General features: G+C 38.5%; 1 protein-coding gene across 2 annotated transcripts; it reads right to left on the bottom strand.

The window, feature by feature from the left end:
* Nucleotides 1–21,252: 21,252 nt before the first annotated feature.
* On the bottom strand, nt 21,253–89,818 carry LOC124167008 (synaptic vesicle glycoprotein 2B). 2 transcript variants are annotated; one of them, XM_046544766.1, is made up of 13 exons: nt 89,701–89,818; nt 72,884–73,104; nt 46,527–46,583; nt 43,087–43,149; nt 42,033–42,194; nt 38,991–39,153; nt 34,746–34,867; nt 31,478–31,716; nt 30,139–30,308; nt 28,305–28,567; nt 24,520–24,679; nt 24,271–24,398; nt 21,253–22,162 (listed from the first exon to the last, which is right to left on the bottom strand). In XM_046544766.1, the coding sequence occupies exons 2-13, from the start codon at nt 72,990–72,992 to the stop codon at nt 22,107–22,109; spliced, it is 1,692 nt and encodes a 563-aa protein (XP_046400722.1). In that variant the 5' UTR covers nt 72,993–73,104; nt 89,701–89,818; the 3' UTR covers nt 21,253–22,106. The 2 variants fall into 2 exon arrangements, with proteins under 2 accessions (XP_046400722.1, XP_046400723.1); XM_046544767.1 differs by lacking the exons at nt 21,253–22,162; nt 24,271–24,398 and having other exon boundaries at nt 24,598–24,679; nt 28,268–28,567.
* Between the last annotated feature and the right edge of the window lie 54,361 nt (nt 89,819–144,179).

Genomic DNA, 144,179 nt, shown 5'->3' on the forward strand with positions numbered 1-144,179 from the left:
TAGCCGTATGGCTAAGTGGGGGAAATGGGTTGAACCTGTGGAAATCCAGAGAAGTCTTCACGCTTACAGGGAAGATTTATTGATTTTAACAGCTAATCTTAGTTGACGGAAAAAACTTCTTTCCTTTTCACTATTTGATCTTTTTTTCCAAGAAGTTCTTCAGTGCTGTTCTGTTTGATACTAGTCGTGCATGAATGAGCTTCATTTAATTATCAACCCTTCAGAGGCATTTTAGCTCTCAATGGAAGTGCGTCAGTTTGTAACTTTTTGGGATGCTCATCCTTGCCCCTTGCCAGGAATATTTTAAGGATTGCCAGCTCAGTCTTTACTCCGAAGGTCGACTCTTTATGAGACGTGGGGATTTTCCGCTTTCTCATCGCTTATTTGAAGTATAAGGGAATGCGTAGAGTTGAGTGGGCCCAATAAATCCTCTCTTTCTAAATAAACTAATTAATCAATAACTTACTGCAAGCTTCGAAAAATATTTGAGACAATACACTCGCAAAAAGGAGTGTGGATTTTCTTCAAGAGCATCTTATGTTATGAGTGGTAGGATTTAGCCGTATGGCTGAGGTAGGGGTAAATGGGTTGGACCGGTGGAAATATAAGTATTCATGCAATTAATTCGTCGGGAATTCATTAATTATTATTTTACATAATAACCTATTTACGAAAACACTCGCATGAGTGTGAACCCAAAGCAGAGAGCCAAGCGCCATAGACCCCCCCCCCTTTCGCGCCCCCAAGGACCCCCTGCCATCGCTCCTATTCTCTCTCTCTCCAACTCTGTTGCTGATTTCATTATGCCTCAAAGTGCCCGTGCTCGGGTGGCGACGCGGAGGCAGCCGGCGGAGAGGAGGAGGGGGTGAGATAGGGGTGGGATGGGGGTGTGAGAGACCCTCTAGGGGAGAGTGTTACGGGTGCCTGTCTGTGTGTGTTGCTCTGTGTGTCTGTGCGAGTACGGAAGGAAAAAGGCAAATGGCGTGAAATTGCATTTTCCCCTCTTTCGGCATTGTTATTGAAGGGCCCTAAAAGCACATCACGCCGCTACATGAGAGAGTAGGCGGGAGGGGGGGTTGTAGGGTGTTGGCTTTGCTCCGAAGGGTGGACGGAGCAGCGCCTATAGTCGTGAGAATATGATGGAATAAGTCCGGAATTTGATTTTCCGCCAGCGACACAAATTGTGTCAAAACGTCCTTCAGAGACAATGCAAAATACGGAGTTCTTTCCTCCCATCCCTCTTTTCAGCCCCTTCTCCCGTTCCTCAACCACCCTTCCCATTTCCCTTCGTCCATAGCAACCCTACCCCAATCACCCGCTGCCAAAGAGCTTCTCACCTTTCTTCACCGTGGCCACATCCTTTTAGTCGTCATCCACATCGGGACCCCTTCGACAACCCTAATGTCTTTGCCTCCACAGGTTCAGGACTCTAGGCATTACCGGACCATGTCGCGTCCAACGTAGCCTCGAATACAAGGGGACTGTATAGAGGAGACCCAGTTCCGTCCTATAGAAGGCTGATTTCTGTTTCCACTTCGGTCGCATTGTAATCGGTTTTCAAAAACGTCCCCGGCGCGGTGATGAGTACAGTGCGATCCACTTTTTTCCAACATTTTGTAGTGAAATATTTGTCATTACAAGTAACATTGAGAAATAATGAATTTCATAGATCACGTGAAAATGTTATAAATTTCGGTTAATTCCACCAAGTATACCTTATTTCCCAGTGAAACTCTGATCAATGGCGGAAGAGGGGACTTCTTAGTCTCAACCTCGCCCGAATAAAGGCATTTTAATATTGTTATTATTATCTATATGTCCGCCAGCGACCCGAGTGGCGACTTTTGTAAACTCATTTAAGCGCACGGTGGTTGTTAACACATTCAGAGGCAAACTTGAGAATACTCTTTTTTAATATTTGTGCTCGAATTCAATACAAGTGAATTTGCTGTAGTCACCCGCTTAACAACGGATTCAACCAAAATGTTACGAAGAGATTTCTCAAGCCGGCCGGGGGAATAAGGTTTTATATTATGCCTTAATTTTAAAAACTTAATTTAGGGGTGTTAACCGAACTTTATATACGTGGTGATGTGAACTATCAAATTCATTATGATGTCTCCATGTTTCTGGGTTTCACCGCGTGGATTTTCTTTGTGACGACAGTTTCTCCAGTATTCCAACCGGCGTCTTCAGGTCGACCTCGAGACGCCGGTTGGAATACCGGAGAAACTGTCGTCACAAAGAAAATCCACGCGGTGAAACCCAGAAACATGGAGACATCATCTAGACAACGCCGCGGAAAACTACGCATCAGCTATCAAATTCATTAGTTTCATTGCTATTCCTAGCAATTATAAATACCATACTGCAAAATATTGGAAAGATTAAAATTTGACCGCAGTGGCAACTTGTTCCTCGACGATTGTCTTCATCAGGCCATCATGTCTTAAGATATGGCCTATTAGGTTGTTCCGTCTTCTTATTAAGGTTTTCATGGGGCCTCTCTATTCTCCTACTTTTCTTAGGATTTCCTCATTATTTACTCGGTCGATCAATTTGGTCCCTATCATTCCTCTGTAACACCACATTTCGAAGGCCTCTAACCATGCTTTCGTCGCTGGTGTCATTGTCCATGCCTCACTTCTGTAGAAAAGCATTCTCCAAATGTTGTTTCTTATAAATTGCTTCTTTACTTCCACGTTTAAGTTTACTGCCGTAAGCAGGTCTCTGTTTTAGTGGAACGATTTCTTCGCTTGGGCTATTCTGCTGATACTTTCTTTCTTGCTTCTCCTGTCGCTAGTTATCCTGCTTCCCAAATAATAGAATACATCCACCTCAACCAGTTTTTGCTTCTCTATTTTAATGTCTTGACTTATTCTCTTCTGTGGCATACTAATATCTTGATTTTATTTGTGCTAATTTTCAGCTAATATTTACCTATTTTCAATTGACAGTATATATTCAAATAAAACAAAACGTTAATGATATGAATGAAAATGGGCATAATGGAATGAATATATACGCAATTATATTTGGTTGCATTTGCATTTGTGCGTTTGTTTAGTGGAATAAATTATTTTTGTATATAATTTATAAATGAAGTTATATTATGCAGTATTTCACTGCAGTAAATTAAATTGAGATTAGTGAAATAAATAAATATAAACCCGCCTATTTTAAGTTCATACTCATACGCGTGTTTCAGTTGATTAATCTATAAATTGATGTCAATAAAAGCGCATAACGGGGTGACTTTGTGCGTATGTGAAAAAAGGCCCAGTCCTTGGAAGGTTTCAGGGAAAGAGACACTTGAAAAACACATACTTATTTTTTTATTACGAAAATCTGCCTTTTTCCTTCCAATATTATGAAAATGAATCTGTAATTATTATGGGAGTGTGGAGGGTGACTCGGAGGCATAAAATACATTTCTTATTTATCGCTTATCTTTATCACATTATTATTTGCTATCAGGGGTTAACTAAGTTATCCTCGTATTTTATACTACTTTAACATGTACTTCGGAAGAAAATTATTGATGTGTCAATTGAATTTTTTGTTCTAAAGAACAGTTATGGGTTCTGTATGGGCATTCTATGTTGTGAAAGTGCTGTATTTAGAGAATTCGGATGTTAATTTTTTTATGACAGTCGACGGAGTTAGGAAAATGAGAAGGGGAAGGATGTGTTGAGTTTCGGAGTCGTACGGGAAAATGGAGGAAATAGGGGCGAAAAAAGATTGGCGCTAATAAAAAAAAACAATGAAAAAACGAAATTGGAGTGCGCGGCGAGATAGAGAGGGCGACGGGTCTGGGGAAAATGTCTCTTTCTCGCTGAAGTCCGCGTCACTAGGGATGAAACAAAAAAAAAGAGAAACGAATTTCGAATGTTCCGTCCTATTTCGTCGTCCAGCTTGCCAAACTATTTGCTTTTTCTCTCTCGCACCTAAATTTTTTTCTTCGTTCCCGTCTACGAGCAAAAGCAACCGTGATAAGATGAGATTCACCCTTTCACAGTCCCTGAGTAGCTAGGAAAGGCTAAAAAGCCATGGAGTCATCTTTGAGTGTACTGAGATATTTCAGAAGACGTCTAATTATATTATGCAATGTTTTTAACCGTGTGAGAGTTGTGATAGAAGTCTAAGAACCTAGTATTTAATCGAATGAGGATATCAAAAAATAAAATGGAACCCGGCCGTGAGAGCTTCTCGCTATTCGGCACTGGTGTCAGGCAGCATCGTTCTGTCAACAAATTTAAAAAATATATTATGTTGTAAAATCATAGTAGATTATCTAATTGAGACTAACTTCAGTTGGTTGACCATTTTGACTCGGTTTTTGGATCCATCCTAATTACGACATATGCCGTGCTATAATAGCCTATCAATTTATTTAACTTGACTCAGAATTTTTGGTTCACGTAATTAAATTTTCTATCCACTAATCACCTTTTTGACTTCTAAACTCAATGAAAGCTAGCCAATAATGCCGTGTTTATATTAATATTAGTTAATGATTTATTTTTCCTTTTGAATGTTAATATTATTTAAATAACTATTAATTTGCATAGCCTACTAAATATTAAACAATAACACCCTACAGTTACATTCGGTTCGAAACGGAAGATCGGTAGGCTATCTTTATACATGTATGCCTGCCAGTGAGAGGGTTAGCGTCAAAGGTAATCAACGAAGGCAATTATCCTGATGAGAAATAAAAACATAAAATTACATTTTTGCTTCTGGATATATGATCCACGAAAGCTTTAACTGACGATGACGTAGGCAGGTTTGCGACGAAGTAATTCATAGCATATTATTATTTAACGTATTATTGAAAAATGTTTCGCCGAGATAGCATTTATCGAGATTAAAAGGCAAAATAAGAGTATAGATAATATAATATGGTATTTCCTGGAGTATAGGTCATTTAAACAAAAGTTAGCAGCCAACATCAAAATTAATGGTAACCTAGGTTGTGGCAATACCTTAGAGACAAAACATAAATAAATATGTTCAAAGTTTAGAGGTATGTCAAAATTTTTTGTATATTACATTCTGTTCTTATATATATGTTTATATATACATATTTCTTTAAATTATATTGTATTACATAAAAAAACCCAATTGTTCCTTCTTTATGTATAAATATTGTGTATCGTCTTATTCTCTGTATTTTATATTGTTTCACACTTTTTCTAACATAGCCCTGAAGATGATTTAAGAAAATAAATCGAAACGTTGGCTGCTAACTTTTGTTTAAATGACCTATACTCCAGGAAATACCATATTATATATTAAATAAGGTCAAGAAAAGAAAAGAAAATAATAATAAGTATAGATAATGTGAAATATTCAATCATTGCATTCTTTACTGTAACTTATTCCAGCTATTTTACCCAACCAGCTATTTATTCATTTGCTTGTGGTTGTGGTCCATTCCTTTGCCCATCTCTTGAAACGTCCCTTTTCCGTTGCGTTGCTGAAAACATCGCTGGTACAGCCCTCCGGCCAATCAGCACGCACGGCTGCTAACAGCGATTGTTACGTCTTGCTTGTTTTTCAATAAATTTGTTTGTGGCCTCAGAGGTTGTGTCTTCCCGCAATCAGCTGATCATTCGCAATGTAAGTAAAACAACATTTAGCCCTGAGGATGAGCCCCGAGTCGGAGCTTGAAACGTTGGCCGTTATGGAAAAATTAACCCGCAGGGAATTCCGAGAAGAGTTCACCCACATCATTCGCCGGGAAAGCATCAAATCAAATTTCATAAAAAAAATATTATTTTCGCCATCGGCAGGGCTCGTCTGAGCTTCACAGAGTCACATGCGGTGGAAGGTTGAAATTTCATAAATTCTGGTTGCCGAAAATTGAATTTTAGTTAAATTATTATAAGGAAGGGAGAAGTGAGTTGAAATCGCAATTGGAAGCTGTGTCTTCTTTACTGATAAACGAAAAAGAGCAATACGATAATACACGACAGTATTTTTGTATGTATTTAGTAATTGATAAGGACCTCGAAAATTTTCAACCAATCTTCAACGTGGAGATAATTTCGCGCTCCTCGACTCTCGATTGCTTTACGTGTCTGCAATATTGTCGCATCAGTCCTATCTGATATTTGGAAGTATGTCTAAAGATAAGCTCTTCGGATAAATTGACACTTTCACCACCCACACGGTCCCATCCATTGTCCTTCGGTCACTCACCATTCCATTCAACCCTCTGCCCACTTCTTTCGGTTGAAAAAAGGTCACTTTATATTCCGTCCGATAGAACTCCGACTCTTCTAAACCTCGATGTCACCGTTGATTCGCAACAGGAGATGTGTGGGCAGTCTTTGGAAAGGTGAGGACATTCGAAAGGGTGATTATGAGAGAAAATAAACTAAAGCATTTGCCTTGATGCTAAAATTTAACATTAGCGTTGATGAGTATCTTGGAATGTAAGTCTTGAATAGTTAAAATGAAAATTTTTGTCTACGTTTTGGTATATTTACATATTTTAATCAAGGCTATGAATGAATATGAATACATAAATGTGATACCTATAACCATAAAGGGTTATAACAATGTTTTTTTCTATAAAAAAGAAAATGAATTCAGCTAATAATAATTAAAAAGATGATACTAGAAATTTTACGTACGTTTTTCTGCAAAGAATTGGCTTTTTTTATTGATTGTAACGAAGCTAATAAGTACATAGTAACGTAATAATTTCTATAAATGAAATAAAATATATTTTGCTTACATTTTCAATGTCTGATCTTTTGTTACAACTATTTTGTTTTTGGAAATATGTATAATTTCTAAATAGGAGTAACATTAGTATTATTACAGCCTTATAATCGCCTGCCTACCTTATCTGTTCTGTACAACTTTCCATTAGTTTGTCAACTATCTTCGCGATGACCTGGAGACTTAAAACTTTGAATATAGTCCGGTTTTGGAAATAAATAAAACTTTGTAAGATTCACTATTATTTTAATATGAGCACGACCCTGGTTTCGTAACGTGGTCAAGACCAGTTACGAAACCCGGGTCGTGCCCATATTAAAATAATGGTGAACCTTTCAAAGTTTTATTTCTTTATTTCCAATATGGAGAGGTTTCACAAAGTAGAGCCTGAAATTATCAGCTATAGTTCGGTAGCCTGTAATTAACAGCAAGACTGTGATATAAATTTTATACTATGTTTATATGTATATTCATAACTTACTTATATTAAGTCAGGTGCTTGTACCCTTGAAGCTAAGGGCTTACCTAAAGGTCTGAATTATTTTTACTTAAGTAATGTAATCAGCTATGGAGTAAATGTGGTAGGTACATTGACGTGCATATTGACGTGGTCTTCGAAAGTTTTTACCATCTTTCATTTGTAGAAAATATGGTGCTGTTCAACTATCGTTTACCTTGCATAGCTTCAATATTTTGGTATCAGTCCTCTTTGAAATACTTTAGCTAATATTGGGAAGTAATGCTAAAGATGGGCTCACCGGATGACTAGGTTACTTTCACTGCGCGCACACCTTTATTATGATACATTTTCTAGTTCTGTTATAATTTTTTGTAAACTACCCACTTCATTCAGTACCAAGGAATAAGGGTCGCTTGATATTCCGTCGAAAATATTACAACACCTTCGCACCCCTCTGTGTTACCTTTTATTCGAAACGTGAGACGCAGTGGCATTCCTTAATATCTTGAGGATAGTCGATGGGGTGAGCATTAGATACAGACAATTAATATGTTTGCTAAAATTTAATCATATACATTCTTTTAGAGCGTTTTTATCGAGCTGTTTTCTAAACGTCCGTTAACCTTTTCGGTACATTTTTTAGTAGATTGTTAACTACATGATAATATAGAAGCTTGAAATTAAATCATAGCTCAAAGCTGCGATAAAATTCAACAACATTAAATAAATCACTGCTTATAACACGTGACTTTTCACGTAGTCTTGCGCTCGGTTGCAAAGTTATATACACCATAGAAAAAATCACCTGGTATATGCATTGGAAGATGATGTCTTGATGGTGTATCAGGTAGCATACCCGACTGGCAATCAGGAGTTCTGGGTTCAGATTCCGGCTAAGCCAAACTATTTTTTTCGATATGTATACAATGTATAACAATAAATAATACATAGCAAAATTTCAATATACTTATGTACAATAGTATTTTTATATACGAGGGCGTTTTTTTTAACCTCCGATGGGTCATGAACAAAAGGCGAAGTGATTGATGAAAAATTATTTCATTGCTAAGTATTAAGCACACTTGTGCACACTAGCCCTTTCGACATAATCGCCTTGGCCATTTGGGAATTTGTCTTGCCTGTGGAAAAGCGTTACTACACCCTCTATATAGGATGTTGACTTCCAATGTATTTCGCCTTTGTCCTGAAGCTCTTCGCGTATGTAAATATGGAAGTCATTGGGCACTAGGTCGGCATTGCACGGCGGGTGTTCGAAAATGTTTCATTGAAATTGCTCAAGGATATGTTGCGCTGCATCAGCGCTGAGATGATGGGCGTTGTCATGGATCAGAACACTTCCATAATTCAGCATCTCTTCTTTTGTTTTGAATGGGTGTAGACGTAATGTTTTACACTGATCAGCTCCGTTAATGGTAAAATTCTCTTTTATCGGCATAAAGGTGAAAACAAGTTAATTCTGAAGCCATTCGGCGTGTATTCTGGCTGTTGCTCCGTAGTGCACACTTGGCGGGAGAATCAATTGAGGCAGTGTAGTAAATGAGATTGCCAATCACTTTAAACTAACAACTCACGCTCAGAAATGACTTGAGCGTATTGGGCGGAGAACGCGCAGTGCCCTCATGTAGCTTGTATGGTGTTTTTGCTGCGGCCCTCTTATATCTATCAATTGGCATTGTTCACCAAAGTTTTTACCAGTCATTGACGGAGAGAAAATTCCGTACTCCCCTTTTTCCGTTTACTTGACGTTTCTTCATTTTTTGGCATAAATATTCTCGCGTCACCTAAGGATAATATTATGAAGCAATAATCATTGCGTCGAAGGACAAGTGGAAGGCAAGAACGGCAAAGGAAGACCTCGAACAAAATATATGGAACAAGTAAAGAGAGATGTGAAAGAGAAGAAATACGTAGGTGTGAAAAGATTAGCTGAGAGGAGAATTGAGTGGAGAGCTGCGTCAAACCAATCCTAGGATTGTTGACCAGTGATGATGATGATGATGAGTATTCTGTGGTCCTAAAGGATACTATTCTGAAGTAATAATCATTGTGCAAAAATTCCACGGAGATAAAGTCATTCGCCTTGACCGGGATTCGAATAGTATAGTAATAGATGACCTTATATAATTTTTGTTTTTTTTTTCCGGCGAACAATTGCGGTAAAGTTTTCTCGGGTCTCGCACCGGGTCAGGTACTCCATATCTCCTTCCAACGTTTCGTTGAAAAACTTGCCCATCGTCATCAGGGATACAGGAATCATGAGATGATGAAATCACGGCTACTATTGTGCGTTCAGGGATTCAGGAGATATAGAGGTCCTGACCCGGTGCGAAACCCGAGAAAACTTTACTGTAATAGATGACCTTGTTAATGACTATCTAGTATTTGAAACCGCGGAATAATAAAGGTTTGTGGAACATTACAAAGTGGGTTATTACATAAAGTGAGTTATTCCGCCTGATAGTTAACAAATTTCCACCGAGGGGAAAGACGCCTACTAATAAGTAGGTGCTTTCAAAGTCTATTTTTGACTCGCCTCCGGCTGAGTGTTTTAGCCAGTTTAAGCTAAAGTACTCGACCGGAAATTGGGAGGTCCGGGTAATAATCTATATATATATAAAAGAAAGTCGAAAATTGTGTAAGTTAGAAGAACACTTATAACTCGAGAACAGCTGCACCGATTTTAATGCTATTAGGTTCTTTGGATTCGTCTCAGCCCCGGATAACATATAGGCCATTAAAAAAAGGACGATTTTACAAAAAAACTCATCTCTTTCCTAGTGATATATTTTTAGGAATTAGTAACGCAACAACAATTGATAAGTCGGCCAAAACTACAAATGAAATTATTTGTTTTGTTTTTACCAATTTAATAACTGAACTTTGTAGCAATATAACATTTTAATTACAAAATATTTTCAAAATAATGCAATTGTATTTAAAAAATTTAATTCGAGCTAATTGTAAGCCCTGCTCTGGTTGACTCTTCACTACCGTGTTTGTAAAAAAATCTCCAAGCAATTGTTGACAAACGGTAATGTCCGTGTTGCATTCGTGATAACGATTAACAAACAGCATGGTCAGTCTTTCAGTTTTTGTGATGTTTGTGCTCATGTGCTAATCAAAACCCATGATTTTCTTATGATCAATTAAACGCGGTATGTTAACGAGTCGGTAAACCATCCTCTGTATTTCTTCCTTCGCTTCAAGAGCGCAGCTAGGAATTAAGGATAGCGGGGTTTTAGGCGCAGCTAATACTATGGGTCTGTAGGGTATAGAAAACTCGCTAAGGTAAGCGAGATGTGTGGGGGCCCTCCCCCAGACATTTTTTAAGATAAATTGTTCAAAATGGTGGGTTTTGCGGCTGTGTGAAAAGTTAAATATGTTTTGTTTGTTACTTATCCGTCCCCAGATATTAGTAAGATTTTTTTTAATAAAAATATTCTCTGAGCTCTTGTGGGGGTTTTATCCCCCCAAAACCCCCCTCGCTGCGTCACTGCTTCGCTTCGCTATATTTATTTAGCTTCATCCGCTTTATGTTGCGCCTGATAGCAAAACAAAAATTGTTTTGTCATCAGAAGGTGCTTGACGCAAGACATTAAACCCGAATGTGTAGGGCACACCGTTGTGCGTTTACGCATGCAGCACGTTTACGCAGTGCATTTTTTCCAAACAGAGATACTATAACTGGCGCGCCTAAAGTCATTTGATACGAGTGCTGCTTCATTGGGGCTTTTCTGACACGATTTTAAGCATCAGTCAAGTGTCGGTCTGGCGCTGTGTTAACCTGCACCGTGAACGGGCCAAGTTTACGCAACAGACTTGGACCTAAAAACATTTTTTTACGGTTAATAGCACAAATAGCCAACAACTGAATGCGTATAATTTTTATTTCATCAACTACTTTATAAAACCACAATGCCCAAAATTTCTTAAACTAAAACTTTAGAAAATTCATTGAAAAAAATCCGCGTAAACGTGCTCCGATCCACCCTATGTAGATTCAGTAAAGAAAATGTCTTTCTGACAAACAATTTTGATACTCATTTACGTAGTTTTATTGAATTTGTATCCTTATTTTATTATAATAAATTAAACATGATTAAAAACGATACAGCGCTCTTGATTTATAAATGATGTAACTAAACTGTAAATTCATTGATTGTCAGGCGGTACGAAGTTCGCCGGGTCAGCTAGTACTTATATTAAAACAATACTCATTGTACGAATAGATACGCTACTTTTTACCATCCCCACACTCCTGCCCGATCTCTTCCGGTCACTTTCCAACATCTCTTTTTTAACGCTCTGCCCACTTCATACGGTCGAGCGGAAAAAAAAGGTCGCTTGATATTCCGACGAAAAGACCCCACACTCTTCCACACCCCGCTGTCACCTTTGATTCGGAACGGGAGATCCGGTAGCGGTCCTAGGAGAGACCCAGCCGCGCTGGGGTGCGGTGTGGGAGAGCAGTCAGACTACTGTCAGGAATCGTCGGATGGGGAGGAAGTCACCGGCGACGAAGGCCTCGGGGTCCGAGGTTTCGGTGGGGGGAATTGCCGGGACTGCGGTGTGGTGTGTGCCGCTGGTCCTCTCTTGGGGATAGGCCGGGGAAGGACGAGGGGGTTGGCGGGGAACGGTGAAATCCTCCCTCCCGCTCATCTGCATGTGGGCCGCGGTGTCCTGGCCGTGCCTTGAATGCCGTGTTCAACGCTGTCACAATTCTCCCCCACCACGGTTCACGCATCGCCCTTCCATCTATCGGCCACCTCCTCCGCCGCCCTTTCGGAGACCCCTAAAATCTGCATTCCGCCCTCGCCCTATACCGGGGAGTGTTAAAAAGGGGACGGCTTGGGGAAACCAGATTCCGACGCCATCTTATCTATTTTAATGAAAACAAATTGGATCCCCTAAAACTCGGGGAAATGCAGGCGACGCTATTTAATGGAATAAGCACCGTTGGGATGGGGGATGGGTGTGGATAATTACGGGAATTATTGGACGAATTTCAATTGCATATTTATTCTTTTCTCCACTTCCCCGGGAAGACGTGCTGAGGATTACGAGTATGTGTGTTTTAATAACATTCTGTGAGAATGTCAAGAGGCGTGACGTAATTCAACATGCAAGTGTTAACTGGAGAAATGCTTGTTGACATTTTATTTTGTTCTGTAGTGGGCGGATGTCCCTTCGTGTACGTGATTTGAATGGGCATTTTTGGTGAGAATTACGAGAAAATAAGTCTACTATTTAAGAATTTTTCATTCTAGCAGTAACAAATGTCCCCTCAAGTCTTTCTATTCTAAAGAGGACTTTAATGACTCAATGTGGAAGTGAAAATTTGGCCTTCGCACGATATGCATAGGTTTTTCATACCTAGTGGTCGAGGAATTTAGAGTTAAGACGTTTCCTATTAATTACGATTTCCGAGTTAAATAGATGGAATGAGTGAAATTGTCTGTAGATACGATAGATATTTATTTTGCCTGAGAAAAAAATTGGACAATTTAATTTATACTAACAAGAACTACTTGTAAGACTCAATTGTAAGCTGATGGGGTGATGCTGAACGATTTTGAGAGTTGATACCACTAGGGTAATGCTGCTACCACACAAAAAGCGAATAGATCGACTTCTGCAAATAACTCCTTAATTTTGGAAATGACAATAGCTCTGAATGGGTGAACTTTACTCTAAGAACTGAAATTTGTTAAAATATTCTGTTGCTTTTCTATTCGTGAGAATTATTTGTGTTTAAGTTATTAAACTGACTACCTTAAACTTTAATCTCCTTCCTATGTTGTTGTTATTTATTTTTTTTCCTTTTGGAAGTGGTATTCATATTTCCAAGTCCTTTACATTACTTTGGAAAAAAAGCCTTGGTAGGTACTTTGAATTCTCCTATTAAGTGTATACGAAGGATTTCTAATTAAATCAATGTTTTTGGACATTTTTTTATTTCCAAGGGTATTTTGAAGCCAAAGATGTTTAGTATTGCCATTTATACGTTGAATAAAGTACGCAGTTATAGAATGAATTTTAAAATTGCTGAAATAAATTAATTTCTCAAATTTTTAGGAATGCATCACCATAAAAATATGGCCTACCGTCCGTATTATCCTCATCCCTATCACATAAAATGAAAATAAATTGATGAAATACCTGAAAATAGAAAAAAGAAGGTAGCGTATGGATGATTATATAGTGGCTGTATAAAAGTGGTTGAACTAGATTAGATAAGAATCCCCGCGGCGATAATTTATTCTTTTACCAAATCACCTAATAATAACCTGTATTTGGTGTTCATGTGCTTTGGAAATTTGGAAAAATGGTCGGAAGCTTAAAAGTGGTTTACTTATGTATGCAAATCTTCTATAAAAATTATTTTCCTGAAACTACCTCCGTTTTTATGCTAACATAAGCGATAGAAGTTTTTTGTATTAGTCGTCCGAATAATTTAGAGAAGTAATAAGTTTAGAGATTATAAATTAAGCCGCTTACTTTGTAAATTTGAATCGGTTTGATATAATTTTTGGTTTTGAATCCAAAAAATTTCCTTTCTGGATGGAGATGTAGCGAGCCTCTGTAGTTTGGCATAAAAGGTAGTCGGAGATAAGGGAATGCCACGTCATTTCAAACGAATGATATGGAGATACTGAAATAGTTAAGGCGGAACTTGTTCTACCTTTCCCGTAAAATGCACAAAATATGTGTTTAGTATGTCGCAGAACCTCAGATAAAAAACGGCGAGGAGGAATGTTTCCGAACTGAAGGCATGAGAAGTAATGTTTTGGGGAAATAAATGAATGCTATCTAGAATATTACTTCATGGGTAAAATAATTGTTTGAGCAATTAATTTTATTCAATGAAAAGTCATTGTGCTCCCCTGCATAGTCATCAGTTTTATCTTACATTTATTAAACTAACCTTTCGTAAAGAAGAGTATAAATGAGCTGAATTTAGAGAAAATTCATTGTGCATCATTAGTATATCTTTTTTAAAGTAAGCACTTATGTATCCAGTATCAAGCCCAGTTTAGCCAAATGAAATCATTTTTCAATCATCTCAGAAGAAAATTCCTGTTTACGCAAAAGGGTGATTACTCAATCGCAAACCGGGAGAGTTAGGGTAGGTGAGAATATTGTACCGGGTTTTGAAAGATATGTAAATGAAAAGTATTTATGGAATAATCAAATTTATCGTTAAAGTAAAGATGGGGCCCTTTCTCATTCTCTTCTGCAAAGACGTGTGTTTAATATTTTATCAATTAGGACTTGTCTAATAGCAAATTACATCCCTGCCTGTGGTAAAGCTTCAATTAAGTGGGCATATTAATCTCAAGTCTCACTAAGCATACATAACACATTCTCTTTCTCCACTCGGCGACTTCGGCAGACATGGAGTTGGAGAACCTGACCCGGTGGATTTCCCGAGTAATTTCCCACGATTCTTTACAAGTCCTTATCAAGGCAACTGAATTGAAAATTAACTTCGAAATATTCTCATCTGGAATTATGAACTAGTCATGAATTTTATAGAACATTGGTGAGACTGAAGGTATGCTCCTTAATTATTATTATATGCTCCGTAATTATAAAAATTCATTGTGTCATGAATTCAATTTTACGAGTTGATTAGACGTTAATTTTCCGTGAAACACGGACTGAACCAGGCTCGTGCTGGAACGCCGGGACATCGGGACGTATCCCGGTGCTCCCTCCAGCCTGGAAATCTTTGGCACCCTCCTGTTCCGAAACTGACAAATTTCACAGTCAGAATACCAACATTGAGCAGCTAATTTATGTCAATGATGTCTCATTTAGCAGAATAATGAACACTGTCTTGAGTAAACAAAATAAAAATTTGTATTAATTTAATACAATCTGTTAAGATTCAATTCAATCTCGAGAGGGTAAGAATTTAAATTTCATAATTTGTTTATTATATTCCCAGAATCCTCGGTAGTCCTCCCCCTGCACAATGATGGCGCCCTCTGGCCGAGGCCGTCCACGGCGCGCCGTAAGAAGGGGTCCAGCCAGTGGCATTGCAAGGGGAGGATCCGGGGGGTCCGGACCCCGCCGAAATATTTGAACACAATTACTTTGCTTAATAAAAGAAAACAAAATATTGATATATAACGAATAAAAATAGTTCTTTGTAAAATGAGGTTTTTTCGATTATAAAAAGTGTCAAAAATAATTTAAAACCCTCTACTGAGTACCCTGTATTAAAAAGTTTAGCACGGGCCTGCTGTGAACCACTATTACCTGAAGGCCGTTTTATATTGGGTACATAATTGCACGATATGAAGTGTGTGCGGAGTAAAAATTGCGTCGTGCAAAGTGTTGAATTGCTAGAACCATAGAGTAAGTATATACTTACTCTATGCTAGAACGCATGCGAGAATGTATTGACGTGAGATGGGAAAATAACACCTTTTCTAATTTCGTTCGTGCATTCGCGCAGTTCGGCGCCGTAATGAGAAATTCAGTTCTAACCTGCGCAATTACGTGCTCCGTGTGAAATGGCCTCATAGTGCGTTTTGCACGGGGCGCGTGCATAACTGCATTAATTTCTCATTATGGAGTGAAATTGCACGGATGAAATCAGAACAGGGGCTGTTTTGTCATCTCACTTCCATGCATTCTCGCATGTATTCTAGCAGTTCACCACTTTGCACGAAGCAATTTTGACTGCGCCTCGTACACACGTCGCATTGTGCAATTACATGCCTTACGACCTTAACAGTTTTAGAATATGTAAAAAGCCGTCTAGAAAAGCCATAAAGAGTCTATCTGATTTATTTATTTATTTATTTCACCACCAAAAACGGCACTAAGACTTTTACATTGGTTGTTCTCCGTAAATAAATAACATCTTACATATAACACAATGAATAAAAAACTAACAGAAAACAACATTTTTGAACGTAAGAAGGGGCATTATGGATTAGACAGCGGTGAATTATTCAGATGGCATTATAATGATGATTTGTATATAGTGGCAGAGGAAAAGAGGTCCAGGGAAGGGATTTTTGAAGCTGATATTTGAGTGGCCACCTTTCACAAGGAGTGAGTGCTAACATCTTTGAATTAGCGGCATGAAAGCGGAACCAAACTTGTCATAAACGGATTGAGGACAAGGATATGTGAGTGACGGGGTAATGAGCAGGGGCGGTCTGGCCAGGTCGGCTGGTCGGCGTTCGCCGAGGGCCCCGAGCTTAGGGGGCTCCCAAAACGCTCGTATCCATCGTAAGTGTATCTTTATGAAAGGTGTTACAAGAAAAACTAAGATTCCTAGAACCAAAGTTGTTTTTGTAATTATAAAGTTCTACGTTTTCATTAGTCGCTTTATTTACAACATACTAAGCAAGAAAATATCAAATAAAAATGAATAAAATAAAGGTGTTGGAAGATTAAAGATAACCTGACGCTTATTTGAAAGGACTATTCGTAAAGGTCATTTAGGGATTTCTTAGATTATATTGCATTATATGGAAAAATTCTCTTTATAGTTAATCTATTTATTTATTTCCATACCACCGAAAACAGCTCAATACGGCCTTTGCCATCGGGGTTAGGTACATGTTAATAGTTTAACGTACACAAACAACCATGCTCTGGATAGGGATAACTTACACAGGTGGGGCTCAAACCCGCGACCTCCTGTTTGGTAGGCGAGGACTTCAGTCCGCCGCCACCGAAGGCGGCAAACCGACTGGCCGGCAAAATGGAACCATAATACATTTTTACTGTTTATAAGCTGTGAAATAGATTTTTTCATAACTTTTTGTAGTAGAGCCAGAATAGCGTCAGAATCCATTTTTGGGCATGCAATTTCCTAAAAATTTCTGGGGGTTGGGGGCCGGAATGAGGGCCCCTAATGAGTCCCAGCCGAAGGCTCCCAATCACCCCAAACCGCCCCTGGTAATGAGAGACAAGCAGAGAGGACGGAGTGAGTGGAATGTTGGTGGAAGAGAAAATAAGAGCACAAAAGGCTGAAAGCTGTGCGGAAAGATGTGAAGTTGAGGCTGGCAGAGAGCCCTGGGGTCCCGGAAAGGGGCGGGGAGGAACACGGGAACAGAGAGGGGGATGGGAGGGGAGGGTGTCAAATTGGGGAGATGAGTGGTCGAGAAATCGAATCAGTCGACGCCCACCCGTGCTGCCATCTCTCGTCGTAATCGAATCCGAACAGATGTGTAAGTAACACCGTAACTACAAGGAGTCACTTTGGCGCCCGAAAACTTCAAAGGCGTTTGTCGATGTGACGGGTGGGATGGAGCGCTTTTGGGATGAGGAGAAGGAAAAAAAATCGCGGTGGGAGGTCGCTCTGAATGCAGTGAAGCGAAGGGGAAACGTTTCTGCCCCCGCTGCGTAATGGCTGGAAAGAATTTAATATTCTCCATTAGGAAGAGGTAGTGCTGTCCTCCTCTTAAGGGCCTGGGACCCGATGTGATACCTATGGATACATCTTTTGCGACGCGGAAGCGAAGACGAAAATTCATAAGTGACTGCAGATTTATTTCCATTCGTTTTTTTTCCCTGAGAGGTCAAGCTGAGATTTTTTTATTTGTAAGAAATGAGGCGGGGTTTTGGATTAACGAGGAAATCGAAGGATTTAGTCTACAAATAACAAGAAACAGATCGTTGAGATCAAATAGTGGACTCAGATCTACGCTTGGTGCTGCACGGTCCACTCAATAATGAGAGGAGTGAATTGTAATGGTCATTCCATGCTTATTCGACTGGGTGATTTCCATTGGTATTATGAAATTTGAATTAATATCTCAAATCGTCTTCATTTGGTAAAAATCAAAAAAACTTCATGATCATTTCAACTCATGCGAGGGCGTACCCAGGATCAAAACTAGGGGGGGCAAGCCATGGTTGTTCAAGTTGTAGGTAAGATTTAAGCATGGAAAAAGCGAAATGAATCAACATTTTAAGGAAACTGTACACAGATCTTTTTTAGTTTTTAAAATTATTCGCTTAAAAAAATTTATTTTCCTTAAAGACATTTGCGATTTTTGCTTCTAGTGGGGGGGGGGGGGGGCAGCTACCTCCTCCTGCCCCTCGTTGGGTAGGTACGCCCATGAATTCATGTAAAGCTTTAAGCGATATAGCAATTTAGTAAAACAAGAATTTTACGAAAGTGTCTTCATGCTTGACGGCATATTTTAGGGAATATGGAATATTCTGATGAATATAGTAGATTAACTTAAATCTCTCTTGATTGGTTCGTAAAAAAATGAATTATATTGTAAATTTAAACAATTTAATAAAGTTTATACCAATTATAAATGATCAAATAAATTTTTTTCGATGTAGCTATATCCTTGATGTTTCTTATTTTTATATGATGTTAATAGTATTTCTCTGAAATAATTTTGATAGGAAAATATTTATTTTAATGAAGAAAAATAAATTTCTGCAGAGGCCTAAAGCTGCCCGCTTGCCGCGGCGCACAGTAGAACGTATTGCGAAAAAGAGGGACAAAAATCAGGTCTTTTTCGGACTACCTTGAAAAATTGAGCCATAATGATATTTTAGCGAGCTATTTTCATTTCGGCAGTCAGTTTTTTGAAAAAAAAAACTATTATTTTAGAATATATTGAGGAACAGCAATTTATTAGGTAGCTACTACTGGTGAGGCTAACTGCAAAGACAAAGGTGTGTCATTGTTGAATGCGAAATTAAATAGGAATTCTTTTCACAGAATGAGTAAATGATATTTAAGATTGCTTAATCGCCAATTCTAGGCTGTGCAAAGTTTAGTTTTGAAAGTAAGGTTGTTAGGCACACTGACTTACGTTGAAGAGATGCGATCTTCAGGCTTGTCGAGAAAGGTACTTGCCGCGGCGCCCAGCTCGCTGGTCATTCTCTTTCAACCTCTTCTCACATTTTACCTGAGCGTAAATAAAAATCCTTGAATTCACTTTGTCATGCCTTTGACATCTTCAGTACCAGTGACCGCTTTACTGTGAAGTGAAATCTTTGAGAGCTGGCTGAAATATCATTGTTAAGTGTTTTTTGGTCTACAGGGTATTGAGTAAATGGATGTTGAACATCACCATAACCAAGTTATGGTTAACATTCATGGTGTTAACCTCGTTAATATTTTAGCGAAGCAAAACTGATTCCTTTTCTGATGCATTTTCTAGTTTAAGTTAATTAGTTTAAAACCCTCTACATAGTACCCTATTTTTCAAAAATTTACCCCCCTAGTTTTAGACCCCTCCGAACAAAATTTCTGGCTACGCCACTAAGCCCCACTATATTTCCTGGTCGGGCAGAAGTGATAAATTAAGAGACATATTTTGCCTAACGGATAGATATGGGAATTTATTTTCCCGCAAATCATAAAGGACATTAATAAATGCTAATCATAATTTCGTTAGGGCATTTCCTTTTTGTGTGTAAATGGCTGTTGTCAGTGGGGATAAACCCCTTGACTTCTTCTCATCAGCTCCATAGTAATATCTTGGTTATCTTTGTGCTTATTTTCAGCTGATATTTACTCATTACCCTACCAATATTAACCAAAATCTTTTCCAAATTCTTCTCTGTCTCAGCTATGATGGCTATTTCGTCAGCAAATGCTAATTTTTCTCCATGGATATTCACTCCTGGGGCCTTTTCATTGATTTCATTAATGGATTTGTTAAATGTAAATATTGAAAATTACTGGTGACAAAGCTCAGCCTTGTCCTACTTCTTTCCTAATTCTCGCTTTTTTGCAGCTGGGTCCTAATGGCTGTGATACTCGGTGGCCCAGCGAGAGGGGTTTTGAGGGATAAAACCCCTCCCCCCCCCAGAGCTCAGGGAAATTTTTAAGTTTAATCCATTATATTTAACACATAATACCGTAAGAATTAATAAAATATCTCTCAGAAAGCCTTAAAACTCACCCTTTTCAACCATTTATTATAAAAATTTTCTGGGAGAGGGACCTCACACCTCCCACCTACCCTGGCAGGTATTCCTAACCACCAGACCCTGAATTTTAGTTGTGCCTAAAACCCCCCTAGCCTTAATTCGCTGCGCCCCTGGTAGTACTGCAATGTGGAATGCAAGGGGAAAGCACCTCGTTATTATTCCTAGCAGTTTTTTCTACACCACTCACTTATGATGATGGTGATGATGACCATATAATCTGGTGTAGACAATGGCCTCGTGTAACTTGAAGTCAGAGCCCTATCAGATCAAGGCGATATTGATAAAATCTTTGGACAATAGGGTGGTTTCCTATTATTTTTTTATTGCCTATATCGGAAGATTATTACTCCTGGAGTACGTATTTCACGCTTTTAGATTTTTAAATGACGATATCTATTTTTCGCGATTAAATGAAAAGCGTGCGAAAACGCGACGGGTAAGGAAATCTCTCCGTGTGACGTATTTCTGGTTCCCCCTCCCGTCTTGTGAGGTGACCTTGATCGAGGCTCTGAGCGCTGATAGGACGCAGGATGCTAGAGGGTAGCTGAGTACCTTGCTGGCTGGTAGCGCTTGGCTTAAAAAAGGCTTATTAATACCTTATCAAACGAAGAAAACTTTCCGACCTTAGCCAGTTTTAATAGGTGATTATTAAGACATGTTTCCCTGAGCTCTGCGCCTCATGCATGCATTGGTAATCTCAGACGATGTATAACTCCTATCTTCTCCTATAGAAACTAGGTCCCTGTGACGTCACGTGGAGTGGCATCGCATGGGCGCCAATCTGGCCCTTTTCAAATGAGGATAAAAATGGACCATGGCCATTCGTCTAAACCGGTATTTCTAAAACGAAATAATTTGTATATTATGAATACAGTAATGGTGGGTAACAAATCGCAATCAATGCCTTTCGGTTTCTTTGATGAAGGAAACTACCCTATTGTTCGAGTGCCAAAGAAAAAGTATGAGCAATTGGATGTTTAGATGGTTACCTTGGCTTATGAGTGAACATCTTAATTCCTAATTCTTCAGTGCAGTTAGAAAGCAAGAAGGGCATCAATGACTAAGGTGATCATATCTAATTAAGGAAAGAAATACTCCCGTGAAAATGGTTTGAATTTTTTATTTTCTCTTAATTTAGTTTTCGATTATTTTTGGAATATTAGAATTGAATCATTACATTAATCATTGTAATTTTTCCCAGGAATTTTCAGTTGTTCTCATATTCTCACTGGTATGAATAAATTTGAAGTTACTTTTTAACCATATAGATTGAAGACCATCTAGGAAAATTATTCTTAATTTATTTTCCCACCATTTTAGAAATGATTGTATTTGCTTTTAATTTTTTCATCACAGAAAGTGTCTCTTAGGTCTCACTGGGTATCACATATTGGTCACAGGAATAAACTATTAATGTATTCAATGTTCATGCATACACTAGGCTGGAAAAAAACATGGAATCAACATACACGCACAAATAATGAAAAGGATTAGGTGTTTAGGAAAGGTGTTTGAGGGTTCTGAATGAAAGGGGAAAAAATAGTCTATAAATTAGACCAAGTGGCACATAATCCTGCTTTGAAACATTTTTCGTAAAATTTGTCCAATTATTTTCACTTCCTTGGCATCCACGCATTTTTCCTACTATCACAAGGCTCCTTCAAATGCAGTTTGAAAACAGCATGCATTCTTGATATATGACTGCTAGTTCCAAGAAACTGATGCTCCAGGCATCAGGCATTAAAGATATTCACGTTTCAAAGACAATGCATGTCATTTTTCATTAATATATGCTTATAAAAATTATGTAGACCACTTGATGATCAATCTGCTCACAGAAATGCTGAGGTTGTTCAGATGATAACTCAGAAATGCTGTGGATATTCAGATGATGAGAATTTGAAAATGTCAACTAATGAACATATATGAGTAATAGGTACTTCATTGCCTTCATGTGTCAAGAAAGAGGCTCTCTTGTTGTGTTTGGTAGGAATAAACACAGAAGTCCACCTCCTAGAATAGAAAAGAAAGTACATGAAGGTTCTAGAATAAATAAGCAATATTTTTTTTCAAATCATTATTTTTGATGCAAGAAATGAACTTTGACTTCTCAAGATTTTCCCCTGAAGGCCAATATCTTTTTCTGGAGCAACAAAGTCAATTCACGTAACATCTCTCTAGTTGTTCAACCTCACTCTTCTTCAATGGCTGAAAGTCAGAATCTTCAAGGGCACGGGCGGTTTTCATCTCATCTCATTATAGGGAATTATGTATTAAGGCTTGGATCAGCAGTGCTGAACATGGTGGCAGATGTAGGGTAGGGACTAGGGGAGGCCTAAAGGCCTGGTTACACGGTACATCAACACGTACAAGTTAATGTACGTTTGCGTGAATGATTTTTGTGGATCGGAACGGAACATGTACGAATGCATGAACCAAATTAGAACAGGTTCTATTTTCCGTTCATGCATTCGCACAAGTTGGGTGGTTACACGGTGCATTTTCGTGTTCATTCACGCGTTCATACATGTAGACATTAACCCGTACGTGTTAATGTATCGTGTAACCAGGCCTTAATAAGGGAAATAATCTCCCAACAGTAGTGTGGGTCCGAACAAAATTACCAAATTACCATTCTATCTTGTGTAAATTGGATATCCAATGGGAGGGCTATAGTCCCCCATGGCCCTTCTGCCATTCCTTCTGCCAATCTGCCACTGGATTGTAACATACCAAAAATATGTCAAATTTGCCCTAAATTTAGAGCTAATTTGTATTTCAATTCGTCGACGTAGGTAAATATATCGGAAAATATTATTAAATACTTTTGTTCAACGTGGCAACCTACAAAAATTTCGATCATTATCGAGTGCGTGTTTCAATCCAATGGGGGAGCTATAGCCCCTATAGCCTCGTTAGCAACCGCCATAGATCTACCACTGGCTGTACACATAGGCGGATCCAGGGGGGGGGGCACGGGGGCACGTGCCCCCCCCAGACCCTTAAAAATATGATAGATTTTTAATACGGTCCCATTATAATTTCGTTCGTTTTGTATAACAAGGTATCCTTGTGCCCCCCCCTGAACAAAATCCTGGATACAGCCTTGCTTGTGCCCCTCCCAGAAAGAAATCCTGGATCCGCCCCTGGCTGTACATGTTGTAATTTGTATTTCATAACGGACATGTGATCACCCACAATGCGCTATGGTTGTCAATTGTCCTAAGTCGGCAATCACGAGTCCATATGGTGTAACAATACCAATTGCGTTTTTAATAAATACGGTTGAGGACCTCAAATTCAGAAAGCTTGGGACCGAAGGGCTTCTGGATATCTGGTCTTCATAGTATAATTAGTAAATTGATTAATTTATACATGTGCTCAGGCTCTTGTACTTGATATTTGATATCCTTATGTGTCCCTGACAAGGTTCTTAGCGTATGTCCTTAGCATGCGCTCACTTCCTACTCATCCCAGAACAATGCTTGGAGAGTGGTGCCACGAGGTGGCAAGTCAAAACACTACGCAGAGGAATTTTCAAATGTTCTGGATGTTTTGATTTTCCGAGTTTCTGGATTCCAGATTTGAGGTCCTCAACTGTATAATTTGAGCCTACATAGTGAGTATACTAAGTCACTTACCAATATTTTGGATGTACAACATTACATTAGCAAAGCTGAGTTGCTGGCAATTAAAACAGACCTTGATGAGAATGATGACAACCTAGTCATTAACTCGATCTTTCTCTCCCTTAATAAAAATGAATATTGAATTCATATCTGTTTATAGTACACTCCATTGTTTAATTATGTCCTAGATTCTGACTCACTTAGTTACTCTCAATGAATATTTAGCACGATTCTCCTTGTAAAACCGAGAATAAATTATTATTTGGCATATACCTTAATGGATTAAAAAAAATATTTATTGTCCTTTGTGCAGTGCTGATAGACCTGTCACTAAATTACTGATTTTGAGTGCATAGTGACTGTTCTTTTTTGGCTATGAATCCTGCATGAATCTTATCTCAGAAAAATGGTTTTTGCTGTGATATTTAACTGATATCATCTTATTATCCATTATGTAATCAAAATCAGTTTTTATGTTCACTTGGGGCTTACCTATTAGAAGTCCTGCCACGATGAATGTTGGAGCCGGGCAGTATGCATCCAGAAGCATTGCAATTACAATATTACCAACAATGCCTCCTAATCTTGCAGCTACCATTGATATGGCCACCCCAGTTGCTCTGAAATTTAGAAATAAGGAGCTTAATGTACTCTTGAATTTATAATTTCCATCTGGGCTAGTTCATGGTCACATATCTAGTTTGAGTTCTCTATTCCATTTGAGTTTGTTCATGGTCATACCTTAAGTTTGTTGGAAAAATCTCAGTAATTAAACAATCTAAAGCAGCATTCCCACAACTTATTGCACTGCTAAAAACAGCAGAAACAACTAAATTTTCGGTAGCATTGTGAACGAAGTACATGCCAACAGCACAAGCTCCAGATGTAAATGTACTGAACACTGAAAGAAGAGAAAAAAATACAACCAGTTAACATATTTTCAATTGAAACTATTTTATTTCTAGACAACATCTTTTGTTCAGTATTAGCTTGCCCATCCCTTTTAATGGCAACAGGCCAGATCAGAGGGGAGGATCAACTCAGCTCAGTTCTGAATCCTCTGGATGTAGTGTGGTTTCTCACTTAAGCATTAAAAGTATCGTCTGAGGGGCTCAGCTCAGTTTTCACCCTTAGACTGTAAGAACGTTTTTAAATGTTTTGCAGCTGGCTAAATAAAAGATCATAGCCTTTTTCCACAAAATTCTTTTATATGCGTACAACGCGTTTCGGCTCACTGAGCCATCATCAGGTACAAGGTCTTGTACCAGATGATGGCTCAGTGAGCCGAAACGCGTTGTACGCAGTAAAAAAAATTGTGGAAAAGTGCTACGATCTTTTATTTATTTAAATGTGTCTAACTTCCACCAATTGAAACCTGAATCTGTTGAACTTGTTTTGTGGACTGACTGCGGAAAATGATTTTAAACGTTTTACCATTGCTTGACTACCTACTTCAGTTTCCCAAAGTTTTATAGCTACCCCAAGAGTGTACTCAGGATCAAAACTAGGGGGGCAAGCCATGGTTGTTCAAATTGTAACTTTTAAGCATGGAAAATGTGAATACAACCAGCGATTTAAGAAAACTATAAGAGTGCATTATTAGTTTTTAAAATTATTGGATTGAAAAAAATATTTTAGTTACATATTTTATACTAATATCATTTTTCTTGAGTTTAAAGAAAATTTGGTGAAAACTTTCGTTTCACCCTAGTCCTGATTTTCCTTTAAAGTTTTTGTGATTTTTGCTTCTATTGGGAGGGGGGGGGGGCAGCTGCCCCCTCCTGCCCCTTGCTGGGTATGCCTATGAGCTACCGGAGTAGAGCCCTAACTCTCCCAGGCCATCCCAGAAAAACAAAACATTTAAAAATGTTCTTGCAGTCTAAGGATTAACTCTTCAAATGTCTCCATGATGAAATATAAAACGCAATGGTAATTTCCATACTTTAAAGTTGTTTCATATTTTATAATGGATACATTGCATTTCTACCATGTCGAGCCTGTAATGATTTCATACGTTCCTCTATATGTCGTATAGAGTCTTAGTAATGTTTAAAATAAATATATTTATGGGTTAGTTTCCAATGTATCATGTATAAGCATGTTTAATTGTAGTTTTTTTAATGGTGAAATGTAATAGTTCAGTCATTTTTGAGACAACACTTGATTTTGATGAATCGAAGGGAGATAGTGCATACTTAGATTGACTAAAGGGCACTACGGACGTTCCGACTTGACCACACAACTTTCGGGACCAACTACTTTCGCACCGATGGTTGGAGGGTGTGTAGGTCTGTTGCCCGATGAAAACAGTCAGACCCAATGGTTGGGAGGTTGGTCCCAACAGACCATCCAAATGCCGACCAACTACCCCGATTTCTGTGGCATCGCAACAGGTGTACCGTTTTCGGCTATTTTTTCTATCAATTTGAGGTTTGATCCAGCCAAACAACTCCATGAAGCACACTTCCTCCATCTTCATATAATAATTTTGGAAATCATTTCCATCCAATTCTCGAAGTAAATTCATTTCAGTGAAACTTCAAGCAGCCACTTCTTCACCCATACTCTTCTCTTTTTTTTATGTCATCAATGAGAACCTTATCGGCTAAAGGCAAACCCATTTTTTGATTTTTCAAAAAATGCGGAGCCATTGCCAACTTAAGCCGAAACCAACTTCACTCCATGCGATCACGTTGTGGACTGAGGAATATTTGGTAAGCTGGTCGGGTTGGGTGGATTGGTTTGTTCGCCTGTAGAGCTGGCTCCGACAGGGATGGTTGGGGAGTTTGGATGTGTCGGGTGATTGGGTTGGAACGTGTGTAACACATTAAATACTTAACATATGATCCACACCTTTTTTACGAATTCAACCTCTGTGGTTCACCACAGTTCTCTCTAAGGGGTGTCATGACCCACCAGTGGCTCACTCATGTATTATCCTACCAGGTGATGTAACTTACCCATGGATCACCCTGTCCTTTGATCCTTCTGAGATATTGAGGAGCAGCCAATGGGTACGAATGCAAATTGAACTATCCCATACCACATGCATAAATGGTTTTATATTTAATTATAATTTTCTGCCCTCTTGGTCATTTACACAGCAAAGTTGTATGCCTGTGTGAGAACGTTTAGAACTTAATTTTCTCTTTTGTAGAGGTGTACAAATTTTTTCTATGCCACAACTTGTACCACATATCCCCCTTATGGTTATTCCTGCTTTTGTTTTGAATTCAGTTGACAACTTTTGTATTAAATTAACGCTTGTTGCTTAATGTAATATATTCAAGGACAGTTTGTTTTTCAACTTCCACTCATAAACGACATTCTAGGGACAAGTAGGGAGTGTGTGCAATAGGCAATTGTAGGTTCTCCATACTATATGGTCTTTCATTTTTAAGTTTAACTTGTGAGTTCATTCTGAGTAACAGTCATATAAATAACACTGCCTCAACTGATTCTCCCACTAGGTGAGAACTGCAAAAAAAACAATCACAAAGCTCATTTAGAATCTCCAGCTTCAACACTCCTTGACCTTTATTCTACTGAAAGGGAAGAATTTTTTAAATCAATCATGATTAGAGATGTCACATAGAGTCAATATAACACATCCAAATTAAAGCAACAATCACTGCAATTGATGCACAAACATTCACCAAGCAAGCCAAGAAAATTCAGACCAACCTTCAACAATTGAAAGGTTGTGGTTACTGTGTTAAGGGATCAAAAAGATGTGTTGCTTGTGGATGTCATGCAGCTGAGGACAACGATAAATAAAGCTGTTTAGTGTTGAAATATAATGCTGATTGGACAGGGCCATAAAAAAATGAAGAGACATGCTGACTTCTGGAATTGTTCAGACCTGTGACAACGCCCATTCTCGCTGCACTGGTACAGCCCAACAGCTCTTGGAGCAATTTCAGTGGGTTATTTATGACTACTTTTCGTGCAATCGCAACCTTGCATGGAGTGATCTCCATCTTTTCCCTGAAATGAAGATGTAGCTACCAGGGCAGTTTTTTCAAAGAGAAATTTGTTTTAGGACATTGGAAAAACTCATTTGACTCATTACGTGGGCTGTACATGGGTGTACGGTGGGTGTACATGGGCATTACATAACTAAAAACTCATCAACTCATTACGTGGCCAAACTTCATGTAGAGGGTAGAGCAAAGTTGTCCACGGGTATGACGAATGTCTCAATCGTTGAGGTGATTATACAGAAAAGTAACCACCAATGTGCATAAGTTTTAGCAATGAAAGTACATATACCAATTGTTTGCTTTGTCTTCTATAAATGGTCCATCAGAGGTTAAAATAAAAAACACTGCCCTTATATATCATTCTTCCAATGATTGGTTAATTACTGTTTCAAAATTTAACTAGGATAATTTGAAAATGTTTTCTTGAACTAGGACATATTGTTGCTTTTCATTTGAGATCGATAACTGAGATGAATGACGGGCAAGCTACCCCTGGAGAATAGTACCTTAACTTATTTCCCCCTCATAGGGAGGATACAGTACCCAGGAAGAACTTCCGGCCCAGCCGATCTATGCAGAGGACGGCAAAAATATTGCTGGGTATAGCTGCAGCAACTGTTATCAAGGATTCCATGAAGACAAAGCTTTCAATCTTGTCCGTGCAGAGGTCAGCATGAGAATGTGATCCTGATGTCACAACATAGGAGGTTACATCACACACGGAGGCATCCATATCAGGATGCTGACGGCTAAACTCATCAAAGCGGCTGAACAGCTCAGGGAACCACATCATCAAACCATAGTATCTGCAAAAGAAAATTTTAAGTATAAATATATGTACCTGGCTTTGGTGATAGTGCATGTCAGTAAATTATAGGAAACTGATTCATCTAAAATTTTCTATGCATTACAGCGAGAAAGTATAATATTCACAAGAGCACTAAATATAAGGAGAGACAGCTATCCTAGCCACATGAAGCAAAGACCATTGCAAAAATTATTATAGGGGAGTGAGAGGATGTTTGGGGGGTTCATTTGGAGCAGGTTCATGTGAGACTGTATGACGGGCCAGTTTAAGTGGGAAGCAAATTACGTGACCGTGTAGGGCGCCAAGCAAAAGGTGCTCTGCCCAATTTTCAGTACTTATGAAACAAGGAGATTAAAGGTTGAGGGTTGATATATGTACTCCACAAAATTATGGTAGAAGTAATGATATAAGGTAAAGTGGATACCCATACCCCCACCACTCAGGTTATTGTTATTCCCAAATGGACTTGTCCATCGGATGCCCCTCCATCAGCTACTGACTCATTATTAGTGTACTCTGAATTTTTATTTATAATTAATTTTTAAGGTGTAAAAATATCACAGTTTATAAAGCAAGCACATTATAAGTTCACGCTGATATTTAAGTCTCAACCCTTATTCCTAAAGTATTTGTATTTGTTTTAAAATGTCTCCAGAGAGGGAATACCGACTACCTCTCATGCTATTTTTGAGGGGGAAGGGTGCCAAGATGTTGTTTGCTTACATTAGAAAAATGTCCAGAACCAGCCCTGACAGTATGTCTAAACATTTTGAAGAGATTTTAACTCCTTTGAAATAGCACGTACTTGAAAATCCCAGTCAGAACGGTGCATAAGGCTGAGTGCATAGTGCTGAGTGGTTGCAAATACGAGGTGTGTTCAAAAAATATCGCGACTTTTTTTTTTTCAAAAATTATTTATTTATTCATGAATATCTATGAGTTCTTGCCACAGGGTAGAACGGTCAATAAGGAATATTACCTGCAAGTTATGCGCAATTTGCTCGAAGCAATCTGCCAGAAACGCCCGGATTTGTGGAAGAACAAAAATTGGCTTTTGCACCACGATAACGCCCCTGCTCACACATCGTTGCTTGTGCGCGACTTTTTGGCCAAAAACAACACACTAATGATGCCGCAGCCACCGTATTCCCCAGATCTGGCCCCCTGTGACTTTTTCTTGTTCCCTAAACTGAAGAGACCCATGAAAGGACGACGTTACGCTACGATTGACGAGATAAAGATGGCATCGAAGGAGGAGCTGAACAAGATAAAAAAAAATGATTTTTTGAAGTGCTTCGAAGATTGGAAAAACCGTTGGCACTAGTGTATAATATCTCATGGGGATTACTTTGAAGGGGACAAAATAGATATTCATGAATAAATAAATAATTTTTGAAAAAACACAAAAGTCGCGATATTTTTTGAACACACCTCGTACTGCTACTCTTTGAGATAGCAAAATCATCTACTAGTGGCTCGCTCTCTACCCCTCTTTATTCTCATTTCTCTGGACTAAAACTACAGAGTAGACAATAATATTGATACAGAGTAATTTTATGAGTTACTTACCCTATATGGAAAGTGAGGTTAATTGTTATGGAAATGGCAGTGTACTTAAGTATTGGAGGTATAAAGATCATTTTGCTGTTCTGTAAAATATCTTTTCCCATTTCTTTGCACTCCATAGACTTCTTTTTTCCATCTTCTGTGGATTCACGTCCTCCCAGTAATTCTTTCACCTGCAATTAAATAATAGTATTTTTATATTATGAATTATAGTACAGGAAAAATGAGTCAGAAAAAAAATCTGAAATAAATTCTAGCCACTGAATGACTTTCCCACATTATATATCTATGTTGCTAAAATGGTTCATTTTCTAATATCCATTTCTGTGTAATAATCATGGAAAATTATTTTGATGCATTTCTATGATAAGGAATAAATTATTATTATTAATATTTGTTCAGGGGAAGGTGAAGCTCATAAATTGTTATTTGAGAAATTTTAGATATGGAATAGAACCATTTAAGAAATAAATATGTATCATTTCGTACAATGAAATGAATTGAGAAGCAAGAGACGATGAAGACATATTAATGAAATCATGCTAATGAAACCAGAAAATCATTTATGCTAATTATGTATAGTGAAACCGAGGTCCCAGTGAGAAATGGGTGGTGGAATCCATGTGGAACCCACGTGGAATCCACGTTGAGTGGTGGATATTTGGTGGTGGTGGATATTGAGTGGTTGGACCCACGTGGAATCCACGTTGATTTCAAGTGGATTTGTGGTGATTATCATAAAATGTTAAACAGAATTTCTAATTTGTGGAACTTAACTCTCTGGTGACATTGCGTCATTTATCATCCTGAAACCACGCTAGTTATGTGAAAATGTATCGCACATTCTATTTTTATATAATTCGTGGAAAGGCAGCCATGAGAGCACATGAAAAATCGTAGACACATATATAGAAGGTTTAGATATAGAGTGGTTGAGGTTTTAATGGTTTTAGGACAGCACCAACTGCTGTTTTAATTTTTCCACCAAATTTCCACGTGGGTTCCACGTTGATTCCACGACCAAAAACACGTGGTATCCACGTTAATTCTCCACGTGGGTTCCACGTGGAGTCCACCACCCATTTCTCACTGGGGTTACTCCTCTCTGGTGAAACTTTTCCATAACTGATGGCAATTATCCTGGAGAATATGCCACCCAAATGATTGGTCTTTCTGTAATACGCTGTTCATATTATTATACTGAACAATGAAATGAGGGCCACAAATCAAATGTTCATGTTAGAAAATTAGAAAATTTGGGTGTCCATAAATGGTGGTTTCACTGGGCATGCATTTTTTAATGTAATAATTATGAAATATTATTGGATATTTTATGAATTACCGGATATGTTTCTGCCTTCTTTCCAGTGTTTGTGGCATAAATTTGACGAAATATAGATAATGCCTTATTTGGTTGCCCATGGACTAAAAGAAATTTTGGACTCTCTGGCAGGAAGACCAGTAAGACAGCCACAATAAAACTTGGCACAGAACATAGCAACAGAAAGACTCGCCAAGAATTAAATAAAAAGCTTGCAGTAGAGAATCCAATATCACTTGGGATCACCACCCAGGCCATTCCTGCAAAAAAAGAGAAAAAAGTAGGTTGAAACTGATACATGATTAAATGTTATGTACATTCTGGAGATTTATTATATTCCTTACATTTTCCAATTCCAAAAACGTTCAAATATGTAATCTTTTTACTGTAAAATGAACTTCTGACCGCGTAATGACTACCTGACTCACTCATACAAATGTTTGGGGTGAATTAGACAATACGACAAAAAGTGCTGGATATGGTGGGTAAGGAGGGGCAGCTTCTGGATGAGATACAGAGGAGATAGAAGATATGGATGAAGCGAGTACTAAGTGGGGAGGGGATGTTGTAAACTAGTGTTATAGGGTAGAATTTTGGGGAAACGAAGGAGAGGAAGGAAGAAAAGAGTTTTAGGTAGAACGAAAGGGAGTTGGCCTTATTATGTATTGGAAAGGGGAGTCCATGAAGGGAGTGGAGGCTGCCAGAATAATTCTTAAATACTTAATGCAAACCTACTTTAACTCTTAGAGTGCAGGAACATTTTTTTATGTTTTGCACGCAGACTGCTGCATTTACCCAAATTCTTTATTGCTCATCATCACTGGTCAAAAATCCTAGGATTGGTTCAATGCAGCTCTCCACTCAGTTCTCCTATCAGCTACTCTTTTCATACATACGTATTTCTTCTCTTTCACATCTCTCTTTACTTGTTCCATATATTTTGTTCGAGGTCTTCCTTTTCCATTCTGTGCCTTCCACTTGTCCCTCGACGATTGTCTTCATCAGGCCATCATGTCTCAAGATGTGATCTATAAGGTTGTTCCGTCTTCTTGTTAAGGTTTTCATGAGGCTTCTCTTCTCTCCTACTCTTCTTAGGACTTCCTCGTTACTAACTCGGTTGATCCATTTGATCTTCATCATTCTTCTGTAGCACCACATTTCAAAGGCCTCTATCCTTGCTTTCTCCGCTGTGGCCATTTTCCATGCCTCACTTTCGTATAGGAGCATACTCCAAATGTAGGTTCTTACATATTGTTTCTTTACTTCCATATTTAAGTTTCCCGCTGTAAGCAGGTCTCTCTTTTGGTGGAATGCTCTCTTCGCCTGGGCTTTTCTGCTGATAATGTCTTTCTTACTTCTCCCGTCACTAGTTATCTTGCTTCCCAAATAACCAAATTCATCCACCTCTATCAGTTTTTGCTTCCCTATTTTAATGTTAAGTCTTGACTTCTTCTCTTCTGCTGCATACTAATATCTTGGTTTTTTTCGTGCTTATTTTCAGTTGATATTCACCCATAACCCTACCCATATTAACCAGAATATTTTTCAAATCCTTCTCTGTTTCTGCTATAACAGCTATGTCATCGGCAAATCTTAGCATACTAATTTTTTCTCCATGGATATTCACTCCAAATGCCTTTTCTTTAATTTCATTAATGGCTTTCTCAATGTAAACTTTGAAAATTACGGGTGACAATGTACAGCCTTGTCGCACTCCTTTCCTAATTCTTGCTTCTTCACAGCTGGGCCATGATTTTATCACCGCTACTTGGTTTTTGTATAAACTGTGGATGATTCTTCTGTCATTGTAAAGAACCCCGATTTCCTTTAGGATTCCGAGCATTGTGCTCCAGTCCACGTTGTCAAATGCTTTCTCTAAGTCCACAAACGCAATGAACGTTGGCTTGTTCTTTTCCATTCTCTTCTCTATGAGCAGTCTAAAGGCCAATATTGCTTCCCTTGTTTCTTTGTTTTTTTCTGAATCCAAATTGGTCCTCATCCAAGAACTCTTCTGCTCTTCGTTCTATTCTTCTATAGATGATCCTTGTCAGTATCTTCGACGCATGTGTAGTTAGGCTTATGGTCCTAAAGTCTTCGCACTTCTCCGCTCTTTTCTTCTTAGGAATAGGGATTATAATGTTCCTCTCTAAGTTCTTTGGTATCTCACCTGTAGAATACATTTCACTAATGATTTTGTATAGCTGGTTCAACGTCCTCACTCCTGCATTTTTAATTAGCTCGGCTGGAATATCATCAGTGCCAGATGCTTTATGTATCCTAAGGTCTCTTACAGCCGCATCAAATTCTGATCTTAAAATTGGTGCTCCCATCTCATCGGCATCCACTTCCCTCTCGTTTTCGATAGCTTTCGTTCTTAGGCTGCTTCCTTTGTACAAATCTTCCAGATATTCCTTCCATCTCTTCCCTTTGTCTTCGTTTTCAATCATTAGTTCTCCGTTTTTGTCCCTAAGGGTATTACATCTTACGCCCCTTTCCTTAAAGTGGTTCCTCACTATCCTATAGGCGGCCTCTACTTTTCCATGTTTAAGATTATTTTGTATGTCTTCACAAATATTTTTCATCCACGTTTCTCTAGCCTTTCGCGCTTTACGACATATTTTGTTCCTTATTCTCTTGTAACAATTCTGTCCTTCCTCTGTTTACGCAGAGGAAAGACAGAATTGGTCTTTATTGCTACCTGGATATTTTGCACTTGAGTGCTTTCCCTCACCATAAGGATTGCTAAGGGGCTTAACTCTACCAGACCAGCCCTCGTGGCAAGGGGTGCCTCCTACACTAGGGGTCACTTATGCACTAGCTGGCAGCTAAAATCGTGAACTTCCGCAGCCCAAGGGTTAATTGGTAAAATACTTAAGTAATAATGATATACTTACTCCAATGTTACTTGTTGGCATATATCACTTCATTGCATTTCTTAGTCAGTGTATGCTTAGTATTAGCAGGTCGTTAGTTTCTTTTGATGTTTTGTAGGCAACTAGCAAATTTTTGTGAAAGAGTACTGAAGTGGGTGAAGTCTTCTTGGCAATTCTATCCGGTGAGTTCAGGTATTGCTGGCATTTTGATGGCTTACTGCTTCATCAAAACTTTGGCAATGCCTAATTAACTTTCCTTGTGGACTTCCCTATATTCGGGAAGTCCACTTGCATATTGTGCTCAATCCCAAATGAGGAATATTTGCCTGTTAAACCCTGGTCCCCCCCCAGAAAGTAATCCTGGATCCCCCCTTCTTGCTCTACGCGATGCATAGTTCAATTTACGGGATGCCTACCTGCGACAAATAAGTTTCCGAGAGTCCAAAATGCTGCCATAAAACTTAACATGGACCCCCTCTTGTGTTTGGGCTGAAATTCAGCAAAGTATGACCAAATTACTGGTCCACTTCCTCCTAATCTGTAATAAAATAAATATAAGTATCACTTTCTCTGTGCATTTAGAAATCATCTGAATTGAATATGTATTATTTTCACTGTGCTCAAACTGAGTGACTTCATCTAAAAATAACAAATTGGTTGATTTAAATTTTGTTCTTCATGAGCATTTATATTATTTGCTAATGCCAGAATACTGATTTCATAGTTTCAAGCATAAAGATTTGAAATTTGCAGACTGCTCCTATTTCCAGCACTAAATAGAAGTGTAAAACATGTTTTGAAACATAGAAAGCAATTAATTTGGTGAATATCATTGAATATTGTGTAAAATATATTTTCAAGAATGAAATACATTTATTACAGCTCTATTAAATTGAAATTACTCTTATCCTGTCGCATTGGAGTAAAATATTACCGTGGAAAACACCTGTGTTATCTGTGAATATTTTTCAAGATCTCACATAAATAGGAACCTCTCAGTGCTGGATTATTGAACATGGAGGTCTATAATGAGTACATACAGCCTTAGGGAGATTCAGGGAAGGGCAGGGACATGTATAATTGTCCTTCCCCCATCATAATGAGGAAAATAAAGAAAAAATAGTTTAGTTCGTCTGAGTTAGTTTAATGATTTATCCCCAAATTAATTTTTCAGGCATAGTAGCAGTGCAATGTATTGTTACTCCATCATTTACATTATTATTCGTACACATTTAAATCCTTATCCTTATTTAAGTTGAGTTTGCCTCCCGCTCCTTTGACCTAAGCTTTCCCTACTATTTTTGGCTCATCACTTTCAAGTAACTAATTGTTAGCTCTATTAGCCTAAGTATGTGCAAGAGAGAGATAAAGGCAGTGGCACAGCGAGGGGGGGGGGGGGGGGGGGGGTTTGGGGGATAAAACCCCGCCAGAGCTCAGAGAAATTTTCAAGTTTATTCCATTTTACTTAATTGGATTGATATTACTAATAGAATAGTGTAAGAATTAATAAAATATCCCTCATAAAGCCGTAAAACTCACCATTTTGAACCGTTTATCTTAAAATTCCGCAATTTATTAATCTCGCACCTACCGCTTATCCTGGTGGGTATTCCAAACCTCACACACCCCGGTATTAGTTGCACCTAAACCCCCCCCCCCCCCCCCCCCAGCCTTAATTCCTAGCTGTGCCCCTGGACAGAGGGGCTGACCCAAGGGGATGAATTTGACGAATGTTCCTGGAGTGTCCTAACAGGCGTGATCGCCTCTCATCATGAAAGTTATTGGGGCACCAAACAAGAGTTTAAATTTGCTAAAGGTAGTCACCTCGAGGGTTCTTATAAGGAAGAAATAATAAAAGGTGCTGCCTGAAATGAAGATCAAGGAAATGAGGCCACTGGGGAAGGGAGGGAATAAGAGATGAGGTGGGAATAACTCTATCTGCCCCTCCAGGGCCGGTGAGCAACTGTCTACGTTCCTTTATTTGCAATCTAGCAATTAATGTATACATTATCTCTTTGTTAGTCTACATCACGACTTCATGTATACTTAGGAGCATCCCCTCCAATTATAGTAGGTGTACATTCAGCTCAATTCTGCATTGTGAAGGTATTAATTTTTAGTTATTCTATCAAAGCTGATAGAGGTTCTGATTCCACTACCGAATTAGAAGAAAGCTGAATTAGAAGAAAGCTGTAGAATGCAGAGATTATAGGGGTATGGTATGGTTAAAATTAAAAAGTAGAACTTTGTGCTTTCACATGAAAATTTGTGAATAAATGTTCATGTGAAAGCACAAAGTTCTTCTTTTTAATTTTAATAATGAATCGCTTTCACAAATTTATGCCTCAAACAATCAATTGTATGATATGGTATTTGGAGGAGGCGACTGACAGTTAAGGTCATATGTGCCATGAGGGAAGGGTGGGGAGAAATCTTGCGTCGGCATTAGCCTACTCCTAACAAAAGGTGCCGAGGGGACCACTACTTAATGTCGCATCCAATGGATGGATTACTGTATGTGAGGTACCCACCACAAGGCTTTCAAATAGGAATCGGGCAGCCTCTGATAAATCTCTGCCACTGTCGGGATTTGAACCCAAACTGACTGGTTGGGAAGCCAGCACTCTAGCCACCTCACCAACCCAATCCCATTAGACTATACTATAGGACTATTAGCCTTAATATTGCATGCAGGAAAAGTGGTACAGAGCAGTGGTGCAGCGAGGGGGGGGGGTTTGGGGGATAAACCCCCCCAGAACTCAGAGAAATTTTAAATTTAATCCATTTTACTTAACTGAATAAATAATTCTTATAGAATAGTGAAAATATCCCACAGAAAGCCGTAAAACTCACCATTTTGAACCATTTATCTTAAAAATTTTCTGGGGAGGGGCACCTGCACCTCCAGTATTCCATACCCCCCCAGTATCAGTTGCTCCTGAAACCCCCCTAGCCTTAATTCCTAGCTGCACGCCTGGTACAGAGAATGTTAAACAGATGAATGGAGGTGAGGACAAATAAGTATTTGGGCCAAATAAGAAGAAATGGAAAGTCAACTCAAAATGCAATAGCAGTAAAAGAGGTCCCCTGTGGAGATGAACCTAGAATACACCTAGAATATGTGACGTGAATGCTTGCTTTGTGGATTTTGAAAAAGCATTTAATAAAGTTTTTTGATTAAAGCTAATGGAGGTCCTTAAGAAAATAGACCTAGATTGGAGGGATAGACGACATATTCGCAATCTGCATATGGCTCACACTGTACAAGTAAGGGTACCAGGTGGAGAATTGGGTTGTGGAATCATTGGCCGAAGAGTGAGGCGAGGCTGTCTAATGTCACAGTTGCTATTTAATTTTTATGTTGAGGAGATGGCAAGAGAGGTGTGGGATGAGTTGGAAGCTGGAGTTGAAGTGGGGGAATGATGTTTAAATAAATGAGGTTTGCGGTTGATCAGGCATTGATTAGCCAGTCAGTGAGGGAGCTGCAGGCTGTAGTGGGTGTTTTAGATAAGCGCTGCGAGGAATATTAAATGAGGATTAATCTCAAGAAGACCAGTTATGTGGTTATGTAAACCATCACAAGCTAGGAATGTGAGACTCAAGATAAAAGTAGGTGGCCAGGTGAAAATGGATAAAACAGTAAGGACATTCTGGAAGCCATAAATAGCCCTCGATTATTTTATGGCACAGCACTGTACTGTCCAAGATGCATGACAAAAAATTGGCTCATCGTAAAACGGGTTAGGTTTGATTTTTTTACATCATAATGAAGTTTCCATCAGAGATTATTTTGAAATTTGACTTCACCCTAAAGGTTTAGGCTGCTGATTATCCTGCATACTTATGCAACCTTTTTGTGCTTCAGGTGTGCACTCACACCCATGATACTAAAGGAGGCGAGGTAATGAAGTAAACTTGTACCTTTTTTATTAAGCTATATCAGGATATAGAGTGACAAAGTTTTCATTGAAGAAGAGTTTGAGATGACATATATGTATACTTGACGACAGGAAACTTAGTGACTAGCCACTACCATGTTACTGGAAATCAGAGTTGCCGACTTACAAAAAATATTGGGGGGACCCAAACTGGGGATCTTGCCCCGGGAAATGTTATAAGTTGTGAGTTTTAAGTTTCTTAAGCATTTTAGAAGAGTCATATGATCAAAATTAGAACCTGATAACTTGAATCTCAATATCTGGACACTCCAGGGAAAATTGACAAGCCTGACACATTTTTTCCTCACACCCATAATGAATTTTTGAGAGGGCTTTGGCCCCCTCAGGCCCCATGGAATCAGCACCACTGCTGGAAATGTTTCAATTGCCTGGTAACAGGGACAAGGAAAGCTCCTACTTGGAGAGCTGTAAGTATAGATAAATTCCTAAGACGTGTATAATTTGTCAATTTTTTAACTAACTTTCATTTAAGTTATATGAGTTTAGCTCGCAAACTAAAATCCTGATTCGCAAACTCGATACATACACGTGTGCACTGAAATGATTTCGTGTTATAAGGTCGATGAGTAAAGCCACTTAAAGAGCTGGAAAAATGAATGGCACTTTAGTAGCATTTTTCTTTCAATTACCATCCTAAAATCTCCTGCATTTACTTCATCGAGAGCACGAAACATTCTTGGGCAGGAGCACAGGATTACTCACGCAGCTCCGTTGAGGAATCGGAAGAGCATAAACAGGGCGTAGTTCTGGCATAAACTGGAGGCAACAATGCAGACACCGTTCATGAAGGATATTACTATGAGGACCTTCTTTCTGCCCAAAGAGTCTGCCACTGCTCCCCATATATAAGCACCGGCCATCATACCTGTTGACAAGCAGGAGTTAAGTGATTGAAATAAGAAATAAAGATTTCATGAAGGAGCATGATAAAAATGAGTACAGTGGAACCTCGTTAAAGCGAGTACGGGCTATAGCGACACCCCCGCTATTACGAGAGATAGCCGATGCACCGTCAATTGACCCTATAATAAGCGTGTTAAAAATTCGTTTTTACGAGACCCTTTCGGTGTTGGCTCTCGCCATAGCGAGGGTTTCACCGCCGAAAGACTTTCATCAAGAATCCTAAACCTCTGCAATTGCTAGCGATCTGTTAGAAATGAAGTTAAAGGAGTGCTGTCTCAAATTTATGTGGTAAACTGTCGTTCGATAAATATAATGATTGACGAAACAATGCTTTGCATGGTTTTTATTCAGTGCGGCGCTTATAAATTGTTTGAATAGTTAGTCGTTATTTGAGTAAGGAAATCTAGTGATGCAAAAAAACATCGCCTTTCGTCTGGATTTATGCTTACGTTTATCGGATAGATGTTTATCTGTCGCCGCACCACTCCTGTTCCTGTATATCTGTTCGCAAGAGGTATATTGGCTATTATTTGCTCCACCTCCGGTAAAGCGACAATTCGCTATAGCGAGTGTTTATTAGTGCGTCGTGGGGTGTCGTTATATCGAGGTTGCACTGTATAAAATGCGGCAAAAGAGGAAAACTAAATTGACTTCATTTGTCTTCTAAAAGTCGGGAGAAGGCGCAGGGCAAAATTTAACATTAGAAGGTTAGTGGAAGATGTCATCCAGTGGCATAGCCAATGGGGGGGTCCAGAACCCCCAAAATATAAAAACACAATTTCTCTCCTTCATCAAAGAAAACAAAATATTGATAAATCATGAATTAACAAAATATTTCTTTAACAAATGAAGTTTTTTCGATTATGAAAAGTGTTAAAATTAGTTTAAAACCCTCTAATTAGTACTCTGTTTTTAAAAAAATTTCCCCTCTGGTTTTCGATCCCCCCCTCCCAAACAAAATTCCTAGCCACACCACTGATGTCATCAACACTTCCAAAGAAAATATTTTTTTCCTCTTTACTTGGAATGACACAGTTATGTAGTGTCTTTATTAATTAGGTCCACCGGATTAGATTGATACTAAGTATTTACTTTTACACAATTAACATAAAATTGATAATGGGAGAAATGTATTCCACTGAAGTTTTCTATGCACATTATTTGACATTTGGCAACATATTTGATGTTGACTTTACAACTTTGGGTTTCAAGGTGTGAAATATCTCATTAAATATGCTGAATATAATGTTCTACGTGATAAAAGGGAAAAAAATAATTAGCTCTCATGAAAGGAAAAAGCTCAGGGGAAGTCCTATGGCTTGGGAAAGGAATTTGGAAGGGCATGTGGGGTGTAGGTGACACCCATGACAATTTAAATCGTTTTTCTTTAACTCAAAGCGGAATGAAAATTTTATAGGACACTGACAGTATTTTGTCAAAATGTTTGTGACTTGAAGGTATAAGAATTAACAACACTGTAAATACCACAATGTACATACAACTGGTCAAAGAAGAACCATAGGGTGTCATCAGCCCGCCCTTTCCTGGGTTAACAATTTTTGGCTCCACTTTTTCATAAAATCCAGTTAAATGGATATGATTTTCGTATAAGTACTAGTGACCTATATGCTTGAGACAATTGGACCCCTTGGGATAGATAACTATCAAAATATCTGACATAAAAGGTGCTACACATGTTCCGACCAGACCACCCAACTGTCGGGACCAACTACGTTGGCTCCGACAGTTGGAGGGTGTGTAGGCCTGCTACCCGATGAAAACAGTAGGACCTGATGGTTGGGTGGTTACCACCAACCAACCTACCCCGATTTCTATGGCATCGCAATGTCTGTACTATTATCAGCTATTTTTTCTATCAATTTGAGGTTTGATCTTGCCAAGCAACTCCATGAAGCACACTTCGTCCATCCTCAAATAATAATTTCAGAAATCATTTCCATCCAATTCTCAAAGTAAATTCATGCGGGTGAAACTTCTAGCAGCCACTTCTTTGCCCATACTCTTCTCTTTTTTTTATGTCATTAATAAGAACCTTAGTGGCTAAAGGCAAACCCATTTTTTGATTTTTCGAAAAATGCGGAGCCAATGCCAACCCAAGCCGAGACCAACTTCACTCCACGTGATCACGTTGTGTACTGAGGAATATTTGGTATGTTGGTTGGGTCGGGTGGATTGGTTTGTATGTCCGTAGAGCTGGCCCCGACAGGGATGGTCAGGAAGTTTGGTCGTGTCGGGTGATTGGATCGGAACGTGTCTAGCGCCTTATAGTAGAACATAGCGGACACGTAGCCAAGGTGGGGGGTTGTTTGTGGGCTTCAGCTTGACTTTTTGATTTGTGGCGACAAATTGTGATACATCACCTCAGGACACAACTGGCCTAGAGACATTTACTGACTTTCTCTTGGCTAATGAAAGTTGTGGACTGATATCATGACCTGAATTTGCTCAGAATGAGATAAGATCTGCTGCCAGAGCTGTAAAGTTTAACATTTTTAGAAATTTCAGGTGAATTTCACAAACAAATGTCAATAGAGATTAAGCCACATTACTACGGCCACTACGGTAAAAACCAATGATAACCTTAAAATTCAGAAAAAATCAAATGGCATTCATAGTTTAATTTATGATTTTTTGATGTGTGGGAAATGACAAATAAACATCTCTGGCAGCCGGCATACCACCCAATCCCTTTGTAAAACAAACTTCTGGCTATGAGCATGGTATGTGGGGAAAATGTCTTCTTTTATGTAAGAAAACATTGAAAGTACACTCTTACTCATGAACATGAGTACATAAAATTAGTAAAGGTGACAAAGTTACCTATAAATATTATGCTGTTCATCCAGCCTTTAGTTTCTGTGTTTAGTTGAAGGTCACACTGTGCTGAAGGTAAGATGAAGGACATTGAAATCACATCCATTTCTTCACTAGTGCTCACGAACCCACAAACGATTAATAGGAGGTAGTGGAATTTTCCATACCCTGAAATGAAATAATTGTATTAGTGAAAAATAGTAAGACATTTACATCTTAATTACCTCCTTAAATATCTTACTAATTATGTACGTAGTTGAGTAAATACTAAATAGTCACTGCTATTTCATTAAAATTTAAAAATATCAAATAGAATTTATGGTTTTATTTTGATACCTCTTATCTCCTCCCTGTTTTAGTTAATATTTTTCTACTTCCACCTGTGTCATATTTTTCCAACCTTTTCCTTTATGATTCATCATTATTTTAAAAAATAAGTATCCTATTTCCCTCTGGGCTGAAGCCTTTATGTATATAGTGGTGTGGCTTGTACTCCTGAAGCTGTACTGTCAGGGGTAATTTTCAATTATTCCTTGAAGAACCACCCACATCATACATACAGGATGAAGGGTATGATTCAGACAAAAGGTAGCACATGTGATGGTGTCATATAAAAAACACCATTGAAATGGAAGGGGGATACCCTACTGCACTTGTAATGCACTCAACATAGGAAAAAGATCTTTTTACTGTACATGAACAGATTTTGCAAGCAAGGATGTGAGGCTGAAATAAAAGTAGGTGGTTATATCCTTGAGCAGGTGGAGCCGTTCAACCATTAGGGAAGCAGGTTAGAGAAAAGTGGACTCACCTCAAGTTATGTTCAGATGTAGTTGCAATTGGTAGTGTTTCCATGTCAAAAATTACGCATGTACATGCATCTATATAATATGGCCCACAATTTTGTTTACCAATCAAAAAAATTAAATAACTCTCCATGTAGTCCAGCTCTGGGGTTATGTTTAGAAGTAAGTACTACTTATGGTAACTTTTCACTGCGCAGAAAAGCTGTAGCTCATGGAATCAGAGCATTACAGATTAATGATAATAAAATACTCACCTGCCATCTCAATGGCTTTTTCGAAATCTGCCTTCTCATTGGGACAGCATGGGAGAGGTATAACTGTAAGAAGAGAAATTTGTGCATTTGAGCCGTAGGTACCAAATAAAATTTTTGGTGAATGGACAGCAATAGTACTCCATAATATAATCCCTTCTTTCAGTGGGGGATCCAGAGAGGGGCTAGGGGGAACTGTTGCCCCATCCTGGAGTATCGAATGTGCTACACTAGATAAAACAGAAATTTTGTTCTGACCCCCACTACTGCTTGTAGGTTACCTCTCAGTCCCCCCCCCCCTTAGACCTCCCCTTGTCCCTATCATGGACATGCCAGTGCCCTCTATTGAGAATCAAATAGCTCTCCCTTAACTTCTGTTATAAAAGTGTCACAAGTATCTCTGTCTTGCAGCTTTGCCAAGTACGAGAAGAAGAGTATAATTACTGTAAGCAATTGTTTTCATAGTTCAATCAATTATGGTATTTTACTTTCAGAATTTAAGCAATATATAATAATTGTGAATAAAGGTAGGTAATTTTTTATAGGTCAGATGTGAACTTAAGGATAACTCTTTTATTAATGATGAGGAAAAGATGACCTCACTTGTGTCTCACCTTCTTAAACTCGTGGTGACCTTGAAATGAACCCATGATATGACTATGTTTGAGAGTGATTTGGATCTCTTCTAACCAAAAATTTCACCATTAGAGCATATATTAGAGCATGAATTAGAGTATAGTATATATTTACAGTAGAAGATCGATAATCTGGGATACATGGGACCAGACGCAGTCCAACCCACATATTAACGAACCTCTCAGAGATGTCTCACTATGGTCTCGAATGACTCGAATATCACGTATGTCTCACAGATGTCTCGGAGATGTAATCGTGAGACGTTCAGGAATTAAAAAAAAAAGTATTTAAACGCCATCAATGCCTTCCATATATATTTTTAAGTGCAAATCTGCAGTTTTGATTATTAAAATCACGAAATTTAATATGGGTTTCTTATTTTCAAAAGGTGATCCATCACAAAATTTGTTGCTAAAAATGATCGAGAAAAGTAGGCCATAACTGTATAATTTAAATTTAATTATTTTTTTGCCAAAATTTAAAGCATACCATAGTACAAAGTCTAATGAGACATCTCAGAGACTTATGTGAGACGTTTCAAGAGATGTCACATAGACCATTTTTTTGGACATAGTGACATCTCAGAGAAGTCTCAGAGATGCCTCTGAAGCTCTCAGAATCTCTCTGAGACTTAACATGTGATATTCGAGACGTCTCAGAGACGTATCCGAAACGTATTTCTGCTATGCGGGAAATTATCGATATTTCTGGTGAACAGATCAGTACACTGTATGTAGGCAACACTGCAATGTGGAAAGAATAGTCCATGGTACATATGCATATTTGAGAAAAATTGTACCACGAACTTTTACTCATGTATAGCTGATGCCAGTATGAACCAAAATTACTACATATTTATGTTTAGGTCCTAAACTCGTAATTTTTAAACTACAGGAACTTTGAGTCAAGCACTGCGATTGGCCAGGAGTTTTTACTGTCGCCTGATGCTCTGGACAACTCATGATTTCGAATACCTTGCCCAGTGGCATAGCCATGCGGGGGGGTCTGGACCCCCCCAAAATATAAAAACACTATTGATGGGGTGAGAAGCCGAGGGGTACAAGTGATTTTTATCTAAACAGAGTTAGGTGAAGTTAATTATTAGAAGAAATACACAAAAATTGGTTGCCAAGGGATTCGAGTGAGTCTCTGCTCTGTGCTGACATCAAGTGGGAAATCAAAAGCACTTCTAAATATCTAGTTGATCTTGATTGTTTTCTATACCTAATTCTGTACCTAACTCTGTATATAAAAAAGTAATCACCTGTACCCCTTGGCTTCAAACTCACTCAATTATTTTCCTACATAAAAGAAAACTAAATATTAAAAAATCATGAATTTACATAATATTATTTAACAAATGACGTGTTTTCGATTATGAAAAGTGTTAAAATTAGTTTTAAACCCATTAATTAGTACCCTGTTTTTCAAAAACTTCCCCCCCTGGTTTTGGACCCCCCCTGAACGAAATTCCTGGCTATGCCACTGACCTTGCCTGCCAATTATTGTGATGCATCCAAGGCATCCGGCAGCAGGGAAATTTGTGGCCTATTGGAGCACTTGGCTAAAAGTTTCTGCAGTTTAAAATGGTGTGTTATTGACCAATACATTGGTAATTTTGGTTCATACTGGTATCAGCTATTCAGGGTTAAAATTTCGTGTCACACTTTTTATCCACCATGTATATATGTGTGGGGCAGAGTCTGGAGACCTGGTGGAAGATGTCACAGGGAAGAAAGAGGGTAGGGAAGAGATTAGGAGTGGGATGAAGGTGCATAGGTGGATGTAGGGGGGGCGCAGGGGTACGTGCCCCCCCTAAATCCTGCTTAAATGCTTAAAAAATGGACAAAGTATTTATGAGGTTATCATTACGTTAATTTTGTTTTGTGTATTCTCAATCATTTAATTTCATATTAACAACTTTCATATTACAATAAAGAGAATATTTTGTACAGTAATTGTTGTAAATCTCAAGTGTGAGAAATTCGTTTGCCTTTCAGACCCTTGTGCCCCCCCCCCCCAGAAAAAAATTCTGGATCCGCCCCTGTGAGGGTAATAGCAAAAAATCATTTCAGTGCCTTGGTAATGACAGTCAGTGGTGGATCTAGAGAGAGGCTAGGGGACTTCAGCCTTCCCTATGGGGTACTATCCCATTAACACCAAATAAAATGGTTATTTTGTTTAGTTGTTGAATATATGTACGAGAGGAGCTAAAAATCCCAAATAATATCTGCTTTGGACCTTCTATAATAAGGAATGAAAACACAATGCATTATAGAAACTTACTATGAGGTAAAATTACTCAAAATCTTCATAAATGTTTGTTTTAAAAACTTCATTCTTTGGAAAATTAGCGATGAGACAACCTTAAAGTGCTGTTACAAGCCTTGAAATTCTCCAAATTTTTGTCATGTCCTGCACCCTAGACTTCTGCTGGGAGGTTACCCCTTAGATCCCCCACATAGCCTATTTGTTGTTCCTATCCTGTATCTATCACTGATGACGGTGTTGAGGTTAAAAAATTTTGTGGATTATACTAAGCAGTTTTCATTTACCTACGCATAAATGTTTTTGAAAATCCTTAGCATAAAGGAATATTTATGCATTTATACATAATCTTTAGTATAGAATATTATAATATTTATTTTATGGTTATAAATTCATTATTATGACACTTTTCTACATCCTGTGTAAAGACAATAGGGAGAAAACATTTTCAAATCAGATAAAAATATTGTCTAACAAGATAATCATAAAAAAAGTTTCACTGCTGGCTGTTTTTATTTGTATCCTTAGCATTTCCTTACCTGTGAGTTCAATCTCTTTCCCATTGTTCGTGTTGGGTTCGTGGCTGACATTGTTATCTGCAATAAAATGAGAAAATATCATGAGCCATGAGGGGTTAATTTATTTTCTAAAAGTTAAGGACATTTTGGAACTATTATCCCAGGCAGGAAATGATGCTGTCTGATACATTTAGAAAAAAAGAGGACTACGAGTTACTCTTCATGAGGAAGGCTTGGGAAAGTAGAGGTGAGCGGGTAAAGGGTACATCCCATAGCTGGATATGTTGATCAGTAGGTTGATTCAGTGGCGCAGCGAGGGGGGGTTTTGGGGGATAAACCCCCCCAGAGCTCACAGAAATTTTTAAGATAAATCTATTTTACTTAATTGGATTAATATTGCTTATAGAAAAGTGTGAGGATTAATAAAATATCCTTCAGAAGACCGTAAAAATCACCATTTTGAACCATTTATCTTAATTTTTTTTCCGGCGCAAGGCCTCCGCACCTCCCGCTTACCCTGGCGGGTATGCAATACCCCCATGCCAACCTATATTAGTTGCGCCTGAAACCCCCCCTAGCCTTAATTCCTAGCTTGATTCACTGGGTTGATTTATTTTAGAAAACAATTTTTTAAAATCAACCATCAAAAATACCCAAGTTTAGAGAAAGAAAATTTTGGTCCTCATTTTAAGTTTTAGGAAATGCTTGAGTTATAACTTATAAGTATTATAATAATTTGAAGCATATTGGAATAAAAACTTCCCTTAGAATGACTAACCGCATTAAAAAATAGAAAACTTGGAATGATCCTAGAAAATCTCTTTGGAATCTCGTCCATACTCACGATTATCAAATACTGCTGTACGGCATTAATGGATTTCAAAAGAATGGCAAAAAACTGAAGAGCATTCAAGATCACCTTCGAATGTCGTGCAATGCGCGGTAACTACAGTTTGAACAGGGGCCGATTAATGCCGTTGTTTTTGGGAGGGGAAGCGCGCGTCCATTACTTTCCGCGGCGCTTTGGTGTTATGTTGCAATACCTCTCAGCGATAATGCGTATGAGGCCTGATGTGTGTAGGCAAGTTTATTTCAGATATTTTTCATTTATTTTTAGGCGTTGGTCGTTCAGCTGGTGGAATAACAACTTTCATAGAGAGGGCCACCACCTTAAATTGCAATTTTTGGATTTTTTTCCCGGAAATTGCGTGGTGGCACTAATCCCTTAATTCGCCATTGAGTCGAAAGGTGGGGGTAGTAAGCAACATAGGGTAATTGCCGTAAGGGTAATGCTGGTTGTCGGCGTCAGGCGGAACGAGTGATTATTTTATGAATGCATTCGAAGCAGCGAGTAAGTTCTGGCATCCGTTGCCAGAGTTTCGCAACTAATGAATTCCATCAGGGCTTCATGAGAAGAAATTCGCGAGGGTACCAAAATATATTTTCACATACAATGTACACGCATCAATATAAATACAATTTACAAAAATAATAATTTTCATAATATATTTGAAATTTAATTGATTTACCCTCACATATTTCATGTCCTGATGTAGGAGTCAATTAAATTCCGAATCCATGACTAAATATGATATAATGATCACCTAATCTGACTTAATATCATCTATGTAGACTCTAGAAGCCTGTACGAAGAATTTCTATAGTTATCTTATGCAGGGAATTACATTTTTGTCACTGAATATGTTTAATAGATTGCATAAAAAATTCACATAGAAAATATTTAAATTTCGTGTGTAATTTATGTGGGTCTATGCTGAATTATTATTTATGCAGGAATGTGACAAATTTAGTTGCTGACCTACAAAATATTTTTCGTGGTATGCAATCGAACAATATTTATTACGAGAAAACGCTCAAAAATGGCTTAAAAATAAAATTAATATGCTTAAAAATAAGCTCGATTGCTTCGACTAATATTTTGGGCCAGGTTACTCGTGAAAAACTTTGATTCGATATCGGAATTAAGATACACGCCTTCAGTTAGTGAGACCTGTCTAGCCTCTCCGTTTAGCCTCGAAGTTTGTCTTGCCTTCGCGTTAATCTGACCCAATTGCCTATTTTGGTGCTTTGATTCGTGCCTGTAAGTTAGACTAGTCTGTCGAATGGGAATTGAAACCGGTAGTCCATCTTCAAAGTTATCAGCGTGTTTCTCAACTCGCCAACCTTCCCATTACAATGGTCTAAACTCTTAACCGGTGACGTGCGGTCTGAGATACGTCTGCGTTTTTAAAATTATAAATGTTTTCAAATTAGCTGTTTTCAAATATCTGAAATCATCGTTAGCTTCAATTTTTTGTATAATAATGATATAACACTGTTAAAATTAAATGTTTTTATTATTCGTTTCTGTAAAATTACAAATTAATTCGATTGGCGGTCTGAGAGACCTCACGTCACGACAGCAGAATGCATCAAGAAAAGGAAAACACGAGATAAATCCAATTGTTTCCTATCAATTAGCCATCTTTATTTAACATTTAAGGCCTTATTTTCAATTATGGTGAGTTATTGACACTTAAAAACGATAATAATAACTCATGCGTTTTTGACATCAGTTTTTTGGATCCTGTTTAAAGTTACTTTTTTTTACCGAAAAATTGATTCGTATTGGTAACGCATAATATATAAATTTTGGAATAGTTTAGAAGATAAAGAAACACAAACCTAAGCAATAAAAATGCCGTCGCAACATTTTATGAATATTTGATTTATTGCGGTCTCCCAGACGGCACGCTACTGGTTAGTGTAACAAATATTTCACGTCACTGTTAAAACGTACGTTACTCTATTGTGAGCCGCCGTAAGAGACCCAAAATAGAGTGATGGTTCTGATCATGATATACTCGCACCACAAAAATTTATGGTTCTCAAAGTAATGAAAGTATTTGGAATATATATGTGAACCTTGCTCTTGTTCTCCCACCCACCCCGTGAGTCGGCCTATTTACCTTGAGGGCGAGTGTCAAAAAGGCCTGCCCCATTTCGTCTAACTATGCAGGGTGGAGATTAATTATGTCACAAATTTTAACCCTGGATGGCTGATGCTGGTAGGAACCAGAATTACCAATCATGTTTAGGTCGAAAACGCACCATTTTTAAACTACAGAAATTTTGAGCCCAGCGCGCTTCAATTAAGTATTTAGGGTCAATAGAGACTATTTACTGTGCATAAAACGACGACTTTAAATAATTAAGTTCCAAAGAAAGTGAAATATCCAACAGTGTCTCAGTCTCTAAGCCCCCGCGTCGCGGAGCCGGGACGTGAAGTGCGATAAAAAAGTTGCGCTCATTTCCGCAGCTGCAAACTTTCCAAGATGTTTGCTTTATACTCTTAAGCTATCTTTACTCAATACTCTCAGTAAAAATTGGAGAACTATTATTTCTCAAACTAAAGATAATGCCTACTTTATGTCAGGTTTTGCCATAAAAATTGAGCCGCCATTTTGCGACATTATACCACATCGATATCAACCAAAATATTTAAAAATAATGGAAAATGTAGATAAAGTATCATATTACTGGAATATAATGTTTTTTACTGCATTAAAATCCTTCCAAAACTCTACGAGCAGCTTAACTTCTAAGTTTTTCGAAGAAAAATGAGATCGGATATGTTTTTGGAAATTTGGTCGTGTTTGGTCATCTGTATCCTAGCAACGGATGAGATCTATGAAAAACGACTTATTGTTTCATGATCACCAATCATTTTTGAGCATACATGTCAAATTTCAAGTCTCCACCTCAAAAAACGCTATTTTGGAATTTTGTCCGGGTTTTTCCGATTTCGGACCACTGTGCAGCGCTCCGAATGGCTGCAAGTATGACCTGTTGCCGGATGCGATAGAAAACTAATGATCTCGAATGTTTTGCCTGCTGGAGATCACGATGTATCCAAGGCGTCTGGCAACAGGCAAACTCGCATCCAATCGAAGCTGTTGGCCAAAATTTTCCGTTGTTTTAAGACTTCCAGTACCAAAATCGTCTACCGTGCGATGCCGTAAGCCAAGGGCCTTCAACCCGCATGCGGTCCGCCGGCTAATTTCTTGCGGCGCTTAGAGGCTAAAGAAAATATTGTTTGCACAAAGGTTAAGAAAACACTTAGCTGTTTCACAAAATAAAATATATTGCGACCGGTTTCGATACAGCGTATCATCATCTGGCCAGATGATGATACGCTGTATCGAAACCGGTCGCAATATATTTTATTTTGTGAAACAGCTAAGTGTTTTCTTAACCTTTGTGCATCATGAAGGAGTTTCACCATGTTACGCCAACCACCATCGCATTTGAAAATATTGTTTCGCGAACCAAATATATACACAATCTTCATAAATAAATAATCTTCTCAAACAAACAGTAAAATTTGCCGGTCTCGGTGGCGTAACGTCCTCGCCTGCCAAGCAAGAGGTCGCGGGTTCGAGTGCCGCCTGGGTAGGTTTCCCCTGTCCAGGGCATGGTTGTTCGTGTGCGTTTACTTGTTAAAATTTGTTGAATATCCCGATGTACAATGGCTAATTAGAGCTGTATTCGGTGGTTTGAGAATAAAATAAAATTAATAGAATAAAATATCCCAAAAATCGCATTGATTGATTGAAATTTTTAACCAATAAAGAATATTGCTCTTTGAAATTATGTTTTTTTTTGGATATTTTATTTACGTGCTGGTAAAAGTGACGTGCCCTCCGGACGATGTGAAATTGATTTTTGGATCGACCTTGCATCAAAAAAAGGTTGAAGAACCCTGCCATAAGCTTTCGCGGGGACCGTATGAGAGCATGAGTCTTATTCGGATCGTTCCCAGCGACTGACTCCCGACCACTCGACTTATGACGTATGACTTTCCGACAAGTAGGTAAGTGCTTGCAAAGATTTGTATGTACAATGATGCTTTTTGAATTTTTTTATGCGACTAGATGAGAGTTCTTCATCAAATTATTGACCATCACTATAGTTATTATCATTTAAGTTTTTCGAGATTGAATTGTTTCAGACGCACGTAGTGTGAAAATTAATTAAAATACATGCCCTGAAAATTTGGATCTGTACATTAAGAAGCGGATAAAAAGCATATTTTATTAATGTGCCGGTAAAAGCTACGTGGAGCATTTTTGGCCCTTGCGTCAGAAAAGGTTGAAGAACCCTGCCGTAAGCTTTCGCGGGAACCGTATGAATCGCGGTGTGAGCATGAGTTTTGCTCGGGTCGTTCCCAGCAACTGACCCCCGACCACTCGAACCTTACCCGCCTAGCCCCTAGATTTGCCCCCTGAGTGGAGCGAACTACGAGAGGAGTCCATTTGCCGCGTAGTTACCCAATTAAAGACTATTATTTCGCGGTTGACCGCTCGCAGCAATTTGGGCCGCCTGCCAGATCCAGGGACAAGGGTGGAGATTGTAGGTCAAGTATGTCTGGATGAATTGGGAATAGCGACCTGTAAACAGCCAGTGATACGAGTGTGCAGTGGTGATTTGAGCTTGGAATATATTGAGGAATACATTAACGATTAGGAAACATTATTTAGCACCAGAAAAAAATTAAAAATATCAACAATTTCGCAAAAGGATCGTTGCGGACATGAATTTGTAAATCAATGATAACTTTATCCGTTGTTAATTAGGTCACTGTTACTTTTAAATTGAAAATATTTTAGATTTTCTCATTAATTTTCGTGTTCTTATATTTCAAAGTAAGTATTGAAAAAATCGACAATTTCGCTTTGGAATAGTTGCGGAGATTAATTTGTGAATTAGGTACTGGCAACTTTATCCGTTGTTAATTAGGTCACTATTAAATTCAAATTGAAAATATTTTAGGTTTTATAATGTATTTATTTAGTTTTAAAAATTTCATGACCGTAATAATGGTTTAGATAATAATTGAAAGCATAAAAATAATAAATGCTTGTGAAAACGTACTAAGAATTGCATTATTTCGACCCAAGAGTAAAATGTATACATGTAAAAGCTCTTTGTGATTTGAAGTGAACTGATTTCTAACTTGCCGACACGGAAGTAGATAAATGTGTTTGCAAAGATTTTCTTTGCATAATGATGCTTTTTGAGATTTGTTATGAGCCTAGATGAGAGTCCTTCATCACATTATTGACCATCATTAGTTACTATCATTTCATTTTTTCGAGATTGAATTGTTTCAGACGCACGTAGTGTGAAAATTAATTAAAATATATGACCTGAAAATTGGAATCTTTACATGAAGAAGTGGATAAAAAGAGATTACTCAGAAGCTCACCGAGTCTCTAAATAGCAAAAAGCGTATGAAACTTGACTTTCAAATTATTGGGTCATTAACTCTGCCTCAAAATCGTGATGTAATTCATGAATTCGTGTGATACATGGAAAAGTATATTTTCGGTGAAAAAGATTTTTTTGCATCTTGTTAAAAATGCGAAAGTAATCAACCTCTCAATCAGTTTGTGACGTCATTAAATTAATATTTAATTGATTTAATAGCTCGCTGGAAAGCGTTACGAAGTGAAAGGAGACTTCGGCGTTTTTGTAATGGCATCCAGTGGGAGAAAATAATGATGTCGACAACTGTCTTTGAATTTTTCCGTGAAACGATTCTAACTTCAGTGTTTCATAGCCAGTAACTCCAGCGACAGTGGTTCAATCATGGAAAATTACTGGTATTTTTGTTTTCCAATATCCATCAGAATCAAGATTAATGTAAATTAGTCGATGGTCCATGGATGAAGTAACGGGCAACAATGTGGACAGAGTAAAATTGCAGATAGCAGAGTGGATATCGGAGACTTCATTATTAGGATTATAACATGACGAGGAAACAAGCGTGTCAAGGGAAAATGACGAAGTAAAAGTAAACAGTCTACATGCACCCCACAAATCACATTGCGGCAAATATCGTCCTAGTTGCTCAAATAGATTGTTGGACCTTGGGTAAACGATGACTCGAAGAAAGCATGGAATAGTTCCAGCTGTGTTGTACGTGAGTCACTAAGTTATCACGACTGTCAATTCTGCGGTTGAGGCTCCTTCAAGTAAATATCTAAGATTTTTTTTTCTCAGAAAAACAGTTAGAAGTTTGTCTTTTGTAACTTCTAATAAGTCAATATCAAAAAAGTAAATTTACGTGTACATACGGATCGAAAGACTCTATTTGAGTTTTATTTGTTTTTCAATTGATATTTACGATCTTTGGGCGAGCGATGCGAATCATTACATTTTATTAAATTTTGGTGAGTTGTTAATTGGTGTTTAAATGTGCTTGTCATATAATTGTGTCATTATATACGATGTTAATCTGCATCAGAGAATATGTCAGATAAGCATTTACTCAGGGAAATGGACGTTGCGTGCTTTAGATCTTATCTTTCTGCAAATAGTTTGGCAATTTTATTGACCAAAAGTTTAGTGCAATGCAGGTCAGAGGGGTTAGATTACTTTGAACAAAATAGATGAAAGTCCGAATTGGTGTGGAGTGAATTTGATTATAATTAAAGATACGATAGAAAAATGTTGTCAAATGTTCCATTAAAAATAATAAGGTTGATTTTTATTTAGAATAATCGTTTTAAGATTGGAAGAATAGTATTATTACAGTAATGAATAAGCCTACTCATACGGTTGTCCTGTTTAGTAAATACGTAAATACATTAAAAGTGGTTGGTACGGAAACTATCTCATGATTTTTACTGTGGTTAACTTCTACCCTTGCTTCGCTTCTTTTTACGAAAGTGTGTGTGGTATTAATTCGCATTAATAATGAAATTGGACGAGAGTTGAGAAAAAATTGGTTAAAATATTTTCTGTTTCAAGTGCAAATTTAGCATTTAAATACACGTAGAAAAAATATTGTAAAATAAAATATTATCAAAGTAAGAATAATGTCTGTTGATATATCTATTTCCTAGCCCATGGTCACTGAGGGTCCTGGAGCTGGTAGCTTGAACCTCAGGGTGAGTATAATTATAATTTATACTCCAGAATTAATGTGGGACACGAAACAATTTTAGTAAGAAATAATTTGAGTTGATTTGATTAGAATCTCGATACTTCTTTATGAGTATTCCATTTTATGGGATCGAATTTTTCAATTGGAACACACAGTTGATAAACGAACACTGTCGTCAGAATCAGCCAATGAAACCCATACGACCTATCACGCAATCTCCGGTTTTGCAATTTCATTCTGCGTAACAAAACACAATTTTAAATTTCAAATTTAATTTTATGTTGAAATGTGGGGTTCACAACTGTTTTTAATTATGAAGATTGGCCATTTTTACTTTGTGGAAATAAAGTGTAAATGAACCATGAGCTACAAGATTAAAATGCAAGAATCACCCGAGGCAATTCCTTGCGTTTTAATCTTGGTTGTATGAGCAGAAAACGGCATTTCTCGTAATCATATTTACTTTTGAAGCCTGAGTCCCGGGAAGTACCGAGGAATCGAAAATTGCCGTGATATTGTGAACATGCCTAACCCCCCTGCACAGGTCCATCCATTCTGTTAATTTTCAATTAACTTTCATAGCCACCGTCTGGGTTTTGTACAATTCCCTAATCAGCCTCCTATCATGGGCGTACCCAGCAGGGGGGGGGCAGCTACCTCCCCCCCACTAGAAGCAAAAATCGCAAAAGTCTTTAAGCAAAATCAGTTCTAAATTAAAACGAAAGTATTCAACAAATTTTCTTTAAACCCACGAAAATGATATATATTAGTATGAGATATGTAACTAAAATAAAACTATTTTTTCAAGGAATTAATCTCATAATCCCATGGCTTGCCCCCCCTTAGACCATGGCCTGCCCCCATCTGAACCGTGGCTTGCCCCCCCCCCCCCCCCTAGTTATGATCCTGGGTACGCCCTTGCCTCCTATCCTTCCAGTCTACTTTCTTTATGTTAAGAATACCCATTAGCTTATCCAATTTTACCCTTTCGAATGCTTTTTCCAGAACGTACGTAAGTTTGGTGGCTAGAATTTACCAGCACGTGATGAAATATGTTACGTAACAATTAAATCTGGCAACGTGGATGGCTGGAGGTAAACTCAGCCCCCATGTATCGGAAAACAGGGTGAAATAATGTAATATTTGCCATTTGAACCTTGGTTGTATGGACAGAAGCCGAAAATCGGTATTGTTTATGAAATCTACGAAAACTCTCTGGTTTTGGCTACTCGCTTGGCGACTTCCAGCCGCCATGAGTACGGAAACAATGTAGTTGATATCGTCTATGGCAATCCTGTATATCAGCTGAGTGATTGTCTCGATATCAACTACCAATTTATCATCCTCCGCATTTCATCTCATGAATTTGTTAAGACAGTCGTCGAGGGACTAGTGCATGGCAAGAACCGTAAAGGAAGTCCTCGAACAAAATGTATGGAACAAGTAAAGAAGGATTTGAAAGAGAATAAATGCGTAAGAGTGAAATGATTAGCTGATAGGAGAACTGAGTGGAGAGCTGCATTAAACCAATCCTAGGATTGCTAACCAGTGATGATGAAATTAATTTCGCAATCTCGAAATAGGCAAATGATTTTACGACGCGACAGAACCAGCCCCAATTCCCTCTGGAGGTCGGAAGAACTCCTAGTACCCCAGTCGTTAATCGCAGCACCTAATGGGAGACTTCGCTGCACGCTTGGGCCTGTCGATTGGCTTCGAGCAGAAGATGCAAGGACGTCTGACGCCTCGTGACACAACGACCGCTCGCTGCCCCATCGGATCGGCCGGGTGGCCGCTCGAAGAAGAATCCCAATCTGTCCGGAGCACAAAGCGGCCTTCCGGGGTCTGATTGATCCATTTTGTTGTCCGGGACGAAATTCGTTCATCCCGAGCGGGTGGCTGGGAGGAAGGGTACAGCTAGATGGGTGGAAGTGCCAAGTGTATTCCATTGGGTCCGAGAGTATTATGGCCCTGCCGATGACGGAATATAGGTGCCGACGCCAGGGGGTAATAGGGCATCTCTCCGATCCTAAAGCCAGGTTTAAACGTTGAAGCAGACTGCAATAGTAGTGGGTCAAGAAAGACACCTCGTAACCATTAACTACACAGAAGTGTCCTTAGAGAGCCAATGCCATTCGTGATGGCCTAGATGGATAAACAAAACATGTTTCAGTTGAGGAAGGAGAAGTACTTTCATCTCCTCTCCTTTGTGGGAAAATTGCATCAATTTTTACACACTTTTTATTCGCCCTTCACTTGCTTCGTCTCTCTGCGTCATGGATGGAATCTTGTGATTTATTTTAAACCCATTTCACATTGTCGGATCGACTTGAAAATTTCAGTACAGATCATAACTTTTCGTACTCGTCCGACCGCACCTTGAATAAGCAGCGAGTGCATGGAATCCGGTGCAGAAAGACTTAATCCGCGATCTGAATAAAATACAAAGGAAGACTGCGCGTTTCATCAAAAACTGCTACGGGCGTCCATACAACGTTACCCAGATGTTAAGTGAATTAGGCTGGGAGCTGCTGGAGACTCGGGAGGCTGCGCGCTAAGCTTAGATTGCTTGAACAATTGCTAATGGATATCTTTAAGAGCGACACGGAGAACATAATATTAGAGCCCCACTATATTTACAGGTCCGATAGACGGGATAAATTAAGAGAGATGTTTGCCGAACGGATAGATATGGGAATTCGTTTTTCCCCCGAATCATAGAGGACTTTAATAAATGCTAGTCCTAACTTCGTTAGAGCACTTCATTTTTTAAGTGTATATGTCTGGTGTCCTAACACCCCTTGCCACACGCCTTTTAGGCGGCTTGCGGGGTACTATGTAGATGTTTAGATAATATGTGAGCAAACCAAAAACCTCGTGTGAACCCATATCGTAGCAAAAAGCTTTCCATTGAAAGGGTAAATAGTTAAGTGTTTTTTCCGTTTGAGTTTGATTTCCCTTTAAGAGGTGTGCTTACCCGGCAGGATGTCCAACCACAGGAGTTATATGACATGACGTAACAAACGAAAATGGGAAAACGACCCAAAGGACGCTTCGACTCAACCGAAAGTAGCACTACGGAGTTTGGAAGTATGAGATGTACCTGTGTACTAACTTAGATCGTAATCCGTGCAGGCGCATGGAAACGCATAGCAGACAGACAAAGAGACATTTTCTTTTATATATTCCCTATATTTATTTATTCGTTTTTCCCCCGAATCATAGAGGACTTTAATAAATGCTAGTCCTAACTTCGTTAGAGCACTTCATTTATATGTGTAAACGGCTGGTGTCCTAACACCCCCTGCCACACGCATTTTAGGCGGCTTGCGGGGTATTATGTAGATGTAGATAACCAGATGACAATTCATTCTTATACTTGGTCTTCAGAGGCAGCATGACCCACTAGCGTTGACAATTAACATTTGTAGTGATCGATCAGCATCAGTGTAAGTATAAGCTTCCTCGGTATTAGTGATTTTATTTTTCATTTCTTTCACTTCCCAAGAAGCGTACACCACGGAGGTCTGAAAGCGACTGAATTTCCCGGAATCGAGGCTCCGCTTATCGCATTTGGGTTGGTTTTCAGGAAGTCGTGTGTTCTCCACCCTCAACCCCCAAAAAAACTTGGGCCTGACTCTCAGTCGCAAAGATGTTCGAAATGAACTCTAATAGATCGAATCTAGGTATCAATCGATTCGTTCTCTCTTCGCAGTAGATGTCCACGTGCATGAGTCGAGCCTATCAGTCTACTGCAGTCAACTTTGACGAGTGAAACCAGCTTAACTGTCCGATCCGATAATAATCTGATCGGAATCGAAAATATTTCTCGAGCGATTTGTTTATTGTATTCGATTAGATATTATTATCGATTACACACGTATTATAAAATATAGAAATTTTACAAATAAGGATTTTAAAATTAGTGGTACAGACAAACGTTGTTTTGGGTCGACTCGCTATGCCCTGAAAAGTTCAAGTATGTATGTATTAGTCTTACAAAAGTAATTTTTCATGATAAGTGTGATATATTTGAAGCCTATCGCGTGAACAGCGGTGAAATCCACAGTTTTTACCTTGGAAAATATTTCCCTGAAACAGGAATAGTGATGGAAAAATGTCGGTTGAAATCGATTTTTCGAGAAATCGATTTTCGAGAAATCGATTTTCAATCAAAATGAAAAACTCAACTTTTCAGCAAAAGTTGAAATTTGAACATTAATTGAACAAAATCGATGATTCGCTAAAAAGGTTGATCAAAAACATATTTCCTATTAATTCTGAAACACTAAAAATACACTATTGATTAGTAGAAAACAATCTACTCAGAATACATACTTGAATTACTAGCGGTAAAATTTAGAAATGCTCGCAAATAAAAGTTTTGGGATCGCCGCCTGAAACCAATCGGTTTCAATAAAATTTAAACAAAGATGAACTGATTGAGATGCTATCTTTACGACCGAGGGCGTGCTTTTCCAATTTTACCTGCCTTAGAGAGAAGCATTTCCCATGTGAAGGGTGACGCTTTCTAAGGCTGATAGTCACTATCAGACGAAATGGTCTAGATAGAAGTTGAACAATCGAGTTTGGATCGAAACTCGAAGATCATGACTCGAACTCAATTTCGTCGATCTTTTAATATTAAAACGCGACTTTCGATTTTAATCAAAATCGATTTTCCATCACTAACCGGAAAACGTACCACTACGTGGGCCAACTACGCTATACCGGTTGCTGCCATGGGAATTTATCGTCCTGGATAGCATGGTGGTTCGGAAAGCCTTTACGTTGTTCAATTCCCGGTCCTGGGGGATTTTTTTCCCATTCCCAATTTTTGAACATAATAAGACGAGAGCTTTGAGCGAGTATCAACAATATGATTACGCAATCTCACCCCTGTTGAGATTAATTGAGAGGGTGAGAAGGCAAGGGGTACAAGTGATTTTTTTCTCAACAGAGTTAGGTAAAGCTAATTGTTAGAAGAAATAAATAAAAACTTGGTTGCCATGGTATACGAGTGAGTCTTTGTTCTGTGCTGACATGAAGGGAAAATCAAATGCACTACTAAATATCTAATTTATCTGGTTTGTCATTAGGTATTTTTGTAAACATTAAATATTATGATGTTAGAAAAGAATATTTCATCAAAATTTCACGTAAAACGTGTGACGCAAAGACTTTGCATTAATATAAGCCATAAATCATGTCTATTCGACAATTTGGAAGATAAATTGGAGTTATTATATTCTTTAAAGCATAATGTTTTGGAAAAAAATGCGAAAAATGAAAGTGCTCACAAAATGCTCATAAAATATTTCTTTCCCAATGCGGTCTGTAGAGATTTAGTTTGAGGTGAGATTCATACAAAAACTAAAATCAAAATTTGAGGCCATGGGACAAACATTTGCTAAATTGCAGTAGAATGAACCCTAGAAGTATTTTACTTTTTGGAATTAATATTTGCTTTACGAGTCCCAAGGATCTGAACCTACCGTGCCGTATACATATAAAGCGAAGAATTAATGAAGCTTTATCGTTCCTTGATTTCCTTTCTTATGCGGTTAATGGAACGTCTATAAATTGATGGGCTTGCAATCTCATATTCGTTTTTCCAAATCGAATGGTTCCCCCATCACATGCTGCCAATTTAAACTCGGCTTAATGGAGAGTGGACATCCTCCGCTCCGTCCCATTCAAGATGTGGCAACAATTTGGTTGCCCACCCAACGGAGATATTGCATCTGGGTCAAAGTCTTCCTCTCACTGTATCGCCGCGGATCTCGTAGGTCCGACTTGTAAGCCCATCGGACGGATCAGAGTATGGGAGGCTGCCAAGCTGGAGTTTATTACCCGTGGGCTCACCACCACTTAAACTAGGGATGGCCAGAAGACCACCGATATTGAAGGGGGTGTTGAGTCACAGACTTGTAATGCAGCCGAGGGGCTGTCAAGTGGGAAGTTATGTTCCGATGAATAAAGTTTTTTCTACGGAATGTGTTTAAAAATTGCTCCTTCATCTACATATGCATACTAACCCGGAAGCCGCCTCAATAGGCGAGTGGCGGGGGGTGTCAGGACACCAGCCGTTCACATATAAAAAGCAAATCCTCAAACAAAATTACAACTAGAATTTATTTAAGTACCTCATCGTACTGGGAGAACGAATTCCCAAATACAAAGGGTGTCCCATTTATCTTGACCACCCAAAATAACTTTTTCCAGGTGCAAATTCAAAAATGTGTCAATCAAATGTTCATTACCCGTCAGGGGGACATTAATCAGCATGATTGCTTTCCTTGTAGCTTTGTTATTTACAATGATATGAACAGCGGTATGTCTTTTTTAAATGGCACCCCATAATTTTTAATCGGGAATTCATTTCCTCTCCTTATTCAAAAATGTAGCACAGTGGACCATTAACATAAACACAGTGTTATGAAAAATGACTGAATCTCTAGCGCTTAGTGCAGGTACGCGGGTAATTTGCATCTGGACACAAAGTTATTTCGGGCGGTCAAGATAATTGGGACACCCTGTAAACGTTCGGCAAAATATCTCTCTCAGATAATCGCTTCTGTGGGGCCTCGAAATACAGTGAGGCTCCAATATGATGTTTCCCGAGTTGCTCTTTAAGATTTCCATTCTCAACTGCTCAAGCAATCTACTATCGCCTCAAAAAAGGTAGAACGCTGAACTTAAAGTATTTTTACGAAATTTTGCCGAAGCTCCACAGGGTCGTGTTGTATATCGTTTTACGCATTGTTTATTCGACGACAATAATGAATCATTAAACATTGTTTAAACGTAAACGTTAAGCTGCTAAGTCCGAAAGAGTGAAGAACAACACGCGAAAAACTATTAAAACGGCGAAACGGTCGTTTTCTTCATCTCGTCACGGGAAAAATATTTTACTGGTGCATTTCATTGTATTTTTACAAATGCATTTCATATAGCTTCTGTTATGTAAATAAAATTTGGAAGTATTTTTTTAAACCAAATCGCATGACTTGCATATACATTGGTCGTCAATTATGCATTTTCAAATTTGGTTATTTTCATCAACGCTGTAGTGAGCATGCGGTTTATTCGACATTTTTCTCTACACTCGCTCTTTATTAACAAATGCTCATTCATTCAAAAAATCAATTCATATTTGAAAGGGTGAGAAGCCAAGGGGTACAAGTGATTTTTTTCACAACAGAGTTAGGTAAAGTTAATTGTCAGAAGAAATGCACAAAAATTGTTTGCCAACGGATACGAGTGAGTCTAAGTTGTGTGATGACATCGAGAGGAGAATCAAATGGTTTACTAAACATCATTAATTGATCTCGTTTGTTTTCTATACCTAATTTCTGTACCTAACTCTGTATAGAAAAAAAAGAAAGTACTCGGACTCCTTGGATTCCGATCCACTCATTTTTTAATTAAATGTTGAATTTAGTTTATTGGTCAAGTGTACAATTATTTTCCAAGTAATAACAAAACTTTGTGGCGTGTTCCCATTTAAGAACATGCTTGAAAACGCATTTAAAACTTTTGTTCGGGTTTTCTTTCATAACATCTCTTAAGCCGTTATAACCCAGGGTTGCTTCTAAGTAACCTGTATGCATTTTTGGCTATGTTCAGAAAAGATTTAATCTACCTGTTCTCTTGTGATGTAAAGTTTAATGGCGAAATATGTAGCTGCCGCAATAATTATGATTTAGTGGAAAAATTTCACATTATTATATTGAGAAGTCTTGAAATTTAATTTCTCCCAGAAGCCACTCTCTGATGAACAGGGTTAATTACCTATAAAATAGATGGGACATGCAAAAAAATAGTAAAAATCATTTGGAAAGTTAGTTTGATCTATAGAGGGTTAAATAGTGATTCATTAAAACCTCCTGCTGTTCCTCCACGCGCCACGCTGCGTGGGAATTGGAATAATAGGGTGGTTTCCCATTATTTTTTTATTGCCTTAATCGAAAGATTATTGCTCCTGGGGCATTATTCTGGTACTTTCTGGTTACAGCCACCGCGATGCGTCGAAAAAATTGGCGAACGGTGACTAAATTCGTATTCTCATTTTCATTCGCTAGCTATTTCGCCAGAAAAGCTTCGCTTCGTTCCTCAGGCGACGAAAGAGTTATTCTCGTTCTGGAGTACGTATTTCACGCTTTTAGATTTTTAAATGACGATATCTTTTTTTCGCGATTAATGAAAAGTGAGAAATTTTAAGCGTGCGAAAACGCGACGGGTAAGTATGAATGCTGGGGAATCTCAGTGTGACGTCGTTCTGGTTCCCGCTGCCGGAACCTACGGCTTTGAGCGCTGATACGACGCAGGTTGCTAGCAGGTAGCAGAGTACCCTGCTGGCTGGTAATGCTTGGCTTAAATGAGGATTATTAATACCTTATCAATCGAAGAAAACTTTCCGACCTTAGGCAGTTTTAATAGGTGATTATTAAGAGATGTTTCCCTGAGCTCTGTGCCTCATGCATGCATTGGTAATCTCAAGGCCGCTTTACACGGGGCACGGAATTGCGCAGGTTATAGCTGCACTAATTTCTAAAATGGCATGGAATTGCGCGAATGCATGAACGAAATTAGATCATGGGCTATTTTGCCGTCTCGCATCCACGAATTCTCGCATGTGTTCTAGCAATTCACCGCTTTACACGACGCAATTTTGATTGCGCCTTCGCACGTACGTCAGATTGCGCAATTCCGTTTACCGTGTAAAACGGCCTTCAGACGATGTAAAACTCCTATCTACTCTAATAGAAACTAGGTCCCTGTGACGCCACGTGGAGTGGCATCGCATGGGCGCCAATCTGGCCTTTTTCTAATGAGGATAAAAATTGACCATTGCCATTCGTCTAAACCGGTATTTCTAAAACCAAATAATTTTTATATTATGAATACACTAATGGTGGGTAACGAATCGCAATCAAAGCCTTTCGTTTTTTTTTGATGAAGGAAACTACACTATTTCTTCGCGGCCGCACCCTCAAATTTGGCATTTTGTGGCTCAACGGTGGAAGACGAGTCAAAATAATCGAAACTTTTTCCCTCAAGGCCAGTAACTCGGCAATACCTACAGGTATTTACCATAAAATTATAAAAATTTCGATTTTTGACCCTCCCAGTTACTCCCAGTTTCAAGTAACTCATAAATAAGTGTAACATTCCGTAAGTTTGGTCTTATTGGCGAAGAGAAACATATCCATTACCTAATGCGAGGCTAAACATATCCATTGGCGTATGATCTTAGGTTTTCCCGGCGTATCAGGTGCAGAAGAGTTTCTCGGGTTTTCCACCGGTTGATGTTTTCCATGTCTCCCGAAGTTTCGAGAAGCGACTTCCTGTTCATCCTCAGGGGATCTTCCGAATGCCCGAATCCGAAAGCACAACACGTGTGAACTAATCAGGTTACACCTGACAATGGATGGGGTGTATATATACTTGTCAAATTTCGAAGAACGGCATTCGGATGATCCACTGAGGATGAACAGCAAGTCGCTGCTCAAAACGTCGGGAGACATGGAAAACATCAAACAGTGGAAAACCCGAGAAACTTGTCTGCATATCCATTGGCCATAAATGGCAGGTGAGTGAGGATCAGGGGTCCAATTACAGGTCTCCAATTTTTCAGGCATTATATTTTATCAGTTCCTCAAATATTGTTCATTGAGCCAGATGTATTTGAAAAAAAAACGATTTTTCCGATCCACCCTAACGCACATGCCACAATCAAGAAGGAAATTCAATGTGCGAATAGGGACAGGCTCAGGTGATTAACAAAATAAGCCATGCAAAACTACGTTCACCGTTATAATAGCTATTAAGTATAATAATCATAATTAATTTTGAAGCCCTTTGAGTTTTTAATTGAAATAATATGTTTCTCGTATTCTATTTAAAGTATTCTTCCAAGGTATTTTGTATCAGATTTTTGTTATTTTTCCTTAATATTTTTTCTTGTTTATTTTTTATTTTTTTTTTAAATGCCAGAATTTCAACTGGATATGTCCATTACGTTACTTAGTATTCGTAGGATTAGGGAGTGATTGGGACGTACGGGAAGAGCTTGGGTAAAATTTGTGTTTTTAAAATTAGTAAGCATTTGAAAATTTATCAAATATGACTGTCACACGACCATGGCAATGTGATTAAGATTGGCAATTTGGAGGAGATAATTTAGAGTGAGTATTGAAAAACACTTAAGACAGCTGAGGGAAAATTATTAGGATTACTGATAATAAAATGATTTATTCATGAGAATTTGTAAATATTTTCAGCATAGTATTTGGAAATTGATTAGCGTAATATTTAAATTTGATGATGCTTAAAATACGGTTATCTTGCTTTCCTTCTAAGCGGTGTCTTTGCTCATTTCATAAAGTCAAAAGTTTTCATAAAGAAGTATTTATATTAAGAAGTTTATTATATGAGCGCAATGTGGCGGTGATATCTAAATTATGTCTTTTTTGTTTAACTTAAGGAGTTTTATTAAACTTTAGTCCGCGTGTCTGACGGAAATAAGGATTTTATGATTAGCCTCGCATTAGGTGGTTTTTAGTTTCACCAATAAGAGCAAACTTACGGATTGTATCACTCATTTATGAGTTATTTGAAACTGGGAGAAAACTTATCTATATATTGACATTAGTTTTTAAAAAATGTCAGAAATTTTGCCCATGGAGAACATAGTACCATTCAAGAGACTATGTCGCTTTATAATTGAGAATGTAAGACTGCCATTCTCGTGACTCTGGTCAGTGTATGCAATCTCTCGTTCTAAGAATGTAATGAAAGGATGTACAATTTTCTGTTATCAATACTATACAGCTGCAATTGTGAGATATGAAGAATTGGATGGAAAACAGGCGAAGGAAACCAAGTCCTCTGCCACATGCAATTTGCAGTTGTATTGAAAGAAAATGGAAGATTTTCAAACTGAAAAACTGTAAACTCCGCAGTCGAAGAAAGGAAATCTAATGAAGTATAAATGTCAAGTTTTCCAATGGAAATAAGCACTGAGATAAACTACTACAAATACTTTTATTAGACATTTACTGCAAATAGGTACATACGGTATTCGGATAAGGAAAAATGAGATAAATACGGTAAGCTGGCCCACACTCTAAAAAATTATAAATTTTCGAACAGTTTTTCAGTCAACATATTATCATAGTGAATACTGTTACCATTAGGTGGCAGAACTAACTATAAATTCCTACAGTTTTCAAGGTTCCAAAGTATGGGAGAGTAATTTAATGGGAAAACATCCATTTTGGGGTAAAATTAACCCATCACAAAAAAAAGCATTAAAACCATGAAATATCATGCGTGGAGTAAAGTAATCCCAGGTTAAGGCATCACTGGTCCAACTTCAAAAAACAATCATAATGGAATTTCTGTATAAACTCTGCATCTGAAATTCATGTAATACATAGCCATAACACCAAAAAGTAATATATATATATAATATTTAACATCGTATAGATTCAAATTTGCTGTTTTAAACATATTGTTTTTGCGTTCAAGTAGTGAAGTGGACCAAAGTGGGATCTCACGGTACTGACTTAAATATATCGAGAGTTTAATGGTCAAAATTACTCAAAACTGTCCTTTTAGGCTTAGTACCGATACAAATACTTCCCATTTATAACTGAGAAGCTATTGTTAATTAACAAAGTGTGAAAAAATGCAAAAAGTCGAAAAAATAATAAATACTTGAATGTAGCATTCATAGTTAAATTTAAATTTGAGCATTTTCGTATAGGTCAAAAATACCCATCTTATCCTTGTAAAGTTAACGGCTACATATTTTTTTTGTTTTGGGGAGGAATATCAACGTTGACTGTTAAACAGTTTTTGGGGATGAGGGCGTATTAGATTTGGGCGCGGTGAAGGATGAAAACGCTGAATTGAAGGTTCGCAATGAGGAAGTGTTCGATGAGGTTGGGTTGGCCGCCGATGGGAGAAATTAGGATTGAGCATGTATGTCCAGTGGGCCCCAAGAGGGATGCTGGTGGAGAGGTCCATTGAGGAGAGAATATTCGGAAAGCGGGCGGGAGGATGGGGAGGGAAGATTGGGAATTATTGGTGGCATGAAGTTAGGCCGAAGATAGTAATAGGGTGGTTTCCTATAATTTTTTTATTGCCTAAATCGAAAGATTATTACTCCTGGAGTACGTATTTCACACTTATAGATTTTTAAATCACGATATCTATTTTTCGCGATTGAATGAAAAGTGAAAATTTTCAAGCGCGCGAAAACGCGACGGCTAAGTATGAATGCCGGGAAAACTCCGTGTGACGTCGTTCTGGCTCCCGCTGCCGCAAGTGAGGTGACCTTGGGGCGAGGTTTTGAGCGCTGATACGACGCAGGATGCTAGCAGGTAGCAGAGTACCCTGCTAGCTGGTAGCGCTTGGCTTAAATAAGGATTATTAATACCCTATCAAACGAAGAAAACTTTCCGACCTCCGGCAGTCTTAATAGGTGATTATTAAGACAAATTTCCCTGAGCTCTGTGCCTCATGCATGCATCATATCTCAGACGATGTAAAACTCCTATCTACTCGTGTAGAAACTAGGCCCCTGTTACGTCACGCGGAGTGGCATCGCATGGGCGCCAATCTGGACTTTTTCAAATGCGGTTAAAATTGACCATTGCCATTCCTCTAAACTGGGGTTTCTAAAACCAAATAATTTGCATATTATGAATACACTAATGGTGGGTAACGAATCGCAATCAATGCCTTTCGTTTTTTTTCTTGAAGGAAACTACCCAATTGCAATGGATACAGTTTTTCCTTGGGTTAAGACAACCGTGATGACACACAATGACAATGAATGAATGAAAAATTGAGGTATTCCACGATTAGCCACAGTTAAAACTTTACGGAATCACCAGCAATGCACAAATTGTGCGAAAAATCCCCAGAGAAAAAAATCATTCGCTTTGACCGGGACTCGAACCCGGATCTCCCGATTTCCGGTCGTGTGATTTAGCCAGCCAAATTTCCTCAAAAGGAGAAATTACGCCTCGGAAGCTTAACTGGCCTTAAGCACTCGAACAGAAAGCGGGAGATCAGGGTTCGAATCCCGGTGAAGGCGAATGATTTTTTTCTCTGTGAATGCAGAATGAATTTTCGCAGAATGAATTAAAGTTTATTTATGCTATAGGTTTCTCCATAATAGCAATTGTAAAATACGACAAGTTCTACTCAAGAACAAAAATTAATAATACATCAGGCACATTTATATTTGCAACAAAAAGCAAAAAGAAATGTATCGAAAGCAAAAATAACCTCAGGTGAACAATGAAAACAAACAGAATCGAGCCAGAGGAAGACAAAAATCAGAAAAAAAACTTCTGATAACTTGTTGATAGCCCACCATAAAAATAAATGTAATATACTGACGTAAAATTATAATTGACGCCATAAAAATGAATATTATTCACTGACGTAATTTATTTCTGAGATGATTATCAAAAAGCTTTTCTTTGAAAATGGAAGTAATTGAGGAATATTTTATAAATGACGGACAATGGAGGGGAAGAAAGCCAAAGAACGACCTCGGATTAGTGAAATAGGACAGATCACATAGGATGTATACAGGAAGGTACACGTGAACATTAAAATAATAAAGAGGAGAAATTTGATTCCAAAGCCGCGCGGAACCAGTCTCAAAATTCTATTTATTAGCTTATTTTCCATTCATTGATTCGTACCTTACTATCACAGCTACATAACATTGATAACAGGCAAGTGAAGCTTTTTTTTCATTGTTAGAAGGAGAGATTGGTTACATTGACCATGGGTACGAAAATGGCAGCCTCATTTCCTCAATTATAAAGTAAAATTGTATCTAGGATAGGACTATATCCTCCAAAATTTTGCTTCATAATTAAAAAAATATTTATTATTAAAAAGACCTAATCAAACTAAGACGGGTCAAATGGTTCAACCTCCCAAGGTTTTTGGAATGGAACGTTTTGAGGTTAAGTTCTGCATCAAATGATCATTACCTTAACACACCCCTCCTCCAAACGACCCCCCTACATCCCCGATATTGTTTTCTGCCTGCGGACACTATCTATAAGCACCCTGTGTAATGAAGTTGTGAATATTGTCATGTTAGTTGGAGCTATGCTAATGTGACTGTGTCGTATTCAACACTCTACTTTAATGTCAATTTTGTCCGTCAATTCCTGTTTATCTATAACGCCATATCTCCATATCTAATTTCTAATATTCTCTTCAAGTCCTCGCCAACGATTCGTACTTTGTAGCAGCGAAAGGCACCATCTCATATATCACGCTTTACTTTTTTTGTGCGAGGGAGTGTCAATAGTTCACCCATCTATAATTGAACCCCCCCGAAACGTAAGTCTTTTCCAAATGAACCTCCCCTATACTTTAGTCTACCCATGGCCTTGGTCGTGAATCTGTATTTAATGAAGTGGTGATGATTCCAATGTTATTAGATGCAGTATGATTGTGACGGTATCTTCACCATTCGACCATATTGTCAACCCTGCTCACCATTGACAATAGGGTAGTTTCCTTCATCAAAGAAAACGAAAGGCATTGATTGCGATTCGTTGCCCACCATTACTGTATTCATAATACACAAATTATCTGGTTTTTGAAATACCGGTTTAGACGAATGGCAAGGGTCAAATTTTATCCTCATTTGAAAAAGGCCAGATTGGCGCCCATGCGTTTCCACTCCACGTGACGTCACAGGGACCTAGTTTCTACACGAGAGGATAGGAGTTATACATCGTCTGAGGTTACCAATGCATGCATGAGGCATAGAGCTCAGGGAAACATGTCTTAATAATCACCTACTAAAACTGGCTAAGGTCGGAAAGTTTTCTTCGTTTGATAAGGTATTAATAAACCTTTTTTAAGCCAAGCGCTACCTTTCAGCAAGGTACTCAGCTACCCGCTGGCAGCCTGCGACGTATCAGCGCTAAGCCTCGCCTCAAGGTCACCTCACCGGGCGGGAGGGGGAACCAGAAATACGACGTACGGAGATATTTCACGGCATTCATACTTAAGCGTCGCGTTTTCGCCCGCTTGAAAATTTTCACTTTTCATTTAATCGCGAAAAATAGATATTGTCATTTAAAAATCTAAAAGCGTGAAATACGTACTCCAGGAGTAATAATCTTTCGATTAAGGCAATGAAAAAATAATAGGAAACCACCCTATTAACATTTACAGTGAAACCTGGCATAAGCGGCCACCGAACGTGTTGAGGAAAATTGGCCGATGGAAGGCTATCACAAATGAGTATATGATGTAATAATGAGCCAATTATGTATTTTTTCTGCCTAAAACTGACATGATCATCGGCCTCCAGCATTAAAATTAATTTCATGCGTAAATGCCATTGCCAGGGCCATGAATGAATCAATACTATGCCACATAAGGGGGGGCTGTGCTTTATCAATTCACTATTTATAACGTTATTTAGAAGATAGAGTTTCCAGATTAAAAGAGAGAAATTAGAAAACGATATTCCGGTATAAAAACGGTAAGGATTCCGGTAAACGAAAACGATATAAACGGTATTTTATTTAGTCGGCAGCAGGTCAGTTGGGGAATGGCCTTTGATAGAAAAAATGTGAACACTGTCCGTTGAAGTAGGTGGCCCCTGAGGAGAAGTAGAATTTTCATTGCTTATTCTGGAAATATTAATATTTATTTGTTCCAGGGGCATAACAGAGAATGTGTTGAAACCGCCAGATTTCGAAAGATATAATGAAAACCAAAACAAATTTACACAGAAATTCTCGCATATATAAGTCCTCAACTTTATGGAGACGTTTCTCAAGGAGAATTTATGCAATAGTCCTTTGAAGTCATTCTAAGTTGTCTCTTTGTAATATGGATGGGGATTACATTATACATAGTTTTATCCCCATGACATTTCTAAATAATGCGTTCGCTTCTGAGGAAAAAGGGGCCACTTATTGAGGTAACCGCTGAACAGAGTTGGTCGCTTGGGAAGGTTTTAAGGGAAACCAATCACATAATATTTGGAAAACTTCCAAATTATCATTTATTTACTTGAAGCTCAGTTAAATATACTCAGGGAATTAATTAACGAGGCAAATCCCACGACTTCTTTGTTTTACGTATTTAATGCACCGAAAGGCAATTGTCGTCACCATATTATCATCTCTTGTCGTCCGCACACCTTCCGTTCCAGCAATGCATGTAGCTAGGGGTGAGAGGGATTTCAGCCTCTAAGTCGACTGCCCGCGTTACATTTCCTCAGGAGAAAATTAGCTCAGGGACTCTTAACCTCTGATACCATCTCAACCACTTAAAAGTTGAGAGACTGATGTCAGGGTCTCAGATCCGAAATGTGGTCAAAATGAGATAATATTAAATACCGATGCCAGAGCTCGAAGTTTTAAATAAAAATATCTGTATGATTTCGTGAACAAACGCTTGGCGATCAAAATGTTATAATTACGGCTGTTTCGGAGAAAACTGACGCTGAATTTGAATTTCATCGTCATGCAAATGAAATTAATAGCTTTATTTCAGTCCCAACAGATCACCAGCGTGAGAAACCTGCATACCACCCAAGCCCTCCCAGAAGCAAATTTCTGGTTCCGACAACAGGTTTTCTTTTCGGGAATCTAGTGCTTTCCCGGCGACTAAACACGGCATTCGATCTATGGAAAAGAAAAAAAGGTAGACTAGCGGAAAACTCTAGCCAAAGAGAAGACACCTGTGCAGAGGAAGTAATGTAAATTAGTATCGGAGGATTTGGAGTGGTGTTGCGTATTACGCTTTGTTGAGGAAGCTTTTTCGGCGATTTCAGGACGCTTCATCAACGATGAATAAAAAATATATCAATTTTTATTCATCGCCTGATGATGCGTCCTGAAAGCTAGCTTGACAAAGCGTGATAATTAGCTGTAGCCGAAAGCCTGCGATACTGATGTTTCTCGCTTCGAAAGCCTGCGTTTCAAATGAAGTCATGCGAATACAGGACAACCCCTTGGCATCAGTAACATTCAGGGGCGGATCCAGGATTTCTTTCTGGGAGGGGCACAAGCATGGCCGTATCCAGGATTTTGTTCAGGGGGGGGGGGGGACAAGGATACCTTGTAATACAAACGAACGAAATGATAATGGGACCGTATTAAAAATCTAGCATATTTTTAAGGGTCAGGGGGGGGGCACGTGCCCCCCCCCTGGATCCGCCTAAGGTAACATTCCATAGAAACGAGGAACTCGATGCACATCCAAATATCGGGCATAGCGTACTCTCTCACCCGATAGGAAATTCGAAAGCACCTTATCCAGCTAAGAGTCGAATTATTTTCCGGAGAGATGTCTTGGAACAGCATATAAAATGATAAACAAAGGTGTCGCACTGCCCGCTTGATTTTATTTAAAAGCTACAATACACGTATTCCGATTGGCTTGCAGTAATTATCAGTCTCTACCACAACCACACGTGTTTCTACTAGAGCTAAGAGAATACCGTCTTTAGCTATACTAAGAAAAATAATATAATTACAATATAAAAAATGCAATTTTTACAGAGAAAAGAGCGTTTTACGAAAAAGAAGAAAATAAAGGCCTACGGCTCCTAACATTGTCAACATTTCAATTGAGCCTGATGAGAAATTTACCATAAGTTTTTGAAGATCATTTCAGACATAAAAAACGAAAATCGTGGTGCACATGTAAGATTGTATTCGCTTTCTCCAAGAGACAAGGATGATACCTATCTATTAACCAGCAATTATCAGCTATATAACCTTAAATGTGCACCAAGTGTTTCCTTTTAGATATCTGAAGTGTTCTTCTAAAACTTATTGTAACTTTCCCATCAGTCATTGGCTTGTAGTCATCATCAGGTAACTGATGACGATTGCAAGCCAGTCGAAACTCGTCGATACCTCCACTGCGAAAGCGCTCAACAATCGCCCACCGAATCAAATCCGCTCATCTAGTAGCCCAACAATACGAATCCGCTCAGCTGGCAGTGTCCGGAGCATAAACGCTCATCCTATTCTCCAAGCTTGGAGGTGAGCGTTTATGCTGCGGACACTGTCAGCTGAGCGGATTCGTATTGTTGGGCTACTAGATGAGCAGATTTGATTCGGTGGGCCATCGTTGAGCGCTTTTGCATTAGAGGTCTCGACGTGTAGTAAAGCTGTGAAATAGAATGAATTGGGCAGAATGATATCTGTGTTTATCATATTTTATTTAGTCCAGTGTTGTTTTCGTGCTTAGCACAGCGGCCAAAGGTGCCATTTCCCACGGCCCTTAAACCCGCCGAAGAAGACGGCTAAGATGTCAAATGAGGCCGAGGGTCGACCCCATTCCGTGCTCATCAATTGGGTCGACACTCTCCGCCTCTCATCTCGTATGCATGCGGACCACTCACCGGAGTGCCAGCGTCGATCAGCCGTCTCCCCGGTGGCCTGCTGCCGATCCTCATGCTCTCCTGGGATGACGACCGCTGGCGGAGGCGGCGCTGCTGCGCTCCCGTCCATCGCAGGGGTGCGGAGAAGGGGCGGGAGTCGGGGGGTGCGTGTCTGGTGAGGGACCAGCTATGCCGGAGCGGTCCCTCCGGGTGCGGCTGCCCGCTCGTGTCCGGCGAAAGAGCTGTAGGGATTGTAAGAGGAGGCACATGCAGGATTCACCGATTGTAATATTAATTTATTATTCCAAAAAACAAATGGAATTATGCATTATATTCACATGTTTAGAAGTTAGGTCTCCTATTGGGCTTTACATATGTTTCTAAGGTTTTGAGCACATGTGAACAGTTAGTAAGTGAAAATACTCACTCAAATTCAACCGATTCAGACGTGATGTAGGGGAAGTTTGAAATTTTGAAATAAAAGGTACGTATAACCGAGACAGGCTTGACTTTGTGATACCTCTCCATATTGGAAATAAATAGGTAAAACTTGACTTTGACAAAGTTTTACTCCTTCATTTCCAAAAGGTGCCTAGTTGCTTTTTCTACATTAATTTTATAATTTGTACCACATGATGGCTCCAGTGGCGCAGCGAGGGGGGGGGGGTTTGGGGGTTAAAATCTCACAATTTTGAACCATTTATCTTAAAATTCCGCAAGTTATTAATCTCTCACCTACCGCTCATCATGGTGGGTATTCCATACCCCCACACACCCCGGTATTAGTTGCACCTAAGCCCCCAGCCTTAGTTCCTAGCTGCGCCCCTGGATGGCTCTGTGAGCCGAAACGCGGCTTGCGCATTAAAGTTATTGTGGGAAAGTGCAACTAACTTTCATTTCAACGCTTCACTCAGTGATTCAACCCGAAGTTTGGTTTGGATAGGTTAGGGTAGAGCTCACCCCGGACTTCTACATAGGCGTGTTTAATCCACACATTCATATTTTGTGGGCCAGTTTCTTTCCTTAAAGTCGCACTCCGAGGAGTTCGTTTTCGGAGTGTCCGGAGGCCGGGATTTGACACTTCGATCAGAATCCAAGCGCTTTACCAGCTAGTCTACCACGCTCCCCAGGGATATGGTGCAGACGATTTAGGATTTAAATTAACTACTCTCAGCTGCGATTTGTAGCGTTGAAGTAGGAAATTAAATCTGTATCTGGACAATCAAATCACATTGTACGCATTTATTCGCTTTGGTTTTAATGGAAATCGTGGTACAATGTCGCTCTGATACAATGTCGTTACCAGAAAGAAAATTCTGGTGGCCTCAGTTGTAGAAGGGTTACATTCATAGGCGGATTTAGGGGGGGGGAACTAGTCCAACCAGGTGCTTAAAAATAGACAATATTATTAATAAAAATATTTAAAAAATTATATTTTAATATAAAGCTATAAATTAGGGATGGACGGATCCAGATTTTTTTCGGATCCGGATTCGGATCGATTTTCGGAGCCGGATCTCTCGGATCGGATATCTTCGGATCCAAATGCATTTTCAAATTCCTGACGTTGAGATTCCCCCGATGATTGTTCAATCTCTTGCGAAGAATCACACTATGTGCCAGTCGTATTTTGCCTCTTTTATTCTCCACGGCTGAAATTCACCTTCGTAACCTCTGCGAGAGCTTTCAAACAAAACGGTTCATGAGTAGGACAAGAATCACATGCAACGGCGCATTCGAAGATAGAAGCGGAACTCTTTCCACCCTTATGAGGCGTTGCATTCACCGAAGCTATTATTTAATATTTCGGATCCAGATCCGATGTCTTCCGCGACTTTGGATCCGATATATCCGATGAAGGGCAATATCCGCGGATATTTGGATCCGAGGTATCCGATCCGACCATCCCTACTATAAATATTTACATATTAATAATAGAGATGTGCGAATAGTATCCGCGAATACTCGAATACCTCGAATATTAGAAAGTATTCGATATTCGAGGTTTCGAATAGTTATGCGAAAAGTACCGCCTCGAATACCTCGAATACTTTGAATTACGCGTCATACACTGTCGCACGCACGTCGTTGGTGGTTGACTCGGAAAAATGTAGAGAACTGTAGTCATTTAGTGCTCGCAGCGCCGTTTTACGCAAGTTGACGAATTACATCAAATTCGTGGATTTTAGCGGTGAAAAGAGTTCGACGAGGGGAACCGAAAATGGTCGGGTGAAAAAATCCGAAAATCCCCGATTCCCCCCACCAGGAGAACCTCAGTGCCGTGGGATAGCAACCTTAGGGCATTTCCCACGATCCGCTATCCCCCTCCATTCAGCACTCGCCTCACCCACTCTGAAGCTTTCCTTTTCTCCGAAATCTAACAAAAGGTCCCAGCTCGCGCAGGGATCGCATTACGAAGACCCCTGCTTCGAAAAAAATATCGAGTTACGAGAACGATAAAAACGTGTTTCACGCCCTCCCCCTTTTTCTCACCCACTGACCTTTTTCTGGCTACCTGCTTCGAAGTTACCCATTTCTGGAGGTCAACTGCTGTGTGAGTACCGTGGGATACTTACATTAGCGCATTTCCCAAGATCCGGTATCCCTCTCCATTCTGCACTAGCCCACCCCTCTGAGGCTTTCCTCTTCTTCGAAATAAAAAAAGGTCACAGCTCGCGCAGGGATCATATTACGAAGACCTTAGCTTCGAAAAAATACCGGGTTACACGAGAACAATAGAAACGTGTTTCCGGCCCTCCCTTTCCTCCCCCACTGACCTTTTTTTTCCTACCAGCTTCGAAGTTCTCCATTTCTGTGGAGGTCAACCGCTGCATGAGTCATCTATTAGCGCAAAAGGTGTCTAAGGATAACTTTCGTCAATTGATGTTACACCTTTATTGAATTGAAATATTAGTAATGTGCGCGTAATTTCAAAAAGAATAAGACCAAACACGACGTATTTCTGAGTTTATTTAAGCATTTTACGCAAAGAAATAAATGTCAAAATACGACGGAGACCTAGCATTCTGGCGAAACTCGATATGAGCAGCAAAGCTTCTCGGAAGTTGATGCCGTATTTTTTTCCGAAAACATATATCAAGTTACAATTAATGAGTGGTGCTATAAATCTTTATTTTTACAGTCCCAGACAAAGGGATATTTTCACAGAATATTTGGTTTCTCCCTGATAGCAATTCCAATTCATCTTATCTCGTGAGAACTCCCAAAGATGGACTGAAAATAATTGAAGAAAATCCGGTGGAAAAGAGCTTGTATTTTGCAAAATGCCTCAGATTGTCAGCTAGCACTTGGCAGCAGAAGTGGGGGTAAAGCGATGTTAGTTGAATTAATTATATGCCCAATTGTTTCCATAAAATTAAAATATTCATTAATCAGCTAAATTCCTGTTCGAATCCTTTAAAGTAAATCAAAATTACTCCCCAAAATCTTGAGTTGCCTGCTGCATAGGCAACCGAGTCAAACATTCCAGCATTCATCATTTAGTATTCGAGGTATTCGAAATTCGAGGTATTCGAATATTCGAGCAATGATTTAATATTCGAATTCGATATTCGAATTCGAGAAATCTGCTATTCGACCCATCTCTAATTAATAACTTTTATATTAAAATTAAGAGTATATTTCGTAGATAATTGTTGCTTGTAGTTTTCAATCCCAAAGATGAGATGACAGTTTGCCTGTCAGATCCTGGTGCCACCCCCAGAAAAAATCCTGGATCCGCCCTTGGGTACATTTCTGGAATGGTTAATCCGGAGAGGCTACTCTTAAGACCATATCTCCCAAAAATTTCGGCTTTGGGTGAAAATTGAGCAATGGATATGACACCAATAACCTCTGTTCTAGATACCACGCCATGTTAGGCCCTGGCGTTCGAGCTGGGAAACTATTCCTTGATCTTCGTCTCAGGTTAGGGCTGGAATTCAGTGAATACAACTGCTACAATGCATATCCTATTGACTAATTTATACCATACCTTCCAAAAATTTGGAGTTTGGGTACAAATTAGGTAATGAAAGTGGCACCAATGACCTCTGCCCTGGATGCCGTGATAGGTTTAGCCCTGGCCTTCGAGTTGGGAAACTATTCCTTGACCATAGTCACAGGATAGACCTGAAATGCATCGAATACAACTGCTACAATGCATTACGACATATAGTAAAAGTATTTCCAATTTTTTCAATAGGTGGCGTTAGTTGTATTTTTGGCAGAAATTTCTGTAACCACTCTGGATTAATTGATTACATTGCTATTGCGACATTGGAAATGTTTGTCTTCGGATTCTTTCTATAACCAATTTCGCATTATTACTTGCTCATTATAGCTACTTAGGCCACATTTCTCGAAATAAAAGTGGAATATCGCTTAGCAACCATTTTGGCCTGAAACCATGGGGGGCGAGAATGAATATCGATGGCTAACTTCTAACAACACGAATCTCAAAAATAGCAACTTTTCAGGAGAGCAAAAAAATGATTTATTTTTGTAATTGTATATAATTTTAATTGAAATTAAAAACAAAAAATTGATAAAACTGAAAAAGAAGCGTACATTTGCGAACAAAGATTTGTTTTTTTGCTTGATTTTTTTGGTTTATTAACAGAATTAGCAACATTAACTCAGACCGGCCAAATTTTGAGGTAGGTGTTGTTAGAACTTAGTCATCGATATACTCATCAGGCTAAGTTCGATTAGCATTAAACATGTTTAAACTTCATTTCTGTTTACCCTCGTGTCTTTTAAGAGCCAGCGAAGGAGTAAGCGCTTGATATGACCTGCCCCTTAAATTACTTGATGCATGGGCACAACCCATTGTAATTATAGGTTAAGGACCCTCCTCTGAAGCCCTCCCTTCGTTAGCCAGTGGTCTCACGCCACTTGTGACTTTTCCACGTGAGGGGAGTGAATTGACCCGTCCGCTTGGTCTTATCGCCACGTTCCGTGGATTTAGATTAGACCCATTTTACTTCCTGCTACGTTGTCAGAGCTATCGAGGTGAGCAACAGCCTAATATGCTTTGTCTTCTGAGGAGAAGTGCTTCCGTTACCTGTATAGTTAGAGAAAGTGGGGCTGACTGTTAAAAATAGGTTCATATATATATATCTATAGGCTGTACTATTTTGTTGAGCAAGGGTACTTACTTAGCAAGTGAAAATACGAGAATATCCATTGCGTAACAATACCGAAAAGACATTATGATTATTTGGCGGTTCATTAGCACAGGTTGTTAGTTTGCTTGAGGAAGATAGGATTAAGATACTTAGCATACTTTTATTCATATTACCTTCCGACGTTAATGATTATTGATTAAACATCGTTGTATCTACGATCAAACTTTATGTTAATGAAGACATTCTGTCCAATCCAGGAAGTTTGCATGATTTTTTTCGGATATAATACGAAAGAAACAAATATAATCCGTATAAAAAGCATAAATAATGTTATTATTACAGATTCTAATCATCATTAGACTTGAAACAAACGAGGACTACAACCAGGTGCTCCAGTATTTAGCGAATTCTCTCAAGGCCTAAGTATTTTCCCTGTGGAAGTGTATTGGTATGATTTAGAGAACAAGTTACACAGTTAGGTGAAGTTGAAAATTCACGGGATGAGGCAGCCTTCCATTTATGATGTGTACGTACTGAAAACTTATAGATGAAATAATAAATTGTGCAGAAAAAGGGAGTAAGCTTAAAAAATAGGCTACAAAAGTGGAAGTTGATTAAGCGTGCTTTCATAACTTGGAAAACGTTGAAAAGAAGTTGATACTTAAAGTTTGATACATTAACCCTTATACAACCATGGTGCCGATATACCGGCTTTCAGTTTTCGTTTTAAAACTTTCAAGTTGCTGGTATAACGGCCATGGCCAAAAAAATATGCGTTCCATTATTTCCTATGAAAATAAATTAATTACTATTTTTAAATTATAATTTGTTTCGTTATTTAAAAGGCAATATGTTCTAAAGGAATGGGAAAATGGCATCACCATATTTAAAGAAATAAATTTGCAAAACAAATTTTAAAAATAACCGAAGGTTTCAAAAATTGGACTTGAGTTTACTAGGAGTGAATAAGGAAATTCCCGTGAGAGCAAAAGGATAAACTTGCGCATTAATTGATCGGGTATTCTTTCACCCGTTTTTTGTATAGCTTTGCTTCCTAATACTCTGTAAAATCACTGTTTAGATAGAACTCATTAACGTCAAATTTTTACTGTGTCATATCGACTTTTAGTGCTTTCAACGATAAACGCGACCGAGCTACCCACATAATCACTGAAAAGCTGCCTACCAGCTCATTTATCATCCGGATTGTGTAGAAAATACACCAATGCTCGTAAAATTATGGATGACGCTATAAGTTTATCACTCTGTATATGCGGAGTTGTAATTACAAGGAAGTAGAATGCTACGTCTAGTGTTCTGTACCGAAGAAGAACATGAATATAGTTGGGAGGAGCACCATCAGAATATTTGGTTAATATTTATTTCAAGATCTAGTTGAAATAACTCTGTCAAGACTGTATGCATTCGTTACGGTCTACCAGTGAATAAACTTCCGCAGTATTCAACCATAATTTTGAATATTATTATTCATAGTCAGAACAAACTCTTGCTTAGCTACACTACGTTACAGTCAGCTTGGGTGGGTATTATCTCATCCCAAAGAATGGTCGTATTTCATCTAGTCTCAGGAAGCTAAACAAAAAGGATACAAAAATTAGTTATAATATCACACTGAAAAATGTTATTGGCATTTACATTGATTTTGTTTTAAGGCCGTTTTACTCTGGGCACGTTATTGCGCTGGATAGCACTGCATTCATTTCTCAATCTTGCGTGCAATAATTATTGCGCAGACGACGCAGTCGGTACTCGCAATCAAGCATTCATTCACGAAATTTCGTCGTCTGTTGAGTGCGCGGGTAGCGTGTTACATGTTAGAACAAGGAACAAACGAAATTCAGTGCGCAAGGTTGTTGACATACTGGTCTGATTCGTGTAAATGCACTGAAGGCGATTGTCTTGAAACTTAAGCAGACGATTATATGCGTACAATTAATAAGGTAAAACAGTGAAAAGGGAGACGAAGACCCCACGGATAGTTAAGATAGCTTTTGCCAATACCTAGAATTTATACTTTTCCGCGACTCGCACTAATCGGAATAAAACGGAAATCAGAATCTAAAATTACAAATTTTTCACGTCTATCAAATTCATGGAATGCTCTAGAATATTGTAACATATATGTACAAAGTAAATCTCATAACTCTCGGAAATGTAATGGAAATTACCATGAACTTTAATTAATATGTATGTTCATAGAACGTACACTCGAGATGAATCAATGGATCATTCACTCATTAAACAAACCGGTATGGCGGAATAAGAAAGTTTATGCGTCGCAAACCTTCCTATTGTTCAATACTTCTCGTAACACGTATACATAAAAGCGTGAAAAAAGATATTCTAGTGATATTCCCTTTGGTTTACTTATCTATCACTGGAGTATCGCGAGACATTATTCAAGACACCATGATCGGCAAATCACTCAAAGTTAGCAAACCAAATATTTCATTTAGGTACTAAGACATTTATTCTCACAAAACTTGTCATTTTCACATCCGATACTTATTTACAAGTAGAAATTATGGTAATTTTTGCTTAGTTCACGGGAATATCCTGAATAACACTGCGACATCCATGGAAAAATTGTTAAAAATGCGAGCTTGTAATTAGATTTATTATTGGGTTGAATAGCGGCAATCGTATGAACCATATTATAACGTTTGTCATAAAAAAGGCGCATCAACAGGATATATTTCGCTGACCTAGGGGACTCATTAACCCACTTTGGATTTTACATCATATCTAGAACTATTTATTGGCCCGGATAACCAGAATTTTGGTCTAGGTGATTTCATTTTTTTCTCGCGCCTAATTATTGACAATTTATGTATGGTATACCTTCTGAGGATTTGATGATGTACATTAAATTACTTCCGCACAACCCTTCTTGAATTCTTCGGTCAGTATTTAGCAATCTTATACGTATGTACGTGAGTGGAATGCCACCTAAATGGATTGAGGTGGATATAATTGATTTATTTGTGTTTGAATACGTTGAAATATCAATGTTTATGCGATGAATGTCAATGTCCCTTGGAAAGATTTAGTGCATTCCCGGCGAATAGACTTAATAAAATGTTCTCGGGATCGCCACCGGGTCAGGATACTTTAACGCTCACTCGATACTCACAGCACTGAGGACGATGGCGGAGTCGGACATCTAAACGTCGCAAGTTATGCAGTTACTGACGCGAAGGTTATCCCGAGAATATTTTACGAAATCTCTCCTGGGATGGAAAACATTGCAATTCATAAAACTTACACTCTCTTCACACTTATAAGATTATTTTTACGTAGTGCCTCCGAATTCTCAGTCTTGTCATCTGTACCGAAGAAAGACACAAAAAAACGAAATAGTAATTCCCACCATAAGTCCATACTTTAGTATCTAATTATTATAACTCGGTCAAGCGTGTATGTATTTCGTTGTGATTTATCAATGAAACAATATCCTCCGTATTTGACTGAAATTAAGGTTATTATTGGTGCAGCACCATAAGGAAGCATTTAACATCGGTTTCACTCAAAGTACAACCATGCCGAGTGATAGAATTGTGTGAGGAGGGGTGACAAGAAGAATTCATAATCTCACGAGCTATGTATTTCCCATCTCAAGTGGTACCATGACCTAGGATTTGACTGATCATTCTGCTAGTGACATAAAGACATAGCTCTGAGGACAATATTTTCGCAAACAAGAAGGGGTTGTGAAGGTTCAGTAAATTCCCTAGCGGGAGCTCTCTATGTAATGGGCACTGAAAAACTCCTCCATCATTTTACTCGTTGACTATTCCGAAATTCAGCGAACGCTATGCGTCGCTACTAGCCATAAAAATATTTCTATGCTCACTCTTGGTTTTATTATCTGCGCCACTGGAGGTTGAATGAAATTACTTCCGTAATTTCTGCCAGCAGACAATGGACAGAAAAAAAGTCATCGAGATGGTATGTCGGCAGTTTCCGTTTTGGTGTTTAGGACCCTATTGTACCGCATTCGCAACAGTGGAGAAGGTTACATGAATTGCCGTGAGAAAAAAATCCCCGTGACCGGGAATTGAACCACGAACCTTTGCATTTCACGGACAAATGCGAAGACCACTGCGCTGTGGCAATAGGGTAGTTTCTTTCACCAAGGAAAACGAAGGGAATTTATTGCGAATTGTTACCCTCCATTAGTGTATTCATAATATACAAATTATTTGGTTTTAGAAATCCCAGTTTAGGCGAATGTTAATGGTCTATTTTAACTTCATTCGAAAAAGGCCAGATTGGCGCCCATGCGATGCCACTCCACGTGACGTCACAGGGACCTAGATTCTATACGAGTATATAGGAGTTTTACATCGTCTGAGATTACCAATGCATGCATGAGACACAGCTCAGGGAAACATGTCGTTATAATCACCTATTAAAACTGGCTAAGGTCGGAAAGTTTTCCTCGTTTGATGAGGTGTTAGTAATCCTTATTTATGCTTAGCGCTACCTGCTAGTAGCCTGCATCGTATCGGCGCTCATAGCCTCTTACCTAGGTGGCCCACACGGCGGCAGCACGTTGAAGACCATTCCAATAAAAAAATATTCGAACTGCAAGGGAATAGAAATGGTATCCTTTCCCTGAATATGTGATAATCATAAATCTATAGCATTGTGAGGGATGAACCATATCCTGAAATGAAACCTAGCCGGAAGGCTGAGGCACTAAATGAGCTATTGAAAAGATTTTTATTTATTTTCTGTAGTACATTGATCCTTAATTTGTTACTACATTATCTTTATTATGAATGTATTTTATTGGCGCGTATATTGCTTTTAAAAGGTACTTACTGATTATTTTTATTCCACATATTAAGCGGGGCATTGAGCGTTACGTTAATGGGAGTTAAATGATAATATACGGGGTGTTCCAAAATTAATGGCGGGGTTTGAACGCTTTCTAATATTTATTGCAATAAACTTGAAGCTATAAATGATACATAAAATTAAAGAGCAACTCAAAAAGTTTTACGTAAAAGCCTACAAGTGTTCAATGTGAACACCATTCGTCACATGGCACACTTCACGACGATATGCGAGTTTTTCCCAAACGTTGATTAGTGGCTCTCGAATAATTGTTGTAATAGTTGCTTCAATCCTGTTTCTTAATTCGAATAGGTCAGCTAATGGTGGAGGCACTGATGTCATTATCACCTGGAGGATCACAACTGAACTTGATACAGAAGCACATTGCACAGTAACTGCAGATCCCATCTTCGCAAATTGCAAAACACAAAAAGCTTTCTTTTCAACAATCGCCATCTACTAGCCCTTTTCTAATGAATGGCGGCGGAAACATGGGTACTCTTACGTATTGTTGGCAACAAACAAAAGTTTTGAGTTACTATTTCATTTGATGTACCATTCATAGCTGTAAGTTAAGTGTAAAAAATAATAAACTGCGTTAAAACCCCGCTATCCAATTTTAAACACCAAGTAAATTTTATTAAATTAAAAATAATTGAGAAAATCCTAATGAGATCAAAAATTAAGAATTATTATTGCGCTTTCTGATTGCTGAAATTTTGAGTTGTTACAGATTTTGAGATTGCTATTAAGGAAGGAGGATGCTTTTATTCATTTTTTGATCTAAGTCACACAAAATTGAGTTATCCGTCGCGTGGAGCCGCTTTGAATGACCTGTGCTTTCGAAAATTCGAAGGAAGTTGAGTAACTTCTATGTCAGCTGGCCAACAATGATAGCCTGCGATTGCGGAGGAATCCAATTCTCGCCTGGCCTTCTGAGAAGTGTGCTGCTTCATAAGTAAGACGGCCGTTCATTTGTGCACGAAGGACATGGGTAATGAGGATCTTTCGCAAGAGTGCCAATGGGCAACTGATGAAAAACAAATCGGACAGCTGAGTTAGGAATGTGGACCTAGGGTGTGCTCAAATAGATTCTACAGCAGGTTTTGTGGTGACAAATTTATAAAAAAAATAGATTTCGGTATATATTCATAACATATGTTTCAATCCGTTCTACTACAAGAAAACTCAACTCAATTGGTAAAATTTCATTGGAGTCGAATAACATCGTAAATAAGTGCTTTGAGTATCAACTGTGATTGGATCTAAAAGTAATCTGCATTCATAAAATCTGAGAATGTTCGTGGATTTAGTAATTAGGAGGATTAATAAAATCCGATGATTTCAGCGTGATGGAATGGAAGTTTTCGATACTGAAATAAATATGTACCTGCAATTTTCCACGATTATTAAATTTATTAAGACCTAGGTTTCAATGTTACTGTATCATTTTCAAGGTGATATAGTTAGGCTGAATCTTAGGTCGTAATATGTTTTATAATCGGGGAAAATTGCTAGTATTTATATCAGTCGCGGATTAGTGTTCAATATTTCGTCTGTGACTTAAGCTTTTCAAAAATGAATTTACGGGAATCTCATAAGTCGTACATAGAGAGGCCATATTGACTTACATATTCATTAAATTTCCATTTTAACTAACATTTTAGTAAAGAATATCAACGTAGGAAGAAGCGCTACTGACGTGAAAGATTATAGATTTACGACTGAAAATAAATTTCAAATATTATCGATAGCTTTGAAAATATTTGAAAATTTTTCGAGTCAAAATATTTAGTGTTATCAATAATATTGTAGCTTAGCACAAAAAATTACTTTATCGCACGAAAAATTATCTGCAAAGCGTATGTAACCTAGGCTAAACTTTTTTAAGCTGTGCTAGTTGATGAGATCTAACTCTGGCTTAAACGCGCGTTAAGCCAAAATGTTTAATTTTTATGTGGAATTCATATCCTGAATTGCACCCATTAATTTTCGATACTTGCCTGCTCACTTATCAAGGTGTTAGCTTTGTCGTCCGATATTAAAAATGGGAATTTAACTGATAGCATTCATTGGTTACTCCACTGGACAGTGAAAAGGAACTTTAAGATTCCAATTGTATCTTGTATTGTAATTTACGGACTGTCTGGACCTACGCATTCATGAACTCATCCTTTTTTTGTTGGAATTTTAGTAAAGAATATCAACGCATGAAGAAGTGGTATAGGTGAATAAGATAACTTTTAAGGGAATGGAATGCAAGAAAAATTGCTTACTCGTAATCAAAGCTCCTAGCCCAAGGTTTGCAAATTGAGCTTTAGGGTAAATGTAACCTTTACCTATGCCAATGGCGTGTGAATGCGACTCATTCAGAGTTGGTAGGTCAGTTTCTTCCCTTTGGTCTCCTTACCCTGATCTTAATTTCCTGAACCATATGCTGCTTCTGATCAGTGTCCTAACCATACAAAGAAAGGCTGCACGGTTCGTCAAAATACTGCTACGGGCGTTCAGACAGTGTTACCCAGATGTTAATCGAATTAGGCTGGGAGCCGCTGGAGACTCGGAGACTGCGTGCTAAGCTTAGATTGCTTGAACAATTGAGAATGGACATCTTTAAGAGCGACACGGAGAACATAATATTAGAGCCACACTATATTTCCAGGTCCGATAGAAGCGATAAAATAAGAGAAATGTTTTGCCGAACGAAAGGATTTTAATAAACGCTAGTCTCAACTTCGTTAGAGCAATTAATTTTTTTAGCTGTAAACGGCTGGTGTCCTAACACCCCCTGCCACACGCTTTTTAGGTGGCTTGCGGGGTATTATGTAGATGTAGATGTAGAGGGATCCGGTGCAGAAAGACAATCCGCGTTCTGAATAAAATACAAAGGAAGACGGCGCGTTTCATCAAAAACTGCTACGGGCGTACCGTACATACGGCGTTACCCAGATGTTGAGCGAATTAGGTTGGGAACCGCTGGAGACCCGGAGGCTGCACGCTAGGCTTAGATTGTTTGAACAATTGAGAATGGACATCTTTAAGAGCGACACGGAGAACATAATATTAGAGCCCCACTATATTTCCGGGTCCGATAGAAAGATAAATTAAGAAAGATGTTTTGTCGAACGGATATGTATGGGAATTCGTTTTTTCCCCTAACCACAAAGGACTTAAATAAATGCTAGTCGTAATTTCCTTGGAGCATTTCCTTTTAATGTGTAAATGGCTGGTGTCCTAACACTGTCCTAACACACTAACTAACCCCCCTGCCACTCGCCTCTTCGGCGGCTTGCGGGTATTATGTAGATGTAGATGTACCATGTAGATGAACCAGTACCATGTAGATGAACCAGTACCATGTAGATGAACCAGTGGCGTAACAAGGGGGAGTACTGTGGAGGATAGATCCCTTAAAAAGCCTCAGAAAAATTTCATAGCATACTAATGCTTTCCCTGTTGTGATAATTTCCCGCGGAATTACGAGTTAAGTCCAAATTTTAAGTATCAAAATGATGCAAAATTTATTTCCAGGCATGTCAATTTTTCAAAAATTTCCCGGACCCCCCGTGTGGGGTCACCCCTCAAACCCCCATCCCCTCGAAAGCATATTCCTAGTTACGCCAGTGGTCGCACGCAATCATTATCAGCCAATGACGGCGACGTGGTGGCTGAAGAGAGATTTATGTACACGAATTACTTCGGAACATTTTCTTAAAACTCCTACACTTACTTTAGGCAGCACCCAGAGGGGTCTGTTGATTTGAAAATGAATGTATTTTCCTCGTGTCAGGGAAAAATTCTGAATATATTCGAAACGATGTGATAACCGACAGGTCGTTGCTGTAATAATTTGAGCATACCGCAGTCGATACTACTGTGACAATTTCATTCAGAACTTCTTAACTGTCTTTAGTAAAATTTCTGTGAATGAAATCCTTGGACTCTGTCTAAAACTATCACATCGTGCCAAAGGATCTCAAATAAATTGTCTGATTAGGAAAAAAAATACTACTTATAGGCGTAGCTAGTCTTAGTTTTGATTATTAATTCTCTCCCGTGAATACGTCATAAATGAGCAACTCGTTTCATTTACTCTTGGTAATTATGGGTAATGTTGTTGATAAAGAACTTACTCGTTAAGATACAGGTATATTTATAATTATTTCAAGTAAAGAGATGGCAAGGAAGAAATACAGACTATTCGCTACCTTGGTTTGACAATGTTCTAACTGACCATCAGCTGGTTTTGAGAAAAACCTTGTATAGTTTTAAACTGCTCTAATTGTATTATTAATAGCAATTTATTTTTGATTTTTGGCACATACACTAGTGATTCACTAGTAATTTTTACTTTAAGAAAATATGTTATTTATTTTATTTTTTTACATGTTTATATGAGTAATAAAATAAGTAAAATGCAGTTGGAACCTTGTCACACCAAATATAAGTTTTTTTCTCCTTGCAGTTGGAACTTTGTCACTGTTCTAAATCTGTTATTATTTTACATAAAGGAATAAAAACCGGTGCAACACATAGAGAAACATAAATTTAGTTATCTTGAGTGAAAACACCAAATTTTGCAAAAATGTCAGTTAGAACCTTGTCAAACCAAGGTGGAGTATTGGCTTTCATTGGGGAGTACTGTACGCTAATGGTTTTGAATTTAAGTAAAGAATAGCATCATTGAAGCTGAAGTCGAATTGAAAGATATATCATTGGAGATGCTGACTGACCGATTGAATGCAGAAAACATCCCACAATGTGGGATCTCGGTACGAGAGATTGGATAGGTTAAAGCTCTCCCTAAATAAACCCCTAAATTCTGCCAAATTGACCATCTAAAATAAAAAACACCACTAAAAATGTCTTCTGATGTTAAGTTTCAGAAAGTAGCGTAAGTTTATCCGTGCATCACTTGTAACGAGGGAACAATAACACAAATTCGTCCTGAACTAAGCCCTTGGAAAAATAATCCTTCCCCCCAGGTATGTTGAAGGTCCAAGATCCAGCATAATTTAGCGAGCAAGTGAGGCAGTCAACCAAGGTTAAAACTCACAGGGACAGCCTCGCGCCATTTGCTCCATCATCTCTATGGGAAACGACACCACGTGACAATGAAATTCAATAACAATTGAGGCCTTCGCCGATAGAAAATGTTAAGAAGCGGATTTGAAGCAGTTAAAATGTAACATGCTTGTACATTTTGAGCATTTTATTAATTTTTTGTTAGAATAATAAATTGGTAAATGACTTGTCTGGGTAAAGTTAATAATTATTTTTATAGTGATTTTTTAATGAAATAATTTTTTTTATTTTGCATAGGCTTCAATTAGTTGTGGAAATTGGGAGTCGATTCAGGGAACAGGGAAAAATCATAAATAGATATTCTGAGGTCTTCATTGCTATTTTAGAATGTATGTTTTAGTAAGAGACTATAAAATAACTTCATTGCTCGCAGTGAGAAAAAATGAGGCTACTTAGTATTCCTAACCCTAGTTCTTATTATATTGCAATGCTCATAGATAAATTCACTGCAGCTGTTATAAGTTTGCATCTTTACATCCAGAAATTATGACGTCACTCCCCCCCCTAATCACTACCACTGACATATGAGAATTAAAAAGAAAAGTGTCCCTATCATTTCGAACAATGCCCTAGCAAGCAGGGAATGCTATGGGATTAAAAATTTTCCGAAATATTTAGGAGATACAACTTAGGTTTACCCCGCCAAACATTTCACTCTTTCACTCAGTGATTCAATCCGAAGGTTAGTTTGTACATGTGAGGGTAGAGCTCACCTCGAAGCAAGCCACAGGCGTATGAATTTCTCACATTCAGGGTAGGTGGGCCAGTTCCTTTCCCTGGGGCGAGGATTCGAGGATTTTGTTTGGGGATGTGCGAAGGCTTCAGTCGGGATTTGAACCCAGGTTCCCTTAATGGGCAGCTAAGTGCTCTACCTACTAGACTATCACACTTTCTCCTCCAAATATACTCCCCGAAATTGATTTCCCCCTCGAAAATCCTCCCCGAACGGTGTCTCTGCCTCTTTTGCGAATAAGTTTGTAGTAGTTCGCTATAACTTCCCGTTTTTAGGTGGCCCAGGGCTGGCCCTACCGGAGAGTACCCGGGCTCACGGGGTGTGAAGCATGGGCGGAGTTTTGGAGGGGAGCCTGGCTCCCCCAACGTGATGGTAATTTCCCCGAAAAAAGTATGCAAACTGTAAATTGAAGTGAAATGAAAAATGTATCAAAAGTTTAAATAGTTAAAAACATCTATGTGTTGTGTATTCTTATGTACAGAAGCGCCGACACCATAGGGCCTGAGGGGGCCCGAGCCACCTCGAATATTCGTTATGTGTGTGAGGAAAAAATGTGTCAGGCTTGTTGATTTTCCCCGGAGTGTCCAGATATCGAGATTCGAGTTATCAGGGTTTTAATGTTGATCATATGAGCCTTATAAAATGCTTAAAAAATTAAAAACTCACTACTTATGAAATTACCCGGGCAAGTTCCCCGGTTTGCCCCCCCCCCCCCAATATTTTTTGTTAGTCGGCATCCCTGCTTATATAGCACTGAAAATACTATTTTCGGAAGCTAATTTAAACAATTTTTCCAGGCGAGGCCCCTGGGGACACCCCCGTTTCACTGTCATACTTTTCATAGCCCCTTATCCCCTGGTAGGATTGCTGTCCTCCAATATAAATCTCTAAACTACGTCCATGGTGTGAAGCCAGTACTCTAGCCATCTCACCGATTCTATCCCCCTCTGATAGTTTATGTATATTTTTCCACGCTCAATTGGGAAATTGGAATCCATTATACCGGCTACCACCACGCGTCTACTTACGGTTTTACCTCCAACGCCTCACTCGACACGGAACCCGTTTCGCCTTATCCACGATTAGCGGGGACCGCGCTGTTGAGTTGGGGAGGGCAGACTGAAGCGTCGCCCGTGCACTGTGATAGCCAGCCCTCAACTGATGGTCACGTCGTCCAGTTGGTGAGGCAGGGGGAATACTAAAGGGTGGTGGGGGAAAGGGAGAGGAGGGGTTGACGAGTTGAGCAAGGGTTGCGCATCGAGGGACTGTACAAGGGAGGAGGAGGAGGAGGGAAAGAATGTCGCCTTATTTGCATGTGTTATCTCAAGTCTTCGACCGCCATCTAGACTAATCCGAGACCAGTAAGGCAATCTCTCGTATTTTTCGAGGTTGCTGGGGCGAAGCTACGAATTAAGGCTGGGGGGGGGGGGGTGCAACTAATTAAGGTGCAACTAATTTAGGTGCAACTTATACCGGGGTGTGTGTGGGTATGGAATACCCACCAGGATAAGCAGTAGGTGCGAGATTAATAAATTGCGGAATTTTAAGATAAACGGTTCAAAATGGTGAGTTTTGCGGTTTTCTAAGGGGTATTTAATTAACCCTTACACTATTCTATTAGTAATATCAAGCAAATTAAGTAAAATGGATTAAACTTAAAAATTTCTCTGAGCTCTGGTGGGGGAGTTTAAACCCGCAAAACCCCCCTCGCTGCGCCACTAGGAGATTGGTTCTCGGAAAGACGTCATAATTTCGGAATGAGCTATCCACTAAGGTTTGCCCAAACTTTGCGTCACAGAAACTTGTCCGAGAGTGGCCGAAATGACGAAGGGTCTCGGAAAATGACTTTCCGTTACTCGGAATCGGAAAGTGATGTGCCAGCTGGTGACTTATGGACAGTGCTGTAGGTGGGAAAAAAATGTAGGCGGTACTTACCAAAAATCACTTAAGAAGGTTCCAGATGGACTTGTAATGGACCTCGTTGAGTGGGCCACAATTTCGACACGCTGTTTCTTCAGCTGATCTTCTTCCTGATCTGAGCCAAGACTGCACATAAATATCTGGATTAAATTTTTCCATCGTTAGTCCATAAGTTATGGAATAACGAAAATGGTTTTCATTAACGGCGAAAATGGAGCTGCAGAAGCTGGTAAGACGTTAAAATTAATTTGCAATACTGACAGCGTACGTGTGCTAAAAATTATGGGAAATCGATGATGATGCACGGATTTATGAATTAAATAAAGATATAACCGGATGGATTAACGCTTTCAACTGGTTTCGCCTGATCAAGTGTATTGTTGAAAAGCGTTAATGCCTGTATGGACATTAACAATTCTCTGGGTATGGCTCCAGCTCATCGCAAAAGATCAAATTTTAAATTGATTTAATCAGGCGCTTGATGAAAGTTATTGTTAAAACTTTGGTGGTCCATACGTTGTCAGTTAATAAAACGTTTTGGTTAACCATCGTCTTGCTGCTTATAAGGGGTCATCCATTAATTACGTGAGGCGTTTGGGGGAGGGGGTGGGTTCAAGCCGATTCTCATCAAATCTCACGTGGGGAGACGGGGGGTCCCGGCAAGTATCACGTAATTCTTTTTCGCAAGAAACAGTGTAGGAATGCGATCTTAGTATTCTTTTACACTAGTCTTAACGAATCTTGATAAAGATAATTTAAAAAATTCTTTTTTTATAAACCCAACGAAACGAATCATAGATCAACTTATTTACCCTGAAAATACGCATTTTGAACAATCTCACGTGAGATTGAAGGGAGGGGGTCTAGCCAAATCTCACGATATCTCACTTAGGGGGAGTCCAAAAATTGCCAAAATAACCTCACGTAATTAATGGACGGCGTTGAATGAAGTCATTGTTTTTTCCCCTCTGCCAGGACCTAATCTACACCCTCTAATCCTGGTAAAGGACAAATTTTACAAATCTAGCATCTGTAGGAAAGCCTCGGACATTCGTAAACACCCCACGAATTTCAACAGGGACCAAGGACAGACGTTTAGCTATGCATGGCTCCCAGTAATATCTCGAAATAAAGGAAGTAAATACCGGAATGTTCCACTCCAACTTCCTTTTTCCCCTCCCCGTGACGATATATAATATAAACAGGTGCACCACCTCTCCAAGGCATATTAGTCCTGAAGAGGTCCCCGGCGGAGGGGAATAATCATTGACTTTTAAGCCACAAGACGGGTGTCAACCCAAACGTTTTATTAATTTACTCAATCAGGGTAGTGGCGTACCTAGGAGGGAGGCCCGGGGGGTTCGAACTCCCCCCCCCCCCCCCAAATACGAAAATGCAATTACTTTGCTTCAAAAAAGAAAACAAAATATTGAAAAATCATGAAATTACAAAAGATTTCTGTGACAAATGAAGTTTTTTGGATTATGAAAAGTATTTTTTTTATTTCCGTACAACCGAAAAAAGCTCTATACGGCCTTTTACATTGGAGTTAATGACATGTTACGATTTAATGCACACAAACAACCACCCCCTGGATAGGGGTAACATATCCAGGCGGGACTCGAACTCGCGACCTTTGTTTGGCAGGCGAGAACTTTACCCCGAGGCCGGCAAATTGAAATATATGTTGCATTAGTTGCACCCACTACTTAGTACCCTGTTTTTTTTATTTCCTCCCTGATTTCGGACCCCCCCCCCGAACTAAATTCCTGGCTACCCCACGGAATCAGGGCCGCGTTTGTGAATGTACAGACGCACGGGCTGGACCTGGAGTGAGGGTCCTACCGGGATTTTGGGGGATGGTATGGAATTAGTATTGATAATGTGAGATGACACACCAGCTCTAGATCCAGAGGGGAAGCAGAAATAAATTCCTCCTAAATTCGAGAGAAATTGTTTTTGCACAGGCCAGTGATTTAAAACCATATAATAACCCCATAGAGGAAATGACGTGCAGAAATTGTTCGCTCGGCAGTATTAAGAACAACGCTCTATATTTTTTATTCAGCGTTTTTTTTCTTAAAGTTATGATTTTAAAACACCATCTATAATATATATTAGTAATTAAACGGATTTGACAGTGAATCCCTACGCAGCCGCTATAATCAGTCCTTTCTCTCTGCTGGAAGTGAAATAGATATCGGAGAATACGTATCGGATTTCCTGCCAAAATTGAGAGTGATTTTTCCTCTAGGGATACTGGTTGAGAGAGTGGAGCAGAGGAATATTTTAAACTAGAATGGAAACAGTGAAGCATCTGGGATTTACGGTAACTTAATACCTATCGTGGGGAGCTGATATGTATCGCTAACTACAGAAAGGTATCATGTCCTGGTTGGACATGATACCTTTCTGTAGTATTCCATAACTTATGGACTAACGATGGAAAAATTTAATCCAGAAATTTATGTGCAGTCTTGGCTCAGATCAGGAAGAAGATCAGCTGAAGAAACACGCGTCGAAAATGTGGCCCACTCAACGAAGTCCATCATGACCTAGTTGGACATGACACCTTTCTGTAGTTAGCGATACCTTTCTGGAGTTTTTTTTAAAGTTGGTGCTAGGCGCAAGAGTAATTAGTGTATACAAGTTCCCAATTCCCAAATATGTTATTAAGTAGGGCCATATGTTTAAAGATATTTATAAAAAATCGTCTTGAGTCCACCTTTTGAGCTATGTATAAAAATGAATAAAAACTGTTGATTTGCTTGTTAAGAGTCGTTTACAGAGATGTAAATGAATCTTAACCAGTAAATCAGCGGTTTCTATTCGTTTTTATAAATGGCTTGAAAGAATAATAAGCATGCAACTCTAATTCATCTAGAAGATTGTACCTATTGTAGAAAACGAAAATGGTGTTTCACCACGCTAAAGTTGTCACGCGCCGCTGAGTGAAAGAGCGGGCCTCTTTTTTCAATGTTAACGCATAATTATTGTCTTATTTTGGAAAAAGTAACTTCATTCATGTACCATAAATTTAAACCCGCATGAATGCTGACGCTTTTTTTGTCCTCGTGTAACGATTTGTTGTTAGTAACCTTTCAAACTGAAGTCGCTATAAACTTGAAACGTATAGTAGTTAAGAGCCTTTGCGTGAATACGTTCCAATACTCATGTACATATAACAAAAGAAAGTTAAATTACCCTTTTGATAAAGTACTAAAAAATAACATCAGTAAATAAGCATTCCGGCGCTAATAGAGTAGCATGAAATATACATCTAAGTGATGAAGTTTGCTTGAATGAGCTCGGGTTCAAGTTTAGATTTAATGCACTGTGCAATTAGTGATTCCGGTATTTCTTATTAGCTAAGCTATTCTCGCCATTTCGAATCTACTACGGTGTCTTCATAGCGGACAGTCCCTTGTGTGCCATTTCGTTACGTGTGGGTAAATTCTGTTGCGAACGACTTGAAAATAAAGTTTCTAGTCATCGGGAATTGTAGTTGGCAATGGAATTTCTGCGGTAGTGTTGTATGAAACGTTTAGCACATTATTAATACCGGGAGTAGAGTGTTTACGGAGCAGCATGACACATGACAATGTTATATCATCTCCACTATGTCCTGTGGTTCACAGAAATATACGAGCGCACTTGCCACACAGAAAAGTCGTGCTCGAACATTCGATTTTCGCAATGGCTTTGTGTTGGACAAGTATTCGCATGTTTAAACCGCTCTCTCAACGTGACTGGAGATTGAGTGAAAAGGTATTCCCATTTCTTGCCAATTAATTGGGATCGCATTTCAGTTGTGTTCCTATTTGCTTTGAAATCTAGCATTAATCATTGAATTATTAGATTAGCATTTATGAGTATGGTTAATGTTTTCCCGTCGGTCATTTTTCGTGGGACAGTCGTGCTCAGGTGCATTGAAAATTTCATCATCTTAACTGTTTAAAGACCGAACTAACTTACCAACCGATTTTTATTATTTTTAAGCATATCCTATTTATTTTAAAAATTATTAAGAGATGTTATGAAAAAAAACCTGAACAAACATTTTTAAATGCGTTTTCAAGCATGTTCCCAAATGGGAATACGCCATAAAAATTTTCTATTGCTTGAAAACTAAATATAGTTTGAACAAAAACCTAATTTCAACAACGTAATATATATTGATCTTCTGAATAAATGAGCATTTGTTACTAGAGAGAGAGAGTGTTGGGAAAAATATCGAATAAACCGCATACTCACTACAAAGGTGATGAAAACAACCAATTTTGAAAAGGTATAATTAAGTACCAATGTATACACAGGGCATGTGATTCACTTTAAAAAATACTTTTATTCTTTATTTATATAAAAAGGTATAAAATTAATCACAGATACGAAATAATATTTTCATGAATTTTTATAAATCTGTTCCCAAATGGAAACGTTGGACTGCAAACAGTTAAGCGGCAAATTTTATCAGCTAATCCAATAATGATTTACAAGGAGCCGGATGAATAGGCTCTTGCAATATTTCTCAGGCATACTAGACTGCTCGAATGAATTCATTTATCAGTGTTTATTTAAGTACATCGAGTATAACAGCCTTAATTTATTGAAATAAAGCTTCCTAGCGGCATAAACTCCATGTGTCAAACAACTACAGGAAGTCAGCCCTTCAAAACAAAAAACAATGATAACGATTGACTAAGTACGCCTGTACATAAGAGTGCAAAGCTCTGTCATGTAAAAACTAAGTTACTCTTTCAGTTGATGTATGATATATAGCTGTAAGTTTAGTGTATTAAATATTATTAAGCACTAAAACCAGGGATGGCAATCGATAATAAACAAAGTCAGAACCAGTAAAATTTCAATAGTTTCGTTCCCGGGAGCGAAATGTAGAAACGAAACGATATGGATTTAAACACACGGAGCTAAACTCAGGGTGGTGGAAACGGAATCGGAGTCAAAACTACTTCGGGTCGAAACAAAATAAAAATTTGCGACGAAACAAAATAAAAATTTGCGACGAAACGAAACGCAGATAATATTTCGCACCGTAGGGATCACGTTCTTAACCTTCGAACAGGTTACTTTTGACCCACACACCGAGTACGAAGTATGGTTGAATGAAGTAGAGGAGATTCGGCCTACCGCCATTAGATGCATGGGGCACTCATATTTTTACCACTAACAAAAGAACGGTGAACACAAACTGTCCATTCTATTTTTAAGCTCAATGTTTTAACCTCTCCACACGTATGTCAAACGTAATGGGTCGAAACTATTCCATTTTATTCCCATCTACTCAACTTATGGGATCGAAATTAACTATGAGCAGGGGAGTTTCGATTAATTTAGTTTCGATCCCGGGAGTAAAGTTTCACCCTGGGACGAAACTAAATTTCTCGGTGATTTTAATTTCGTGCGGGAACGAAACTAAACCTAGGCATCGCATTTTCATTTCCCTCCGGGTGTAAATGAAACATTTTCGTTTCTTTTCACGTGCCATCCCTGGTTAAAACCCCGCTATTCATTTTAACCACCTGGTATTAAAACGTCATTGATTCTGAGTACCCCTATGTCTAATAGGTGATGTGATTTTTTGGGAATGTAGGGTATGAATAAAAGTTTGTCTCCTGAGTCCCACTAAGTGCTACACACCCTTCTACCATTGTCGTTCACTACTTCTTAGGTTCCTTTTACCACCATTCCTGAGTTGCTGTAAGTAGTGTTTTTCTCCCATACCGCTCTAATCGGTGTAAAGGACCTGAGGAACTAATCGCCTACCCAAGTAAATAGGTGACCATATGCGGTTGAAACTTGATTTGGTAACCAGGTTTTTATCTACCATGTGAATTCTTGCGCTTAGAGAGCCACCCGAAAGGTTTGGTGGTAGGTTAGATATGCATCGAGTTATCTTCTAATTGGTTTTTAGAAGAAATCAGTCTTGTTGAGTACGTTTGTGGTTACCTCAGAAAATATCAATCGGCGCTCGTTACATTGACGAATTGAGGTCAAAAGAGAAGTAAGAAGATTTACATGCAACCATCATATTAGACCACATACTATGTTGGGTACCTATCATTATAGCAGACCTTATACTACATAAGATGCCCAATATAATATGAATGCTAGTGGGAAGAACCTATAATCCTCATTTGTTAAGTTGCAAATCTGAAGGAAGACCTTATGGTACTGGAGCAGTGGCGCCGACTCCATGGGGGGAGGGGGGAGGGAGCTGAGGGGCCCTGAGCCCCCTCAATAATACGTTATGGGTGTAAGGAAAAAATGTGTCAGGTTTGTCGATTTTCCTCGGAGTGTCCAGATATCGAGATTCGAGTTATCAGGGTTCTAATGTTGATCATATGACTCTTCTAAAATGCTTAAAAAACTTAAAACTCACTACTTATGAAATTTCCCTGGTCAAGATTGGGCCCCCCCCAATATTTTTTGTAAGTCGGCATCCCTGTACAGGAGCAAGATTGGAATATTTCACATGTCTGGAAAGCTTATGGTATTTATTAACAGAAGCCCAGAGGATATTGCATTGCAACAAACTGTAAAATATTTATGCTTTAATGGTAGGAAATCGCATGGGAAAGATAAGAATTTCATTTCCCTTGGTATTGGATCCGAATAATAAAATCATCGTTTATAACCCACACCTAGGTATCAGTCACATGATTACACGTTTGAATCGTACACATTTTTTATGGCTTTCAATTGTAGCAGTGTTTTAAAAATAAAGAGATCCTTTATTTTCCATTCCCAGCTCTGCCCTCGAGCTACTCGCGATGAAAAATCGGTAAACTCAACCCTTCCTCTGATAAGTTGATGACGTCGTGAGCTCACGCCGGCATTGTACATGCCACTTACCAGGCGCGCCGACTTACAAAAAATATTGGGGGGGCCCAAACCGGGGACCTTGCCCCGGTAAATTTTATAAGTAGTGAATTTTAAGTTTTTTTAAGCATTTTAGAAGAGTAATACGATCAGCATTAGAACTCTGATCACTCGAATCTCGATATCTGGACACTCCGTGGAAAATTGACAAACCTGACACATTTTTATTCATATCCGTAACGAATTTTTGGGGGGGCTCGGGCCCCCTCAGGCCCCATGGAGTCGGCGCCACTGTCACTTACATCCATTTGCCTCAGTGGCGTAACTATGGGGGATGAGGGGATAGATCTTCCCCCCCCCCCAAAGCCTCTGAGAAATAAAAAAGTTATATAAAACTATAGTTTTGAACTTTAATAACTGTATCTGCTCAAAGTTAGATTTTAGTACCAAAATGAGTATTTGTATATCCAGGCATGCCATTTTTCAAAATTTTTCCTGAAAAAGTTGCCTGGTGGGGGGGGGGGGGGGAATCGCGACCCCCAGCCATCCCATCCCCCCCAAGGCATATTGTTAGTTACGCCACTGATTTTCCACAACCGTACTGTGTACCCAATCAACCATTTTCTGTACTTATTTCCAAACATGAAAAAATGCACTTATCCCCCCTGGCTTCTGGGGTCCTCAATTGTTGTTTACTTACCATTATTTGACGCCCATTTTTGCCCGTCGTCAAGGAGAATTGTTACAATGAGTATTTTGATTTTTCACTTTGATCAAAATTATTATTCACGTTAGATATCGATGGCTTCGGGATATTGAAAGAGTTCGTGTTTCGGTCGGAACTGATAGCCGATCAAGAGATGGTTCCCTTCAGCCTCTCGAATGAGGATAACCTCAAGAACTGGTCTCCTTCGGCCTTCGCGTAGACCTTTTGTTGGAGACAGTTTTTTGCATGGTTGTCGCAAAATTTTGTTATCAGTAAAGGGCATTGCTCGCACAACCTGTTCCAAAATTATCTTCTTTTTCTGCCCACTCTGTCCCTGAAAAAGAATGTTTACCTGCTTCGTCGACGTAACTTTTTTCCTTAATTTAAGAATAGTTATAAACAGCATTGTTATTCTAAAACATGCATGAATAAATCTTTAGGGTACTCCGCAAGTATAAAAGGTAGTGCTTTGCGAGGTTTTTCGGAGGTATTTATCTTTCCATTAACAGCTATTAAATGTTAGGAAATTTTTAGTTTCACTACGGACTACGAGGGAAAGGGCATAGCTGAATAAGAGGGTGAAAAGTACGAGATTTTTCCCGTACTAAGGGCATACGATTTGGGATCAAATAGGACTAACCTCCCCTACTCTTTCAGCCCGCTAGAGGCCCACCAGGGCCGTCTAGCTCGAAAATGCAATTTTCACTGTTTTTTAGATATTTCGGACTAGAAAGCATATTTTTAATGCGATTTTTGGTATTTGAAAGCTTTTTAAATAGAGCAGATGTCCATTTGTTTTCAAGAATTTTCAGCGAGACAATAAGAAATGGCGTCGATTTGAAAATTTCTAACGCGTGTTTTTGTAAAATATTTTTCAGAGGGCCACAAAGAAAAAATGTTCTCCGACGGCGTTTATAAATACCTTTCGGCTAGTGTATTGGAAAAAAATTAGGTGGTGAAACATTGCGAAAAAATTAGGATATGCGATTTTGGCCATTTTTTGCTGTTTTTTACTATGTCCAGGCCGAGAAAAATGCCGGACGAGGGACTTTTCACTCTCTTATTCAGCTATGCCCTTTATACACGACATGCAAAGACGTGTGACTAAAATATTTCCGGCTAAAATTGGACCTGAGATTTCCGCCGCGTTTTTCCTCATTGGTAACGGCTTTCGGGTGTTCCTCCGCGTAGTCTTGTCTAATGGCGACGACAGTCTCTCTTGCGCAGGGGAGGAATCAGCATCAAATTTTGGGGCATGTCTTGACCTAGGTTCGGGGAGAATGGAATAACCCCGGGAGAGAGGGGCGTTTTTACAATAGGGAGGGCTACGCTCTGCGAAAAATACCACTTAAACTTCTGTCACGTTAGGGACATGTAGACATGTATTTGCATATACGCTCCCCGATTTCCTTTATAAGGATGAAAAAACTTTTTAACTAATAAAAATAAAAAAATTGATGAAATTTGGAGGGGATGTTGACCCCTGTGAACCCCCTCCTTAAATACAACTTAAACTTCTCTTACGTTTAGGACTTGTAGCCATATATTTGCGTTTAAACTCCCTTTAATCCTTTTAAGAATGCAAAAGCTTTTAAACTATTAAAAATTTGAAAAAAACGATAAAATTTTGGGGGGGTTCACAGGGTTATCTTGACCCCTGTGAACCCCCCTCCTCCTAAATCCGCCCCCGCGTGAATCCAGCCATCCTACTGACGTCTTTTTCAACAGGTCAGAAGTGAACTCCTCTGACCTGAAGACGATAGCAGGATGGCTGGAGAAAATGTCGTCGCCTTTGGACAAGATTACGCGGAGAAACGCCCGAAAGCCGATACCAGCTGAAAGCATGGCAAGTAAAAAGCGGTGAGGAAAGGTATAGAAGAATTGAAAATGAAAGCTGGTCAACTTTTCCTTTCTTTTATGCGTCAATGGTTGAAAAAGCTCGTTGGATATAGTACGCTTTTAATGATAACGCTGTCAAAGTAATAAACGCTCCTGAAGCCGAAAACAGTATTATAATATTCGTAGGGATTCGAGAGGGGAGGAATCAAAGTTGATGGTGCAAGTCAGTTATGCAAGCCAGACCCAAGATCACAATTATGGGCACATCTACATTTTGGATTTTACTGCTAAAATCAGGCTCGGAACTAGGATGGAGCAAGGGGGGAACGCACCCCGGGTGGCAGATTTCGGGGGGTGAAAAAATTTGAAAAGTGAATTCAAAATTTTTGCGTAGTTGCAATTGGTTAACAATACAATCATAATTATTTTTATTGGTACTGTACAAGTGTACTTTATTGCATTAATATGAGCGTTCTTCAAAATAAGTATATTAGTATTAATTGTAAAAGTGTTATTAAAAAGTGTTTTTCATAAATAAAACTTCTTAATAGCATACATAGATTGTGTAATTTCAACCTTCGCATCTCAGAAAATAGCTTACCGATGCATTATATTTCAATGGTGGGGGGAAAGGGGAACAAGGTGGTATCATGGGAGGGGTCTTTGCCCCCCCCTCTCCCCCCAACAAAATTCGTAGTACCGGCCCTGACCAAAATGCAGGCACCGTTTGGCTTATGCCTATATTATAATTAATAAAATAAACAAAAAATGATTTTTAAATGTTGTAAAATTATTAAGTGAGTCAAGATACTTCATATGAACCATTTGAAGCATACATTTAGGCACCCACAAAATAAATTTCCCAAATCCGCTGAGGCGATCAGATGATTTTTCACCTTGAAAAGCAAAAGAAAATCTTTGAAATTGCTTTTTAAAAATCCAAATAATTGTTAACCGACAATATAAAGCATAGATGCCTTTAACAATCGTGTTATACTTAAACTTATGAAAATATATATAAATCGAAAATTATCGAATTAATTCTTAGGTTTTGCGTAGTCACTGTAAAAATTACATAGACCAGTGGCATAGCAAGGAGGGAGGTCCGGAGCCTCCCCGAAATATGAAAACACCATGTCTTTCCTTCAAATGAGAAAAAATATTGAAAAGTCATGAATTTACCAAAGATTTCTTTGACTATTGAACTTTTTTCAGTTGTGGAAAGAGTTAAAATTAGTTTAAAACCCTCTACTTAGTACATACTCTGTTTTTCAAAAATTTTCCATTCTGGTTTTGGACCCCCCCCCCAGACAAAATTCCTGCCTACCCCACTACGTAGAGCATTATCTTTTTAATTAAGTTATATGTACCTGAGAGGCCCAATCTAAATAAGCCAAGAGGATTCTGAATGTATGGATTACATGAGAAGTACCATTTTTATTCATCACAGTTTTCCATAAACATTTGTTGAAATATGCATAAAATGTGTCGATCATTGGGCCATGCTTTTTAACTCGCCACCTGAAACCAAGAAAAACAGTGATCCATTTTCATTATCAATAAAAATTTTTACTCACTTGGCAATATCTCATTTAATGCATAATCACTATATGACTTGATATATACCTAATGAGGTTGTGGCCAGTGTAATCGGTTTGTAGTTTTTGTTTTGTTACTGTTTGATTTGTAATTGTAATTCGCTTATTTCCTTGATTTTTATTCGTTATAAGTGAACTTTAAAATAAAATAGTACATAATAAATAGGGCAAGAAGCAGCAGAGATAGGGGAATTATGCGGGTTGCTTAGTTTAGTATACGCATGTAGTTTCAATTTAAAAAAATTATAAGTTTATCTAGAGGTATTAAATTCCATTCATTAACCCTGTTTGTTTCCTCTTGTTTGAAGAAATATAGTCTACTGATCTATTAAACGTAAAATGCCTAGCGAAAAATTTTTGCTTTGATTAAATATGGAGTTTTTTTTTGTGGCTGGCCTTAGTCACCCTGCTATTAACTGAAACATGACTTAGATGAAAGAATTTTTTTGTGCTGAAAATTGAAGTGCTTTGAATTAATTAGCCCGTGAATCTTCCCCTAACGTATGAGCAATGGAAAGGGTGCAAAAAATTCCCCATTGCTCCCTCATTCTGTTTCGATGCATGCAGCTACGTCAACTTTACTCTTTTTCACATTATGTATAGATATGAAGCTATGACCTCTGGCAGATTTTGAAATTTGTTGGACAAAACTCCTTCTTTCGCATGGTATAGGAAAATAGAATACAAGGAAATATTTATTCTTTGAACCTTGACGGAATGTAAGAGCAGTGTCACTTACAGAAGCTTCTGCTACATAAATCTGAACGCTTATTTGCCCCATGATTTTCAGTAATTTCGTATTGAATTTTATTGTAGTATCGATCAGGGGCACCTAGGAATTAAGGCTAGGGGGAGTTTTAGGAGCAACTTATGCTGGGGGATATGGATAATGGAGGTGCAGGAGCCCTCCCCCAGAAAATATTTAAGGTAAATGGTTCAAAATGGTGAGTTTTATGGCTTTTTGAGGGATGTTTTATTAATCCTTACACTATTCTACAGTAATATTTATCCAATTAATTAGAATGGATTAAATTTTAAAATTTCTCTGAGTTCTAGGGGGGGTTTATTCCCCAAAACCCCCCCCCCTCGCTGTGCCCCTGGTACAGATGTCTTTTGCTCACTCTTTTTCAAGGAATGTAAAATTTTCATACTCATAAATAATTTACCTTTGGCTTCTGTTTGAAGTATAATATGTTGCTGATTGAGTGTCTCTTGATGAATTTCTCCATTGGAGTTGACCCATCGATCCCTATGCATGGGTAATTCAGCGTGGACTTTATGGCAGTCTTTGGTGCCCCAAAACATGATGCTGTTCTTATAAAGCTTATTTCTCATCCATTGATTAAACATAAATATAGAATTTGGCAAAAGTAGGTGTATTTTCATGCACAGTTATATGTCTACTTACCTTGTACCACATTTTCAGGGAAAAAAATAATTGGTAGTGTCTGTCACCTCTTTTCCAACAACACTTTTCATGTGATACCACCAAGAAATAAAAAAATGGTTTTCGTAAATAAATACGGGTGACGATCTATAATGAATGGGCATACTACATGCACTAACTGGAAATACTCTTGGGTTCCTGTCTTAGATTTTTCATACTTAGTTTACCGTGGACCGTTAATGGAAAACATCCTGAAGGTTGGCACTTATTTGGTGCTAAATTGCATGCACCACTAACTACAGATGATATCAGCAATGTGAGAGCAGATTAAATTTTAAGCATTACTCTCTCCTGTTCACTTCTTAAAACTTCTAACTTATTTCTCCGCTCATCACCAAAGACAACTGAAGGGGTTTGATAAGGACAGTAATTAACCTTGCTTCAATGAATTAAATAATGTTAAGCTGGGCCATATTTATTTGATGGTGAGCAATACAATCTGATTAGAGCCTCAATGCACTGCTAGTCATTTCACACAGAAGGAAGTCCTTTCTTGGTTTCCTCGCCTTCCATGGTGTGCTAGGCTTCCCTGGCTGTCCCTGGTGCAGTGACAAATACATATGGGAGGCAAAGGGGACGCCCCACCCCCCTTGCAGGGCTGACTGCATCACGCCGAACATTGCAGAATCACAATTGTAACTTTTTTATATCATAAGATGGCATTGTCTTCTATATGCATATAATCAGTTTAATTAAAACTATCTCATATTTTGCTTGTAACTCAATTATTTTTCATTATGATAAAAGTATGGGTAGATCAAAATATCTTTTGTGCCCCCCTCCTTGAGTTTTTTCTGTACCTGTTACTGCCCCGGTGATGGCACTTCAAACTTGAAACTTTGCCACAACAACAGACATCAACACTCATTTGCTACTCACACTCTCCAAATAAATAAAACACTTACGTAATGCAAATGAATGTACATATAATTCTGACACCTCCCTTCGGACGTTCACATTAAATAGAAAAAGCATTTTTTATTCTCCAAGCTACACATCATGCATATGAATTCTTCACCTCACACTAACTGTCTTATATACACAAAAACCCTTATAACTATGATATAAAGTGAAATGGACATGTATTTCAATGCAAGAAAATGATTCCAATTTCTCCCTGAAAGACTTCTCTAATTTGCATGCATAGAATTTGGGATCCTCTCCTTTTCATAAAAATTTTGGGTGTTGTTTAATAGATAAGAAGAAACTACACCATTTTGTTCCATTACACTCTCTTATCTGTCTACTCATCTTCATCACCATCAGCTCTGGTTATCAATCCTAACATTGGCTCGTTGCAGCTCTACTCAATTTCCCTGTCAGCCAATCTATTACACCTACATATTTCTTCTCTTCCATATCCTTCTTTACCTGTTCCTTGTAGTTTGTTTGAGGTCTTCCTTTTCCATTCATCCTATTGCAAGAATTGAAAAGGAAGACTGCTAGGACTGCTGAAGACTGCTTGTGATTTCCGCATGTTGCTCGCCCTGGAAAAACACCTAGGAGGAATGAAATTTGTGACGGACTTCGAGGTGTAAGAGCTATTGCCATAGCAAACAGGACTCTCAAGCATTTTATCCTCATCACTGGAGTAGAAAGTCTCCTGATTGTCCAACTCAGCCACCTATTTGTTTTTGATCCTTGGGCTATAAGTCTAGCTTTATACTTGATTATTTTTCCCAATAAATTACTTTTCCAAGCAAACACCTGCTAGCAAAACTACTTTATTTGTGCCTCATTTTTTTTACCACTGTTCAGATCTCCATCTTCTGTAGTGTTTTACTTCCTTCCTCATGGCTGCACAGTGGTTGATACACATGGTGGGCTGCACGCATTGCCGAACACTACAGAACTACAATTGTAACTCATTTACACTAGGTTAAACTTAAAAGTAAGGTCTAATAAGTCGTTGTTTTGCCGCATGAACTGCTAGGCGCAATCCGCCAACACCACCGTGTTCCTTGGTTCCTCCAATACCACTCTCAACCGCCGCAAAGCATAGTTGACCGCCCATTTTTGGCATAGCAGCCGTCTCCATGGAGCTTCCCTTCACGTCTCCGTCCAGGTTTGAAAACCGTTCTGCCATGCAATTTTTGACTGGGAAAAAGGTGGCACCGATCAACATTTATCACCAATGGGTTAAAGTTTACGGTGAAAAATATATGGATGTTAAAAAAAGTTCATGAGAGGGTGGAGGCACAAGTTCCTCATAGGATGCGCAAACGTCTTCTGCCAGGTGGGTACCCAAAGAGCTCACCCAAGACCACCAGAGGCAGCATGTGGAATGTGTGGAAGAAGTTGTGCACTAATTTGAAGAGGAAAGGGATTATTTTTTTGGACTCTATCATTCGGTGATTTCCGCATGTTGCTTGCCCTGAAAAAACACCTTGGAGGAATGAAGTTTGTGATGGACTTCAAGGTGTAAGAGGAGATCAACGCCCATCATAGCAATTCGGATGGAAGCTGGTATGACGACAGGATTCAAAAGTTCATAATGCGGATGAGGAAAGTAATCGAGCGCCAGACATCGAAAAATAGTTGAAATCATGACTTGGAAACCATGACTTTTTTATGTATCCAACAATGTAAATAAATGTCATTTTCAATGATAAAAAAATTGGACACCTTACTTTTAAGTTTACCCCCATATCGTAAGAAGGCATTGTTTTATGCATATATGAATATATTCAGTTTAAATAAAACTTTCTTAAGCTTTGCATATGACTTGTTTATTTTTTATTATGATAAAAGAAAAGGTTGCTCAAGATATCTTTTGTGGCCCCCCTTGAGTTTTTTATGTGTCCGCCACAGTGGCTACATCCCATTATGCTGCTTGAGATCCACTGAGAGCCTCTTCCTCATAAGGCTGCTTTCATATCCATATCCAGTAATTGTCTCCCAAGCATCCTTTGCCAAAAGATTCCCTGGCAACGTAGGGACCAGAGACTCTCAGGTCCTCACAAAAAATAAAATAATTTCTATTTATGTCCTCTATTTTAGATACTTTGAATAATTTAACAAAAATATTATTTGAAGAAACGGTTTTTATTTCCAAAAACAAAAAATAATTATAATAAAATATCAGGCATTGACAATTTTAGCAAAATTTATAGTTGTTTCATTAATCAAAGGGGCTCCAGATCATGGCTAAAATTTTGCCGCTCTGAGAGTCTCACCCCAACTGATCCAACAAATGAACGTCTTGTCTCGACCACTAATTGTAAGAGGAGACTCTCATGCAGCACTGGTGGTACTTTCCCTCACCTCTTCACTTCACCCTTATAGCCCTTTATTTCTGGTTTCTAGAAATTCTCCTGGACTAATTCCCTTTTTCTAACTAATGGGCTGTCTTACATTTGGGTCTATTCAATCTTAACATTTTTTTAGTAAGTTCCTGGCCACATAGGGCCTTTGTATGAATGTGAATTAGGTTTTACTCAATGATCTAATTAGTAATTTTATTTTCCAGGACTTAATAGACTAGCAGCTAGCCAGATCCGGATAATGGGGTGCAGAGGAGGGTGGCTAGAAAAAAATAATCCTCAAGGGAAGCAGGAGCAGCTTATACATAGAAAAGGTAATAAAATAGTATGCATTCAGTTATTTTAATTAAGTAGTCATGAGTGTATTTGTGATATCTGCAAAAACTCCCATTCCAATTAGAAAATGAGAAATGAAAAATTAATAACCTTGGTAACTTTTCACTGGAAATTTTTTATTGGTACGACCATAGAGTAAGTACATACTTACTCTATGGCATGACACATTTCAATGCTGAAAATGACTTTGATACTTGAAAATGACACCTCAGCGTTGAAATGCGTTGTACCAATAAAAAATCTCCAGTGAAAAGTTACCTAGCTTGTTTCTTTTCTTTTCAACATGGATTTTCACAAAGTTAAAGCCGAATCGATTGCTTTCATCAGAAAATGAGAAATTATCTAGTGAGAACTACAAATGTTTTATTGAACTGACCTGCAGTTTGACACTTGGTATTATCTTTTGATATTTATACAGATTTGGTTGTCATTATGTATACAAATTCATCAGGAAGAAGATAAAGTTGGGTTGAAGAGAAAGTCAAATGGGTGTTGATGAAAGGACAGGTGGGCAATTTGATGAGACATGACGTACTGCACTTACTTCTCTCTATGTAATTGGTTCACTTCATGTTTGCAGGTGAGCAGGCGTGTCTAAAGACCGTGTTACATGGGGCACAGAATTGCGCAGGTTAGAAATGCATTAATTTCTAAAATGGCGTGGAATTGCGCGAATGCATGAACGAAATTAGAAGAGGGGCTATTTTGCCATCTCACGTCCATGCGTTCTTGCATGTGTTCTTGCAATTCACCGCTTTACACGATGCAATTTTGACTGCGCCTTCGTACAAACATCAGATTGTGCAAGTTCGTGCCCCGTGTAAAACGGCCTTAATGCAAGTGGAGGTGGGTGCCTTTTGTGTGAGCCCGAACATTCTTGGAGGGATTTTTTAAAAGTATACCGGGACTAGCCACAGTGATAACATTTATGGGAGTCACCCGCAATGCACAAATTCTGTGAAAAATCCACGGAGAAAAAAATCATTCGCCTTGACCAGGATACAAACCCGGATCCCCCGATTTCTGGTCGATTGCTTTAGCCAGTTTAGCTGACATGATTTGGACTGCTTGTGGTATCATATGTTCAGCAGTCCATAACACCTAGTCCGGTTGTGTCCACCAATATCCACAGGGGAGAATGATGCCTCCGTAGCTTATATGGCTAAAGAACTCAACCGGAAATCAGGGAATCTGGGTTCGAATTCCGATCAAGACTAATGATTTTTTTCCTAGTGGATTTTTCGCACAATCCTTGGCAGGTTTTGCTTATGGGGGAAGGATAGTATCAAGAGAGAGAGGGAGCAAAAGTGAACTTAACCAAATGTACATTGCCACCCTTGTTTGTCCCAGAAAATGTGTGAGTCAAGCGTGGCCACAGGTATTTTGGGCCCGGTGCTGAGACAATATACCGACTCATTTGGAGGAGATTGGGGATTATTCCATCACAGAAGCCCTGGAAATTGTCAGCTACCACGCTGAATGCGGTACCGTTGGTGCAAGGCATACTTTAAGACACACAGGGAGAAATCATGAGGTTTGACAGTACTGCTCCACTAGCAGATTCACGATGTTACCCTTCCATTTGGCTCAATGGATCTGAAGAGCACAGCGTGTTTTTTTCATTTTTCCCTGCCACTAGGCAGCGTAGACCCTTGGTGCTTATAGTAGTTTTTTGTTTTGATATGCTCTATGCACCCTTATGCTCAGGGGCGGATCCAGGATTTTTTTCTGGGAGGGGCACAAGCAAGGCCGTATCCAGGATTTTGTTCTGGGTGGGGCACAAGGATACCTCGTAATACAAAACGAATGCAATGATAATGGGGCCGTATTAAAAATCTTGTATATTTTTGAGGGTCTGGGGGGGGGCACGTGCCCCCGTGCCCCCCCCTGGATCCGCCTATGCTTATGCTTTTCACATGTATGCTGACAGAGCTGTGGCGGATTAATTGGCATAGTTTAACAAAATAATGGCACAATAAAGCAAAATAAAAGCATTGTTGCATCAATAAGGTAGCAAAATAAAAAACAAATTTACATGCTAAAATACATTACATATAATAATATGTAAAAACCTAAAGAGCATGTTGAATCCCACCTTGCTGAACCGGTTTGGGGCCGTATGACGGTGTGTACATGGGTATGTAAATAGCAAATAAGGCTTCATTTTATTGTTCATTTAAACTAATAATGGTGCTTTGAACTTTAAAGGTGTACCACTAAGTCATGCTAAGAGTTAATAATGTTTTTTCATATCTGTGCCTGTCGGGCACATTGCGCCTGAACTCAGCAATTCCAATATTGTGCCTGACGGAAGGTTAATGTAATGGACGTCTGAGAGTGACTGAATTTCCAAAGTGCTAGACCACATATGCTGTCTTCTGATTGGCAAAGGGAAAGTCATGTGTCGAGAAACTTTCCCTCTAATCTCCACCACTTGCTCTAGCCATACCTGTTCAGTTGCCAAGATAAAATGAACAGAGTCTAGCATATTAGGGTTAGCAAAGTACCATGAGACTGAGGTGTGTTGGGAGTATCAAGCATGGCATGCCATGTCACCTAGAATCAGATGGAGTGTCTAGTTCTCGGAGGGTGGGAACCAGTGAGGTAGTGTTTTGGCATGGAGGAATGGAGATACAACAAAAGGGTAAAATTTTCTTACTAGAGAATGTAAAACACCATGCTTACCTTAGAAAACTTTTTATCTTTGTCAGAGACAAACATATTCAAAATCGTAACTGCATTTTCACCCTTCTAAGCTTCTCAGGCACATAAATGGATATTTTTTTAAAAAAAGCACTGGTACAAGTTGTGCTGGGTGGTGAGGTTAGACAATAGAATCTGCTCCTAAAGAACATTAACAGAATAATTTGGCACGACAATCTGGAGGAGAGGCATATATAGGTGGTCAGCAAAGGATTCGATTGGCTAATACCTGATGAACAGCATATGTGCAGGGGTGCATGTTGATCTCGCGTTTGGCTCAAGCATGGTGCTCGCACCCAAAACCAACATAGTCACTGTTGATTCCATTTCAGTGCCAGCTTATGTGTGTAGCCTGAAAATATCACTGTACACTTGCATATCACCATTGCATCCATGGAGCTTAGTTGCAGGGCCCCATTAAATCGGAAGTCGATCGTGAGCCATGACCTTGCAGAGGGATACTGTCCTTCTGCTGAGTTGTATGGCTCAAATGCTAACTGACTTGATTACAACCACCATAGATAGTAATTGGTAGCTAAGGTGGGGGTGGCTCTACATGTCTACGTAATATGCTGTATTTATTGAGAGTTAGCAAATTTAACGAAGAGGTGGTGGAGAATATTGAGCGTGTCCTCTGCCAAAATTATGTCACCTCTGCATGCTCAGAGGTTGTGATTAGGATGGGCCAGAGGGATGGGGGATTTACTTTTTGGATGACACTGTACCCCAAATTGGTAAGAAATACCCGTACAAAATATTTTCCTATCCCCCTACTTCTTACTCCCAATCAACGTTAATGGTTGCAAATGTTGCTCTATGTCTTCGGTGACTTCTGTAAGCTAGGGTGTCATATTTTTTTTAATGAGAACTCATGAAATAAATATTTTCTGATTTGTGTAGTGACACTTAATTCAATACAAAAATTTTATTCCATCAATGCTTACCACCATGATGACTTTCAATCTTAATTCACAAACAAATTAGGTAAATTTGGGAAAAAATGTGCATTTAACTCTTGATTGACTGTTTAACAACAGAACTGCTGTTTTTCACAATGATCAAATTAGGAAAAGTAATGCAAGATGTTTTCTTGACTTTAAATTGCTTAAAACATATTACTTCTTAAAACAGTCCCTTAGAGCTTATGGCAAAACAGATAAAATTCTCAGTTTAAACGTCACATTGAAAAATCATTTATAGATGCACAGAATGTGTCTGCTCGAGGGGTGGAAGATGACAGAGGTGATCAGGTATTTTCTAGTGCTGATAATTCAGGTTTCTTATACTGATGGTATGTGGTCATGCTGTGGCTGTGGCATAAGTTTTTTCAGAGGAATCATGATCCCTATTTGTGTGCTGAGTGGAACAGTAGCACAGTGAGGGGGGTGTTGGGAGACAAACCCTCCCTCCCCAGAGTTCAGAGATATTTTTAAGTTTAATCTATTTTACTTGATTTGATTGCATATTATTACATATCGGATAGTTAAAGGATTAGTAAAATATCCCCCAGAAGGCTGTAAAACTCACCATGTTGGACCAATTATCTTAATTTTTTTCTGGTGGAGGGCCCCTGCTCCTCCTGCTTACCCTGGTGGGTATTTCATACCCCCAGACCAGTGGTGTCACAGTGATGGAATGTGCTGGAATGCAGTTCCGGCACTGTTAATATGATAAAATAGTCAAATAACATTGTTATCAATTTTGTTGCCACAAAATTTCTAATATATACATTCATAATCAAAACAAAAAAAATGTAATAAAATGTAAAAAATAACTTGTACTAAAAACACACAGAGTAATATTTCACTTATAAAAAAAGTTAAGGAAAGTGCCTTCCGGCACTGCTAATTTTGCCATGCCCTAGACCCCCCAGTATTAGTTGCACCTGAAACGCCTCCTAGCCTTAATTCCTAGCTGGGTCCATGGTGAGGAGTACAGTACTCCATATGTTGGTTTAGGTGTCTAACTGTGCAGTGGCGCCGACTCCATGGGGCCTGAGGGGGCCCGAGCCCCCTCAAAGATTCGTTTGGGGGGGCCGAGCCCCCTCAATAATTAATTCAAGAAAAAAATTAAGTTATATTATGCTTTGTGAAATCACAAAAATGTATTGGTGATTTTTATTTCCCATGTTTGACGATAGTTACCTTTTAAAATAAATTCAACAATGAGTGTTGAAACAAATAATTATAAGGTTAAGCAGGTTAACTGAATCAAGTGGTGTGAATCATGGTAGTGTTTCGGTGCTGCGACACACTTTGGATTTAACCTCTTTCTGGGCCAAGGCCTCCGATATGGACCCCCCAATATTTTTTATAAGTCGGCGCCCCTGTAACTGTGGTCACTTTGGCGCCTTTTGTATGAGTAGGCTGATGCCAATTTTATTACCGTTCTTTAACCATCCCTTTTCTCATTGGAGCTGTTGACTTTGGAGACCACAAGAGAATTCCCAAAAGACCGATGGAATGTCTTTTTGAGTGATGAATAATTCTGTTAAAAGTTATGATATCATCTTGTAATGTTCATAGTAGGTGCAGTCGGATTCAAAAGTATTGCAACAAATGTAGCGGCGCCACTTTCGCCGCAGTTTTGAAATCGAATTTCGGTATTTTCAATGGGAGGGAAATTTGAACAACATTCCCACTTCCTGCAATATTTTTATAGCAACATCATTAAAGAGAAATGAATGCGGGATATGTGCAGTGTTTATTTCCACATAAATTGTGCTGCTCATGCTAGATAATAAATCTACGTCCAGAACGTCACTTTACTTTCTCTCGTAAGTTGGCCGATCCGTCGAAGTATATTGTCGCTTACAATTAACGCTGAAGCTTTCCGATCAACGATAGCGAACAAAACATACACATGAAATATCCGCCGCATATCACAGCATATAATGCCACTGAGTGTTAAAATTCAGTTTGATTTAGTGACACTAGAAGTCTGGTTCATTCCCTTTCCTGACAAATCTCCTAATGAATCCCCTTCGGTGTCAACGAGTGAGATGGACTAGTGGTTAAGGAGAAGACCTACTACGGTAGTAATCCGAAGTCGGTGTTTCGAACCTCTCTACAAAATATTTTTTTCAGTTACATGGTATGGCAATAACAATTTTTAAAATCCACTTTAACGCATATTAACTTAATTAAACACTGCTGTCGTTATAAAAGGGCATAGCCGAATAAGAGGTTGAAAAGTCCCCCCTCCAGGATTTTTTTTCGGACTTGCAGCATAGGATTTGGGATCAGAAAGGACTAACCTCACCATTTTTTCAGCCCGCTAGAGGCCCGCCAGGGCCGGCTAGCTTGAAATTTCGATTCCACTGTTTTTTTTTTAAATATCTCGGGATAGAAACAATATTTTTCAATGCAGTTTGCGCCATTTGATGTCTTTCTTAATGAAGCAGATGCCGAATGTTTTTCACAACTTTTCATTGGTATAAAAAGAAATGGCGTCGATTTGAAAATTCAAAACGCTAGTTTTCATAAAATATTTTTGAGAGGGCCACAAAGAAAAACTGTGTTTCGAAGGAGTATTTTAATACCTTTCGGATAATTTAATGAAAATGGAACATTAAGGTGGTGGAACACCGCGAAAAACAATAAAATATGCGATTTTGGCCATTTTTTGCTGTTTATTCCATGACCTGTGGCCCCATAACACCCGTTTCATACCATATCGCACATATTTAGTCCTCTCACTAACGTTTAAAATCATACCGATTGTTGTATGATTCATATTATAACAAACGGTCTCTTCGTTATAATATGAATCTATTTTACAATCTACATATAAAAAATACATTAAACATAGCCACATGGAATGTACAAGGCTTAGGCAATCACGAGTTAGAACTTAACAACACCCTTAAAGAATACAAAGTGAATATGGCGGTCATCACTGAAACAAAGAAGAAACTCAAAGGGACAAAAGACTTGGAAGATTACGTAATGATATACAGTGGAGTTGATCAGAATAAAAGAGCACGTAGTGGAGTGAGTGTTTTAATAGACAAAAAATGGAAAAATAATATCAGGGAATACACTTTCATAAACGAAAGAATAATAACGGTGCGACTCAAATTTGATAGGGGTTATTTAACAATACTTGGAACATATGCACCTGAAGATGGGAAAAAGGAAGAAACGGAGATTTTCTATGAGCAACTGCAAAAAGAAATAGGGAAGTTAAATAACAGGGACTACGTAATAATAGCTGGTGATCTTAACGCTAGAATTGGGAAAGAGCCAATTCCACAATTGATTGGAGTACATGGAGAAGACCATCTGAACCAAAATGGAAGTAAATTAAGAGAATTTATAACTTTCAACGAATTAAAAGTAACGAACACATTTTTCAAGAAAAAAGATATCAATAAATTCACCTGGTCAGCCAGGGGTCACCGATCCCTAATTGATTACATAATTGTTAACCGAAAATTAGCCTCGAGGATAACTGATACACATGTATATAGAGGAGCAAATATATGCACCGATCATTTCCTTGTTAAGGCAAAAATACAACTATGGGCAAGGTGGAAAAAGCATAATACGGAAAAGAAACAATGTCAAGTAAAAAAAATCTTCAAAACATACCTTTTGAAAGAGAGTAGTATTCGAAAACTGTACCAACACAGGATTACACAACTGCTCGAACAGATAAAACCAGAACATGACATCAATAAGGAATGGGAAAATCTTAAGAAAGCTATTTTACAAATAGCTAATGAAGTTTTGGGCACCAGAAATAAAAAGAAACGGAAAAGAGGTTTAAAATCTGGAGCGAAGAAATAGCACAGGCCATCGAAAATAAAAACAAAGCATACAGAGAATACCTACAGAGAAAAACAGAGGAAACGAAAGAAAAATATCACAGGGTCAGAAACCGCACGAAAGCAATAATAAGGAATGCACATATGATATCATGGGATAGATTTATAAGTGGAGTAGAGGATGATATTCATGGTAGGCAAGAAATAGCATATAAACTGATGAAACAACTCAACAAATCAGAGAAAGATACTGCCCAACTAAATTTTATACCGAAGGAAGAATGGATAGAACACTATAGGAGATTATGGTATGATCCAACATTAGATGATACGATCAACACTCCAGAGGAAACAATAGGAGTAGACCCTATTGATTTGAAAGAACTAGAATGTGCTCTGAATAAGACAAAAAAATAGGAAAGCTGCTGGCATAGATGGAATTGAATCAGAGCTGATAAAATATGGAGGTACATCCCTACAAATAAGAATCCTCCATCTATACAACATGTGTTGGAAAAAGCTTGAAATCCCAAAGGATTGGAATGTGGCGAAGGTTGTTTCATTGTTTAAAAAAGGAAAAAGAAATAATCCAGAGAATTACAGAGGTATAAGCCTACTAAATACTGCATACAAAATTTACAGTAGAATAATAAATACTAGACTACAAGCTATCTCTGATGCCATTTTATTAGAAGAACAGGCTGGATTTAGGAAGGGAAGATCTTGAATCGACGATGTTTTTACTTTAAAACAAATAATTCAAAAACGAAGAGAGTTCAATCTGGAAACGCATCTGGCATTCATAGATTTTGAAAAAGCATTCGATCGTGTAAATAGAGAAATGTTATGGTCAGTTATGCAGAAAAGAGGGTTTCCTAGACATCTGATAAAAGCTTCCCAGAGTCTATACAGAGACACCAGAATTGTAATTGACACAGGGAAACAGATCACCCAAGAAATTATCATTAACCGAGGAGTTAGACAGGGTTGCAGCCTATCCCCAACCTTGTTTAATCTATACATAGATGACGTTCTAAGAATGTGGAAAGAGAATAATGTATCACCAGGCATAGAAATAGGACCATCTCAATACTTAAATACGATGCTGTTTGCTGACGATCAGGTTATAATACAAGATAAAGAGGACAAACTCCAGATGGCAGTACACAGACTACACGAGTTGAGCAAGCTATACAACCTGAGAATTTCAAAAAACAAAACAAAGACTATGGCATTTTTAGGAAGCAACCCGATAAGAACAAAAATTGTTATTGAGGATCAAGTCCTGGAGCAAGTGTCGCACTTCCAGTACTTAGGATGCGACATAACATATGACGAGGAAAAAGATATTATAAATAAGGTTAACACTTTCCAGAGAATATGTGGCACTATCAGAAGAACTCTAAAGAACAAAACAAGAAAAGAAACACAAATAAAATTTTACAAAGTGATGGCAGTCCCTACTGTACTCTACGGATCAGAATGTTGGGTAACAAAAAAGAAGGAATTAAGGCACATAGAATCGTCTGAAATGAAATTTTTAAGATCAGTTAAAGGTTGCACAATATTGGATAAAATAAGAAACACTCAAATAAGAGATGAACTGGGTGTCCAAGCAGTCACTGACAAATTAAAAGAATACAAACATAGATGGAAAGAACATTTACTTCGAATGCCAAATGAAAGAATTCCAAAGCAAGCAATGGAATATCAACCATTTGGCAAGAGAAGTATAGGAAGACCAAGGAAAAGATGGTGATGTGGAGCCGGAACAGGCTTAGTAGCCTAATCCTGGAAGGAAGAAGAAGAAGAAGATATAAAAAATGACGATGGATCTGAGATAAGTTGTTGTAAAATGGGGCAAAAGTTTCATTTGCAGATAGTTTTAGATAAAAAATACTTGGTAAATTTCACGTAAATTGTTTACTACCGCTTTCGTCGCGTGGCGACGTCATCTGCTACAGATGATTACGACTCCCACCCCATGAAACATGTTCGCATCTATGGGCGCGTACATTTTTCCTTTCTCGCCTCAATCAGTCAGATTGCCAGGAACAAAGAGAACGACATGATGCATATTTATTATTGTCTTTTTCAGTGTTGTTTTTGTGAAAATGAGGCTTAAAAACCGATTGGGTTAAAAGTTGACAAAGACATGAAACTTGGAGATTACACGGAATTATTAGTCGGGGCAGTTGGGGGCACTTCCCCTCCCCTCTCGCCCCCCTCCCTCAGATCATTCACCTTGCGACAGTTTGGGTCCCCTCCCCGGGTGATTGGGAACAACCCTATGGGGAATTGTGTTTTAAAATTTAAATGCATATGCGGCATAAAATCCATCATCTTAGAGGACAAGAAAGACAATAGTGAACATACCAGTGTTTACTTAGCACAATCCTCTCGGTATGGACTAATGGCCTATGCTGATTGCTGTGTTAAAATACGATCGGAAGGTGAATGAATATCTACTATCTATAACTACATATAAAAAATGACGACGGATCTGAGATAAGTTGTCGTAAAATGGGGCAAAAGTTTCATTTGCAGATAGTTTTAGATAAAAAATACTTAGTAAATTTCACGTAAATTGTTTACTACCGCTTTCGTCGCGTGGCGACGTCATCTGCTACAGATGATTACAACTCCCACCCCATGAAACATGTTCGCATCTATGGGCGTGAACATACCAGTGTTTACTTAGCACAATCCTCTCGGTATGGACTAATGGCCTATGCTGATTGCTGTGTTAAAATACGATCGGAAGAGCGGAACACATGGTTCTCCTACGCCCTAAGAAGAATAAGAGCCTTCCATGAAAAACCAGGGAAAATCAAGATCTCTGATGGGATACATCGTGATTCCTAAACGACGCAAAGAAAGAAATACAATTTAATTTGTTTTAATTTGGAACGAGGAATGTGAAAATAATTTCTCGTCGTAATTTTACGCATGAATTGTTTACAACTTGTTCTGATGATTCGACTCGAGATTTAAAAATAGCCAGAGTAAATGTAATAGAACACATACAGCGAATTTATGCAGTGATATTGCAATCTTTAAATTGAATTGATGGCTTTAATGTTTAGAGGGTGGCGCACTGAGTCACTTTCCCCACCCTCGTCCTCTCCAACGGTCTTTCCCTACCTCTCCTTAACCTCCAACTCAATCCCTGCCCTGCTATGTGGCCCAACGACGTCTATACCGAAACTCACCCGTCAGACCTCATGTGTCACTGAGGCTCAAATTCAGTTCAACACTTTTTGACTCTGCTTTGGGCTATTCATGCCAGGATACACACCCTACATTCCTTAGCAAAACCCCATCCTCCAATAGCAATGAGTAAGAAGCAGTGCACCGCTTTCGGTTTTTCCTCGTAGTCCTCATTCCGTTAAAGTGAAGTCCGAGTCTCACAGCTGTTCGTTTAGTGTTGAGAGATGATGGTCTGTTTGCTGAAGAGTGGAGGTATGTCTTAAACTCTGAAATTTATTCCATTATCTTTATGCATATTAAATCATTACGTTTTGCACGTTAAGTACATAATTACAATATACTTTTTGGTATTGAGATATAGGTAGTCAAAACAAAAGTAATTTTTGCAACCCGAATTTTTTGGGGTTGATTCCCTAATTTATGTATCAGGGGCTGGTTATGCGACAAAATATTAAGTGAAATTATGTATAGGAATGCACGAGCCGAAAATGTACGTGAAAATTTACATCTTAACCACCCATATTTTACGAAAGTATGATCAGAATATAGTATATATTTTAATTTGTTTCACCATTTCGCACAAGCTTCCCTTCATAAAAACTGATCAGAGAAAAACAAGGACTTACAATAGCTTATCTATCACAAAATAGGTTTTAAAGAATTGCTAAAATTTATATGCATTGAATGCATTTCTGGAGTCAGCATTCCTTCTTTCCTATATTTGGATGTATAGTGTCGTTGGTGCAATTTATTTTTTGGGTTATAGCTTTATTTTCCAGGTTTAACGTGAAAGGAGTGAATGATACAATTTATCAACCGATTGGATACAGGCTTAAAAAGGCTCCCTTTCAAGCCGTCTGGTACGTAGTCACAAGGAAATAATGTGAATATTTCTACTGCGTTAACCACTGGCAGAAGGCAGTGCTCATCTTGCTACTCAGTGAAGTGAAAGTGTTAAGCTTGTATGGAGAAATTCAGGGTCAGTTGTGTGTTGAATGTGAAATGTTGGTGAATATGTGTATTTTGTGTAATCGCCGATGGACAGCTGAGCTCTGCCGCCGATGGACATGCCATCGAATCGAAAGGTAGGGAGTCTTCTCCTCCTGCACTCGATGTGAAGCTTAAACATATTTAGAGACTATTATTTGAAACCAAACTAGATATTGCACACAATTTTTCTGACGAGGATTTGAATTATTTTACACTTAATGGCATTTTTAGAAAATTAAAAATTCCCTGTGATATTTGGCTTCATAGTGTGACTTTGTGCTATCGTGGGTTAGAATTGAAAAAAATTACAATTCTATAATTAATTTTTTGGATATAAAAATTCAGCACTTTCCCTCATTATTCCCCATGAAAAGAAACAAATTGCAATAAGTTATACTTAGTTGAATTACGGTGTCATGGGATAGAAAATAACCTTTGAAATTCTCCTAGATTATAAATATTATGCTCTAACATACTCTAAAAGATTCAGCAGTTATGCGTGTTCTTAGCGGTTGAACGGTTAGTTAACTACTTACTACTACTAGTTAGTTAAGCTAAAAAATCGGTTGATTCTTTAAGTCTAAAAGCATAGGTACCGAGTTGACATGGGCATAGTGGAAATTGGGTGGCAGATAATAGAACTGAATCACAGAATGAAAAAAGTGGGTTAGCGTGAGGAAGGTATTTAGTTTAGGGAAGGAGATAAGCTTATCCCCTCTTCCCACTGCGCTCTCCAAACATTTACGTGCTAAGCCAATTGAGGCATTGATGTCGGCCGTCAAGCCCCTGTTTGACCGGGTCTTTGTTCGCTTTCATAGACAACAGGTGGATGATTTTATCAGTCTAAAGATGGCTTCTCTACATTTCTCCTTGATTACATAATATAAAAGTATGTTAATCATTTTACTTTAGGCAGCATCATTATAAAAATTTGTATTTTCTGTTAACCAGGCATTAGTGTTTTATTTTGTGTTATCGTGGGACTTAATAGAAAAAAATATAATAGTCAGATTAGTTCAATTGGTTTTTCATAGCATATTTATCTGTTATATTCCTGTGTGGCATTATGAAAAACTGTTGTTGGCTTGACCCAGTTTAATTGTGATGCCATGGAATATATAATGATCTTCGCGAACTTAAGTACATTTCTGTACTCTTCAACAGATGCAACACGTATGCATCGTCTTACTTTACTTTCTTAACGGTTAAAAATTAATGGAAGTCTCTTGGAGTTCAACTTACGTGCAAAACAAGTTGACCTGGGTTTAGTGAAAATGAATGTAGAGAGAATAGAAAAACTGATTCGTTGCAAGAAAAAAGTGGGTTGACGTGAGAAAGGTATCTAGTGGGGGATGTAGATAAGCTTTCCCCACTACACCGCTGAAACATGAACTCGTAAGCATATGTAATGTGGTGATCTTGGTTACCGGGAACACAAGCCATGTCTACTAATTTAAGATCTTGGCTCAATTGATTACTTTGATTTGTTTTCCAAAAATAAAAAAATCATCCCTTTCTTCTTCATGGACTCCACTAAAATTATTTATTTCTAGAGCGTTTCGGAATATAAGCCAAATATGAAAACATTTACTGGATGTATTCCTATAAAACGTCTTAGTTTACGTTGGGTCATTCAACAAAGCAAAATTCTCCGTCCGCGTGACTCATGCTTAAAGGTTTATATGCCCATACAAAGGATCACTTTTCCAATCAATGTTATTATGGCTAATGCGAATGATATATGCAATACTGATTAGCACAACCCTTTCAGGCCCAGCCGCTTTAGCGCTACCGATGAAAACATTAGCAACATTCCCATGCAAACAGACGTTTATTAAAATCCATGAACGCGTTTGATGAGCAGTTAGTAATGTGGAAGTCACTTCGGAGGGGATAACTACGGTATGAAATTGGCGAGCGCTGAAGGTGAAATAATCTAAATAACATCGTGACCACTTATTTTGCATTCTGCACGCATTATAATGTCGAAAATTGGAGTAGCTTCGATCGTTAAAGGTTTCTCCTGTATTTATGTTCATGCAGAACCTCGGAAACTTCAATATGCACAGATTTTAATGGCGCCTAGATTGCAGAATTGTCTCTTAAGGTAACTAAATACAACTAAATTAATGCTATAAGGCAAACAAGTTACTGCAAGCTATTTTTTTGTCTTGAAATCTGTTCAATTCAGATGATAACATAACATTACTTACCTCAAAAACGAATCGACGACGAAGACCACACATGTAGAGAGAAATTGTATCCATCAGAAGGTCCTTATATTCTTCTTTATTTCTTCACCTTTTAAAGGAAAATTGTATCTTGAGTTGATAATGGAGGCTTCACTGTTGCCCGTAATAAATCACTTGGTATTCCATTTCGTATTATGACAGTGGCGTCAGCGTACTCATCTCTGCAATGGCTACAGTTTTTGAATTTTGAAGGAAACGAATCTGCGAATAAACAGAAAAAATAGAAATTATTAGGTTCTTATTATATTTCATCTGTGAGTCTCCATTCCAATAACGTTCACTTGAAATACTAATATAATAATTATTCATACTGCATGGTCTTTTATTATTGCATATTTCATTGGTACTTACATACATGCCATTAGAATTTTGATACTTCCTGCCAATGAAAGTTCTGTAGAGACACTTATGAGGTGTTTATGATTACGCTTGTACTATTCATTAGATAAGAGATAATTCACTTGTGTCATATGCGGGATTGAATTTAGGAGAGGTATTATGAAAATAACAAATGATACACACACAGCCGAAATTAATTTAGGAAATCAGTACAATATTTCCATGTTATAGAATATAATATGTTATCACCAATATACCACGTCGATGCGAAGGAGAAATAGATGGTATTACCACTGAGCGATTAATACCAGCCTTGAATTTAATGCAAGCCACTTATGTCCCGTTCACACTACGTTCTTTTTACGCCGGTTAGCCCCGACCATGGTTACAAAACGAGGTATGAACGCAAGTTCCCGTTAACCGTGGTTGGGATTCTGACCACAGTTTTCCGACCATGGTTGGCGGTAGTTCATGCGTGTGTGCAAGAACCCTACGCATGGTTTCATACATCGATGGCCGCACGAAACAGAAGTGGTGATTGCTATTGAGTATATTTTACAGGGGAGCATTTTCATGCACAAATGCGAACACCGTTATACTTTTTAAGTTTTTGCACTTACCGCATCATGCATTTACTAATGTTCTTATAATTCCAAAACTCCGCTTTATGAATTCGCTATCTCCGCTAATCTCCTTTATAGGCAATCATTCTACATGCTAAGCAATGCTAGAGACGGATATTTTTGCAATTGTGTACTCTCGAACACACCATAATTACAATTAAATCATGTGTACATTATAACTCTGTCATGTCAATTACATGTTCACACGTACCTTAGTCTACACCGCTGCTTATTTTCCTCGTATATCTGTTGATAGATCTCCTGTATCGCTCACCATATCCTCGTTCCTACGGAATGAAACGGTGACTTCAATGAACGACGAAACGGGTGAAACAGTCCAAAGAAATGTTTTAAACTTGCACAAATACGATTTCATCGAAATGACGTTTGGTGAGGGAATGAGGGCGTGTTGCGGAGGAGGGGTGGGGGAGTGCTAGATTAGAAAAAGCAGTTGAATGGAGACTCTAAGAAGATCGTTTGACTGTTCGAGCTGTGACTGTTCGATGATGTCTTTTGCACTCAAACCGACCTTCGTATATGTTTGGAACATTCTGGAATATTGTTCCACGTGTGCTGTGACCGTTGGCTGATTACGAAATTTTTCGCTACGTATACAGTGCCACTTTTAAATCTTTTTTTTCCTCGAAAAAAATGGGATATAATTTTATAATTATATGGAATACAACTATTTATAAATTCATTTTAATTTATAAAAATTCGAATAGTATAATATATACGATTTTCAGTGGTTTTAAGGCTTCTCATTGGTTGAAAAATAAATCGATCGGAATACATCGTGACGTCACAGCAATACGTCATGCGGCTGAGAGTATCAGAATTCCCGCTCTTTGGACTTCACTTCGCGGCAAGCTGTCTTGGGGATAAGAGGTGAGTACCTAACCCATTCTTTTGGCGATACTTTCCTCATCATTATTAGTGCATTTTCAATTCTTGAGTCGAGGAATAATCGCAAATACAATATATTCTGATTTATTAAGTAATCGTTGTAAGATTTACTATCATTTTGAAAAACTAATTTTTATTACGACTTCCATCTTCATGATTCTGCATAAAATTCTATGTGAGGAATTTGTTAGTGTTAAAATTATCACAGTGTCTGTGGATAGGAAGTCTGTGATAGGGAAGCATTTTTAACTCGGTTTCAAATCCAAGTTTTCTTCTCAACACTGAATTTCGTATGAAAATAACTTCTTCTCTGATAAATGTTTCGGCTATAGACCAGGTTCCATTTCCTATCTTCTGGCGAAGAGATTTAATTTGAGCATTACTGCATTAATTAACTTATTCTATCATCCTCTAACATGTTCGTATGTAATAGTTTACGAGTGTAAGACGTGTTACTTCTGTGTAATTGATTTCGATCTAGACTCTGCATTTGATTAGTGTAGGTGACCTGTGAGTATTTCTGTTGTTTTTTGTCGTGTTTCACCCTTAATCAATATTATTATCAAATACAACGTTTGCTTTCCTGGAACTATGTTCTCTTTCCCTCTCCGATAACTTCATTTTAGTTATGCGGTAACTTGCTCTTATTTTTTTTACCAAGATCATGCAGATGAATGTGGAATCGCTGTGGCCGTTACTGCGGGGTGCTAAATGTAGTTGCTCAATAGTGTATCATACCTGCCACACTTTTTCCTTAGTGATTATGAGCACACTGTCGCGTCAAAATTGTCACATGGTCAATGGCTTCAGTTGCCAGTCATCAACCATCATTCGACCTTCATGCATTACTTTTTATGCTAACCCGACAGTGAGTTAATATAACAGTAGATTGTGAAAAGGTTTTTCAAAAGCTTTTTAAGATATTTAGGTCTACGTAGTGGTAATCCGCCAATTCAGTTACGATGTAGCAAACATGCTTTATTTCTAAATTTAATCGACTGTGCGTTAATTAATAATTGTGTAACCGCTCTATGATTATTAGTACTTGAATTTGATGACCAATGCTTCCTCTAAATTAATAAGTTGGAAAATATTTGCGATCGACATTGGATATACAGTGTCATAAGCATGAAATCCTGTTGTAGCATCACAGTTGCACTGTCATCCTTAAACAATGCTTCAGTTAACTGTAATCTTTTTGGGCTTTAATATTTTCATCCTTGAATATGTTTTAATTCTTTTCAGGTTTTCGAGTAATATTGGGGTGGCGAATCAATTCCGTGAAATGGGTGGGGTTTGGCGGGGAGTTGCGATGAGATTTCATGGATGGAGAAGCCTGGGAAAATATGGTAAGTCAATATTCCTCACTTTTAAAATATTTTATGTATCTTTAAATATTCCCATGTACCGATTTTCTTTTCCTCATTGCGTGAATTTTTAGCAACAGGCTATCAAAGCCCTAAATAGTTCGATAAACATTATTTCTTCTGGCGTAATAATTATAACATTTACGACTTTTTACAATGCTTTACATTAGACGATTTTTTACAATGCTTTCGATGCCAATTGAAATTTTATGTTACCAATAATCAGGTATATTATTAGCACGGCACTTCGTGACGCTTATTCCTAAGTCGGCGACCAAGAAGAATTCAGAAGTAATTGTATTCATGAGAGGAAGTACCTAGCTATTTCCGAAGGTGACATTAAATAGTAAGTGTTTGCATTTCAATAATATTTAAAGAAGTCTATTACAGAGAGGTGCAATATTTAAATGATTTTACCTTTTGCCATGCAGGATTCAATTTGTCTTGCTTTCCGTTAACAATTTCTAAGAGTTACCGTCGGCGTGTATGAGCCTGCGAAATAATCGTCAAATGAATTTTATGTTTTTGGAGTTATTTTTCCAAAGAAATATTAGTTAGACTTTTTCATCTAGATTTTTGACGATCTGTTAAGTGAATTATACGGGAATTTGGTACTTAAAGATCTCATTATGTGACCAAATTCATGGAGATTTGTGGCGCTTAATGATTTTTCAGGCAGTGAGTCTGCTTATCTTTATCACAAGTCAACAACTTTACGATTTGTTTGACGCAGTTCTCCATTCCCCTCTCCTATCCGCTTACCTTTTCATAGCGACGTATTTCTTCTCTTTTACATCCTTTAATACCCTGTCCTATGTGAGTTTTTCGAGGCCATCCCTTGCCCTTGTTCCCTTCCACCTGTCCGTCTATGATTGTTTTCATCAGGCAACCATGCCTCATAATGTGGAAGAGTTAGTTGTCCCGCCTTCTCCTTAGGGCTTTTAGAAGACTTCTCTTTTCTCCCACTCTTCTTAGCACTTCCTCCTTGCTTAATCGGTCTATTCATTTATCTCTAGCATTCTCCCCTCCCTTGTTTGTTGAACTGTTCCCTCAGTTCTATGCTTATATTCTCAGCTGTTAGGAGATTCTTCTTTTTGTAGTAAGTTAGGAGATTCTTCTTTTCCATATTTGTCAGTCTTCTTCAAATCATTCTTTGTCTCGGTTATGACTCCTATGTCGTCAACCAATCGCAGCATATTAATTCTTTCTCCGTGGATGTTGACACCCAAGATACTCTCCTTGATTTAATTGATGGCCTCCTCTACGTACGCATTAGAAATTAGGGAGGACCGGGCACTCCCTTGTCCCACTTCTTTTCCAATGCTTGCTTCTATACAGTTGGGTCCACAGGATCTGATGAGAGCTCAAGGGGAGCTCTTCTAGGTTACAACCACCGGGGCCCGGAACCAAGCCCGAGGCTTATACGCCAGGACACCCGAGTTGGGTCCACAGTATACCACAGCTACTTGGTTGTTATTCAAAATGTCAGCGATTCTACAATTTTTTTTCCTTTCGACCTGAAGACGCCAACTGTAACGCCGGCGAAACTGTTGTCTTTAAAATACAACAAACGCGGTGAAAAAAACCCGAATAGAATGGAAATATCATCTAACCAACGCCGCGAAAATCTTCGAACCTACATGATTCTACAATTATTTTAGAGCATTCCAAATTCTTTCTGAATTCTAAGTATCGAGTTTGTCCACGCCATCAAAGGTCTTCACCAAGTCGGCAAATGCTATGAAATTCGTTTTATTCTTTTCCATTCTCTTGTCTACGAGCAGCCAAGAGCAACCAAAATCGCTTCTCTTATGCCCTTGCTTTTCCGAAATCCGAATTGTTCCTCATCCTGGAATTCCTTGCTTCTTCGTTCTGTCCTCCTATTCATGATCTAGTCGGTATCTTCGACGCATTTTTCGTCAGGTTTCTGGTCCTGAAATCATCGCAATTCTCTGTTGTTTTCTTTTTGGGAATAGGAAAGTTCATCTCGATGTCACTAGGTAAATCTCTTGTTGAGTGCATACCGCAAATAGTTTTAGTTAGTTCAGTTGAGCAAAGAACTTCTCTCCTGCATTTTTTATTTGCTCTGCTGGATTTTCATTTATTTTTGGGGCCTTATTCTTTCGCAGGTCTCTTATTGAAGCGTCAATTTCCGATCTTAAGATGGTGGCTCCCATGTCATCCTTGTTTAACCCACTTTCCTTTTCGATAATTTTTGAGCTAAGCTTTCTTCTACTGTCAAAATATTTCTATACTAGTCCATTAGGGTATTAAGTTTGTACTACATTCCTTGAAGTTGTACTGAGGAAATAAGAAGAAGGATATCAATAGGTAAAGGAGCGTATGGAAAGGTAAAAGCATTGTTAACAGCAAAAAGAATTCCAATAGAGATGAGGAAGAGGTTTATGAAATGTTTTGTGTGGAGTGTAGTGTTGTACGGATGTGAATCATGGACTGTTAAAAAGAAGGAGGAGAGATATTTAGAAAGTTTTGAAATGTGGGTATGGAGACGAATGTTGAAAGTGAAGTGGACTGACAGAGTGAAGAATGAGGAAGTTCTAAGAAGAATAGGCGAGGAAAGAAAATTAATACATATGATTCATAAGAGGAAGGCAAGTTGGCTAGGGCATATATTAAGAAGGAATTGTTTGGAACGGAGAATAATAGAAGGGAAGATAGAAGGAAAGAGAGGAAGAGGAAGAAGGAGGATGGGAATGTTGGATGATATAAGAAGAGGAAGAAAATACAAAGACCTAAAGGAGGATGCTCAGGATAGAGAAAGATGGAGAGAAGTCCAGTGGAAACCTGTCTAAGGACAGTAATCACTGATGATGATGATGACATTCCTTGAAATGGCTACTCACAGTTTTATAGGCAGGGGTGGGCAGTATTTCAAATAAAAGTATTTTAAAACACGTACACATTTTATATACATTTGTAATACGTGTTTGATATTTCAAGTACACGACCTGATTGTATCTTATACTCTGTATTTCAGACATAGATTTTTTGGTATTCTCCCATTTTTAAATAAAAAAAATGCTAATTTACTTTTGAAGTAGCTCCGATATCACTTCTATGACATTATGTTTCAGATATTGCTTCATTTTCATTCAAATCGATTTCTAAATATTTTTGCTATCCATAATGTGCCTAGGCAGGTTATCTCTTTTTAAGATCCTTTAGTCTCCATACAAAGGTATTTGGTTTTTCAAATACCCAAGTCAAAGGTATTGTGTATTTTGCATTCCGAATACTCCTAGCCCTGTCTTTAGCCCAACCCTGTCAGTAGGCCGCTTCAACTTTCCCTTTATTATTTTGCGAATCCTCGTATGGATTCTGTTGTTTTCGATAATGTGTAGACACTCACGAGTCCCACTTAACCGATGTGGCCGGATCGGTGAAAACTTGGAAGGTTGGCACATGAAGCAACCTGCATCCTTTGCATTCAGAGCACCAAGAGCCGACGAGGACGGACGCGGACGCGACAGAGATAACGTAGCTGCAGAGTCAAACTCCATAAGCAAAAGCCCCAACGGATAGAAATTAGCGGATGGAATGCACTGAGAATATTCACGTCCACGCATACGTTGGGCCTTCAGAGTGTTTAAATCCACATACTACCCTTCAAACCGCTTCAATAGGCGTGTGACAGGGGGTGTACTTAATGACAGTCGCCGCTTACACATAAAAGGGAAATACTACAACGGAATTACTCCTGGATTTTATACAAGTCCTTCATCGTGCGAGGGAAAACGAATTTCCATGACTACCTGTTAGGCAAAATATCTTTCTTAATGCATCGCTTCTGTCGGACATGGAAATGTAGTGGGGCTCTATTATGATATTCTACGTGTCGCTTTGAAAGAATTCCATTCTCAATTGCTCAAGCATTGTCAATATATTAAATCTCAATTCATTCTCAATATAAGCTTTGCGCGTAATCTCAGAGTCTCCAGCGGCTTCAAACCTGATTCGTATAACATCTGTGTATCGCCCATATTTTGAAGAATCACGACGCTTTTCTTTGTATTTCAATAAGCTCACGGATTAATTATTTGTGCACTGGATCCCATACGCTCGTTGCATATTCAAGGTGTGGTCGGTCGAGTGCGAAATAGCACCTCTATTTTACTTTTCATACTAAAATATTCCTATAATAAGCTGGACATACACCAGCTTCTTCTGGACTCAGCAATAAATATATATTCCCTCTGCGTGTTTCCCACGATAGCCTCGATGTTATCGTAACTCCTAGATACTTCGCTTCATCTGCCCCTTTTATGATTACAAAATCAACTGAATTTCAATGGTAAAAGTTAGAAAACCTACATAAGAATTGTACCGCTGTAAATTTGCTCAGATGAAGTTTGAGAGTCTTGACTCGACACTTGGTTCTCGACACATGAACGTTGTTTATATTCAATGATAGAATGTCAAAGCCATACAGATAGTTAATTTCGCGATAGATGGCAGCGTCGTCAGCAAATGAACGTATTTTACTGCTAATACGAGATCAGAAATCGTTTATCTGTGTATATAACGAACAAAATGGGACCGATTACGGTTCATCTTGAGACACCTGATGTCAATTTAACTACATCAGAGATAATTCCGTTAAGAACTACTTTTAGCTTACGATCACTCCGAAAGTCTTGTATCGAGTAAACCACTGTTTCGCTTAATCCGTACGCTGTAATTACTATAAAAGTTTGTTGTGAGGTACCGTCTCGAAGGCTTTCTTGAAATCTCTTAAAGTTGTACGTCGACCTGTCTTTCCAATACACCAATTTGAAAACCTGACGGCTATGGAGAAAGTTATGACTGACCAGGAAAGCCATGCTATTGCTAACTACAATATGCTCAAGCAACCTTTCTTGACGTTAATGACATTTAATAACAATCGACGTTAATGAAATTGAACATTAGTTCCCTGGGTCATGTCTGTTTCCCTTTTTGAATATCGGTATTTGCAATTACCAGTGTATAAGTATCTATCCTTCAGATAGTGACTCCTTGAATATTATCTCTAAGAACGGTGTGATCTGTGTCGCTAACTCCTTGAGGACACGCGCGGGTATTCCCTCGGGCCCCGGAGATTTACTATTATTTACCACTTGTATGCCGTCGCGTTGAATATTGATTTCTTTCATCGGTTCCTCAGGGAATGCAACGTCGAAATTACATGCATTATCGTGCATACACTTTATAAGTGGTAATTTAACGCGTTGTCTTTGTTAATATTTTCGTTGACAAGTTTCCCATCTTTAAATAACGAGTCCACAGTTGTAGATTTTCTCTGAGTATCTCTTGCTTGCGACATTCTTTTGCTTCAAGTTCCTTCGATTTTTCACCTTACGTAACGGACTTCTTGAGAAAGTTTTACAGTTTCCTAAGGTCCATCCTAACATTGTTGCTGTAACCTGTGAGGTTCTTTACTATCACATCTCAGTATTTGTAGATTATATTCGTTGATTCCTTGGTGTAGGATTTCTAAGAAGTATTTAATGATACGTCTGCGGTTTTATTCTACGCTTTAGCTTCGAAGTCCGAGTATTATTCATCAAGAATCACGCCAGATTTAATGAAGTAGCATTTATAAAATAAATATTCCGTTTTAGTTTTACAAATTACTCCAATATTTTTAAGGCTGCAAAAGTTACTTAGGGATAACTAGTATCGTCAATGATATCGATTTTTATCATCAACATTGAATGAGTTACTGCTAAAAAGTCTAAAAAAAATTCTTCTTACAAGGTTGCCAAGTACTTGTGCAAGTGTGTGATTAGCTAGCATTTACTAAACTCTTCTCTATTTCTCTATTCCTTGAGTTTGGTTTCACAGTGTAAAAACCCCAAATCATAAATGGGAGATTAAAATTGTAATGCTTGATTGTCTAGTAATTCTGGTTGCTTCATTGATTAAGGTATTCAAGCCACATGAACTCATGAGATTTGTAAACAGCTTGGAATCGCAGCTGGGCATTAGTAGCTTAGCATTCATATCACCGACCAGTACTAATTTTTGACACATGCCCCTTGATTAGGGTTCAAAATCTATAACAAATTGATCAATAGAAATGTTTTGTCCCTGTAGACGACAAAGAGATCAAATAATCAAAACTTGCATGAAACATTGATCAACTAGCAAACGGTAGGGCTTATATGACAAGGCCTCAGTACGGTTGTTATGTCATGTCTTATAAACGCTAACACACCTCTAGCTCTTTCAGAAGTATTACAATTTCCATAAGAATAGAATAGAATAAGAATAGTACCTACCCACTCACTGTATATACTTTAATTTAATCAGATTGTATTCATATTTCATTCAAAGCTATAATATCGGGTAATTGTTACATGCTATTTAAATGTGAAAGTAGTATATTAAAATTGCGTCTAGCACTTCGGATATTCTGATGAACGATCAATAGGGAATTCATTCCATTAAACGCATTTACAGTAATATTTATATCCATAAAATAGGCTTATATTCTAGGCATACCTTCTATACCATTGAAGTATGAATCACAAAAGCAATGATCAAAGATGTTTTACATCATCCATGATGCTAACTACAATTGCTGGCTTCTTTTCTACTTTTCTCAAACAAATTTCACCCCCACGAATCCAAAGATACTTACAGTGCTCATCATCCTGGGCCACCCCACCTTTCTACCATCACAAAGGGTTTCATTAATGTAAACAAGTATTATCGTTTTCAATAATATGCAGACACCCACCAGTCCCATTTCATTGATGGGGCAGTGTTGGTGACCACTTACAGGGTTGGCACTCAATGCAACTGCCGCCATATGGAATGTCCGCGCCGAAGGCGCGTCTGATTAAACTGTGCTGCTTCCTTTGCCTTTACGTCGCCGACGAGGTCGGACGCGGATGCAGCCTGGCTAGCGAAATGGGAGTCGAACTCCCGGGACAAAAACCCAGGCGGATTCAATGCACTGAGGAAACACACGCACACGTTGGGCCGTCGGAGTGTTTTCTTTCGGGCTCAGCGGCAAGTACAAACTATGATGTGACTCACTTGAGGGGGTGTATATCGGCCACCCTGGGAGGAACTTATTTACTCATGTGTCCGAACGCAAAAGGTGTTTGGAGAACCGTGACCCAACTTTTCGAAGCGCCCAATGGCATAAAAACATGCATCAAATTTTCGATATTAAAATTATTCGGTTCCAAGAAAAAGGGATGTGGCCGAGAAGTGGGAAATAGTGAAAAAGGAAAAGAAGAAATTTGACTTACTGAACGGAAATGAGTTTTATTTAATCTTATATGTACTCCCCTGACTGCTACCTAACCCCACTTCCTTCCCCAAAACCTTTTTTATATCGTGACATGCCGCAAGTCCGGAATTTAGGTTGTCTGTATGATGAACTCTTCTTGACTTACCGTCTGTGCCTCCTCCTACAACCCCTCCACCTACTTCCTTCTGATCCTTTCCCCTCACTACTTTTCAGTAACGGATATAGAAAAAACTCGAAAAGGGGGAGCGTAAAAGATATTTTGAGCTACCTATACTTTAAGCGTAATGAACAGTAAACAAGTCACATGCAAATTTTAAGATAGTTTTATTCAAAATGATTATACGCATATGCAAGACAATGCTATCTTATGATATAAAAAAGTTACAATTTAGGTTCTGAAATATAAGGCGATGCGGGCGGTCCCGCAAGGGAGGGGCATATGTATTCGCCACTGCTACTTTTGAAGATATATATTTCTGTCCGAAATTGTAATTTTTTACCCGATTATGACTGTATAGGAATCGAAACACGTGCTGTGAGGAGTGGAATGAAATTAGTGGGCACTACGATATCTTTGCATCAATCGGATATTTTGTTCCGCGATATCTCCCCGGAAAAAGGTTGACTGCGGCACGGTATATCCTCTTTTCATATTCATACGTGAATCACCGTTTCTGACTTACGAAGTTGTCGCTCCATAGCTTAGTAGGTTTATTACATGTGCGGTTGTTGTGGTGAAATGTAAGAGGGTTTAAATTCGAATTATAATTATTTTCATTTTATAAAATAATAGAGTATACAAGAGTCAATACTACATTTATAAAAATTATGGCTCTATCTACCTTAACACATTTATTTCTAAACAGATTAAATCACTGAGGTGAAATAAGTAGGGGAAGTGACAGTGGTTGTATCTTAATTTCCTGCGACTAATTACCGTCACATATCCGTTGAGTAAAATCTTAAGTTATAGTATCAACTATACTCAATAACTAACCAGATACATTCGTAGTTGAAATCATTTTATAGCCCTAGGGTATGGAAATTATTTTAAGTCACTAAAATGGGACACGTGGATGTCTACATATCATTGAAAACGATTGTACTTCACTAAGAGGTACGGGTCACAAGGTCAAGAGTCGAATAGAAAAAAATTATTTTTACTTGGCACTTAGCTAACAGGTTATCATTTACGTGCTGATTCAGAAGTCGGAGTTTAATTCCTTCTGTTTCCTAACTAGATTTCGTCTTAACCGGGTAGTAGTAGACAATTTGGCTATTATTTATTTCTACATCTAATGCAGCACAAACTTTATTCACTACTACTTCCATATTTTCATCACATTGGCTGGGGATGCCATGGATTTCCGTGTTGATACCTAACATGCGTTTGTCAAGGCCATCAGAACGGTTAAGTGCGTCAGAAAGTTGCGTCTTAAGCACCACATTTTCATTTTACTATTTGGATATTTGATCTAAAAATTTCTCTTATATTTTACCCTGCGATTCAAATAACTTTGACCTGTGTTCCAATTTATCGTATTGCTTATGAGTAGTGTTCCCTAGTTTTTTTGATCCGTTATATTTAGTTATTTTATAACCTCTACGAACAAATAAAATATTTCCTGAAGGGATTTACCTTCCGATTTACTTCTTTCCATCCGGGATGTCTTTCGTAAGTTTTGGCAGTCCACACATTTCCAGGATTGACCTCTTGATTCAATCCCTTCGATGTCAGCGCCTCCTGCAGAGAAAATCCATGGAAGGTTTTGCGGCAGGTATCGCTATTGATGAAAGTGGTATTCCGTGTAGATGTGTTACACTTTGCACTCGAACTAATGCCAGAAAGATGTTGTAGGCCTGGCGGATATAAGCTCGATTTATCACACTTTTCTTTACACAAATAAGGCTTCCACACAATGAAAGCAATTATGTTCACACATTTAGCCGGAAACTAAATGGCTAGCACCCGGCGATGCATAGCGTTGAGTCAACCATACGGAGTGAGAACACATCCATACCCAACGGGAGCGGAACACGAACTGAATGTAGCCAATCTTAGCACCGGACCTCGTTGCACTCACTGCCCTTTAGGTTACAGACGTGCGGTAGGGGGTGTTAGAACACCAGCCGGTTACATATGAAAGAAAATGCTCTAACGAAATAACGACTAGCATTTTTTAAAGTCCTTTATGGTTCGGGGGAAAAACGAATTCACACATCAATCCGATCGGCAAAATATCTCTCTTAATTTATTGCTCCTGTCCGACCTGGAAATATAGAGGGGCTCTAATATTATGTTCTCAATGTCACTCTTAAAGATATCTATTCTCAATTGTTCAAACAATCTTAGCCTAGCGCGCAGCCACCGAGTCTCCGGTGGCTAATTCGATGGGTAATGCTGTCTGTACGCCCGTAGCAGTTCTATTACGAATCGCGCAGCTCTTATTTGTACTTTGTTCAGCTCACGGATTATGTCTTTCTGCACCGCATCCCATACGCTTGCTGTATATTAGTGATGGGTCGATCATGAACGATTCGATCAAAAAGATTGAATCACTAGGTGAATCAAATGACTCATGATTCATTTCGTTAAACAAGTCGATCATCAATCATCAATCACTCCGACTTCCGGTTTCATATCAATCATCTCGGTTTCCGGTTTGATTCAAAATTTGGAACGACCGATGCTTAATCTCTTTTCGTCAGGGCAGAAATAGTTGTGATAAAATTAAATACTATGTTATGAAGAACTGAATACTTGTGTAATCTTTTTCTTAAATGTTTTCCAGCAGTTATCAGTATTAATAACACCAATACACGTAAAAGGAAAATATTAAGATGACTCCTGTAGGAGAACGTTAAGAAGTAGAAGTTAAAGCTGGTTATATTTTATTGTGCCGTTCATAAAATTATCCTGCAGATCAGATTCATGCATAGTGTGTGGTGTATTTTGTGTTATATTTTGATCAACTATAGTTAGAAATTATTTTATTAGTGTTAAGAAACTGTGGCAGTTTCGCCTTCCCAAATATTTTCATGACACTGCTTCCTTCATTTTTGCAATCTAATTTACTCATCTAGGAATTCACAATTAAAATAGTATATGAAATGATAATATGGATAGCAATCAGCGTTACCAATGCTCTTCGCAGATGAGGCAGTATTTATTCGATTATTCAAAGTGATTTATTACATCCATTGATTGAGTCTTTTCGATCTTGATTCCTTTTGAGTCTTTTCGATCATGATTCCTTTTGAGTCTTTTCAATCATGACTCCTTTGAGTCTTTTCGATCATAGTGATTGAATCTTGATTTGAGTCTTTTCGATCATAGTGATTGAATCAATTGATTGAATCACTTATGTGACTCGAGTCAAAATGATTGAATCACTAAAATGATCGACTTTGCCCATCACTACTGTATATTCAAGGTGTGGACAGGAATAGCGTAAAATAGAACATCTCTTTCAGTTTTTTATCCGAAAATCTTCCCACAATACGCTTCACGAATCTTACCTTCTTCAGGGCTCTGCCAGAAATATTCCTTATATGTGTTCCCCACGATTGATTGTGAGTTATCATAACTCCCAGGTATTTCACTTCGTCCGTTGCTTTAAAATTAATACCACAGTTTCATCAAGCGAAGGGGCACTGCGAAGTTTTCAGACAGGGAAATGAACGTTTGATTACCGGAGTAAATTAAAAAGTCGAACGTAATTAATTACGTTACACAGAATGAAGGGAGTCATAGTAATTAATATTAATTCGAGGCTGTAGAATCTCACCTGGTTAAGAAGCTCGGCTGCACCAATCTAGTGGAACCAAAATGACAATCAGGGCAATGTAAAATGATGGCAGGTCTCACCAGATGTCAAATATTTTATAGTTACTTTTTAAAAGGAAATCATTTACGGGTATAAATTACTGATTTTAAAAGTAATCAGTAAAATTATATTTACTTCTTGAAAAATTATCCACTCTAAAGACCACTTGGCAATTAATGTCGAATTTTGGAGTAAAAATATGGAATACTGGAGTCAGAAATAGCTAAAGTTGCACTTTAACTCGCGATACATACAATGATAACTATTGTATCACCACAAATGGGTACAACATAAGAGTGGCTGAACCTAAGCAAGGAAATTATGACACTCAAGGATTAGAAGTTATACGTAGGCCAAGGCAAATGAGTGAAATCTGTAATGTTAGCGTCGATTAGGAGCCATTAACGATTACATCGATAGTAACGGTTCCTCTTCCAACGTAAGTAGTAAATTACAAATAAAACTTGGATTTCTTAAAAAGTAATTGTTACTAATACAAGTTACTGCAAAAGTAATCGTATCAAGAAATCCGATGAGTTTTACTCGATTACCAACCAATAACTCCGATGAGGTACACTTTGGTAATTATTCCATATTGGGTTATTTACTGCATAGATGAGCACTCCAATACACAAAATTCTAGCGGTGAAATACAACAAAGTACTCTGTTAACATTAAATAGATTAGTTTAAAGCCAGAGGTAGCACGCTGAATTATTTTTGAAGGCGGACGTGGAGATTCGCACACGACATGCTCACGTCTCGCACGCAACGGGCTGATAATGATTTTCCGGATGACGAGACATTAACACTGCGAATTGTCAAGTAGATGAATGCTTGTGCCTTCATCCGTAAGGGCCCACAGATATTTACAGAATATTAAATGCAATCTCTAGAAATGCAGATATTTTTCAGAAATCCACCTTTTTTAACAAAGTTCCATGACAGACTATAAAAAAATATTTTTTTTAACGATAAAGATATTTTAATTTTCTCTATTTCAAAGGAAATAATTCTTTATGTAAAAACATCATTCCGTTATCTGAATTTCACATTCGGAGACTTTCCTTGCCCTCCTTTCCACCTGTCCTTCTAATTGTAAGATTGTTTTCATCAGATTATCATGGCTCATATTATTGCAAACTCAATTTTCCCGTGTTATCCTAAGGATTTTAGAATATTTCTCTTTTCTCCCTTTTTTCTTGGCTCTTCCTCATTATACATACTCAGTCGATCCATTAAATATTCATCATTCGTCTGTAGCACATATTCGCTTCATCAACTTTATCTTTATCATTCTCCGGTAGACCACATTTCGAATGCTTCCACTCTTGACTTCCTCTGCTGCTGTCAACGTCCAAATCTCACAACACGCCATAACGACACGAATTTGAAACATTTCACGATTATTATCAATCGGCGATTGATAAATAGAATAGGTATTTACATCAACATCGTCATGTGTGTAGATAAGCTAAACCATTTTGAATTCAATTTCGAAAAATAGATATCACAACTAACATCACACATTGATACGTTTTTAATAAAATGAACGCTACAGTGAGAGTAATTTACGATTTTTATTGATAATAGGAATTTCTATCAACGCCGTCATATACGTAGCCAAGCCACAAAATTTCCAATACTCTCGCGAATAATCGTAAGACGGCCCTATACATTGCACCGAAAATGTTAGAGGTGGTTTACATTAGGATTCATTTGGTTATCACGCGATTACTTCTCGGAAAGTTTTCCATTATTGCCTCATACTTAGAATGCAAGTACTATCGTTTTCCAAAGTATGTAGACACCCAGAATTCCTACTTAACTGATGGGGCCGGGTCGGTGAAAACTTGAGAGGTTGGCACATAGAGCGACCTGTATCCCGAGTCTTAGAGAATGGAGAAAGAGTCAACCTCAAGGTATACCCGACGGCAGCGCCACGTACGGCTAATAAGAATTAAGATTAGCGGATGGAATGTACTGAGGTAACCCACGTCCACACTCACGTTGGGCCGACGCAGTGTTTTCTTTCGGGCTCCGTGGCGAGGTTTTGCCTATCTTTAGATTCACATTTGGACTCACCGTTTGTCTCTTATTACTACGTGGCTCCGTCGCCGAGTACGTCTATACTGTGCGCGGTTGTTACGGAAAAGTTCTGGGAGTATAACTGAGCTCATCAGAGGCTCCGAAGTCTTGTACGACAAAATGTTTTCGGTCTGGCTATTCTTCTGTTAACTTTAGTCGCGTTGAGAACTCTGAGCTGACAGCTGTTGTTGAGTCCTAGTTTATAACCGATTATTTATGCGGATATCAGTACTCCTTTTTAAAACCTTATTTAGGCTTTATATGACAGTTGTTACAGTTTTTATAAGGTATTCCAGTAGGCGTGGAATGCTGATACACTGTTGTGAATACATTGTTGATGACTTAGTTAAATGTAAGTAAACCTATCGTAATATGGACGGGCTCTAGGAACCCTTTAACTATAAATGAAGTACGGGAAGGAGAGGCAGGGGTATACGTCATAAGAAAACATATGAAGCGAAAATAAAATGTTTGTGTGAAATATTATAATTGTCATAACTGGATGATTCAGGAGGCTTCAATTAACTTGAGGAGCCACCTGCCAAAAATTTGCCCTGAATCCCTTCACGGAGGGATTTCGATTTAATCCATCCTTTTACCTTATTACTGAGAAAATGTTTTATTTATACACGGCTTCCGGAAACACAGCTCGCGCTCTTTCTTCACGATGTCATTCAATCTGTCGAATCGAAAAGACATGATTACACTTTATTCTTAGATTTTAATGAAGCATTTGACACGGTACCTCACAATTCACTCATATACTATTTACGGTCATGCGGATTAGATGAAACAGTGGTAAACTGGATACGCGACTTTCTGAGTAATCGTTAGTAACAAGAATTAGCTCTGATATGGTTGAAGTGGCGCAAGGTGCCCCGCTAGGAAGGTTTTGTTCATTAGGCACATACATAAATGACCTATGCCCTAGCATTAGCAGTAAAATACGCTTATTTGCTAACGACGCCGTCATCTATCGCGAAATTAGTGACCACTCTGACAATGAAATTCTATAAACGAATTTAAAGAACGTTCAATTGTGAAGCCAAGAGTGGGGACTCGAACTTAATTTGAGCAAATTCATGTCGGTGCATTTTTTGCAGAGTTTGTCCAGCTATAACATTCTAATGCTGTGGTTGGTATTAACATAAAGGCTAAAAAGGAAGTGAAGATGGATGGCAACGTCGCGACGTTGCCATCCATCCCGCCATATTAGTGATCACTCTGGCTTTTAAATTCCATCAACGAATTTAAACAACGTCCACGTGTGGAGCCAAGAGTGGGGACTCGAAATTAATCTGATCAAATGCACGACGGTGTATTTTTTGCTCGGGTCGCCCTACTATCTCCATGTATTTTCTGTGGATGTTTTTAACATTATGGGGAAAGATGAAGTAAGGTATCTGGGAGTTACCATAACCTCGACCCTATCTTGGGGAACGCATATAACTGGGCCTGTTTACACGATACATTAACACGTACGAGTTAATGGGTAAATCCACGTCAATTCAACACAGAAAAGTGGCATTTTCAACCCGACCATGTCAGATTTATTTCAAATTTGGTGTATTCAATGGTACTGGTAAGTGATGGAAAAATACCAATTTGTAGAGGTCAATGATGATTTTGACAAAAGTTACAGGTCCGCAAATGTTGTGAATTTGTCGAAATTTCAGTGTGTCTCTCTAAAGATAAATGACTATAATTCCAGTTCTATTCAAGGTAGAAAAATAAAACTTATGGTTTTGGAAAGGATATATATTGGGCTTTACAATGATGTACAACACGGGCTATTTATAATAATTTTAATATTCAAGGTCATTGACGTTGACCTTTGACCTTGAATATCTCAAAACTTCCCCCCTTCAATTTTTTTAATAAAAATATATGTTAATGCTCATACATTTTTCTACACGCACACAAAATATCAAGATGGCACACTTAGGGCGTCATGCCCAAAAAAATATTTCTCTACAGAACTACACAAGCAAAATGCAAGAAGTACCACTTAAATATGAAATGCCCATTGTTGAACGGTATAGGTCATGGCTATATCATTACAGTGTTACAGAAAACAATGTGATGGGTAGCTTCAATGAAAATATAATAAAACTTGGTTTCACCTCACCTCATAAGTTTCCAATTAAATTGTTGATGTTCGCCAGGTCTGATCCAGGGAGACTGTATGTCCTTCCAGTTTGTTTCAAAGGATCGAGCCTTGTGAGAATGTCATATCTTTTGATGATATGACTGTCTGGTTTGGTAGGGAACACAAACGATGGAGAAGGTCCATGTGGGTGCAAGAATCGGGTTTGTACTTTATCTGTGTCTTGGGAAGTGTGTTCGACATATGCAACCCACCAGTGATTATTGTATAAACAAGCAACGAATCCATGTATGTCTGTAAACAGCATTTCTCTCACCACAGCTGTCACTGACTCTTCTCTACACTCTGATGAGATGGAATATGCCTTTTTCTTTACTATACCTTTTTTAATAGGTATGACACAATGAAGTTTATGGGTACCAGGAATCGTCCTAGTATTTTCGAAACGGTGCTTTAGCTTGGCCATGTCTTCATCGTGATGGGTAGTCGGTGTATAATTGAAGGTACATGAAGGGATATTTAATTTGCTCCACTGAAACAACTCTCGTACTGTCAATATGTGGTTATCAAAAGGTCTCTTGAGTCTTGCAAGTGTGGCTAGTCTTTTTACGGTCCCTGCAACCCCATCACAAGGTCCTTTGCCATGTGCTGTAGTAAAAAAATGCCATTCTGCAGTGACATCAAAGTCTTCCTGACGGTAGCTCAGATTAATGAAATTCTTTCTATTTTTATATTGGGCAGCACATCCATCGGAAAAATAATAAATGTTCTTTGGAGTTGAAAAGTGGCATTTCAGGAAATTGATGAAATTGCGCTGGAAACAATACACACATACGGTATCATGGTGAAGGCAGTCAGATATTTCTACATATGACACATGTTGTATTTTATTAGATGTAACGTCCCGATAGTAAGCCACGAATGGATGAATTGTGGCCTGTGAGTTATTCCAGTGAAATCCTTGAACTTCATCTTGAATGATGGAGTAATTCTCTGCAAAATCACAAACCACAAGATATTCATTCACTTTGAGTTCTTCTTTTGCAGTTTTAAAGAATTGTGACTGCTGTTGTGTTATGAATGAGTGTGGTATTAGCTGGAAACAAACATTTAAATGTTTGTTTCCATGAATGATTTTTGTGGATCGGAACGGAACACGTATGAATGCATGTACCAAATTAGAACCGGTTCTATTTCCTGTGCATCCATTCGCAAAAGTTGGGTTGTCACACGGTGCATTTTGGCGTTTATTCTCTTGTTCATACATTTAGACCCGTACGTGTTAATGTACCGTGTAAACTGGCCTTAAGAAATATTTTTGTCGGAGCCCTGAAGAAGCTGGGATTCGTCAAGCGTTTAGCGGGTGGATTTTCGGATGAGAAGTTAAAAGAGAGGTGTTATTTCGCACTCGCCAGGCCACACCTTGAATATGCAGCGAGCGTATGGGATCCGCTGTAGAAAGACTTAATTCGTGAAATTAATAAAATGCAAAGGAAAGCTGCACGATTCGTGATAAACCCGCTTCGGGCGTACAGAAAGTGTTACACAGATGTAAAACGAATTAGGTTGGGAACCACTGTAGATTCTGAGGCTGCGCGTTAGACTTGGAATGCTTGAGCAATTGACAGTGGATGTCTTTCGAAGCGAAAACGGAGAACATCATATCAGAGCCCCGCCACATTTATAGGGTCTGTCATCTATATATCTACTCTGTATCATACAAGCCAATTCAAAAACGGATATTACATCTTTGGGGGTATCCATTAACCCTTTCGTCACAGTGGTGTTGTTCCCTTAGCATGACTGTTGGACTGAGCCCCAAGGATCCCTTCCGTCCCCTCTGTATGGGCCATTTTTGCATGACATTGGTTAAGAAGGGTCTCACGGATAATCACACTCTCTCAGCGCCAACCTTTTTCGACTTTTCCTAGCGGGGACTCCGCATTATCTCGGACTCAAAGTATAGTTGGTCTTCCTCCTTTCCGGGATGATAGCCCTAGCAGCGGAATTGGTTCCGGGTCAACTCATGATTAGTTTTTGTGAGTTAGCTACATGGATAATTGTTGTTTTCCCGTATGTTGCAGACTTCGAATTCAATTCCTTGGTTTTTTTTCTGTGCATTGTCAACTTATGAACGGAGCTATATCGTCCCAATTAACGGATTTAATGCATCAACAATTTCTATGTTGATGTTTATATTGAATTTGAGAATTAAGTTAATAATTACGGTAATATTTCATTTAAAAATTGTAAACGCTCCTTAAAGGACAAAGAATTCAATTATTAGTTTATATTTTTTTGAGAAAGGAACAAATGCTTATTACAAAAACTGACTGAATGATCGCTATCCCTTACCAAAAAAGGGGTAATAGAAGACGAGGTGTCGGGGTACCTTTTCCCGGATTTCGAGGTTACGGCCTATGTCCCCGCTTTGTTGGGTCCCGATAAGACTTCGCGTAGCTGCGGCCGGCATAAAGGGGCAACGAAACGGATATTTGCGACATTCCTTCGCCTGCGTCGGAAAATATGAGACGAAAATTTGCGGCTTTCCTCTTCCGTGTCAAAAACCGTCCGGGCGAATATTTACATTGTTAGTAGCGAAAGGGTTAATTAGATATGGCGTTTAGGAGGTGCGAGGGGGTCAAGCCGATTCTCACCCAATCTCACGTGGGGGATCAGGGGTACTTGCAAGTATCACGTAATTTTTTTCATAAAAAATGGTAAAACATTGTTTTTTTTAATAAATGTAACGAATGAAGGTTAGATTAACGTATATACACTGAAAATACACATTAAATTCTGTCGCGATAATAACGCATGGTTATGGGTCATGGTTTTAAGTTATTGATTTTTAATTTTACCATTAAGATAACCCGTGAACTATAGAAATAAGGTTCACTTGACACCCTCCTTTGTTTCCAGTATCAATTTCAACGATTTATGTGAAGAGAGAAGGAAATTTTTATATAAATATTGACTCTGATTATTGATTAAAAATGAGCTTCCGTACTAATTTATCCAAAATTAGCGTATCCAAAATAAAATTGATAAAATTAAAATGTGATCCCGGTGGAACAAAGCAACTATGAATTTTAATTTCTACAAATCCAATATAGTTAAATAATCTTTTTCAACTTTTATTTTATCAACATCGTGTGGTCAATAACTTTTTATTTTGTTGTTAAATGTTGTAAATGTTGTTATTTTTTAAAACAAAATAGTTGATACGATGTAATATTTCCCAAAATGTTTGATTGCTATGTATTTCTTTGGTACTGTTTATTCTACGAATTATCTAGTGTTGCTATTATAATAATTAAAGTTATATATTTCTAAGTCAGTGTACATATTTATACAAATCTTTCACTGCTAACTTCAAGTGGATATAAAGAATTTCACGTTAAAGTGTAACAATTTAATCTGTTTACGAGAGATTTTAATATACCTACCCTATTCAATATCAATTTAGCAAGCTCCTTAAAAAATAGCCTGTTGTTTAAAAGTCATTGAACAAATATGTGAATTTCTAGAGAATTTTTTGGGTGACCTTCTTTTTAAATGAGCAGCCTTAGTTTTAGCATCCATTTCCACGATTTTTAAAGACAGACGGGCATAATAGTTCATTCATTATAGAGTCATTCCGCCTCAATTCCAAAAAAGCTTGTCCCGTAGAGTCTCAGATTTTGATGAATTCATGGTTGATAATTTATAGCTGAAGCTGTAGGTCATGCTACTATGATATAGAGTACCAGTCTATGAGTAAACGTCCATAGACTGGTATTAAAAGTAATCGGAGAGCCGCACGGTAGAAAAAGTACACGTTTAAATATTTTCAAAAGATATCATTCAGGAGTTGATTTAAACTATGTCATTGTAATTCTAATGATATGAATGAGCCTGCATGCTAAATAATAAATGCTTGGGCCAATTCTGAGATGGATTATTTGCGAAAAGTTGATTAAAATGTTTTAAACTATATAAATATAACAATAATAGGGAAGTGCACTTTATAAATATTTTACTCAGAGTGACTTCCGAAAGGACTTAGCTGTAAAATAAGCAATAATTAATGGCTCTACTACAATTTGATAGTTGATTTGTGGGATTAATATGATTTAAGGCAATTTTTGTGGAAAAAAATCGATAGCGTATTAAAACCACATTAAAACAAAGATCTCAGGGTATTTAGTTTGAGGTTAATGTAGACTCATACAGATATCAAAATCTGAGTCTCTTAGGGACAGACGCTTGTTGAATCAAGGTGGAGTGACCCATATTTAATAAACAAACCTCCGAATTTAATTTAATTTTTTGCTCTCCCCTTAGGTGCTAGCCATCCCCGGACGTGAGGGGAAGAATGAAGGGTGGAGCAGGAAGAATGGAGAAGAGAAGAAGACGATGGCCTCGCGGGACATCCAATGCTAATTCCTCTAATGTTATTCGGAGAGATTTGACTCGATTTTTAATCCACATTTTTGCTTTTTCAATTTCAGAATGAATATTGAAGAATTAGAACACCATTCATCGACTTGAGTTGAAGGCTGGGAAGAGTGCAGTTTTCCTCGGACGCTGTGCATTGCCGTATATTTTCATCAGGTTTACATCAGGTTATCTTCAACGTGAAATGGTAAATTAGGGCCGACCTGAACCACACAACTGGAGTTATGAGAGACTCCTGGTGGAAAATGAATTCACCCTCGATTATCAAAGCACGTGCTCTAGGTAATAACAGTAGACGAAAGGTAACGGCTCGAAGGAGCAAGTTGAAAAAGGTTTCGAAACAGCGCTGAAACAAAGGTACAAGAAAGTGCACTTAAGTTATTTACTACGAATGAGACCGGTCCTAGGAGACAAAGAATGCATTCTTAGGCAGGAAATCCATGTGGGTATTTTTGTGTGTAGTTTTTTAAGGTATTTGGGTGGGTTTTGTACTAACACCATTTATTGCAGGAGTGAAGAATGAAGAAAGAAGACGTAGCTGAGGCCCCGAAGATTGAAGACATCGCAGGGGGCCTCGAAGAATGAAGAGGGAAGATAATGTGTGTGTGTATCGGGAATGAGTGGACATTGATAATCCCTCGCCTGAACTGAGAGTGTTTTTTGTACTTAATTGTA

Source organism: Ischnura elegans, chromosome 10, assembly GCF_921293095.1.
Source record: "Ischnura elegans chromosome 10, ioIscEleg1.1, whole genome shotgun sequence".
Taxonomy (NCBI): Eukaryota; Metazoa; Arthropoda; class Insecta; order Odonata; family Coenagrionidae; genus Ischnura; species Ischnura elegans.

Bases quoted from the DNA above. Each gene is read 5' to 3' on its own strand.
- LOC124167008 (XM_046544766.1), bottom strand. From the start codon at position 72,992: ATGGACGGGAGCGCAGCAGCGCCGCCTCCGCCAGCGGTCGTCATCCCA. The intron at 31,717-34,745 runs GTAGGCATCCCG...CTTTTTTTGCAG, and splicing joins CGGAAACTTATTTGTCGCAG to GAATGGCCTGGGTGGTGATC. The intron at 22,163-24,270 runs GTAAGCCCCAAG...TTTCTATTCTAG, and splicing joins CGTGGCAGGACTTCTAATAG to GAGGTGGACTTCTGTGTTTA.